Source organism: Lynx canadensis, chromosome B2 (assembly GCF_007474595.2).
Source record: "Lynx canadensis isolate LIC74 chromosome B2, mLynCan4.pri.v2, whole genome shotgun sequence".
In the NCBI taxonomy this organism is placed as follows: domain Eukaryota; kingdom Metazoa; phylum Chordata; class Mammalia; order Carnivora; family Felidae; genus Lynx; species Lynx canadensis.
Window position 1 is genome coordinate 105,579,770 of NC_044307.1, and position 133,220 is coordinate 105,712,989.

The 133,220-nt window shown below is 39.1% G+C and overlaps 5 protein-coding genes across 9 annotated transcripts; 4 read left to right on the top strand and 1 right to left on the bottom strand.

Annotated features, from left to right (window-relative positions):
• Positions 1-7,344: 7,344 nt before the first annotated feature.
• Positions 7,345-46,801, bottom strand: TRAPPC3L (trafficking protein particle complex 3 like). The gene is made up of 5 exons (XM_030316212.1): positions 46,760-46,801; positions 43,610-43,707; positions 40,615-40,714; positions 11,986-12,171; positions 7,345-7,464 (listed from the first exon to the last, which is right to left on the bottom strand). The coding sequence occupies exons 1-5, from the start codon at positions 46,799-46,801 to the stop codon at positions 7,345-7,347; spliced, it is 546 nt and encodes a 181-aa protein (XP_030172072.1).
• On the top strand, positions 14,419-19,615 carry CALHM5 (calcium homeostasis modulator family member 5). Its single transcript, XM_030316209.1, is given in 4 exon segments — positions 14,419-14,672; positions 14,675-15,075; positions 18,517-18,822; positions 18,824-19,615. Coding segments are annotated over 4 exon segments (927 nt in total). The 5' UTR covers positions 14,419-14,536; the 3' UTR covers positions 18,908-19,615.
• On the top strand, positions 44,133-56,843 carry CALHM4 (calcium homeostasis modulator family member 4). Of its 2 annotated transcripts, XM_030316211.1 has the most exons (3): positions 44,133-44,191; positions 52,977-53,043; positions 56,445-56,843. In XM_030316211.1, exons 1-3 carry the CDS (start codon positions 44,133-44,135, stop codon positions 56,829-56,831), a joined length of 513 nt encoding a protein of 170 aa, XP_030172071.1. In that variant the 3' UTR covers positions 56,832-56,843. The 2 variants fall into 2 exon arrangements, with proteins under 2 accessions (XP_030172071.1, XP_030172070.1); XM_030316210.1 differs by lacking the exon at positions 44,133-44,191 and having other exon boundaries at positions 52,486-53,043.
• Positions 56,844-69,533: 12,690 nt separating this feature from the next.
• RWDD1 (RWD domain containing 1) lies at positions 69,534-96,248 on the top strand. 4 transcript variants are annotated; one of them, XM_030316214.1, is made up of 8 exons: positions 69,646-69,694; positions 70,882-71,009; positions 72,068-72,181; positions 77,797-77,862; positions 86,348-86,491; positions 86,846-86,978; positions 87,513-87,575; positions 95,956-96,248. In XM_030316214.1, the coding sequence occupies exons 4-8, from the start codon at positions 77,854-77,856 to the stop codon at positions 96,075-96,077; spliced, it is 471 nt and encodes a 156-aa protein (XP_030172074.1). In that variant the 5' UTR covers positions 69,646-69,694; positions 70,882-71,009; positions 72,068-72,181; positions 77,797-77,853; the 3' UTR covers positions 96,078-96,248. The 4 variants fall into 4 exon arrangements, with proteins under 4 accessions (XP_030172073.1, XP_030172075.1, XP_030172074.1 ...); XM_030316213.1 differs by lacking the exons at positions 70,882-71,009; positions 72,068-72,181 and adding an exon at positions 81,199-81,329 and having other exon boundaries at positions 69,534-69,694; XM_030316215.1 differs by lacking the exon at positions 70,882-71,009 and having other exon boundaries at positions 69,596-69,694.
• Positions 96,249-102,436: 6,188 nt separating this feature from the next.
• LOC115514983 (amine sulfotransferase-like) lies at positions 102,437-130,675 on the top strand. Its single transcript, XM_030317101.1, has 6 exons — positions 102,437-102,557; positions 119,563-119,771; positions 124,940-125,063; positions 126,054-126,148; positions 128,589-128,772; positions 130,554-130,675. The coding sequence occupies exons 1-6, from the start codon at positions 102,437-102,439 to the stop codon at positions 130,673-130,675; spliced, it is 855 nt and encodes a 284-aa protein (XP_030172961.1).
• The last annotated feature ends 2,545 nt before the right edge of the window (positions 130,676-133,220 follow it).

The window sequence follows — 133,220 nt, forward strand, 5'->3', positions numbered from 1 at the left end:
CGAGCAGAAGGTACTCTCATCTGGCTTCCCTCCACCTCCACCTCCACCAACACTCTGAATCTTGCTTCACAGGGAAGATTGAGGCCACAGTTCATGAGCTCTGTCAAGGTCTTCCCCTAACGTGTCCAATCCCATCCCCAACCATGAGCCCTCTCGCTTTCGTTACTCTCTTCTCAGGGGATAGGGTAGTTTTTGTGCAGTTCAGAGTCGGACTGTTTTGATCTGGATCCCAACCCCTTCTACCTCCTCAGAGCCTTGCTTCCTCGGTCATTTCCTGTCTCCTATAGCTTCAAATGCCTGCATTCTTAAAAAAAGAAAAATAAAAGAGCAACAGCCACCCAGTATCTTTACACCAAGTATCTTTTGTTTCTTTCCATTCACAGTCAAATTCCAAGAACCATCTTGGAATAATCACATGGTGACTCACCTCCTGCTGACTCCTCAATCCACTACAACAAATCTGCTGCCTCCGTCTTGCCCTGAAATTGCTCTGAGGCAGAGACATTCTCCTAATCAAACCCAATGTCCTTTTTCTGGCCTTTCTTGGCTTTTCTGTGGCATCTAATGTCTCTGCCCACTCTGCTCTCCTTGAGACTCTTAGCTTTCATGTAACCAGTTTCTTCCCTCTCCGTCTGTGAATGGAAAGTTCGGTCTCACCTGTGCTCTTCGTTCCCTGGGGCCTCTTGAATGGTGGTATTTCTACAAATTCTTTGTTCCTTATATTTCCTGAGGTCCATGCTCTCCCCAGATGTTGCCATCCACATCCACTGCTTCTACTATTATCCGTGTACTGATGACTCCACAGCCTGTCTTCAGTTCAGGCCTCTCTTCTGAACATCTGATGTTGTTTGGATGCTTCAAAGGCACCTCAAACTCAAAATATTCAAAGCTTATTAGCTTCTTTTCTAAGCTGCCTCCTTGTGGTCCCTCAGCCTCCCAAGAGAGACAGGAGACACTCCAGAGCCATTGCCACTCCTACTACTCTCTAGCCTCTTTGATGCACTGAAAGCGCCAGCAAATTGAACTCCTTGGTAGTTTCCTGTCCAGCTTTGTCTTTGTTATCAACCTAATGACTCGCAGATTGTTATGAAAATTAAGTGACACAGCATATAATTAATGTGCATAGCACCTGATAAAAATCTTAATTGAATCCCAAACCAAGAAAGTAGCATTTCCAGGTGCCTCTGTTGTTTGATATATACAGGCCACAAGGAATTAGCGTTTCCTCTTTTAAGCCATTAAACTCTATGTGATTCATGCACTGCACAGAAACAGCAAAGTCACTAAGTAGTCTGCTGGCTTGAAAGATAGAGGCCACTGAGAGTCTCCGGAAATCGGGATTGTTCTGAGTTTGCAATCCCCAGGTGAATCCTGAAGTGATTTAAGTTTCCAGGAAAAATAGTTGACGTACCAGAAATGTATGAGTTTTGTTTGTTTTTAAAGAGCTACCACTGATTTAAAAGGTCTTCTCCCCGTAGGATCTCCCCTTTCTGGGACTTGTGTGCTGGGTGGATGCACACTATCATGCCGGTCTCTCTCTATTCTCTGTCTCCCACAGCCCTTTTCTTTCTGTGAGGAGGAGAGCTGTTGTAAATCCAACTTCATTTCGTTGAGCATTCAACCATGTGAAAAATGTAATAATAAAGTTTACTCTCTTTGGGGCGCCTGGGTGGCTCAGTCGGTTGAGTGCCCGACTTCGCTCAGGTCACGATCTCACGGTCCATGAGTTCGAGCCCCGCATCAGGCTCTGTGCCGACAGCTCAGAGCCTGGAGCCTGCTTCAGATTCTGTGTCTCCCTCTCTCTCTGGCCCTCCCCCCATTCATGCTCTGTCTCTGTCTCAAAAATAAATAAATGTTAAAAAAAAAAATTAAAAAAAAAAGTTTATTCTCTTTGCTATTCTCCAATATGATGCAAATCATCTGACCTTTCACATACTAATTATGCAGTGAAACATAACACTACTCGCTAAAAGAATACAGTAAATTTATTAGCTCATGTAACAGGCAGAATTTTCTTCTTTCAATCCATTCATCCTGGACCTCTGCCCTATGTCAGCAGCAATGGTTGTGGGCTAGGGAATGCCATGTCCTGACTGGCTTCGATCCGACTGGCAAGGCAGTGATTTTAAACTGGGAAAGAGCCACTGTGCGCGGGTGATAGCAGTGGAGCAGGGGATAGAGATGACTTTTCCTGAAGGATGGGTGGCCTAATAAAATGGTGGACACCTCAACAGGAAAGTGTCATTCTATTAGTGGAGATATATGCAGCTAACAAATACCCATTACATGAAGCATAATGAATGTAAAGGAAATGGAAGGAGAACAAAGGATTAAGTAAAGGAGTTGCTGGAAGATTCTTTAGGAAAAAGAAAGAAGCATATGTCGTGGCAACAGAGCTTCTAGAAGAAAAAAAAACGGAAGACAAAAGAAACTGAAGGAAGAAAAGCAAAGAAAGATTTAATTGGGAAAGAGTTTCAGTTTGAGGGGGAACAAGGAATTATCCTAGGACATTTATTTCTTACCTGTTTTTAGTGAAGGATTTCCAACTTTTGATGTGTTTTGTTTACCTCCTCCTCTCTTAATGAAGCACTTAAAAAATAAAGTTTTGCTAGTGATTGCTATGGCCAGGCCTTATTCTCAATTTTAGGGTGACTATAGCTGATAGAATCAGTACTGGGTGTCGCCTCGATTATAGACTGGCACGTTATACTGCTGCAACCCCTTTCCTTCTGTCTGTTGACTGTTTTGCCATAGCCACTGTTGATTAACCACTGGTCATGTCCAGCTAAAGTTCTGGAAGGTTTACCAGAATGAAGAAATATAGCAACTGGACAGATTTTTTTTTTTTTAATATGCAACCAAGCAGAATAAACAAAGTTTGCCTCTCTTTTTAAAGAAGGAAATGTTTGTCATACCAGGTTTCTAGGGCTGGGAGGCTACTGCCTTCATCATGGACTTCAGTGTTACTGAGGAGAAATTAATTAGCCTCCTTAGCTGGTGGATGAGACAGTGGAATATGATCACCACTCAGTCTACAGTCCCAACTGACAGACCCTTAACAATGAATAATACGATCTCTTCCAGCATTTACTTGTTACTTAACATTTAGCAGATCTTGATTAAAGTGGCCTCTTTGGTTACGAAAGTTTTAATGACATTCTCTCACTTCATGCATCTGTTTTCCCATATTTCTACTTTGATCCTTCACAAATGAAGAAGAGGGAACTTTCCGCTTATTCATAATAGTCCATTCCAACTGCTGAAGAGATCCAGGCTTCTAATAACTAACGGATGAACCTAAGAGATTTGAGAAAACAATAAACAACTGTGCAGGCTGCTGAAGGAAGTATTTCTGATTCTTGGCAACTTTAAATAAGTGAATAGGCAACCACAGCAGGTCTCCCCAGTAAACAGCTCAGGCAGCAATGTGGTGATGTCATTTGAATAGCAATAAACTATCTTTCTGCCCCCAACCTTTCTTCCTTTTTGGCTTCCCTCTGCACTGATCAGGGTCTGGGGTACAGAGTGAAGGCCTTTATGAAATAAAAATATTCTATACCTCTTTAGTTACACCGTGCAACTTCCACAAGGCCTTTATTAGAAAGACTCAATTTCAGGGGCACCTGGGTGGCTCAGGCGTTAAGCATCCGACTTTGGCTCAGGTCACGATTTCATGGTTTGTGAGTTTGGGTCCCACATCAGGTGAGCTCGTGCCCCACTTTGGGTGAGCCCTGCTTTTCTGTCTCTCTCCCTCTCTCTTTCTGTCTCTCTCTGTCTCTGCCCCTCCTCGGCTTCTCTCTCTGATGCTCTTTCACTTGCGCTCTCTCTCTTTCGGAAGAAAGAAAGACAGAAAAAGAAAGAAAGACTCAACTTCACACAAAGGGAGTGAAAATACACTTGGAACTCAGAGGATGGTGTGCACCTTTTCCTTAGTATGAAATCTTTACCTAGAGGCCTCTCTGTTTTTATGGATCACCACTAAGCATTTCATTGATCTCTGATGGTCTCTGAGAAAGACCTTTTTCTTTCTGTCTCCTTTCTCCCTCTCAACGAACTTGGATCCTCCCCATTAATACTTTGTGTCGAAGGTGAAGGAGACCCTACAGGTCTGTGACTGGGAATTGTAGACTTGTGCTGTATATTAGAGTAGCCACTAGCCACATATGGCTACTGAACACTTAAAATGTGACTAGTGTGACTGAGGAAATGAATTTTTAAATTTAATTTAATTTTAGTTCATTTAAATTAAAAAAAATTGAAGCTATTAAACACAATTTTACTGTTTTGGTAGGACTACATTTCACTGTAAGCTTTGAAAATTTACCATTGAATTGAGATGTGCTAAAAGTGTAAAATATAGAGTTCAAAGACACTTTTTAAAAGGATGTAAGTGGTCTCAATAATTTTTTTTAAATTTTTTTAACGTTTTATTTATTTTTGAGACAGAGAGAGACAGAGCATGAATGGGGGAGGGGCAGAGAGAGAGGGAGACACAGAATCTGAAACAGGCTCCAGGCTCTGAGCCGTCAGCACAGAGCCCGACGTGGGGCTCGAACCCACAGACTGCGAGATCATGACCTGAGCCGAAGTCGGACGCTTAACCGACTGAGCCACCCAGGCGCCCCATCAATACTTTTTATATTGACTGTTGAAATAATATTTTGGATAATTAGTCTAAAAAAAGTATATTATTAAAATTAGTGTTCCCTGCTCCTTTTCACTTTTTGAATGTGGCTATTCGAAAATGTATCTATGTGGCTCTAATTCTCATGAACAGCATTTTTTAGATTCTCCCATTCTTCAGGATGGAGTTCTTACTGAATACAGTGTTCTCTCTCCACCTGTGGTTTTGCTTTCATCAGTCAACCTCAGTCCGGAAGCAGATGATACCTCTTTTGAGTTCTGGTCAGAGACCCATAGTAGCCTAACACCAGGTCACAATGCCTGCATCTCATCACATAGGCATTTTATCATCTCACGGCATCACAGGAGGAAGGGTGAGTACAGCACACTAAGATATTTTGAGAAAGAGAAAGCCCACATTTACACAACTTTTATTATAGTACATTGCTATCATTGTTTTATCATTATTGTTATAAATATCTTACTGTGCCTAATTTATATATTAAGCTTTATCACAGATATGTATATATATAGGGCTCAGTACTATCAGTGGCTTCAGGCATCCATTTGAGGTCTTGGAACATATCCCCTGGGGATAAGGTGGAGGGGACTACTGAACAGTCTTGTCTCTTGGTGATATAGGTCACTGTTTATACCATAAATTCAATCCAAAAGGCTGGTCTCCCTCTCTAAGGTAAGGGAAAACAAAGAACGGAGAACAAAACTCATCCTGAAACCATCACCCGTTCTAACACTCAGCATCGGAGTATCAGAATCAGCTGTCTTCAGGTGGGTGGGTAATGAAGACAGCGGCCCCAGGGAGTTTGGATGGCTGGGTTGGGAGAGAAAGGAGAGGAAAGTGTAGACAAGAGAATACTGCAGAGCATGGAAGTGTACTTGAGTGCTGATTGAAGAGAGAGGCCCTTAGACATGGGTACTTTGGGTTCCTGGAGAGGTGAGTGTACTATAAAGGAGAAAGAGGAAACTGAACAGAAGATGGAAACATCCCCAAAAGAAGTTTTGGGATGGATTGCAAACATTCTTCTGGAGGCATCAGTTTAAAATACGTGGCACTGTGATATCCCTTCTGATGTCAGGTAATATTCTTCCAGATTCTATTCCTGGTCGTCCGTGGAACTGGTTTGAAGTTCCTTCCGTGGTTGCTACAGCTGCCCCAGGGACTCTATTTGATCCTAATACCCACTTCAATGTCCTTTTGAAGAGACAGCTGGGTAGGCAGGGAACAAAGAAATTCCTCATCGTCTTCTAAAGTCCAAAAATGTGGAATTTCAGTGGTTCTTTTAAAAATATTTCTTTCTTTAAGCTTATTGTTATTTTTTAAATTTATTTTGAGAGAGAGATAGAGAGCGAGGGGGACAGTGGCAGAGAAAGAGGGAGACAGAATCCCAAGCAGGCCCCATGCTGTCAGCTCAAACTCACACACCGTGAGACCTGAGCCGAAATCTAGAGTCAGATGCTTAACCGACTGAGCTACTCAGGGGCCCTACAGTGGTTCTTGATGCCATTCAAACTCATTTATATAATTTAAGATATGTATCATGTCCAACCGTGCCATTTTATAGATGAGAGAGAGTGTGCCTGAGAGACTATGTGCCTTTCCCAAGATCAGCCACTAATTAGGATCACCTGAATCCACTAGAAAGAGACTAGTGTCTTCAGGCTGGAGGGATAGTGTCTTCAGGCTCCCGAGTCCAACTGAAGTCTACCACTCTCATATCACTTACACCAGTTTTAACTGATGGGCCCATACTAATTATAGCTTACTTGTAGTTTCAGTTCTCTGAAGATCCCACTAGATCCCGGACCGACATATAGGCTACCTGTATGCTGATGGTCTGGTAACGATTATTGTGTCCAGTACATTTTGAATTTTAAATATGTTCTGGGCACAAAGTATGCTTTGCAAGGTGTTTAGGGGATAAAAATGACAGCAAAATTTCTAACTTAATAAGCTTTGGGGTAAGAAAGTACTTTCCAAAAAACATTATTGACCTCTCATTTTAGAGATTTTCTGGCTTGACCATCGGCAATATTTCATGAGAAAAGGAAGAAATGTGGTTAATACTATCTAAAAATTAAGTTAATTAAAATTAAATGCTATTTAAAAATATTTTAAAATTAACGTCCAAATAAACAGCTTGCCTTGGTATTTATAAATCAAGAGAGAGCAACTTTGGGAGGCTAAAGTGATTAACCAAGCCAATATACGAGAGAAATCGTATCCATAGTTTCTCAAAAAGATGGAAAGGTATTATAAATGGCACTGTTTCTATACAGTATCTAGAAATTATCTCTATATAGTGAACTCTGTATTGTATCATTTCATCTATTTTTCCAATGAGAATGGGTAGATATACTAACTGAGTAGCTGGTTGTGATTTTTTTTCATTGCCATAAGTAAATAAATCAATAGACTCTGTTAGGACGAACTATATGATATGTGAAATTCATGTATCCCATCTTACGAAGAGTTATTTGTAGATGTAATCTTATGGACATAAGATTAAAAATGTGTGATTTATAAACAAAGAAAGAAAACAGGTTTAACTCCTAGTGCCCTGCACTTCAAATTTCTGGTGGATATAGAAGCCTTTTAAATCCCATGCTATTATTAAACAATTCAAAATTTCTATGGTTATATACGTTTAGATAATATTAACTCCTCAAATGGCCACCCTGTGGCGTTTTGCATGCAATTCTTCATTTTTTCCGTCTGTATTTTTTCTCATCTAGCTTTTTCAGAAATGTTATTCCTATTTCTGTCACACGGTCGCCTTTCAGTGTGTCTTGCAAGAATGTAACATCAGCAGCCAAATGAACCTAGGAAAGAGAACAAAACAAAACAAAACAGGCATGCATCATTTAGGTTTAAAAAATTAAAAAAACTCTATTTTTTTTCAGCTTTATATAACCAATAAGGGGCTCACTTTCCTTATGGAATGATAAAAAAAAGAGTTTGCTTCATGGATGAAGGGCCCTTTACTGTGTGTCCTCCAGAGATGATCTGGCTGTGGGTCAGCTCTGTGGTGTGAGCCTGCAGAGAGAAGGGTGGTCCAGGCCACGCCCAACCTAGGGGATTCCGGGGCAAGTCAAGGGACATGGGCCCACTTTTGCTCACAGTGCAGAGCTCATCTATAGCCTTGACCCGATGTGCCTTGTCAAGCAGAAATTCCAAGGATAAATGGATTCTTAAATGATTTCTTTCCAACGAACTTGCTATCAATCATTCTGTCATCGGCCAAATAGCATCACTTGTGCTAACAACATGTAGCAATCACAACTTTGAGAGCTTTGAAAAAGTATCAACTAAATAAATTATAAATATAAAATTAAAGATTGAAATTACAGACATGAATATTTGATATCCAGCCCTTCTTTTCTACCATAAAGAATTTCCCACTTTCCATACATTGAAGTGATCCCACAGGGCTTACTTGTCTATTCATTAAAATGTATTCACATAAGAGCATCATATTGCTGACCGACTACCCTTGACAGAGTATCTGTTCAGCTATTTTAAGTCCTGGTGATAAATAAGATAAAAGCAAAAGTACTTGGTAAAACAAATAATAAGTGAAAAAGCCTGGGTTTAGTAGGCAATTGAAATATAGAAGCTATGTTCACCTTCATTTTCCCCCAATAAGATCTTAATATAGAAGCTATGTTCACCCTCATTTTCCCCCAATAAGATCTTTTTTGTCTTTGTCAAAATTTGTCAGAAGGTCAGTTAAAATGAGCAAGGAGGCTACGTTGAAGCTATTTGGATACCTGAGGCCACATGAGGCCTGATAGCTATTTGTCAAATAGCATATAGAATCAAATGTTGTCCATGAAAACTGGAGAATTATTTATCTTATTTTTGCCTTTGTTTTATGGTTCCTCCCTTTGTCTGTAAGCTCCCAGAACATCTCCCTTCCTCTTTCTTGATTTCTTGATTATAGGGCAAGCCTAAAAAATTGGTAGGACAGAGCATGGAAGGTCTGTGTGAATAATACATTATGGCTATTGTTTTACTCTTTTGGATTACCTGTTATTATATCCTTCCTCTAATTATCACAGATAATTGAAAATTATATGCATGCCTCATTATCATGTCTAATCTTTGGCTACTCTCTGGTCCCACCACTTTTAAAAGCTCAGCTTCTGGAAAAACTAGACTTTGTGGACTGTTACCTCTTTCTAAGTTGTCCTTGATCAAGAGTTTTTGACAGATTGTCTTCTTCCTTCAGGTTCTCATCCCACTAAGGTCCTTCCTGACCTTTTCCTTCCTACGTGTTGTGAATATTTTTCAGGTCTTGTTTTACTTAGCATCTCTGCTGTCCTTGATCTTGGGAATCACTCCCTCTTCTTCTTCTTTTTTTAAATTTATATCCACGTTAGTTAACATACAGTGTAGTCTTGGCTTCAGGAATAGAACCCAGTGATTCATCTCTTACACATGACACCCAGTGCTTATCCTGAAAAGTGCCCTCATTAATGCCTGTCACCATTTAACCCCTCACACCCCCCAGCAAACCTCAGTTTGTTCTCTGTATTGCTCTCTCTCTCTCTGTTTTTATCTTATTTTTCCTTCCCTTCCCCTATGTTAACTGTTGAGTTTCTCAAATTCCACATACAAGTGAAATCATATGATATTTCTCTTTCTCTGACTGACTTATCCACTTAGCATAATACATTCTAGTTCCATCCACATTGTTGCAAATGGCAAGATTTCATGCTTTCTCATCACTGAGTAGTATTCCATTATATATATATATATATATATATATATATATATATTCTTATCCATTCATCAGTCGATGGACATTTGATTTGGGCTCTTTCCATACTTTGGCTATTGTTGATTGTTCTGCTATAAACATTGGGGTGTGCATGCCCCTTCAAATCAGCATTTTTGTATCCTTTGGATAAATTCCTAGTAGTGCAATTTTTTGGGTTGTAGGGTAGTTCTATTTTTAATTTTTCGAGGAACCTCTTGAAATACTCTCCTCCTTTGTTTCTGACTCCATTCTTTCCCTGTATTTTCCCACTTCTGTTTATTCCTTCTTGGTATCCTTTGCAGTCTTTGTATTCTCTCTTCAACTTACTCATTATGTTTTATTGCTTCCTACGGTTCCACCTGTGACTTCTTTTCCTTCTTACTCTACACACTTCCTAGGCATCCTTTGACAGTTCCAATGACTCTCCAGCCCACATCTGTGGCTTCCAGACATGTAAAACAACTGCTTATTGAATATCATCACTTGTTTGTATGTTAGACACCTCAATTCTAGAATCTTCCAAGCTGAACTCCCCACTTTATCTTTCCCAACCCCCAGTGTACCCCTCCTTGTTTTGCTCTCTTGGTTAACAGTACAACCATCTTACAGGTTACTCAGAACCTTAAATAATTCCTGAATCTTTTTCCTAATCTTATCTCTTTCAGTCAACTAATAACCTAGTTTTAAGTTTAATTAGTTAGTAATCTGCCTTATTAATGTTCACATCGATCTCCTCTCCACTCCTATTGTCAGGGCTTTATTCCGGTTTTTCTTGAGGTTACCATCATCAGCTTCCTAACTGCCCTCTTCTTCCCTCCAGCATTGTACCCTCCTCCTATATACTTTCACTTTGTTGACAAAGGGATAAAATTCCTAAAACACAAATTTCAAAATACCATTCCCTTCTTTATAAACCTATAATGGGTCTCTGCTGCTTTCAATATAACAATCTTTAGATTGTTCCCAAGGTTGTCATATGAATGTGCCCCACCACTTTTTAAAAATCAGGCCTTTATTGAGGAGGGCACCTGTTGGGATGAGCACTGGGTGTTGTATGGAAACCAATTTGACAATAAATTATATTTAATATAAAAAGTAAAATAAAATAAAATAAAATAAAAAATAAAAATCAAGCCTCTGTAAAGAACTGAAACCTTACTCGAGACAATATCTCAATCTACATGTCACCTCTATGGAATTAATTCAAGTTTCTCATTCCTTGAATGAAACATTCTTTATGTGTCTTTGGACATGCTATTCCTTTTACCTGGAACATTATTTTCCCCTGCTTCCCTTACCCCATGGCCTTCACCTTCTATTTATCCTAGTTTCTCTAAGAAGTTATCTCTGCCCTACCAACCACCCCAACCCAGGTCCTCCCCTAGCCATTTATCCACACTTTTTTACACATCTATCTGACTTCTTTACTGGACAGAAACTCTTTTATTATTATTATTTTTTTTTAATGTTTATTTATTCTTGAGAGAGAGAGAGACACACACACAGCATGAGCAGGGGAAGGGCAGAGTGAGAGAGGGAGACACAGAATCTGAAGTAGGCTCCAGGCTCTGAGCTGTCAGCACAGAACCCAACGTGGGACTGGAACTCACGAACCGCAAGATCATGACCTGAGCCGAAGTCAGACACTCAACCAACTGAGCCACCCAGGTGCCCCTGTACTAGACAGAAACTCTTGAAGGGCAGCAACTATGTCTTATTCACCTTGTACGCTCAATGCCTTTTTTTTTTTTTTTTAATAATTATCTGGACTTAGATTTGTTTGGAAGCACAATTATTTACTTACTTTTCCACACAAATTAAATTCACTAGAAAATTGCTGTCAGTGCTACTTTTTTTTTTGATAATGTAATTCCTACATTTCAAACTATTTTTCAGGCCTTTTTAAATCTCTTATTTCTTTTCTCTCTTCATTAATTTTTATTTTTAAAATATCTTTTTTTTTTTTATAATTTGTTGTCAAACTGGCTAACATACAGTGTGCTCTTGGTTTTTGTATGTAAGCAATGAATCACAGGAATCTACTCCCCAAACCAAGAGCTCAGTGCCTTTTCACAGATGCGAATCACCTCACCGTCTTTGTTCAGTCAATGAATAATTCAGGTGTGGAAGCCAGCCTCCAAAATCGACTGCAGTGATCTTTGCCTCCTGTTATTCACACACCCTCAGGTAGGGCCCTCCCACACAGTACCAGGGCCAGCAGCACCTGTTGTGACTGTATCTACCAGGGAGCCTATGTGGCAAGGACTTTCATGAAGCCTCTAGCCAGCTGCCAGGCAGCCAGTGAGACCACGTGAGTGAGCATGGAGGTGGATCGTCTAGCCTCAGTCAAGTGTTCAGGGACTGCAGCCCTGAAGGGACCAACAGCCGGATCATGTGTGTATTACGCTCTGAAAGGCTGTTAGCCACAACCACCTAGCAAAACTCTTCCGGGATTTCTGATTCTTAGAAACTGTGTGAGATAATAAATATTAGTTGTTTTAAACCGTTGTATGTGGGGGTAATCTGTTACACAGCACGAGATAAGGAATATACCCAACACAATGAAATAGATATGCTTTACCATTTCCAGGGCACCTCTGATAATCCCACAGAGTAAATTGCAGTAGCACAGAGACGATCGCCCGGCAGGGAGCTCTTCCACAAACTCCACCAGAGGATTCTTGTCTAAGATCAGGGAAAATTCAGTTCTGCTTGGATTGTTACAGGTCACACTTGGTGTAATTCCCAGGTACATCTTAAAGGCAACCTAATAAAAAGGGGGGAAAATCTGCTAAAAAACTTGGTCTGGAACAAGTATCTATTATTAGCAAAGCACACAGATATTCTGTTCCAGGCAGTGCAGCACAATGGTTAAGCATGTGGAGTTTGTAGTCAGCCAGTGTGGGCTCACACTCAGCTTTGGCATGTACCCACCCTATGACCTGTACAAGTCTTAAAGAGTTTTATTTTTATGGGATATCCTAAGGGACTAGTTTTCTGTGGAAGCAATATGCTTTATGAAGCAGAGTTAAGCATTATTTCTCAAAAAATCTTTTTCAAAAATAAATATCCTTCAGGAGGGTAAGAAATTAAAATATCAGTCATCAACATCCCAGCATGATAGGTGTCATGTGAGCCTAGTAAAGGGTAAGATCCTGAATGAGAAGGGACGCAAGACATATCCACCACAATGGGAAGGTGATAGAGTAGAGGGTGCTGCTGGACAATCAGACTCAAGGGTGTGCTTTGGAAAGTGGAGGAAGTCATATCACAAAGGATGACTAGTCTCTGAGAAGGAGCAAGGGATAGTGGTGGTATGATTTACATAAATGAGTCATAAAGTAACTTCTGAAAAAAGTCTGCTTTATTGAAGGGCTTACAGATTTTTACCATGTTGAGATGGATAAAATCTTGGAGACTATTTCTTTTATACCTCTAGTTTCATAAGTGAGCAGGTTGCGATTCAGAGAAGTCAAATGACATGGCCAAGCCCATGCTATTGCTCAGTCCCTTGACTTCTGGGCCAAGGAACTTTCTTTTCACCAAATGCACTGGAATTTGAAGTTTATTATTGGAAACTTGTGAACTTGTCTTTCAAGTGTCTTAATTATTTAATTTTTTAAAAAGGTTTATTTATATATTTTGAGACAGCATTAGCAGGAGAGGGGTAGAGAGAGAGGGAGAGAGAGAATCCCAAGCAGGCTCTGTACTGTTATCATACAGCCCCACCATGGGGCTCGATCCCACGAATGGTGAGATCATGACCCGAGCTGAGATCAAGAGTCAGACACTTAACCAATTGAACCACCCAGGTGCCCCAATTAATTTAATTTTTAAAATTAAGAGCAGTATAGGACAGAAATGGAAACAATTTTCTTAAATTATTTATAGTTAGAAGTCCTGAAAGGTTCATCATTCATTCAATAGGTACTCACTGAACACTGCATTTCTAGCACACAATGCGAGTTCAATAACTATTTGAAAAACAAATTATTAAATGAGCATCCATTCGGTGTTTGAGACCATGTTTAGGCCCAGAATACAAAGGTTCATAAATATAGTTCCTGTTTTATAAGAGCTCATAGTAAAAAGGTATTAAAAAAACTGCAATGGTGTAAGTCCTGCAAGTACATACAGTGTTCTATATTAGGAAGCAATCCTGCAAATACTCACAGAGAAGGAAACTGCTATTCTGTTCATGAATATTGAGTGAGAATTTGCCAGGTGGACAGGGTGGGAGTGGGAGGTGTTCTAGGTGGAGGAAACATGTCATGGGCAGGAAATACCATGATCAAGTTCAGGGCAGACTGGTATTTATCAGTTGTGGGTAGCATAAAGCCCCGAAGGTGTGAGTAGGTTAGGGCAGAATTGAATTTCCATTTGAAGGATCTCCTTTGTGTGAGCTTGGAGGATGGATTTGGGTTGAGGGTAGGGTTGGGCAGGAGGTCAAAGGCAGAGATAGTAATCAAGAGGTTACTAGGAAAGAAATGATGAGGACCTTCTCATTTTGTCTTTCACTGAAAACTCAAATGCTCCCTAAACTTTTCCATAGAAATTTTAGGTAGCCCAAATCCTAAAATTTGGCTCAAATCTCTGACACTAGTCAGTTTAAGAGGACACACAAAAAAATGAATCTTTCAGGTCTTAAGGCAAAGTAGCAAAAGTAGCAGTCTTAAGTAACAAGGGAAAAATCATCATGAGACTCCTGGCCTGGAGACTAGATTTGGCTCTCAGTGAATTGGCTGAGACCCATTTCTGCTAATGTTGATTCCTCTGGCTGGAAAATTCCTAGACTATTATTTATAAGATTGAGAATCTGAAAAAATTCTGATTCTCAATCCAAGCCATATGAAAATAACATAAAATGGAAGCTGTGCACTCTGAATGTACTCAGATTCTCAGTGTTTGGGCCCCGGTTCCGTGGCACAAAATTCACCAGTAGGAGGCGTTATCTGAGCATGGTTGGGAAATACTCATTCCTAGGCAATGACATTGTTTCCTTATCTGGCTGAATTCAGTCTGAGAAGGAGGACTGTTGTTTCTAATGAAGAAGGAGCTCCACCCTCGGCCACTGCCGCAGCTGCTCTGCCAATAAATAAGGGCAAAGCGTTTTCCTTTTGTGTATCTTCAACATGGATGCTTTTCAGGGGATTTTAAAATTCTTCCTCAACCAGAAAACTGTTATTGGCTACAGCTTCATGGCTCTGCTGACCGTGGGGAGCGAGCGTCTCTTTTCACTGGTGGCTTTTAAGTGTCCCTGCAGCACTGAGATGTGGTCTATGGGCTGGTTTTCCTGTTTGCTCCTGCTTGGGTGTTACTGATCCTGGGATTCTTTCTGAACAGCAAGGCGATGAGGCTCTTCACCGGCTGCTGTGTGAATCCCAGGAAAATCTTCCCCAAAGGTCACAGCTGCCACTTTTTCTATGTCCTCGGCCAGATCACTCTGAGTTCATTGGTGGCTCCAATGATGTGGCTTTCTGTGGCTCTGCTCAATGGGACTTTTTATGAATGTGCCATGAGCGGGACCAAAAGTTCAAGACTCCTGGGACTGATTTGCAAGGGCAAGCCCCAGGAATGCTGGGATGAACTTTACAAAGTGTCTTGTGGCAAAACCAGCATGGCCCCCACGGACAACGAAGAACTGAAACTGTCCCTGCAAGCCCAGTCTCAGGTAAGAAAGGACAAACTTGCCTTTTTCTCCCCGCGCAAAGTATTCTGTCTGTACTCACTTCCGGCAGAGCTGAGTCTGAATCTTGTTAGAACATTTTGAAACCAAATGGAAATTGGAACATCATGCAGCATTAAGACAATCTCAGGGAAAGCTTTTTAGAGGTTGGTGGCTCCCTAAAATTGCTGATTGCATTGTCTTTTCCACTTCCAAAAAGAAAATATCCTCTGGGTTATGCGTATGTAAATACTTAAGTGCTTTAAAACAATCTCTCCGGGTTGACTTTGTAAATAATGCATGACGCTAACTCATAATTGAGCGTTAATGACAGAGCTGTAATTAGAAATTACTGCCTTCTATCAATTATTTTCAAACTGGTTTCTCAGAAAAACACACATAGCATTCATCTATTAAAATATAGCTGAACCAAATGAACTCTTATTTTTCAAAGCTGCACGTAATATAATTAGTGTAGAGATTCCCTCAAGTGATTTCTGGCAACTGTTATCTCTGCGTATAAATATTGTCAGGATTGAGAAAGATTTCCTGTCCAAAATGGGAGGTGGCAGTCTTTAAATAGCCTTCAGTGAAAAGTGACGGTATTCTCTAGGGAGGTTAGGTCCTCCGCTCTTTGCGCTCTACAGGTTTTATTTAATAGAAGGAAATTGTAGCTTTACCTAATTGACACAGGGAAGTAGCTTGTCATCCGTCCAGGTACGTGAGCACAAATCCAGATGTGGAGCCCTGCCCTGGCCTCAGGAAAAGACTGAATTCCTACTTGGGAGTAGTAGGATTATGTTCCCCAAACCAAAACAACCAATAAGAGTACATAAACAGATCCACAATTTCTCAGGAATGCTATTTGTTTCAGAATAAAGGCGCTCAAAATGGTATATTTTTACTTTTTCAACAAGGATGTGCCTTTTCAACAACACATCAAGGCAGTCTGGTTTTACAATCATACTTTCCAAAGCTGGTTGGCTGTATGGTCACACGGTACTTTTTTCATAAGCTGATAAGCTTCAAAAATGCCCCACAACAAAATCTTTTGTTTAATGCATAAAGCTCGTCTTAGATAAAAACATTCCAGGATCCCAAATGTCTTCCTTCTTTTGTTGAAGGAAGGTACTAATTACAAATGTTATGATACAATGAGCGATTTATGATTTATGTCCTCAGGCACCAGGCTCTATTCAGTTCATGCCAGATCCAAACACTTATCACTGTGTGAGCTTTTCTTCTCTAAACACAGGCATAAGGAATTATGAATATCCTGTCATAGCTTATCCTGGGCACACTACGTGTTTACTTTTCAGCAGAATGAGAAAGACCCGGGGCTGATTTCTAGGGGAGGATGCACACGGGATGTAGACAAGGGGAGCTATATCAATGACAGCTGCTGACCACAGTGGTTCAGCCAGGCAGGAGCAACAGGGAATCCAGACCAATAGTTGGATATGTGGGTGGGGGTGGAAAAAGTTCCCTATCCATGGCAGGGGGGGGGGGCGGCGCAAAGAAAGAAGAGATCCAGCTGGATTTCTAACTTCTATTCTTAAGGCAGTTAGAGTGGACAAGTGGCAAGAGCTTGGTCTTAGAGTTGGCTAGCCTTGGGTTTGAATCCTGACTCCACCACTTACCAGCTCTGTGACCCAGAACTAATGGTTTCACCCCTCTGAGCCCCAGTTTGCTCATAGTTGGGAGTAATAACACCTACCTTGGAGGGCTGCTGAACAAGGTGTAGAGATGAAGGACACAAATGGGCATAAAGCTGTTGACTCACAGTAAGTGCTCTAAATTAATGAGAAAACTGCCAGGGTTTGAGAGAGGAGACTCATGAAGAATGGAACATATTGAGGGCTGGTGTGAGAGCATCCACCATGTCTATTTAGATCTGGATACTATGAATTGGGGAAGAACAAGAGGGCTCAGTGCTCAGTACTCGGAGCAAGGTAACACCAAAATGATGCAATGTGGAAGGAGGAGTCTGTAGTTGATTGAATAGTATAGCTCAGGCAGAGCTGGCTCAGATGCTGAGGTGAGACGGTCTGCTGGCCTGCAGGATGTCCGGCTGTGTGGAAAGAGGAAGGTAGAAGAGGAAGAGAAGAGGTAGCCAACCACAAGTGATTCAAGGTAAATATGAAGACTTTCACGTGGTGGAAGCTGTGTCTCATTCATAAATCACGAAAGAAAGATACCACGAGTTCAGTAATGCTTTTACGTGAATATATAACATCTGAAAAATTGCAGCATGTGATAATAGCTAACACATACTGAATTCGTATGTATGTCTACACTGTCTCATTTCAATTCCCCAAATTCCCCTCTGAGGTGGGTAACCCCCATTTTACAACTGAGGAAATGAGGCACCCATAGGAAATGAGAACACCTGTAGGAAAAGGAAGGTTGAGATTTAAATCCAGTTAGTTCCACTCCAGAGTTGGCATTCACGTGGAGTCTGAGACCCTCACAATGCCTCCACAGTCTGAGCCAGAGTGTGGGAACCACTGGTTTAAAGCATTGCAACTTATTTGTAGTTCTGTTACGGTCTGAATGGGTTCATTTGCAGATTATTGCTTCTATTTTCAAACAGGCCCATTTGCTGAGAAATACTAAGGGTCATTGAAAACGTCAAGAGAAACTGTGAAAGGGCTCTGTTAGTTGTCCAAATATGAGATTAATTCCAATTGTGACCAATGCAATTAGAGCAACAAAAAAGTTTAGAAGGTAACGTCGAGCTATTTAGAGTTCTGCTTTTAAATTCAGGGAAAAAAATGCCACCTGAACCAGTTTTTACGTAGGAATTTTTTTTTCTAATTACCAAAATTCTGAACCAGTAATCCTGAAGGTTTAGAATGACGCTGAGGTTCTTTTTCTTTTCTTTTCTTTTTTTTTTTAATGCAGCTTTTCAATTCTTCTGGCTTCAGTTTCCTTATTGTATTATGCCTGTCTCACTTGATCATGGGTAATGAGTAATGCTACTTCTCTCAGAGAGGGTCTGTTGTTCTCTGCAAACAACGTAACATGGAAAAATCAGTCACTAGCCATGAATGTGTATTTATCAATGCCTGAAAACTCCTGGCTGAGGAATTGTTCATTTGTGCAAATGACCACACTTCCACACGCACAGAATTCTTTCCTTTAATAGCTATTTGAGGGGTTGGTTTAACTGATTCTTGGATAATTTACATTTTTTGCAATTTTCCATTTGCTTGTCTTCTGGCTATTTCTTTGTATACCGGCAACGTTGGGTAGGATGGATGATAGAGATTAGGTAAACTCGAACTTTATTTTGACTGTTACAAAATTAACATGAAGTATTTCAACTGAGCTATAGCAATGCCTGTGGTGTTAACTCAGCAAACACTTACCAGTAACACCATCCCGGCTCCCTGGGAAGTGGCTTTGCTTCTACATGTCCTCACTGTTTCCTTCTTTCTTTCTAAGATTCTAGGATGGTGCCTGATTTGTTCAGCGTCTTTCTTCTCTCTGCTCACCACTTGCTATTCTCGCTGCCGATCTAAAGTCAGCCACCTGCAGCTGAGTTTTTGGAAGACGTATGCACAAAAGGAGAAGGAGCAGTTGGAGAATACATTCCTGGAGTATGCCAACAAGCTGAGTGAGCGAAACCTGAAGTGCTTTTTTGAAAACAAGAGGCCAGATGCCTTCCCCATGCCCACCTTTGCAGCCTGGGAGGCTGCCTCAGAGCTGCATTCTTTCCACCAAAGTCGGCAACACTACAGCACTCTGCATAAGGGTGGTGGAGGATGGTCTGGAACATAGCCCTGAGGACGATGAGACCACACTGGTACTTGTGGGTACTGCCCACAGCGTGTAGTTCATCTACCACAGGACTCATGGTGTTCAGAGCTCATTCTGACATCTTCGGCTGCATCGACAGCAACCTGTGTATCTCTGTGTTTTCTCGCCGTCAGTGTTTCCTTGAAGACAACAACCCAAAGAGAAGCAGCGTTGCAGCTCCTGAGGGAAGGCTGTGTCAGGATGTGCTCAAACTGATGCCGAGTGACGGTCAAGGATGGTGAGAAAGGTGCTCTTCCATTGGTTGGGGGTTGGGGCTCAGTGGCTTCAAGTTCTATGATTTTATGGCTTGACGAGACTCATGCAAGAAGGTCTGCTGCTCTATATAAATATTGGTCATGGCATCTGGGAGCAGAAGTGGTGACTTGTGAGTAACCAAGATCCTCTTAACTGACTGCTATAGACAGTGGGGTCAGTGGTGCGGGTCAGCGGAAATCCTCGTCCAGCAAATCTATTCTACTGCCTTTCAAGGACGTATGAAAATCTACCATTTGGAATTCATTTCCTTGGAATCTGAAGACAGCGGTTTTCAACAATAACACATTGAAAGGATATGGTGCTTAAAATTTAGAGCTTTTCACATGTTTCCACTGTGCTCTGAAAGCATGTCCCTATAGGCAGGGCTGTATTATGACTTTTGGGGGCCCTAGGCACTCTGCCTCCGTAGACCCCTTTTTACTTTAAACGCGCACATGCACACACACACACATATGCATGCACATACACATTTATGACTGTATTAATATAAATACAAATAAATTAATATTATATACTAAAATACTTTTTCAACCCCAAAGTTCATTTTCTTCTAATTTTAAAAGAAATTAAAAACACTTTTGGAACCCCTACAAGTATGGTGGTTTCTGGGCATAGTGCCTACTGTGCTGAATGGGTAAGTCGGCCCTGACTGGAGGTCTGGGGAAACTGTCAAAGCAGTGCTGGTGTAAAACTGTTTTGTAGTTTTATATTTATTAGAAATGATGCAAATTTTGCATTCTACTATGTTATATACCCACATTAGTTTAAATATATACACACACATATATGTGTGTATATAATATATATAACACACACACACATATATACATGCATATATATATATATATATATTTTTTTTTTTTTTAAAGTTTCCCTAAATCTCTGAGTGGAATTGTGTAAAGAGGCACTACATTTTACACTGTGCTCGCACTCTGTATCACTAAAAAATCCTGGCTCCCTAGCTGGACAATCCTGGGAATGAACCCTTTATTACCATGGAACATTACCCCAAATTGAAGACAGGACCCTGTAAGTGTTAAGACCTGGAACATATCCTTGGGAAGTTAGAGGAGCAGGGTCAGGCGTGTGTGTGTTTAGGTGGGAGAGGGGAAGGTGGAGGATGTAACGTCGCAATATATTTGTAATATATTTGATATATTACTTGGATTTTAAACACGGTATGTGATTAGTATTTAACAAATGGCTCCTAAAAAACACCCTGATGTGAAATGTTTGCCAATTTCTATGACGCAGATTCAAGTTTCCAAGGTGAGGTCGCTGAAGGTGGAGTGGGGAAGAGATGCTAACTGCAGGCTCTCCTGAGCCTGTGAGCTTTCAAAGAAGGTCTTAAAGCTAGCATTTTTTTTTTTTTTCATTTACGTTGATTCTAACCAAACCAACTTCACTGCATCTTTGGTCCTTCTGGGTTTCACTCTAATAAAAAACTAACCATGGTAAACGAAATGTGGCTCAATGGCTCTAACTGGGAGGTGGAATCTTATCCTTCTCCCCTTGAATCTGGCCTTAGTGAACCAATAGACTATAGAAGTGAAGCCAGATTGTGGAAATGTTGCATCTTATGTCTTGTCTCTGGTAATGCTCAGCCTGGCCAAGCCAGCCAAGTGGAGAGGGAGACGCCATTACAGCCATTCAGACTTTGAGCCACCACTTCTGAGGCTGCAGACATTGTAGGGCACTCTCTAAATCTCTGACCCAGAAAATCATGAGCTTAAATAAACGTTTGTTGTTTTCAGCCACCAAATTTTGGGGCACTATGAAGCAATACGAGGGCCTACACCAAACCTAATACATGAAAATAAGAATTTATTAAGGGAGAGAAAGTAGAGGCAAACTGGATTATACAAACTGGATTATACATAGGTTTACACAAAGATTCTCTTATACATTAGCTTTTCCTTAGTAGTTTCCTCCTCTAGATTCCATTTAGCAGTATGTCCTCTATGGCACGCTTTGATAGATGCTGAATACATTTCTCCCCAAAATTGCTTCACTAAAGCCTGAGATTAATTTGTAATTATTTCTGGTTAAATGTGTTTTGAGAGGAACATACTTCTGTGGGTTAAATTCTGTTTAAAATAAACATGTTATTGGGGCGCCTGGGTGGCGCAGTCGGTTAAGCGTCCGACTTCAGCCAGGTCACGATCTCGCGGTCCGTGAGTTCGAGCCCCGCGTCAGGCTCTGGGCTGATGGCTCAGAGCCTGGAGCCTGTTTCCGATTCTGTGTCTCCCTCTCTCTCTGCCCCTCCCCCGTTCATGCTCTGTCTCTCTCTGTCCCAAAAATAAATAAACGTTGAAAAAAAAAATTAAAAAAAAAAATAAAATAAACATGTTACTGAGAGGAGTAACATATGATTTGTCATTAATACCTAGAACAAAATGGGAGCAGAGGGCACAGGGTAGGTTGGCCTTGAGTAAACTAGAAACAGATTGTTTTCTAGCTTGCTCCTCAAACCGTTGTCTTCAGACCATCAGCATCAGCATCACTAGGGAGTCTGTTAGCAATGCAGAATCAGACCCCATCCCAGACCTGCTGAATCCAGTCTTCCTTTTAACAGAATCTTAGGTGATTCCTTTGCAACTTAGATTTTAGAAGCACTAGAGATAGTGGTCCTCAAACTTTCAGCTCACCCAAAAATCATCCAGAGGGCTTGCCTCACACAGAGACGGCTGAGACCAGAGTGTCTGATTTGGTAGGTCTGGAGTGAGGCAAGAGAATTTGCATTTGTAACCAAGTTCATATTGTTGGTCCAGGGATCATTTCTTGAGAACGGCTTTAAAAGCACAAAAGCAGGCCATGCTGGGGAAGGCAAGGCTAAAAGAGAATCTTGGGCTCCACCCCAACGCTAGTGAATTAGACACCTTTGTTGTGTTGTTATCAACCTGTCTGGGAACATGGGGTGCCTTTCCATTTATTTCCATTTATTCAAGGCTACCTTTTGTCCTTAGAAATATTTTAAAGATTTCCTCACACATTTTGTAAGTTTCCCCGCATTTGTAGGCTATAGTTAATGGCTTCTTTTTCCATGATGTCTTCTCAGTCATTGTTATTCCAGTACATGAAAAAATTATTTCTTTATGCACATCAATTTTGTATCATTCTACTTTTCTTTTATTATTTATTCTTTGTAGAGCTTTTCAGAATTAGAAATAACCATTTTGCAACCCTAGTGATGTAATGGATCTACACAATAAATAATGAATTCTAAAGTACTAGGTGAAAGCATAGTGGGATGGGGACTGTGTCACATGAGGCCACTTATCTCCCTTAGCGTCCCTAAAAATGGGATAGCCCGATATTCTGTGCCCCCTTATGCCATGCAGTGCAAGAGTAAGTACACAGCGTCACCTGTCAAGTATCGTTTCCTAGGAAATTAAGTCTGAATCTAATCAGGTATTAGACCAAATTGTCACTTTATAGGGAATACAGGCAAAAATCTGCAAGTTAATTAGCACCATGAAGAAGCGACCAAGTAAATCTATGATACAGGACATTCTATTTGACACATGACCCAGTTTTTCACAAACCAATGGCATGAAAAAAGGAGAAAAAAATGAGACACGAGAGACATAAACAACCAGAAGCAACACGTGGGCCTTATGTATAACCTGCTTCATACAGCCAACTATAACAGGGTATCTTTGTGCTATTTAGGGAAATATGAATGGTATTAAGTGGATATTATATGATTTCAGGGAATTATTTATAATAATATTATAAATCAAAGACCTGTATATAAAATAATACCTTGTTATGTATAATTATAGCATGGTACTTTATATTTTTTTAAAAAGTCCTTACCAGTTAGAGACTCATATTGAAATGTTTCTGTATGAATTAGCATAATGTTTAGAATTTCTTTAAAATATTTGGTCACAGAAAGGGGAGGGTAGCTGAAGGATGAAACAAGATTGGCAAAATATTGATACTTATTGAAGCTGGACAGCAGGTACATTCTCTTTACCTTTGTGTATGCTTGAAAATTTCCATAATAGTTATGCAATGAAATGAATTATATGCTCACCTCAGTTCTTCTGCTGAAGTGTTGTCAGTCAACTCCTGCTTGCCTGAATTTTAACCCTCTGGTATCATTCTCAGAAAAGGTTCTTGGGAATACTATTCCCTGAATTCTTACATATTCAAATGTCGGCCTGCTCTCTACTTGAAGAGCAGCTTAGCTGGTTCACACTTTCTCTACTTGGGTAAATTTTAATGTTAGTCCATTTTCTTTGTCACTGAATGTTGCTGAGGAGAAATCCAATGCCATCCCGATTTATCTCTAACACGATACTTGGCCTATATTTTCACATCTTTAAAGTCTTTAAAGATACTAAATCTGCCTTCAGATGGGTCTTTTGATCAGTTTTCCCTGCTCCAGGGTATAGTCTTCATTATGAGAAACATTTTCTTTGGTTTCAAAAAATGGAGTTTGTGAATTTCCCTTCATTCTCCTTATTGCACTATATGATTTTCAAGAAACCTCGTGGTTTTGAATTCAGAACAAAGCCACTGCTATGCTCCTATTGGATTTTCATTTATTTAATAATTTTAAAAAACTAAGTTAATCTTGTGGTTTTGATTCTTGTTCATCTATTTCTACCTTCTCTTTTCCCTCAGTCTGCCCATGCAACTAGAATAGAGCCTATACTTGACATTTTTTTTTTTTAATGTTTATTTATTTTGAGACAGAGAGAGACAGAGCATGAATGGGGGAGGGGCAGAGAGAGAGAGGGAGACACAGAATCGGAAGCAGGCTCCAGGCTCTGAGCCATCAGCCCAGAGCCTGATGCGGGCTCGAACTCACGAACCGTGAGATCGTGACCTGAGCTGAAGTCGGACGCTCAAACCGACTGAGCCACCCAGGCGCCCCTATACTTGACATTTTGACCTTCGTAGCCTGTGACCTATGAGGTGAAGAGAGAGGAGCGGTGGATCTGTATACGCACCTCTTATGTAGTGGCTGCAAGGATGATTTCTCTGTGTGGTTGCTGTCTCGACTGGTATCATATATTCAACCCAATCCCATCATTTCCCAAAGTTCCCAAGGGAGCCTACACTGCTCCAAGGAGCTGACATTAGGAAGGATTGCGCTCCAGTTCTCATCGTTTATAGCACCAGCTTCACGGTGTGTCCCAGGACATAGTGAGACTTTAAGAGAGACAAAAGGGTAAGCTGAGCTACTGGGGCTGGAGCCCGAGCATGGAGGGAAGCCCCAGAAAGAAGTCTTCATTAGTTGCAGGCAAGGCAAGTGTACTTATGCCCATTTGAATAGGGTTTGATCAAGAGCATTGAGTTAGTTAAATCCCTTTTGGGGTTGCAAAATACTTATTGCAAATACACAATGTCATATTTGAGTTTGGAAGGAAATCTGCTTTTAGGCAGCTTCACAAAATATTTTCAGTGTTCAGTTGGTTAAAACTGAATTATGCAGAAAGAACATTTGTGCACCTGGAAGAGAGATCATATTCTAAATTTTGCACTTCCGCTAAGGAGGAAAGGCAGAATTAATGTTTATTGACAACCTATTATGTGCTGGATACTTTACATATGATTAAATTGAAAACTTCCCAACCATACTGGGGAGGAGGTATTATTGTTTCTATTTTTATGAATAACACTAAAGTTCAAAAAGGTCAAGGTTAAGCCACAGGTAAGAGAATAGAGCCTAAATTTGGACCTGGATTTGTCTGAGCTCTTAACTTCTACCACATAAGTGTTGTCTCACGTTGGTGTAATATCAAGTTTTTATTTAATCTTTAAAAGCGTGTTTCCTCATGGTAATTACAGTGTTGAATTAGTACATCTCTGAGTTTCTTTCAATTCTTCTGTCCTAAATCTCATAGCCAGTAGCACATGACTTCCATCAATGGACTTCTTGCTGTACTCCTGGCAATTGATATCCAACTCCAAGGTTCCCGGCCTCTCTCCCATCCTTTTCTACTCTGAGTTCCCAGATCATTTGGGATAGCTGTGCTTAAACTATGCTTCTGGTTCACTATATCAATAAGGTCACCTTCCTAATATTTCCTTAGATAAAAATGATAATTGGGGCGCCTGGGTGGCCCAGTCGGTTAAGCATTCGGCCTCGGCTCAGGTCGTGATCTCACAGTTCATGAGTTTGAGCCTTGTGTTGGCTCTGTGCTGACAGCTCAGAGCCTGGAGCCTGCTTCAGATTCTGTGTCTCCTTTTCTCTCTGCCCCTCACCCACTCGTTCCTCATCAAAAATAAATAAACATTAAAAAATTTTAAAAAGATAATTGATAAAGAAGGAACCTTTAGCAATATAAAGTTCATACAAGATTTAGAATAGTCTATAAGCTCTAATGTTTTATATCTTTAGAGCCGTCTTCTGTCTGTCCATATGAACTAGCCATATTTTTACAGATTTCCTGATCATATAGCTGCACTAATGCTAGAGAAAAATCTTTAAAAGTTTTAAATTATAATGAAAACTGAAATGAAAATGGGGAAAATGAATTAGTTATTTCATCTAATCCCATTCTTCCAATCATTTCCAAGAATAGGATAAGGTAAGATATGTATGAATTCAGATGATATGAGTAATTCCACTTAAGAATAATACCTCAAAATATATACATCTTTGGGCACAGTACATAACCCATAAAACGGTTTCTAGTTGCATTGTAACAACATTTTGTTCCTAGATTTTAGCATGAACAGATGTGCGTCTGTATTAATAATGATTGCTGACGTTATCAACAGAACAAGTTTATTTCTCCCTGGAGTTTTTTTTTTGGTATTTGCGTCATGGGAGGAAACATGAAGGGTGGAAACTGGCATTTTTAAAAATCTCACTTCATTAAACACCTGGCTAACTATGAGTGAGTCCTCACTGACCCTGTATAGGAAATAAATAGTTTAAAAAAATATAGAGTCACAAACCAGTGTTTGATAAATTTCCATCTTCTTTGGAGTGAATGTCCTAGAAGATGCAGCTTCCCTACCTACCTCCTCCCCAAGACATAAGTTAGTCATCCCAGCCCCTGGTTGGGTGGGCTTTGTTTCAATCAAGACTATCTACTTTTGTTCCAATGACATTTTCTTTTATTTGAAATATGTAAAAGAGATAAAATGAGAGGCAACTCTGGAAGAATTTGGACTGAGGGTCTGAGGAAATAGCAGGCCTCACATGCCTCCCTGCCATTATAGCAATCACCCTGGAGCACCACCAAGGAACACAGTTTGCAAACTCTTGCTTTAAATCAGTGGATGCCCGTGAAGATCACTTGGGGAGCATTTTCAAAGTTTTGATGCCTGGGTCTTATTTCCAGAGACCCCACTCAATAGGTCAAAAGTAGGGCCTGGGCATCTGTTTTGTTGTTGCTTTGTTTCGTTTTGGAAAGCTGTAGGTGATTCTGTAGGGCAATAAGGATTGAGAGTCATTACCCTGGAGCATCACTGAGAGGTCCAGGCAAGTTTGGACAAAATCTTCTTCTGACAAGAATGCACCAAGCAGGGAGGCCCCAGAGTGTGATTGTCTTCCCTAGAGTCTCTGAATTCTTAGGCTCAGCTTGCTTTAGCCTTTGAGGTTTGGGGTCCCAGAGTATTTCCTCAGCAGTTTTCATCTCCTGGTAAGAAATTTCATTGTCGATAGTTACAGTAACGAAATGCTCCCGACACTAATGCTATTTTCAGTGCACACGCTTTGGTTTGTTTCATAAGTGAGGCTCTCATGAATCTTATCCAAATGAGTTAAGAAAAAGAAACAAAGACTCTCTAATGGAAAGTTAAGACAGCCTAGATTTCATGTGCTGAGATATCTGAAACATTGATAACTTTCCCCTGGAGCATCTTTGGTAATAGTGCCAAGGAGGTAAGACGCCTAGAGACAGCCAGATTTCCTATAAGACCTGATCATAAACAGAACTGGGCGATGGACATTCACAGGTAAGGGGGGATAACTTGCAGAATTTACTGACAATTGAGCCTTCAGAGACACTTCCCTGTGACTAAAGGAAAAAGAATACAACACAAATGTAGTCATAATAAAAACTTATGGGTAATTTCCCTGCAGGTGCCCTGCTTTCGTATTGGAATGCTGCTGCGAGTATGTGGTCTGCTGGGTTAGGCCTGATCAGTCTGCAGAATCCACAGACCTTGTGGCTATGCACACATGCTTTTCCACAAAAGAAAACTTCCTACACTTTTCTTCTTTCACCCTCCCAGGGGTACAAAGGGGAATAGATCGAGTGTGTGGTGTTTATGTAAGGCAGTTCTTGCCTACTCGAGAAGAGAATTAAGCCTAAATGGTTATGTTTCTTTAAGCAAGTTTATTAGTTTTAATAATCCATCTGCTAGATTTCTGCCCAAATGGGAAGATTTCTCAAAATACTTGATGAGTTCCTTTTGCTATTAATATTAACTGCTTTTAAATACGGAGAATTTTATGACTATAAAGAGTTTTTCTTTCCATTTAATTTTTTTCTACTCCTTTTCTGCTCACAAATGTTACTCAGTAGGAAAACGGCCTGACATTCAGCTAGCTGTGAGGCCAGCCTTCTCTGGAATGTGTGTGGTGTTGTGCTGTGACTTCCATGGAATTCAATCCCTGTTTATCAAGGGCTCCCACTTATTCTCATATCATATGTTGGAATAAGTGGAAAAAGTAAAGCAATTCCATAGCCCCTAACACTAACTTGTGAGTTAGCCTTTGAAAAAATAGTAATTAATAGCAAAGATTAACAGATCTATATCTAGAATGCGATGGAATGGGAGAAGATATTTGCAAATGAAATATCAGATAAAGGGCTAGTATCCAAAATCTATAAAGAACTGATCAAAGTCAACACCCAAAAAACAAATAATCCAGTGAAGAAATGAGCAGAAGACATGAATAGACACTTTTCCAAAGAAGACATCCAGATGGCCAACAGACACATGAAAAGATGCTCAACATCACTCCTCATCAGGGAAATACAAATCAAAACCACATGAGATACCACCCTCACACCTCTCAGCATGGCTAAAACTAACAACTCAGGCAATGACTGATGTTGGCAAAGATGCAGAGAAAGAGGAACCCTTTTGCACTGCTGGTGGGAATGCAGACTGGTGCAGCCACTTTGGAAAACAGCATGGAAGTTCCTCAAAAAATTAAAAATAAATACACTATGACCCAGCAATTGTACTATGAGGTATTTGTTCAAAGGATAAAGGAGTGCTGATTGGAAGGGGCACATGCACCCCAATGTTTATAGCAGCGCTATCAACAATAGCCAAAGTATGGAAAGAGCCCAAATGTCCATCAACTGATGAATGGATAAAGAAGATGTAGTATATATATACAATGGAATATTACTGAGTGATGAAAAAGAGTGAAATCTTGCAACAACATGGATGGAACTAGAGTGTATTATGCTAAGTGAAATAAGTCAGAGAAAGATAAATATCATATGATTTCACTCATATGTGGAATTTAAGAAACAAAAGAGATGAACATGAGGGAAGGGAAGGAAAAATTAGATAAAAAACAGAGAGGGAGATAAACCATAAGAGACTCTTAAATACAGAGAAACAAACTGAGGGTTGTTGGTGGGGTGTTGGGTGGGGGGCTGGGCTAAATGGTGGGGTGTTGGGTGGGGGGCTGGCTAAATGGGTGAGGGTCATTAAGGAAGGCACTTGTTGTGATGATCACTGGGTGTTATAAGTACGTGATGAACCACTAAATTCTATTCCTGGAATTATTATTACATTATATGTTCACTAACTTGAATTTAAATTAAAAAAAAAAAAAGCAAAGAAAGATGTTCTATTTAGGCTTAGTCTGATTAGCTTCCATTGTTCAGTTGAAGGATGAAAAGGAACAGGAATCCTGGGAAGGTGTTGAGGGCGAAGGCACCTACAGTGCTTTACCCTTAGGATCCAGCCCCCCTGGAACCACACTGGGAAGTGCTCTTAGTGACCTGGTCTCCAGTTGCGTCCTGTCGCCTGTGAACACTCACTCTCCAGTTCCGTCCAGACCCTTTGGATTAATTACTGACTCTTCACTCATTTTCTCCTCACCCCATCAGCTCCCCACACAGGTCACATGGTGAAGAATGCCTGGGTCTCAAATCCAACCTAGACTGTGAGGACTCTGCCATTCCGGTACCTCAGTTTCCCGCTTCAATTTTCTGGGTGGAGGTGGGATGCACATACAATCATGGCCACCTTCTCAAACATCTATTTACAGATTATTCTAGTATAAACAGTGGCAAGACACCTAAATACTTTAGGATGGTGGGGGCATATCTTTGAACTGACAGTCACAACTATAGGGTGTCTGAGGTAGGTGAAACCAGTGGTAGCCTCCCTCCACCCTCTCCTCTCTTCTCGCCCCAGATTATCCAGGTTGTCTGGAGATTATCTTGCCCACAGCATTGAGTTGCCTAAGGTGGAGCAGATCTGAGCTGAAGGGCAGTTCCCCTCCATGAGCATCTGTGTGGGGAGCACAAAGCTTCCATTCCGTGTCCTGGAAGGCAGAAGGCTGAGCCAGGGCATATCACGGAGTGATGCTGACAGCGAGACAGGGGTTGTGAAGTGCTCCCAGCCTTGATGAGATGAGTCACCTTTGAGAGGATCATGAGCAAAAACCTGACCTCTACATCAATGAGAGATTTTAACAAAGGGCAGGGGTTGCCTAATAAAAAGGTTCCAGGTTTCCCCTCCGTTCTATGCCATTCTCAGGCTGCATTTTTTAGTCTATCCCTTCAAGCAAATTGTGTGTAAGAAGGAGGAGAGTGTGTCGGGGGGTGTGGGGGGTTGGCGGGTGGGGGAGGGTGAAGGGGGGTGGGAATGGAGGCAACTTTAAACTGAGATCTAAATTTTCATCCTGGTTAAAAAAAAACAAAACATTCAAAGGACTAAGAAAAGTCTCCTGATTTTGTGCATAGAATCAGGATGTTGACACAATTCAAGTGTTGTGCATTGTACTGGGTGCATTACACTTAGGCTTACACCCAGAACTGTGAAATAGGCCTTTTAGGGAAAGTATTCCTTTTAAACGTGTACATTGTTTAGAAAATGGAGGAAGCCAAATACAATCTGGAAAAAGAATGGAGGGAAAGTAAAATACAGAAGCATAAGGAATAAAACCTGTTTTGTTTGTTTTTAAGAGAAAGAAAAAACCTAAGATATGCTGATGTCTCTGTCTTGCATGGCCTGGTTCAAGTTAATTTCACCTGGGCAGTTTTCCTATTCACATAAAAAATCAGGTCATCTCTGGTAACATTTTCTGAAAGACAGAGAATGCCAAGAGAAGGAACTGAAAAAGATTTAGAAAAAGAAACAAAAGCAAAAGCCCCATGGGATTAGAGGACCAGAACAAACTTTTATGATTGGTCCTTTAGAATAAATTCAAAAGGAACCTAATACTGTCTGTTGTAGCACAACATCATTTTGCTTAGGAGAATCTGGCTGGCTCCCATCCATTGAAGCTTCCTTCTGAATTTACCGTTATGAGAAATGTACCTCCCCCCCACACCCCCTGCCCCATTCTTGCTAATGGTCTAAAATATTTACTTTCAACAAATAATGTGTTCTGGCTCAGATTGCTTCCCAGAGGATGCATTTTTTTTTTAAGTTGCTTACTTATTATCTGCAAATACATAACAAAGACAATTCTCTCTATTTCAATACCTTATAGTTAGCATGCTAAATGGAGCCTGCTATACTCTTCTATACAGGAATTCTAGCCTCTGGAATAAAGGAAAACAAAACACCAGCATCAGTAAGACAAATAACACAAGCACAGGGTTCATAGGTAAGTAAGACTCATAAATAAATGTTGCTAATTTCCTAGACAGGAAGAATATGGTCTTTGCCAATTGCTTTGCCCCATTTGGGGAAATCTCAGAACGTTTTTCGTACCCCAACCCCCTTCTTGGAGGGCTCTCTAGGATGGCCAGACTCTGTGTCTCATTACACTGCCATTCGGATCACAGATAATGGACTAGGATGGGCATCTGAGAGCCTGGGCACTCAGTCCACAGCTTGGCCACAAAAGATGCATGCCATGAAGTCTGTACTCACAGAAGACAAGTTAGAGGCTCTTTTTGGGACTTTGAATATGAGACACAGAGACTCACAGAAGACACACCCAGAAGGGAAAGACTAAAAGAGGGTAAGGAGAAGTCCTGAGGCAGCAGAGTCACTCAGGTGGAGAGAAGATAAAGAACACAGAGATGTTAGCAGGTAGCTGAAGAGCAAAATCAGCAGAGAATAGTTGAGTCACCAAAATGACGAGGACCGGAGGAGGGAACCACAGATACCTGCTACTGACATGACAGGGTAGACTGAGGGATTTCCCGATTTCTGCTTTTCCATGGGGCCAGCTGGTGTGTCCCAGAATATCATTACAATCAACCACTATGACCTGACATAACCCAAACATTCAACACAATTTTGGCTTTATGATGAGTTTTAGGATACATTTCAAATACTTTCTATAAATAATGGAAATGATTTACTTAAATGCTCAATTTTATCTTAACTTCTCTTAATGAAATCTTATAAATGGGTTTAGAAAGTATATTTTTTGTGTGTGCAACTAAGGAGACGTTTTTTAGATTTTATACTAGAGAAAGGTATAACTGTACTTTTTATTTGCCCTCATAATAAACTGGAGTGATAGATGCCTGTTGAGTAAATTATGTAAAATGTAATCTCTAAAGATTTGATTATCTATTTAGTGCTTGCATTTTGCAATCACAATTGACCTCAAGGGGCAAGACTGAATCTCTCCCTTCTCCTAAACTTTCTACAGTCATATAAGTAAGCAGGGTGGGGGGAGGGGATGAAACTTTCAATAAAATTATCAAAATGAGTTCACTATTATTTAATGAGAATATTTTCCTGTCCAGGATCCTATGGCACTTCTAATCTTTTTATTGTAAATTGGTTATGGTGAGCCACAGGCACTTTTGGAGCACTGGATTTCTTCTTTCTTTCTTTCTTCTTTCTTATAATTTATTGTTAAGTTAGCTAACATACAGTGTAGTCTTGGCTTCAGGAGCAGATTCCCGTGGTCCATCAGTCACATATGACACCCAGTACAGCACTGGATTTGTATGTGGTAAATATTGCTTGAAATAAGAGAGCTTCTGCAGGTGGTAGAAATCAGGGCAGGATGGAAGGCAGGCTTTAATTTGGAGATGAATGTGGACCACTGCCCTCTCCTGGACAGAATAGGAGAAGCAGCAGTGTGCACATGAGGGAAAAGATCTAGAATATTTTCCAAATTCATTTAGACAATTCTTAATGAATGTCTACGATATACTGGTTTGCCATGGCACTGTGGGCCAAACCCCAAGAATGTTTGAAATTATCCCTCCCTTTGAAAATCTTACAGACAGGATGGGGAAATAAAAATTTCCAGAGATGAAAGATAACTTCACTCAAGTGTCAAATCGAAGTAACCCAAGAAAACTCTACATTATTTCCATTCTTTGTAAAATACTTTGGCTCCGGTTAGATGGAGAATAGAAATATATACCAAAAAGAAAAAAAAAAAGCTGGTCAAGAGCAAATTCTTGGAAGATCAGCAGGCACAAAACACAATAAAATTGTGTTTCACAGACTAAAACATTAAGCTAAAATTCAGACTTATGTGGCTCTTTTTTTCACAATAAAAATGTTCTAGGTAAGGATACTCCTGGATTCCCTTACCTTTCCAAGTTGTTCTGTCATGTTTGTTTACTCATTGTGATTGCAACTCCCTGCCTCCTACAAAGAAAACTAAGTTTCACCTTTGGCACATGTCAGAAAATGGACCTGGTCCATTTGAAGCTTATGAAGCCCTAACACAGCGGGTAAGTCTAAACCCCGTTACACTTTCACTGGGTGGCAGCTGAAGTGCCAGTCCACCATTGTGCCTTGCATCTCACTTCTTTGGACTTCTAGAGAAGAGAGCACAAGTTATTAGGCAGTCGTGTTCTGGGTCCTTGGCCCACAATGTCATTTAATGGCACTTTTAGCACCAATAAATGGAGAGAGTAGATTTCACAGTTATGGGAGGGAGAACAGATCTGGCTAGAGAGAAAATTCGTAACGAACCAGTGGCTGTATTTAATAACTTTCAGTGTTTTAATGGAAAGTCTTTATTTCAGATGTTTGCATATTGAAAATGATGCGCATCAGTCTGTTTTGCATCCCCATTTGCAAAAAGCTGACAGCACCCTGTTGGGAGAAGGATGCAGCTTCCCTTCTCATCACATCTCCCTTCCACTGGCCAGCTTCTTACCCTTAGAGGTAAGAATAGTTCCTGGGTGGGCAAGCCTTTTGGATGGGTCAAACATGAGGCCACCAAAGTAAACAACAGCCATGGAAATGTATGTAACAATCCTACTGACTCATGCCTTCTGTGCTGGTTGTCAGATTATTGCCTCTCAGCTCCAAACCGACTCATCATTGCCCTGCTTGTGATGCTGGAGATAGATCTCACAAACATTCTCCTTTGCCAGTAGAAGGGTCTCTAGGGACGCAGCGGGAGGACAGACTTCTCTTCCTGGCTCTGGGGCACCTTTTCTTGGTTTCCTCCTACAGGAAACGGTGACTGGCAGTGCTTTGTATACCCAGTGGCACTCGCTTCTCAGTTCTGGCCATGATTTCAAGGTTTCCTCACTGCCAGTTTCAGGTCCACCTTCACCCCAGTGGGGGATTTCTGCTCACTGGTTTTGATCCATAATTCCTACCCACCCATCTCAGCCTGACAACGCAGAGGCCTTTTCAGCATCCACGGGCTGCAATCACATGTCGCCAAAGATGTTTGAACCTCAACCTTGGGAAGAGAGACCCTCTTCAAAGTGTGTTTTTTCTTTGGGTATTCTCTCTCAGCACCAGGATATTCTTTAGCATTTCTCCTTTCTTAGTAGCTAGTACCCTATAATAGTTAATAATGTTTCATGTTAAACCTTCCTTATTGAAACGATTGTGTGGTTTCTGTCTCCTGATGGGGCCTTCACTGATCCACCTTCCCAGTCATGGCACACCCCTCTGGAAGTGTCTAATAAAGTCATTTGTATGTCCCCGTAGAAGCAAAACATCAGTGCTTCTGAGTACAAATCTGTATTGGAGATTGCCGTGGAGCCGCCACCATCCTGAACTGACTCGGGAGCTTTATGCTTCAAAATATTTGAATTACTTGTATAGAGGCAGACTTGGTGGTTTTGTGCATTCAGATCAGAAGCAAGATAAAAGAAAGAAGGCCAGTACGATTTACCAAAACCTTTCTGTATAGCCTCAACTCTAATCTTAAATGAACCAATTTCTTTAAATAAAATGATCGTCCAGTTAAAAAAAATCCTTCTGCCATTCACGTTCCTCTGGATTATATTCCTAAGCCTTTTGCCTTAGAGTTTGTGCTTACAACATTCACCATTTAGCTTTCCCTCCCTGCTTTAGGCATTCTTACTTCTATTGCCTCCTATGAATGCTTCCTTTCAATTATTTCATTGATTTTCTATCACTCACCAAAAAAAATCATTGCACACATTATTTAATTAAGGTAAATTTCAATTTATAGCATTAAAAGGAAAAGATCTCATTTTCACTTTTCAGAATTTCCAAGGACAATATATCAGGGTTCAATTTTTTGACCTAAGGATCGGAATTTCAAGTTTTACAAGTCTTTTTATATTTTTTACACATTATATATTTTTCTCTAAAATTTCATCTTACTGTGACAACACCCCTGATGTGATGTTTATCCTGAAAAATTATCAATTCCTTCTACCCTTTATAATGACATCATGATTGACACTGACCTAACAGTAAAAAGCTTTCCCAGCTTTGATGGGCAGAGTTGTGGCTAAGCCAAGCAGTTGTAAACACCATCAATAACTAGAACGGTATGGATGTTCTGAGGGAGGCTTTGGAAGCTACACCCATCACACTCAGCTATTATGATTATAGTTCCACATCCAGATTTTGGTGAGGGAAGCAAAGCCTGAAAATCTGAAAAACCTGCAGCTGTAAGAGGTCCCACCTGATAAATATGGAAGCTGAGGTTCAGACTGGCAACATGACTTGCTAAGGGTCACACACTGGGAATGTGGCTGAGTAGGATTGGATCCTTATCTTTCAATCTCGACTGCACTGGATATGGTTAGACTGTCGCTCTACATCTGATGATGGACTAGAGCTTCTTGTGTTTAAGTGACTTTTCAAAGGGAACGTTATAATATCTCTTGTCAAGTGTAAACTTATGATCATCTTGACTTTAAAGGATTAAGTTTTGGGGCATCCAGGTGGCTCAGTCGGTTAAGCGTCTGAGTTTGGCTCAGGTCATGGTCTAATGGTTTGTGGCTTCTAGCCCTGTGTTGGGCTCTGTGCTGACAGCTCAGAGCCTGGAGCCTGGAGCCTGCTTCAGATTCTGTGTTTCTCTCTCTCTCTCTCTTTCTGTCAAAAGTAAATAAATAAACATTAAAAAAGTAAAGGATTAACTTAATCTCTAATTCGCTTCTCTTAATATAAAACATTTGTCATGATGTATTTGGAAATATATATACAACTAAAATCAGCCATGTTAACTCTACTGCAAATTCCACATTTTCAGTTTTCTCAGAACAGCCGTCATAACAGGAGAAAATCTTCAAAAGTACGTTTTAAAGAAACAATTTTTGGGAAAAGCACTAGAATAAGATCAGAAAAATTCTTTGTTTCTTTTCAAATTTTGTTTAAATTCTAGTTAGTTAACATACAGTGCAGCATAGGTTTCAGGAGTAGAATTCAGTGACTCATCACTTACATACAACACCCAGTGCTCATCACAAGCGCTTTCCTTAATCTTCTTAATCTTCTTAATCTTCACTCATCTGGCCCAGCCTCCAACCCACCTCCCCTCCAGCTATCCTCAGTTCGTTCTCTATGTTTAAGAGTCCTCTTATGGTTTGCTTCCCTCTCTCTCTCTCTCTCTCCCTCTTTTTCAGAAAAATTAAATTGTAAGCTGGCTTTTATGACTATGTAACTGGCGACGGCATCATCCTAAATCTGAATTACATCATCAGTCAAATGTGGCTAATGATAGATACCGTTTTACTTCACAGGACTCTTGTAAGGGGAAGAAATAATAAGTGGCAACTACTTTGAGCTTTTCTAAAGAAGACACTGTATCATTAAAGTTTTGCAATATCATGTTGCAACGCTGCTGGCAATTTTTATAAATTATATGTCTTAATTGAAGTGTGAAGTACTGAGGCAATCACCACAAAAGTAACTTGTATATGATAAATCATGTTTTAAAAATGGATGCATTTTGATGTTGCAGGAATGTGACTTTAGAATTAGCCTGGCATCTCTTTTTATGTAAAATGTAAGGCCTGATTACAGACTTTTTCGAGCAATGATTTTGGCCTGCCATGGGATTTCTTTCAGACCACTAGATGGCGCACTTTGGGGCCTAAAGCTAATTGTTCAGACGCTGAGTCCGCGCGAGGATGAGGATGGTGTTCTGTATAAAGGCATGGTCTGTCTGAGCTTGCAGCCAAACAAAAATCACAGGGTTTAGGTTCTAATCCTGACCCTGCAATGCTCCCTGGCCATAAGACTGTGGTAAATTTCTTCTACCTTGCTCCACTCCTCTCTAAAACTACTCTGTAACATTTGACACCTGCCTCCCCTCGGGAGAGTTTACAAGGATTAATGAGATAATGCTGCTGAAGGCCAGACCTTTAATGAAAGCTGCTAATTATAAGCAAGCATCAGTGGGCAAGTATGTAACTAAGTTCTGCCCCTTCCTCTGTGTTAAAATGCTTCTGAATTGGGTGACATCATTCCCACATGTAAGAGAACATTTGCTGTAGAAGTGAAAATGATTAAGAGAGAGAAAAACTGGGCCCTCGAAAGAAACTGCAAAGGCCAGGAGACAACCCCTCTGCACCAGAGAAGGGTAAGGGTGATGAAATATTGTCTTCATTGGAAAGAAGGAATCTTGCATAGGAGTGGGAGTGGGATTTTTCCCAGTTTGTTGAGGATGGAGAGCAGATAGAATTTACAGGACATCAGAAACATACAAAAAGTTTAGAGGAAACATATTTGGAAAGTGGATGTTGTATATGTTCTTAGTTTTATATCAAACAGATCTCTTTCTTCTAAGCTTTTTAAAAATTGAAATCAGAACACTTAACATGAGATCTACCCTCTTAATACATTTATAAGTGTACAATATACTATTGTTGACTATGGGTAAAATGTTGTACCACAGATCTCTAGAGCTCATTCATCTTGCTTGACTGACACTTTGTGCCCATTAGTTAGTAACTCCCCATTTCCTCCTCCTCCAGCCCCTGGCAACCATCATTCCCCTCTTTGATTCTATGAATTTGAATATTTTAGATACGTCACCTAAGTGGAATCAGGCAGTGCTTGTCTTTCTGTGTCTGGCTTCAACCATTGTTGTTTCACTTGCAGAATCTCTCTCTCTCTCTCTCTTTTTTGTTTTAAAGACTGGGTAGTATGCCATTGTATGTATATACCACATTTTTTAAAATCTAGTCATCTGTCAATTGCCTTTTAGGTTTTTTTTCCACATCTTGGCTATTGTGAATACCGATGCAATGAATATAAGGGTGCTAAAAATCTCTTCAAGATCCTGGTTTCAATTTTTGGGGGGACAAGTACCCAGAAGTGGGACTGGCAGGCCTTACGGCAATTCTATTTTTAATTTTTGAGGAACTTTCAAACTGTTTTCCACAGTGGCTACAACCATTTTGAATTCCCACTAATGGTGTGGAGGGTTCCAATATCTTCACATCTTCCCCAAAACTTGTTGCATATAAGTATAAATATAAATTATAAATATAATATAAATAAATATAAATAATATAAATATAATGGAAATATATACCTGAGGTGATGTGAGGTGATAGTGTGGTTTTGATTTGCATTTCCCTGATGGTAAGTGACTTTGAGCATTTTTACATATACCTGCTGGCCATTTGAATGTCTTTGTTGGAGAAATATCTAGTCAAGTTCCTCGCTTATTTCTTAACTCAGTTACTAGTTTTTAAACTAGAGTTACAGGAGTTCCTTACATATTTTGGGCATTAACCCCTTATTAGATATTTGGTTTGCAAATATTTTCTTTCATTCCATGGTTGCCTTTTCACTGTTGATCATTTACTGTGCAGAAGCTTTTCAGTTTGATGTAGTCTCACTTCCTTGTTTTGTTTTTGTTGCCTGTGCTTTTTTTTTTTTTTTTTCAACGTTATTTATTTTTGGGACAGAGAGAGACAGAGCATGAACGGGGGGAGGGGCAGAGAGAGAGGGAGACACAGAATCGGAAACAGGCTCCAGGCTCTGAGCCATCAGCCCAGAGCCCGACGCGGGGCTCGAACTCACAGACCGCGAGATCGTGACCTGGCTGAAGTCGGACGCTTAACCGACTGCGCCACCCAGGCGCCCCATTGTTGCCTGTGCTTTTTGATGTCATATCCATAAAATCATGCCAAGACTAATGTCATGAAACTTTCCCCCTATTTTCTTCTAGGAGTTTTACAGTTTTGGGTTTTATGTTTACATTTTAATCCATTTCAGTTCATTTTTATGTATGGTATAAGGGTCTAATTCCATTCTTTTGCATGTGGATAGCCAGTTTTCCCAGCACCATTTATTGAAGACAATTTTTCCCCATTGCCATACTCAATGGTAGAAAACGGGAAGCTTTTCCTCTAAGATCAGGAACAAGCAAGATAAGGATGCCTCCTCTCACCATTTCTACTCAACTTAGTGCTGGAAGTCCTAGCCAGAGTAGTTTAGGCTAGAAAAAGAAATAGAAGGCATACAAATTGGAAAGAAAAAAGTAAAATTATCTCTTTTCACAGGTGATACAATCTTAAATGCAAGAAACCCCTAAATATTCCACCAAAAAAGCTGTTAGAATTAAGAAATGATTTCAGCAAAGTTGCAGGATACAAAACCAACATAAAATTAGTTTTCTGTATACTGACAATGAACTACCCAGAAAAGAATTAGAAAACAATCCCATTTACAATTGCAGCAAAAAAAGGATAAAATACCCAGGAATGAACTGAAGGAGGTGAAAGACTTGCATTGATGAAAGAAATCAAACAAACACAAACAAATGGAATGACAGCCCATGTTCATAGATTGGAAGATTTAATATTGTTAAAATGTCCATACTATCCAAAGTGATCTGCTCTTGCAATGCAATCCTCATCAAATTCAATGGCATTCTTAGAGAAATAGAACACAACCATCTACATTATATAGTGCAAATATTTTCCATTAAAACATCTAGTATTTTTGTAGGATTGCCCATACATTTGCCCTAGTGAAAAGTTATTTTATTTTTCTAACTACTGCTTTATCACTTTAGTTATATTCTGCAAAACATGGAAAGGGAATTTTTAAACTGTTTAGTTGTGTGATAAACTCACCACACTGAGACTGGAAGACCTGGGTTTCAGTTTCAACCACATGATCACTAGCCATGAAATAATGAGAGTAATTATAACAAGAAGAATTATAACAATTTGGATTGTGTTTTTTGAATGCCTACATTTTTTAAATATATACTAATCTTCAATTTTTGTCATATTCTTTCTGGAACTCCGTTTTCTTATCTGGAAAATGGGAATAACTCCCACTCTGCTTACTTCATACGGATAATGTAAGTGTGAAAGACAAAAAAAAAATACGTAAAACTGCATTTAGAGTTACAAAGCACTATGTAAAACTATTATTGCCACTCACATGAAGAGTCAGTATGACAATGTACAATAATATTAAGGATTGGGAGAGAAAAAGAACGAGGCTGAATTCACAGGTCTGTTGTGAGAACCCAGAGGTGAACCGTACAAATATCTGATACCCATGTATTCTTTCCATGTATCCCACAAATGAACAACCCTAGGTTAATAGCCATAGGCTTCCAGATTAAAGGGATTCTGGCTAAGGAGCATTTCCCATATCGTCTTATATCTAAGAGATTTGAGCTAGTCTTGGGTGATTCCAAGTTGTCTCTCATGTATCAGGTCTGCAAAGGTTCTTAGGAATTTTATTTTTCTCTTGGGAAAACATTGCTTTGGAAATAAAATGGCTGCAACAATATTCTATAAGACAGCCAAAGACCACTTCCTCCATGCACTAAAATGATTATACAAAGGAATTGATTTGGGGCATGCATATTATGAGGTTGCCTTATTACATTCCCTTTCTGTTTACCTCTCAAAACATTTTTCCCAGTGTGGGACAATACACTCCACACACACCACGTGTTCAGAAAAATCTATAGATGCTTAATGCCTAAAAGCATTTATCTCTGTTCACAATAGCTTATCCCTGTGCCAAAATAAAATTCTTTTCGATCAGAATCTCTTAGCACCTAGTGATGAATACAGATAGAACCTATCTAATCAGGGAAGAAACCACAGAACTGAGGACAAATCAAAGCTTCTCAAAACATAGTGAAAGGGCAAAAAAATTGCCATTTACCTGGGCAATTATGTCTGTAATTTCTGAGTAACTGTGGCATCTTCTTACACAAGATCGAGCCAAAAAATCTTCCACCAGCCGTGTTCCAATGCCATATCCCCTGTGGTCAAGGAAAGAGTGTGGTCTGAAAATAATATTTAAGTAGTGAATTCTATCAATGTTTGAGAATGGAGTCATCGGTTTAGCACTTGCATAAATGGATAACAAAGGTAAAGCAACTTGACAGTCTAATGGCTATTTCACAGTAGCTCTTTATTTGCCTTACAGACCACAGAAGCACAAAGCACTTATCTGGGAAATATTAACTAGTTTCCTATAAACAGAGAAGACTGAAGAGGTATGTCTGGCCCAAATTTGACAGTGTAGATTAAAGTTAAGGGAAGTTGGTGTTTGTAGTCTAGTGTTTCTTACTGGCAACTTTCTCATCACTAGCTGGTGATGGAACCAACGAGGATCTAGCTAACTTGTTGTCTGCTACAGGTATGGTACTTAGATGTTCATTCTTCTCCTAGCATAGTTATCATGGTAAGGGAACAGGCATATCCAGGATGGGCTCTGGAAGGAGAGGAAGAAGGGAAAAGTAAAATCAATTTTTGTTGCCAGCATAGGTTCTGCAGTTAGAACTCTGAAATTTGGCAAAAAGAAAATAAAGTGATGTTCAGAAAATTCATTTTCATTCTAGGGAAACTGAACCTATGGGACTTGGGAGAAAGTATATTATCTGTTAGCTCTACCCTACCATGAATAGATTGGGTAGTATCTCAAGTACAGTTTTGAAAGCATCTTATTGAGATGTCATAATATAGCTGAGTATGTGGCTGAGCAGACACCTTCAACAAGATAGACCTGAGAACTTTGTATCTAGCTGAGGAAATATGACCTTACAGGTGGAAATAAGAAGGAATAGGCTGCTTTGGCTAACCAATAGGCACAAAATTGGTCTTTTAATTTCACAACCACATGTACGTAGACAAGTGAAATGATTTGAACACAACAATAGAAGGCCCACCAAGATAAAGACAGCATGGTGTGTAAAGGGAATATCTGTTCCATGGGGCCTAAAGGTGGGGGGGGGGGATAATAGGTAACTGGGTGGTTGGGGGAGACAGATTTAATGTCAGAGTGCTTACTAATTCACTAAGTCTATGAGACACTCTATATTTCTCAGTAGATAGAAATATTCAATTTGGCTTACTTGCCTTCTGAGAAAACTGTTTGTGATTCTAGCTAGAAAGTTCGCACTAAAAAAACTTTTGAAGAACAGAATATATACTTTACAGAAATGGTTGTACTGCGTTTAAAAAAATGTTTCCAGCGTTTTCTAATCTCTATGCATATCACAGCCTTGGACAGTGAGGGGTGATAGAAGGCCAAAATGTTACAGTCAGCACAGTAAGTGTATACACACACACACACACACACACACACACTTATATATATATTACACACATATATACACACTATACACATGCACATATATACATACACACACATAGATACAAACTACACACATACACATATAACACACACAAATACATACACACTACACACACACACATCTTGCTTTGATCAAAGTGTATGTTTCTGTAGATAGTTTATATATTGAGTTAAAAATGTCAGATGTTTTCAGCAGAAGCTATTAAAGAAAATCCAAATGTGAATTATTGCTTTACTTAAGGCAATGCCTTTCCACAGACTCTCAGAGTTTATTCTTCCAATATTTCATTCATATCTCATATTTGTTAAACTGTGCACCCAAGTGCTAATCAAGGTATGTTTTTTTAGTCAGCCAATGAGTTTCTTCATTTTCTATATCTGTTTCACAAAACAATGTAAATTTAACATAAGCAACATAAAATGATGTGTACTCCAGAAATACCATATCACGTGTTGAAGTATGACTTAAATGTAAATAGGTTAGCAACTCCCACTATTACAGACACTATCTTGGGAAGTACTCCTGACTAATTAAAAAGAAATGAAAAATAAGTTATGTGAACCAAAATAAACACAAAACATAAAAAGAGCTTTCCAATAGAAAAAGAATAAGCATAGAAAGGAGGGAAACCATGGTTCCAAAAAAAAAAAAGCCTTTCAAGCTTTCCTTTATGTTGTCTTTTTTGTTTTCCACCCTCAAAACCACAACGAGCCCATTTTTAGAAGCCCTAAAATGCTCAACTAGGCTGGATTTCCCCCTTCAACCTTTCTAACTAAATCTTCTATTTAGGACAGGTTTTCCAGTCACTGCCCAGTTAGAGTCCTTTTCAGGATCCATAATTAAGAGGTTCCAAAATGTTGAAAGATATTTTATTATTGAGCAATAATCTGATGGTCATATAATTATTCTGAGAAAATTAAAGGCTGAATTTGTACAGAAGGAATCTCCATTAATGAAGACAAGGAGAATGGACTTTGTTTTAAAAGGAAGTAGTGGTTTCTCCATTTAATATATTTTTAAGTAAAGCATAACAATGGTATAAGCATTCAAACAATGAAAACACTACATAGGAAAAAAAATAACCTCTCTTCTACCCATAATCCCTGTCTCCAAGTTCTCTCAGCGATCGCCATTATTAATTTTTTGCATATCCTTCCATACATGGTCTATACTTATATAAGCATATATTTATATGTTAGAAGGATTTTATTAGAACAAAAGACTTCTGGAAAGAATCAAATTTGATGACCCATCACATTGTTGAAAGAACAATCTTAGTTTTACCATACCCTTGCTTATACGTGACTAGCAAAGAAATGATTTCTAATTAAAATGTCCATGCTTGACTTTCATAGAAAAAAGTTTCCTTCCTGTTACATTATGCTTTATGACAACCCAAATGGCAGTTGTCAGAAATTATGTTCAGCTTTAAAATGTGATTTGTTGAAATATTAGAGCTGGGAAAGCGGAGCAAGCAAAGTCTTTACAGGTGGACAAAAGGCAGAGGATGTTAAGAAAAAAGTGCACATTCTATGAGAATACAAGACTTTTACTTACATTTTATCTAAATATTTATTCACATCTTCATCTTTTTCATAATCTTTACACAGTTGGGCAACCAGAGCTCCATAGGTGAGGACAAAGAGATCTTTGTTCTAGAGAAAAAAGAATTAGTTTTACTTTATAGGCAAAGCTAAGGACGACATGCTACTCTATTTTTTTTAACAAAATTTTCCAATGGAAGCAGTCTTTGAGATCATCTGTTCATTTTTTTCTACCCTCCTACTAATTATTGCAACCATTTTGACTTTTGAGAGTGAGTTGTATCTATATCTGGATACATTGCTGATGAGAAAAAGAGCTATAAAATAAAATACATTTCTGAACAGGAAAAATCTATGCATCTATTGCTTACATTCTATAACTTGCACTGTATTTTCATGGAGGAAGTTTTTTAAAAAAATAATTGCTAGTATAAATTTCTGTTGTTCTAGAATGGGCTTTGGTATTGGCTGACCATGTTTCAGTTGGAAGGAATAATTAATTGGGTGAGTCTTCTCATGAATCTGCACAATCCCTAATGGGTTCCAGATCTGCCAAGGAGACCATCAGCAGGAACCCAACTAGAGCAGCAAATTTGTGAGATGTTATTTTCTTTACACAGTGAAAAAAGGAGAATTTGTACTTTCCTAATAGAACTCCAAATATGTCCTATTTTCAGAGTGAAGTAAATATGAGAATGACAACTAAGAATATTTAGGTTTGGTTTAGTATAGGCAGGTAGAAAATAGGGGAAACAGAGCACACAAATCTCAGTCAATCCATTTAAAGAAGTCTCTCGGTTTTGCTTCTGCTCTTGAATACTATCTAAGTAAGGGATGGAGGTATTAGAGATAATCAATTCCAAAGCTCTCAGTCCTACAGAGGAGGAATGACTTGCCCAACCAGCCATCAACTGGGAGCCAGGGAGGAGCCCGAGACTACAGGCTCCACTTGGACGTAGTGATGATTCTCAGGTGCACAACAGACCTATTTGAAATAGAAGTGGGTGAGAGAGAGAGGTAGGGAGGAGAACCACTGTTGGAAATAATCTTATTTTGTGCATAATCTGGTATTATCACGGAAAGCTAAATGTGAATTCCAGGTTAGAAGAGGCGTCTTTACCTCTAGACCTAGGTATCTTGGGTAGCCTAACGTGGAGGGTAAGATAAGATCTGATAAGATACATTCATTTTTTTTTTTTAAGGCACAGGCAGAAATGGCTTCAACAAATCAATAAAATTGTTTATTCAACAAGTAGCTTCTGTAAAACATGATATAATTTTGATCCAAATACTTACAAAATTTGCCCAATACCACCAGAATCTCCTTCTTTATATGTGGGTTTATATCACAAGAAATGTTTCTTTAATCAGAATGAATATTGTTATAACTAAATAAGTTGTAAATGGATAGAACCTAATAGTTGTAGTGAAAAATTGTGTCCATATTGAAAACATAAGTTAAAATGTCCTAAGTGTCTGTAGAATATATGTTAGATATATTAATCAACATCACATCAAGGACTATACATATATGAGTCAGGTATAATAAAATAATAAGTACATTAATATTTCCAGTAGAAAACAAGAAATGTAAAGCAAGTGATTTAACAAAAATATTGTTAAACAAAATCACTGAAGGGTCACAATATATTCAATTTTTGTTCTGTTCTTATTTAATTTTAAAAACCTAATCATCCACTATAAGAAATGTCTGTAAATTATACATGAAATATCTTCCTAATGTAAGGAGCCACCACAGAAGATCAATTACTGCTACGTGGTAATAACACAGCATAAAAATGGGCACCAGTGAAGGCAAGAGAGACAGAAAGACTGATAATGTATTTGTTGTCACCAGCAATAAAACAGAAGAATTTGAAAAAGAGGTAAAAGGAAATAAAATTATAGCCTATTTACATGCCAGAGCCGTAGCATTGTGCTCATTTATAATTATGGCCAACCTGAAATCATGGCATTTTTTTCTTTCTCTTTCTCTCTTACTCTGATGGGTGAGTACTAACTACACCGTACTTGCAGCTGGGTTTCAAGTTCAATACCCATGAGGGCCAGTTTTCTCCATCCCGCTTCCTAGTAAAAGGCTGAACCTTGAACTACATGTCCGGGAGGGTCTCAAATCCATACTACTGATCACAGAAAAGGTCAACATAAAATTTGTCTTCACAGTTTATAAAACAATAAAGACAGTCATTTTCGCATACGAAAAATAGAACACCATTAGTTATTTGAGGCTTTGGAGATGTCAGGATAAAAGTATGTTTTAGCTGATATATAAATGAAGGGATTTAGGTGCAGTGTGAAATCTACAATATCTTTTCGTATTTCAGAGCCCCACATAAAAATCAGTCAGGATCCCAGAATGCCAAAGGGGGCAGCTGCAGGCATTCCCAACTGGGGTGTGCCAGTTAATCATACAACTCCGAGTACCCGTAACTGAGATTCCTCAATTTTATCCAATGCTCATCAGTTTCCTGAAATAATTAAAAGAGCTTTAAGTGTAATGATAAATTTTCACTTCTGTAACTTCTAAATGCCTAATAGAGGATTAAAGAGGAATATTTTTCCAAATATAATCTGTAAATAAGTTTTAAAAATAACTCTGAGCTTGGAATATACAGAAAGAACAGTAGCACATACAAAATTATAATGATAGATACTTACATTTAAAACAAGGAAATATATTTCCAAAAGCAATAATCTTTTAATACTGAGTTTCTTGCTGATCTATTCCTGTTAATTTAACACGTAATCAACTATTTTATATACATTTCACTTGCCAGTTCATGAAGTATGAAATACAAAGAATTCTAAGTATGAAATACAAAGAATTGCTTAATCTTTTCATATTTTCCATCAGAGACAGAAGATACATTTGGCACTTTATAGATCTAATTAGTCAGAAAGGAAAACCCTAAAATATGCATAAAGAATCGATTCTGTTATAAAGTGTTAGAGATCACTGATCACTGTACTATTCCCAGAGGTATCATTTATGATCCAACCCACTAAACACTCCCTTGCTCCCACTGAAAAAAGTCTGTTTATAGTGTCACTTTTTAAAATAAATCAGAAATCACTGAAGAAAATATTTTCTTCGAAGTAGAAGAAAAGCCTCTTTGAGAATATGTTTATAAAAAGATCTTACTATTTTATGGTATTCTGGTCTTCTGTGTGCAGGGCGAGACATTGTGTTTGAGAGATGAAGGATGTGATCTTCGATTTCTTTTCTTTGGCTTTTATCTTACAGGTGTATCAATCTCCGTCCTTTTGTTTCCGCAAGTTCCTTTTTGCTTTGAGACAAGAGTGCTACTTCTGCACTCCCCTGCTGTTGCTCTTTGCTGAACTGAAGAGGAAAACAATCACAAGCAGAACTGTCTTGTAGGCACGTCCCTTGCCACCAATCAAATACTGCTTCACTTGTGAGGACAAATTGTAATCTAGAGACATAAAAGCTGATAGTGGGAAGTCAGATCAGAAACACCAGCTACTGAAAATTCTTTAGCCCAAGGGAATATAAGAGTGGTGTTTTGCTCTCATGCCAACACATTGTTCTAAAATCACAAACAGAAACCTTCCCAATCCAAGATAAATCTAAATGTTAGCATTATTCAGTCTTTGTATTGATTGTTGTGTGAATTCGAGACAGGATCAGCAATCTGTACCTACTATGTCTTGGGTTCAAATGTAATAATCAATGACTCTAATGAGTATCACAGACCCCATCTTGTGTGATTCAAAATTCAAATGTATCTGGTATTTTTGTTTTCATAAGCAGCAGTTTTAAAGAATGATAGATTTGGGGTATTGGTATTTTTTCATAAAACTGTTGCTCATAATGAGTGTTCTACAGTTTAATAATGTATAATATTTCTGACAGAGAAAGCAAGCCCTTAGCTTTCTTTTGATAGTCCCTGAGATGTTAGCTATTGAAGGCTCTCTTTATTTATGCAGGAGTATAGACCTTTAAAGTTAAAACAAGAAACTCCCTCATCTTGACAACTGCAGGGTGTGGAGGATAAGAACTGTTCCAGAAATAGAAGCATAAAACTCAGTTTAAGAAAGTAGTTTCCTACTTCTCCCATCTTTACCATCTGAGTTAATTGGCCCTATGTGTTCTAGAAAATTCTTGCTATGCCGTGACAGACTACTCAATACTTTGAAAGAGTGTGGTGTAGTTGAAAGAGCTAGGAGACTTTGGAAGGCTCAGACTAAGCTGAGGTTTTACCATTTACTGGCTGTGCGACCTTGGACAAGCCATTTTATTGCTCTGTGGCTCAGTTTCCACATTTGCAAAATGGCAATAATAATGCCCATCTCACAGAACAATCGGAGAATCAAAGAGATAATGTGTGCTATAAAACACATTATGATGCACCATATAAACACTAATTACTATAGATTTTTCTTGTAGGTGAGCGTTTTGAATGAATTCTCCAATATTTAAGGTATTTCCATTACTGCCTATGTTTCATGACTCCATTCTCAGGAAAAGTCAGTTTTGCTGGGTGGTGGTGTGTGTGTGGGAGGGTGCTTTTCAGTGGCAGATTCATGACACCTTATATTTATATAAAGTTTACGATTTATAACATGGTTTTCATTTTATCTCATTTTGATTCAATTACCATCTGTGAAGTAGTCAGTACTGTAATCATTACCATTTTATAGGATAAGAATCTAAAAGTCATGTTGAGAAATTTGTTCAAAGTTGGCTGGGTGGTAGGCAACAAAGAGGGATTTGGGCTAAATTTGCTGACTCCAAATCAAAAATTTTTTCTATTGCACACACTCCCATTATATTAGAGCAAAGGTTTTAGAGGCAGACTCACAAAAGCTGCTAAGGTGTGATGAGAGAATGTTGCTGAGCCTACTGTGGGGGTAGTTCTGGGTTCCAAGAAAAACCGAGAAAAGCCCTGTGTATTTGGTAGGTGGGGAGTAGTGGTCCTGGAATCAATTTCACTAAACTCTAATGGCTGTGGTATGGTGACATCAGGGCCACCATGATAATTCAGGACATGATGGGTGCATTAGGAAAAGCCAGCTCTTCCTCCAGACTGATTGACCTTCCCCTCCCTCCTGCGTCTTAGGTCAGGACCATAGGGCTTAAGGAAGCAGTCCCTGCCTGGGGTTCCCGTATGTGAGCACAATCTGCACAAATACAGCTGCAGCCTGTGGTGCTGGGACACCAGTTTGCTGGTTTTCAGACTGTGAAACCCACTAGCCTTCAGCGGCTCTTATGATCCAAGGAAGCTTGATGTGCCACAGGCTCCTTCTTTCTGTCAGTCTTCACTTAAATAGAAGAAAGTGTAGAGGTTATATTTGTTTTTTTTAAAAAAAATTTATGCTTTAATTTGTTTTTGAAAGAGAGAGAGGGAGAGAGCGGGGGAGAGGGAGACACAGAATCTGAAGCAGGCTCCAGGCTCTGAGCTGTCAGCACAGAGCCCGATGTGGGCGGAGCCGAAGTTGGACATTTAACTGACTGAGCCACCCAGGTGCCCCAAGGAGTAGACATTTTATATGTTGGATAGACAGGTGACGGCAAGCTATCTTAAAAAGAAAAAAAAAAAAGACCATTTGGTTAGAAAGCCCAGAAGAAAAATGATTACTCACAGATGTAATCATTCACAATCATTGACAAGTTACACACAGGTACTGTTGATGAAGTCATTAGTTCTTTCAACTGTAAACAATAAGGCTTAAGAGTTTGTCATCAACAAACTCCTTTACAGCAAGACTTTGATACCTCGATAGTGACTTCTTATCAATCCATGCTTCATTCATCCTTTCTTACAATGTTGCCTGAAAGAGTGGTCTATAATTTCCTTTTCTACTTCCTCACTTCCCACATGCTCTATTAAATGGACTTTTAAAATATGAAATTATAAACATAAGGAAGACGCGGTTCATACTACCGAGCTCTACCGAGCAAGTTGCTATTTATACTTTAGGCTTTATTTTCAGCAATAAAGCAATACTGATACAGTTGAAATATCCAGTACCCTCCTTAATTCTATTCTGTCCTTCTCAGTTCTGCTATGAAGAACTTGATATTTGTCATTCCTATACATGTTTTTAAATTCTACATACGTTAGTAACCACAAAGACTATGTGGAATCATTTTGTTTTAAAACTTTACAAAATGTCTTATACTGCACATACTCTATAGCTTGCATTTTCCCTTCCAGTTACTCCTTAGGATTTATCCAGGTCCATAGCTGCCACTCTAGTGAATTTATTTTCCCAGCTTCTTATAGCTGAGGTCAGCAAACTTCTTCTGTAAAGGGCCAGGGAGAGGATATTTTAAGTTTTACAGACATATGGACTCTGTCACAACCACTCAACTCTGCTATTGTGGTGAGAAAGCAGCCACAGACAATTCAGGAATAGGTGTGCCCTTTTGCGAATAAAACTTTATTTTTAAATATAGAGATTTGAATTTCTTGAATTTCACGGGTCACAAAATACTGAACTTTTTTTTTCCCAACCAAGTTAAAGATGTGGAAACCATTCTTAGTTCGCAAACCATAGAAAACAGGCAGTTGGCCACTTTAGTCTCTGAGCCATACATGATCAACCCCTAGTCTAGAGCATTCTATTTCTGTGGCTTATTAATCTGTTTCTTTGTTATTAGACATTAATAATGAAATAGAATGAAAATACTGTAGTGGAATACTACATATATCTTAGATAAAGCTGACTTGTTCTTCACATCTTTTATATCCTAATGTTTAATTTCTTACAAAACTATGTTTAAAATGTCAAAAAGAATTCTCCTTATAACTCGATCAGTTTTTGCTTTATGTATTTCAAAGTTATGCAGTCACAGACCTACAAATTGGCAATTGTTATATCTTCATAATGGATTGTTCCTTTTATTATGATGGGGTGTTCAAAATGAGCTCTTCTGACACAGTTTTGCCTTATATTATGATTCTCAGTTATATATATTTCAATACCTCTAGTTTTCAAGCTTTGTGTGCAGTCAAGTTTTAGGTGTCACTTGCAAGCAGTGTGACTCTATTTTTTAATCAGTCTGGAGGTGAGTTTGCTCCAGCTTCGGTGTGGTTGTTAGGAGCATGCCAGACCACCGGGGACCTACTCCTGGTTCTTCTGTCATCTCTGTGTGACCCTGCACAATTTCCTTAATCTCATAACACCTCAGTTATCTCATCTGTAAACAAGTTGAGGCTAATATTAGCACCTCATCATAGTTCTTAAAACAGTGACTGGCATGTAGCAAGCACACAGTAATTGTTAGCTCTTTAAAATTTTTTTGTGTGTGAGGGGCGCCTGGGTGGCTCAGTCGGTAAAGCATCCCACTAATCGATTTCAGCTCAGGTCATGATCTCACAGTTGGTGGGATCAAGCTCCGTGTAGGGCTCTGTGCTAACAGTGCAGAGCCTGCTTGGGATCCTCTTTTTCTCCTTCTCTCTCTGCCCCTCCCCCACTCATTTTTTTTTTCCTCTCTCTCTCAAAAGAAATAAAATGAAAATTAAAGACCATACAGCCTGAAGACAAACAAAACCATACAGCCTGAAGACAACTGCCTTCTGGTCTCTACTGCTGTCAGTGGGAAATCTATTGTCCGTCTACTGTCATTCTTTTGTGGCTTACGTACCTCTTCTTTATGGTAGCTTTTAATAATATCTCTTCATTTTTCACAGTCTGAAGTTTTACTATGATGTATTTATATGTGGATTTGTCTTCATTTACACTGCTCAGAACATCTAACACTCTTCTGATGTGGGAACTTTCTTTGATTTTACAAAATTCTCAGTCACTTCTCTTCAAATAGTATTTCTCTGCCTATCCCCTCATTTTTCCCTGCTGGAACTCCTATTATGGAGTTGCTTAATCTGTCCTCTGTTTCCTTTTCCTTGAATTGGATTTTAAAATATATTATTTTATTTCTTTATCTTTTAATACTGTACTTTGGGTGAATTCCTCAGCATTATGTTCCAATTCACTAATTATGTAATTAACCATATCCAGTTGAGAGTTTGAAAAAAGAAATTTATTTCTTATTCATTTTTGATTAGCCCAACCAAGCCTAGTCCAATGCCTTTTACATAGAAGTTATACAATAAATATTTGCTGCTGAAATAAATATAGAAAACACCTTACATATTTGATCATTTAATTTCTTTTTATAGGTATATAATTTTATTAATACATATCACATTTTCATGTAACAAAAAGATACCTTATAAACAAATTTGCAACTTAGCTTATAAAGCAACACATTATTATATTAGATTCTGTGCATACAAACACATTTTTTATGCAAAGTTAGAAAGTTAGTTTTGTTGCAATTTGACTTTAGGGGTACCCAAGACTTGTTCTTCTTTTGGGAAAAGCTTTTGGGATGTTCTGGAAGAACTCATAGGTTATGGATGTTCCAGACAGCCCTAAATTTTGGGTGTCTCTATTATTTGGTAAGTTCTGTTACGCCTTTTGTCATAATTTTATGGTAACTAACTCCTGGTCTAGTACAGGGTAAGAATGTTCTCCGTTTTGCTGCCACTGCCCTATTTGCCGGTGCTGATCAAGGCAGCACATGGAAAGATGGCAGCAGTTGCTGTGCAAGCAGGCCATTCTCTTTTTAGTGGGAAGATACACTGAAGTAGTTTTCCCTGTCACTCGTACCAGATGAATCTCTCTAGTTTCTTCCGGCTGTAATCTGAAGTACATTTATTAGCTCAGGATTCACAAAGTACATAAGGAAAGATGCCTGAATCCTTTAAACATGTTTGAGGATATTGGGTTGCTTGACACAGCCAGTTAAACCAGTAAGGTCCCATAAAACGGTTATAGCTGGTGGAGTCTAATGATCAGAAAGGGCCGGAAGCTGATTCGTGTAAGAGCTTCCCGACGATGAGCCCGACTCTCAACAATATTGTGTCTTCCCTGCAGAGAAGTGGAACATTTATCAATTCTTTAATTGCTGCTTCGACTATTGGTGGGCAACAGCTGTTCTCTTCTTTCACATTCAAATGTCCTTGCCAGGTTGGGAAAAATTTCTACTATGGTTCTGCTTTTCTACTCATTCCAGCCTTGCTCCTTCTGGTTGCTGGCTATGCCCTGAGAAGCCAGATGTGGACAATGAGCCGTGAATACTGCTGCAGCTGTGCTCCTCCACGCCGGAGAATCAGCCTCTTGGAGCACAAGCTGGCTTGCCTTAGGTTCTTCAGCATCACTGGGAGGGCACTTGTTGCTCCGTTAACGTGGCTGGCGGCAACCCTGCTGACAGGCACCTACTATGAATGTGCGGCAAGTGAATTCGCATCTGTGGACCATTACGCGGTATTTGACAATGTCAGTGCCAGCAGACGGGAACAGATCCTAGCTGGGTTTCCATGTTGCAAATCAACTCCATCTGACATGATCCAAGTGAGAGATGAAGTAGCTCTTCTGCACAGATACCAGTCACAAGTAAGTTCCTGATGCTATGCTATCCCATCTTAACTAGTCACTGGACACACTTCACATTCCTACCGCTTCTGATATTGTCTGAATATAAAATGCAAACTAGATGCTATTCATCGAAGTGATTTCTACTGAGTGGCTATTTGATATAGTTAGGATGTTGGGCTTTGGAGTCAGCAGATCTGTTTTTGAGTCTTGCTTTGCCATTTATCAACCTGCAGAACCTTAAGCAAGTTATCTAACTTACCCATGCCTCACTTTTCTCAGCTGTAAAACGGGGATACTGGTAGGATCTACCACACAAAGTTGGATTGAGTAATAAATGAGTGCATACATGTAAAGCGCTCAGTATGGTGTCCAGAATCGATATTAAATATAATAAATTTTAGACATTGTTATTAAAATTATTATTACTATATAGTATATTATTTAATTCTTTCTGCATATACACGTTCTTAAATATTCATTCTATATATTAACAGTTTGCCTAAAACTATAGGAAGCTTAATTATGACGAAAATAAGTTCCAGTGATAGTTCTAAATGTAATGTCCTTAGACAAATTTATGCGAGGGGGTGGAGTGAGGTAGGGAAAAGGCCTAAATCCACGGCACTTACAGCTTAAACTTAAGAAGTGTAAGAGTGCATTCTGTCCGTACAGAAAGAGTAATTGGCATAAATTACTCTCTGCAAGGGATTTGGGGGGGAAAAACACATTTTCAAACCACTGAAATAAAATTGAAATAAATTATTTTTAAACTACTTATTGCAAAGGCATACACATTTTTTGACCCATCACTTTTTAGTTATTGAAATTTAGGAAGTGATAATGCTATTTTGTTGAAAAAAATTACTATCGACACACAGAATACTCAAGTGTTGCCTATGTCCTGATTTAAGCAAAGTTAGATATCCCATTAAGGTATCTCTGTCTCAACCTTTTATGCTAGCCCTAAAGGTCAGCCAGAGGAACTGTGTGAAGGCAGGTGAGAGGTCAAATAATCAATGGGGGAATTCTAACTTTAAAAAATGTTCTTGCTCAAGAAAAACTAAGATGTAATATACACTGGTAAGATCTTCTTAAAGTGACAATATCTTATTTAATGCATGCAAGGACTTCTGTGATAAGACACAGTTGTATAGTTTTGAGTGCCATCAGCCAGTGGATTTCTTGGACCAGCAGCCACAAAACTAATATTTATTGAGGTGCTTCTCATATACTGTATAAATATTTGCTATTTAATTATAACCCTCATAATCTTAAGAGAAAGGTTTAATCAACTCCATTTTACAGACGAGGAAACCAACGCTCAAAGAGTTCATGTAACTTTTGTAAGTTCACAGAACTAATAAATGACTGATAGAGATATTCAAAGGTCATACCGTTTCCATTTCACCAGGTTGCCTTTCACAACTACCTTGAACTTCAGTCTCATTTGAGGAATATACACTATAAGTTTCATTCTTCTGAGATGACCAACAAGATCATATTAACTTCAAACCCCTTCTCTGCCCATACTTTATTCTAGAATAGCTTCCTGACAGTTTTACCAAATTTCAGGTGATCTTCTACAACCATGTCAAAATTATCTTTCTAAATGCAGACTGAATGATGAGCCCCACCCCATCTGCCATATAAAATTCTTCAATGATTTTCTACAAGCCCAATCACAAATCCAAATTCTTGTCATGAATACAAGGTCCTTCAATGTCTGGCTCCTGACCACTTTTCCACATGACTCCTATGACCCCGTGAGGACAAACTTCCTGAGGTTCTCCCAACTCTTCATGCTCTTACTTTTCTTCCTCTCTTCTTAGAGCTCTCCTTAACTTCTTGCATCTGGTGAACTCCTCTTTAATGTTTAAGTCTGAGCATCATCTCCTCTGGGAAGTATTCCCTGGTACTCCTCTTCCTTAAGTGAATTCACTTCTGTCCCATCATGCTTACTGATATCAAAAATGATCACATTTTACCATATTTCTTGGCTTGCTATTTTGTCTCCCTCTTTAGACTTAAAGACTGTGGAAAGGATGAACGTAACTTAAATTATTCACATCTGAGTCCCTATAACCAAGCACCATGTATAGAGACCATGGTGTGAGGTCAACCTGGGACTCAATAAATGATAGCTAATGAATTAATGGGCATCTCAGATGCCCTTTCCTCCACCATGCTGGCCTCTATTAAATTAAACTGCCCTAAGTGTCACTTTGTAGGTTTTAGCCTCCACTGAGCGCAGCTATCCCGCTGTGCTCACACTGGTAATTCCAGGACTACCGGTGAATCACAAGCTGTGGGAGAGATCTTCACCTCCGAGACTGTGGCTGGGAAGCTGCCTACTGCTGGCTTCCCTACACGTATGGAACTTGCCTCTCTCACTTTATATAATAATCACTAACTATTGAAAAAAGAATACTTAAAAAAAAAGTGTTCTAAGACTAGAAAACAGGGGCGCCTGGGTGGCTCAGTCGGTTGAGCGTCCGACTTCGGCTCAGGTCGTGATCTCACGGTCTGTGAGTTTGAGCCCCACATCGGGCTCTGTGCTGACAGCTCAGAGCCTGGAGCCTGCTTCAGATTCTGTGTCTCCCTCTCTCTCTCTGTCCCTCCCCCACTCATGCTCTGTCTCTCTGTCTCAGAAATAAACATTAAAAAAAAATTTTTTTAAAAATAAGACTAGAAAACAGCCATTTATGTCAGTCATTAAAAGAGGAAACTAAATAATTGCAGATGAAATATTGTTAATTTTCCTTTCAAAGTATATTTCAAAAATGAATCATAAAACTGGTCAGCAAATAACTACTTAAAGGAGGAGGGAAATGAAAAGGAAAATAATAAGATGCTTTACATTTAGGGACATGAGTCTTCCTTGGTCACAAAAAATAAAAGAAAAGAGCAACTCAGGAAGAAATGTCAATGAATACATGTTAGCACGTTATTACGAAGGCATGTAGGAAGCTACTATTATTATCTATCATATCATCATTTTCATCACCATCATTATCAAATAGTTATTAAGCACCCAAAGATGTTGAGCCTGTTCCTAATGGTTGGGGGGGAAAAGTTCAGCTAAAGCCAAAAGATGTAGTTTAGGTACCTTCCACAAGAGTAATTGGTGGGTTATAGCAGGTGTCACTTTAAGAACAGTAGTTATAATCCATTCCAAGCTAACTGGTCAATATCCTTTGTGATCCAAAAACCAAATTGAAATGGGTGGGCTTATTCTCTCCATCGCACCTGTATCCATACCAAGTGATCAGCACCTTGTTCATATTTCAAAGACTAGGAAAACAAGCTTCTTACCCCCAGTTTACTTCTTACCCCCAGTTTTGTAGAAATCCCCATTGCTATGATTGTCCCTCGAATATTCCCAAATTGATGCTGTTTTTCTTTTAAACGATTATGTGAAGATGCTGGGCTGGATTTTGATCACCTTGGCAACCGTCGCTATCCTAGTGTCCCGCTGCTTGGCGACGTGCTGCTCCCCCCTCCCCTCTCGGCAGCACTGGTACTGGACCAACCACCTCCGCAACGAGAGGGAGCTCTTTGAACAAGCTGCAGAACAGCATTCGCGGCTCCTCATCACGAAGCGCATACAGAAACTCTTTGGCTTCATTCCTGGAAAGGAAGACGTCAAACGCATCCGCATTCCTTCGTGTCAGGACTGGAAAGAGATTTCAGCACCCAGTCTTCTCTGCATGGGGGACGATTTGCAAGGTCACTACAGCTTCCTTAGAGACAAGCTGGATGAGGAGAGTGAGGAAAGCAAATCTGAAGGCATCGAATTACGACCTTGATTATAGCACCTCTCACAGGTCAGGTTGCTTAACAGATACTTTGATGGAATTTCAGTGTCATCTCTTTAATTTTCTGTGTCTTTTGGTATTTGTTTAAATAAGCCCATTCAAGATGCTAGTTCCAAAGTCACTTTATCTGATCATTGTGCCAATCTTTCTTTTTGGGATTTCCTTGGTGGAAGTGGTAATGGTATAATATAGGTCTGGTGATGCCTCTATTGGTGTAAGTAAAACAATATGGAATTTGAAGTCATATCAAAATTAGAATGTTGATTCTATGACTCAGTATCTCTGTAGAAACTAATATTTCTGAGCCCCATCTTGTTACCTGCACATAGAGGCTACTTTGCAGAGCCGTGGTGAGGATTAAATGTGATAACATAAGCACAGTGCCTTTCCTAAAATAAGTGCCAATAAATGTTCCTTTCCCCCTTTCTCCTTGCATCCCATGTCTTTTATCACTATTTCCCTGACTCTAATTTCTGGTTTTATTTCTACCCCTATGTAATATCTAGGAACTTTTCACTTGCTTCTACCCCTTCCTTTGATCTTAAATATCTGATCTTTCGGAGCCAGGACAAAATGCCCTTTCTAAACTGGTAACATGTAAGAGAGAAGCTCATGCAGAAAGGTCTTGAGTCATTCTGCCATAACCAGGGGAAGATCATCATTAGTATCATATGTTCTTTTGTAGCATACAAATGTTCTTTTGTAGCACCTCCATACTAGGAGCATTTTTATAGTCACAACATATAAAGTTTATTCCAGAAAGTTTCCCTTCTGTGCTCCACTGCAGAAATGCCATGTGTGCCTTTTCATTATCACTTTGTGCCCTTGTTCAAAATCCATTTGGGGGAAGTACGACTGCTATACGTATTTATGTATCCACTATCTACAACTCCAAAAGCTGAGACCTTCCTGACTCTTCTCTGTGACTTTACACCTCTAAAATTTGACAGTTTTGTAATTGATCCTGGTTATTTCTGATATATATAGTGATATATAGTGCCTTATGCTTCATGTTTGTCACATTCACCTAAGCAACTGGTTCGTTGGCCAAAATAAGCAAAATGAAGGTGTTTGTGTATTTTTTAAGCCGAAACAGTGGCTGCTTACTGGGTAATAATGGACCAACTCCCAATAGTCAAGCTAACTTTCAAGATTCACTTTCAAGGAAACCAGTTACTTGAGTACCTAAAATGCAATCAAATACTTACTATTCTGTTACACAATCATGGAAGAAAGAGTCTATTCTGTATGCAATTATGGGTTCCACACAACGAAAAGAAATAGAAAAAGAATTTTAAGGAGACCATTACATTTTTTTTAACATTTATTCATTTTTGAGAGACAGAGTATGAGTGGGGGAGAGGAAGAGAGGAGGACACAGAATCTGAAGCAGGCTCCAGGCTCTGAGCTGTCAGCACAGAGCCCAGCACAGAGCCCAACACAGGGCTCGAACTCATGAACTGCAAGATCATACCTGAGCTGAAGTCGGACACTTAACCAACTGAGCCACCCAAGCACCCCGAAGACCATTTTTTAAAAAATCTAGAAGTGATGCACTTTGCTAAGACAGGAGACCTGTCCCCCCCTCATCATTACTTACTGGGCAAGTCAGGTAGTGTCTCTGGGACTCAACTGTTTTCATCTATAAAACATAGATGATACCTTACCTGTTGTAGGGCAAAGGAACTGAAGGAAAATGTATTCTTGAGATTCTGTTTAAACCTGATAAGATTTTTGTGTTTATGCTCATACGTATACAGGTCCAGATGTATACAATCTTCTGGAATAGTAGTAGGCCCAGGTTGTCTCCACTACAAGGAAAGTATTACTGAGTTCAATTCTTCCTCTAAAGACATTTGCTGGCATTCCACTTTCAAAAGAGTGTTAATGTACTGATATTTTTCAAATGGCCAAGGGAAGCCATTCCACTTTGTCACCTAAATCCATATACAAAACTGACATGAAATCATGAGAGGGATCGTTAACAAAAAAGAAGTTGTGGAAGGTAACTAGAGTCCTCCTTTGGCTCTGATATAAATGAGCTGTGTAAATATGGAAGATCATGTCCACTTTGTCTCCTCCAGCACTAAAATTCTATCCCTCTATCTGGGAATTTTTGAAATTCCTCCATTTGGAACATAATAGTTAAATCAACACTTTACACCATGCTCAGAATTGTTTTACTAGTGTTTGGGGGAATATTCCACAGTAAATACTCTTTAATAAGTTTTCAGTTAACAGAAAAATCAAAGAGTATATAAAGTTAAAGTATTACATCATCAGAAAGAAGATAATAGGAGCGCCTGGGTGGCTCAGTTGGTTAAGCGTCCGACTCCGGCTCAGGTCATGATCTCACAGTTTGTGGTTCGAGCCCCGCGTCGGGCTCTGTGCTGACAGCTCAGAGCTTGGAGCCTGCTTCGGATTCGGTGTTTCCCTCTCTCTCTATGCCTCCCCCATTCATGCTCTCTCTGTCCCTCAAGAAAGAATAAATGTTAAAAAGAATTTGAAAAAAGAAAAGAAAGAAGATAATAGTTGTTTATACACATTAAACACCAGGAAACTTTCACTAGACCCTGGAAGCGCTTTCTACATCAAACTTCTGTATGACATGCACAGTTAATACTCTAAATCATGTAATTATGATCTTCCACCATAGCTTTCTAGCAAGGGATTTTAAATATTCTTTGGCTCCTCCACATGGCTTCAAAGGGCTTTATGGCATCTGTGAACATTTGAAGGGTAGTACACATCTGTTCCATTTCATTGTATACTATCCATTTCCAATTAAATAAATCAAATTCCCATTTCTCGGTGTGTGTGCATGCACGTGTGTATGTTTGTCTGGAATATTCTTTTGTTCCACAGCAAGTGAGACAAGACTTTTCCATCAGGAACATTGTACTTCCTCCTCTTTATGCCTAATGGATTTATGTAGTTTTAAGACATATAATTAAAGTTAATTATGTGCTAATACTACCTTATATTTTGTTACCAAATGCTTTTGGCTACTACATCAAATGCTGTGGCATATATACAGACTTGCTCGTTTCTTAACTTCAACTCTGCCAGCTCTCCCATTCCCCCACCACAATCTAAGCTGCCTCCTTTCTAGGAGACAAGCTTAGATGTGTTTTACTCAACTTTATGTTTTCCAAAGCCGAATTGTGGAATCATACTTCTATTCATCTTCTTTGTCTCCCTTCTCTGTTCTCAATCTTCAACTTTAACAGTCAAATGCAGGGGCACCTGGGTGGCTCAGTCGGTTAAGCATCTGACTTTGGCTCAAGTCATGATCTCGTGGTCCGTGAGTTCGAGCCCCACGTTGGGCTCTGAGCTGACAGCTCAGAGCCTGGAGCCTGTTTCAGATTCTGTGTCTGTTTCTCTGACCCTCCCCCATTCATGCTCTGTCTCTCTCTGTCTCAAAAATAAATAAACATTTAAGAAAAAAAAAAAAAGTCAAATGCAGGGGCACCTGGGTGCCTCAGTCAGTTGAGTGTCCAGCTCTTGGTTTTGGCCCAGATCATGATCCCAGGGTCATGGGATTGAGCTCTGCATCAGGCTCCATGCTGACTGACCGTGGAGCCTACTTAAGATTCTCTCTCTCCTTCTGTCCCCCTCACATGCTCTCTCCCTTAAAAAAAAAATTCAAGGGGCGCCTGGGTGGCGCAGTCGGTTAAGCGTCCGACTTCAGCCAGGTCACGATCTCGCGCTCCGTGAGTTCGAGCCCCGCGTCAGGCTCTGGGCTGATGGCTCGGAGCCTGGAGCCTGTTTCCGATTCTGTGTCTCCCTCTCTCTCTGTCCCTCTCCCGTTCATGCTCTGTCTCTCTCTGTCCCAAAAATACATAAACGTTGAAAAAAAAATTAAAAAAAAAATTCAAATGCAAGACTGTAATAAGAAGCAACAATGTGAATTTCCAAACTACTTTTCTGCATTTTGCTTAGCACCAAGGAAAATCACATTAACCTTAAAACTTTGAAAGATCACAGCCAACCAAAGGCCTTCCAAATGCAAGACTAAGTAGTTATTTGCTACCTCAAAATATATGGTGTGGAGACACAATGTTGGCTTCTACATAAATCTATCCAAATTTAGCCCCAGTCACTAAAGAACAGATATTGGCAGGCTACACAGCTACACAACTAGCTCTTTGGGTTGGGGGGCACACATCTCTAAATGTGACCTGTGGACCAAAGAGCAATGAATGGTGTTTCCGGAGAGGTAAATTACATCATTCCTGAAATGGAATTATTTTTTCTGTGCTAACCACTAAGTATGATTAAACTTCTCTATTCTAAGTACATCAGAACCTTACAAAGAAATGGATTTCGATTGTTTACTCTGCTGCCCCCCAGCGGCCATACAAGTATCTGCACCCATCTGTAGTGGTGATAGTAGTCGTAACAACAAAATGTAGTGCTTCGTGTATGCCAGCTACTTCAAACGAATTATTCCAAGTCCTCCTTGCAACAAACTGGGAAACAGAATCACATATTCTGATAGGACTTGCTGACATGGAGTTAAGCAACCCAGAGAATGTGAAGAAACTTTGTGTAAAGTTCTACACAGATAAAATGCTTTCTCACTGATATTTTATGAGATAACTGGGGAACCATGGGTCGTAATGGGAACCCAAGCCTATATTACTCCCATAAAATAAGTTCCCCCATTTTACGGATGAGGTAACTGAGGTAAAGAGAAGTCAAGCAACTTGCCAAGGACCCATACTTACAGTGATAGAGCCAGAATCCAGCCCTGGTGCTTTCACTTCTGATACTACACTTCACAGCACTGAGCTGGAATACAGCAATGGGAGGCAGCTCACCAACCTGCCAAGGCCTTGTAGGTGTCAGGAGGATTCTCCTCCTACATCTGACGATGAATAGTGAAAACACCCTGAGCTCCAAAAGTAGGGTGCTATATCACATCTGAGTCCCTCTCTTTCCACTTCCACCCTCCCGGCATGTATAAGGGCTCAGCTTCAAGGCATCATGCCTTCTTTTTTTTTTTTTTTTTTTTTAGTTTATTTTTACTATTTTGAGGGAGAGAAAGAGAGAGGGCGAGCATGGGAGGGGCAGAGAGAGGGAGAGAGAGAAAGAATCCCAAGCAGATTCTGCACTGCCAGTGCAGAGCCCGACCTGGGGCCTGAACTCATGAACAGTGAGATCATCACTTGAGTAGAAATAAAGAGTCAGATGCTCAGCTGAGCCCAGGTGCCCCAAGGCACTGTGCTTCTTAACAAAGTGATTTGTGCACTCTCGCTGGGGCATAACTTTGGATCTGAGGTACTCAACAGCCAGTGGCACTGAATCTGTAGCCACAGACTACCTGCCAGTTTACCCCAGAGGTTCAGGTATTCAATGTATGCAAAGAATGGGCAGGAAGCCACTATAATTTGCCAATTCGTTTCCAACAGGCCATAGTTATAAAAAGTCGGTCAAAAACAGGGGTCAGGGAAACGTCTCTCATCATCATAGGGTTTTTGTATAAGTCAATCTCTCTGGAACTTTAATGTTCCCTTACATGAGATAGGGGAGGGTGATAAAATTATGGGAGTGATTAAAGTATTTTAAGTCACAGAGCTCTTTGAAATGCCATTTTTGGGGAAAGGAAAGCTGTTTTGAAGAAATATCCAGAAAAACTGTGCGTACTCACATACCTCAGAGTTTACATACTGTGGCAGACTAAATAATGGCCTCCCCAAAGATGTTCACGTTATAATCCCTGGAATTTGTGAATGTTCCTTTATACTTTATACGACAAAAGAGACATTGCAGGTGTGATCAAGGTAAAGATTTTGAAACGGGGATATTAACCAGGATTATCCGGGTGGGCCCCATGCAATCACAAGGTTCCTTGTAAGAGGGGCACAGGAGGAATCAGAGTCAGAAAGAAGGCAAAGTGGCAACCCCAAAGGAGTGTCAAGGAGTATCAGAGTGACGCCTGAGAAATCAGTCATTGCTGGCTTTGAAGATGGAAGGGATCATGAGCCAAGGAATGCAGACAGCCTCTAGAAGCTGCAAAAGGCAAGTAAATGGATTTTCCCCCTAGAGCCTCCGGAAGGAAAAGAGCCCTGATAACACCTTGACGTTAACCCACTGAGACCTGTGTCTAACGTGTGTCAGAACAGAGTTATATACAGTTTTTATAGTTAACAGAACTATAATAAATATGCACTGAGTAAAATCCCAAAGTTGGTGGTAATTTGTTTCGGGGGCAGACACATCTCAGGATTTATGAGCCCACAGCTGGTCATGAGTGACAGGTCCTGGATCAGGGCCTCTTCAAGGTAATTGCTAGCACAAGCACCCTGTGATCCTACATGCATTGAAGCTCTGCCCTAGCAAGCCAAAACTTGCTCCTGGAGAATAAATATATCTATAATGTGATATTTTATACATATGTATAACACAATGTGTTCTTATACTTGAAACTGCTCTAACGTGCAGAAAGAACAGCTGAATACACCTTTTATATGTATTGATAGACGTTTTAGCCTACAAATAAAAAACATTTAAATCTATTTTTCTTCTCTAGTTGCCCGTTAGTGACATCAACAGAACTATATACTGTAAACTCTTTCATAACATGGACATATTCCAGCATCTGAAATATGAGGGAAAAAATGCCAAAGGAAAGAAAAACTAATCTGGATCTATGTGGTGTTTTTCGATTATATAAATTTTACAAATCAAGTATTCTCTAGTTTATGCTTGCCATTCTTTCACTTTGAAATAGCTTGAATTTGAGACAGCTGCCTAATATAAATCTTTACCCCAATAATGATTTTATAGATCCTATGAGGTCCTATCAGACCAGAGAAAGGTCTGTAACTTGTGGGGAAGAGAAAGCCAAAGGCAAAACCATCCAAGTGGCAGAGCTAGAATATACTAAAATTCAGTATGCAATTCAGTACTACTTGCCATCAGGGCATCAGGGGCTTTGAGCTCCTTCTCGGAAATTTTCTGGGACCTACTCGCGTGGGGTGCTCAGACCCGAACCTTATCACGTGGACCCCGTCTTGCCTTCCCCGAGCGTGGTGAGCCCGGGGTATTTCCACCCACGTCTAGGGCGCCCAAAGGGTGGGGCGATGGCGGGTCCTTTGCTCAGTGTGCCACATCGCCAGCACCTAGCGTGGGCACCCACGCTGCGTGTCTCGGATCAGGCAGTCCACTGGAGTGGCGCGTCAAGTCCTCCGAGGCTTATGACCGTCCCCTCACACCGCTTTCCTTCCTGGCCCCTGATCACGTGGCGACTTTGGGCTCTCCCACCCTAGTGGAGCGCATCCTCAACGCAGGAATGCGACCACTGGACTGGATCCGCCCGTCTGGAAGGTAGGGTGCAGCTGACATTGACAGAGATCGCATGCTAGGAATGCAGTGATCAGGACCTAAAGAAATCAGGAAAAGACATAGTTGGAAGTTGTGTAGTGAGTGTAGCGTGACTAGAAAGCAAACGATCATTCACATTTTCCTGCATACTCTGGGTAAGACTTGCACTTGCCGACATCATGAAGAGAGTACATTCTTTGAGAAAATCACTGAAAGCCAGCATTGAGGAGCAGCACGATGGGTGATGGAACTTAATGAGCAATGATGTGACCTTAATTGTATTAGAATACTGTAGAGGCAAGGAGAACTGTATTGTTCCGGTAGAAGTTACAAAGAGTCATGGCATTGTGAGTAGTAACAGCACGGCCACTTTGTTTTTCATGGTGGGAAACAGGAAGTTAGGAATAATACATTTGATGATAAAGAACACGAAGAGACCGTGCATGGACACTGCAGAGAATCTTCATGCTCACTGATTAAACAATAAACAAATGCATGAAGTGCCTCTATTAATCTTTATCAGTAACCCACCGTATCTTACTTGGGCCCCTGAAGTTCTAAAATGCATCTTTTAATAAAATTGCTTTTATAGATAGGCACCCCACAAAACATGTTTGCCCGGGAATCGACATACCCTTAGGGGTATATCTGACTGAACCCTTCACTGTATTGTCTCTCATGAAGCCAAAAAAATAATTTGACTTCAATGTTAATTTTTTGTTTTAACTCACACGTTCCTTTTCCTTCTACATTTTAAGTAATTTACATTGTATTTCACGAATCCTATCTTCTTCCACACTTTTTTGCTCCTTCATTTTCTCTCCTCCTTCTCTACCCAGTCCCTTTCAAATCCAAAGCAAAGGTGTGGTGTGTGTGTGTGTGCGTGTGTGAGAAAGCGGGGGGGGGGGGGGGGGAAGAGAGAGAGAGAGGAGGGAGGAGGAAGAAGAGAAGGAAAAGTCAAAGAGAAGATTGAAACGACCAAAACGGTATTGCTGGGTGGGAGAAAAGGAACATGTACAAATGCTATTTCTTGTTTGCCCATCTCATACTTCATCCTTACAAGTAAGGTAATGTTGAAAGCGTAGCCCACTTAAAAGTAGTGTTGTCCCTGCTTTGCTGTTGCCCAGAACAAAGGCCCCCATCTGTTATGTGGTTCAATAACATTAGCCTCTAAGCTGTTAGGAGAGTAAACAACTCCACCAACAGACACGACTCTTTTGGCCATGACACCTTGGGTCAGAGATGTTAACTGCTAACTTTGAAGTCTGGCTCCATGTAAGCAGCTCTAATATATGCACGATCTTGAGGAGACTCTTATACCTGGAAGGTATGATGGAGATAATTTTCCTCAACTCCTTAATTGTACAGATGGGAAGCTGAGACCAAGAGAGGATGTGGCTTGTCCAAACACATATGGTAAATCAATTGTAAAGAAGGGTTATAAACTAGCCTTATAATCCCTTGGTCCAGCGCTTTTAGAACCGAACCATGTTACCATTCCATTGAATACATTCATTCATTCATTCATTCATGGAATATATATTTTCTGAGCATCTATTCAGTATCAGGCACTGACCTATGTGCTAGAATAAAATACAGATACCTGTCCTTATAGAACTCATGTGCACGTGTGTGTGTATGCGTGTGTGTGTGAGAGAGGAGAGGATAATATTAATAAGTAATTCTAGTGCAATCTTAACGTGCCATGAGGAAAATAAAATTAGGTAAAGAGGATAGGGTGTACCGAGAAGAGTACTAATAATTTTAAGCAGGGTACTCAGGGTAACCTGAGAAAGCTACATTTGAGGAAAGACTTGATGGGAGGTGAGGGAATGAGCCTCATAAGTATGGGAGGAAAAGCATGCCAGGCAGAGGGAAAGCATGTGCAAAGACTTTAGGAAGAGAACCTGTACTACACATTTGAGGAATGGTAAGGAGGCTAGTATGGCCGGAACAGAGAGTAGATATCATAGCAGTAGGAGATAGGGTCAGAGAAGGAACAAGACGTGCAGCTAAGGGTTGGGGAGCCAGATAGGACTTTAATTTGAGGAGGGGGTTGTCAGTTATGAGTAGAGTGACACGACCTGATTTATACTGTAACAGGCTCACTCTCGCTGCCGTGTGGAGTCAGAGTAGATTGTAGGAAATGAGGGTGGGAGCAGGGAGGCCAGTTAGGCAAGCTGTGATGCTGAGAGGCACCACCCTTCAGGGGAACTCTTCAGAGTATACAAAATTAGAATTTCATATGGCTATTTGTATTTGTGACTTATGATGAGTTTTGAGACACCTGGCTAAATGAAAGAGTAGCCACATGAACTAAGAATTCTCAATTCTGTGTATCTGAGAGTAGTGAGATTGCCTAGGGAAATCATAGGCACAGCTAAGTTAAAAATAAACTCCCAAACAATTTTGAAAGACTGGTAATATTAGGAAATAGCAAGTAGGAGTTTGCATTACTTGCAAAGAAACTTAGATGAATACAAATGAGTAAGATAAGTATCTTAGGAACATTTTTCTTTAGCAATGAAGATGAACAGAGAATGGCAACAGAGAACAGAAGTGCTTCAGAAGACATCATATACACTTAAAATTATAAACAACACTAATATCCTATTTTTGGATTTGCAATGTGTTTTATATCATTTCATATTCTCTGAATCATCTCATAAGCTTATAAATAGCTAAAGCTGGGCTTCTCACCTCTGACTCCAAATCCCATAGTGTTTTCACTATACCATTTTCCTAACTGCCCTGTCCTCTAACATCTTTATAAAGTAAAAACAAAACACTAAAAGAAAGCCAATTTGCCTCATAACAGTTCTCCCCTCTCAGGGAGTTGACGGCATTCCCGTGTCTGTGAAGGGTCTGTGTCATTGTCAAAATGAAATTAGAGAGCAACCCAAAAATTCTTAATGATGTCCATGTAGGTGTGACAAAGATTTAGGGGTGTTTGTTCTCTTGATTATATTAGCACTGGAACCCTCTTAGGGAGTTATCTCCAGTATTTAGAAACTAAACCAAATCACTATATGAGCATTTGGAAATATAAAGGCTTTATAGTGAAGATGTAACAGGTTTGAAAAGGGTATTTTACCAAAAATTCTGTTAATAAAATAGTGAAGTAAATATAAAGGAGCACTTCATTTATTAAAACTTGCAACCGACATTAATCTTTTTCTAATATAAACCTTAAGTTGGTTGTTTTGCTGTATCTTATCTATCTTGATAGGTTGTTTTTACTATCAGTTAGGAAAAGTTTTAAAGTTTTACTTGACTTTTTTTGCTTTGATCCATTATTTAAAGGTGTTACCAACTTCCGTGCCAATCTCATTCTGTCTTCACTCTCTGTCATTTTGGTTAGTAGAACTTCATCTTTCCTGTTGTTCTGGCCAAAAACCATTTTTTACTTCTTTTTCTTACAACCCACATCAAATCTTGATCATACATGATCTGCAAATTCCTTCTCATCCTCCCAGTTTGCTGGGCATCAGCCACATTGGCTTCCAAAATACCAAGTGGGCTCTTACCTTAGAACCTTTGCACTGATTGTTCTTTCTGTCCAGCTCTTCCCCCGACAATTCATTGCTTTCTGTGAACTCAGGATATCCAGAAAAATAAGCACTTTATATTTGCAAATTACATCATGTATTTTATTTGATTCTCACCATCGTCAGTAGAGTTTCCAATTTTATCCTTAAAGTTTAAAACACTACTCCAAATGAACCTTTTAAAAAAATGTTTATTTATTTTGAGAGTGTGTACTCGTGGGGGGAGGGGCGGGGGGGGGCTGGGAGAGAGAGAGAGAGAGAGGGAAAGAGAGAGGGAGAATGAGAGGGAAGAGAGAATCCCAAGCAGGGTCTGTGCTGTCAGACCATGACCTCATGAACCATGAGACCATGACCTGGGCCGAAATCAAGAGTCAGATAGATGCTTAACTCACTGAGCCACCCAGGCGCCCCAACCCCAAACTAACCCTTAAGAGGCAGAATCAGTACTAGAGTGTACCTGATTATGCTTGTTTTAAGCATTCCTCTGCTCTAAGTAATACTTCCCAATAGAAGATCAAGATGCTTTCTGGTCCATAGTACATCATCATTTTAACAAGAGAAAACCTTCAACGGGTGCCTGGGTGGCTCAGATGGTTAAACAAGAGATAAACTTCAGAGGCTTTATCATTGGGGAACTTATTTAAAAACTGTTTCCCCCACTACACAGGTGAAATCAGCTTTAATGAAAATGGAGGAAAATACAAGAGTATGAAAAATCTTTTTACCATGTTGGAGTATTATCTTACATCCCCCCGTTCCTTTTTGATTTAACATATTCATGTTCCTTTATTACAAACAGAAATATAAATAGTTCATTAATATTCTTCTCCAAAAAGTACCATGTTTATTTAGCCATTTTCTTAGCTTCTACTATTATGGTACTCTGAAATTTTTCTTAACTACTGTGATTAAACTTTAAGATGGCAGATGCATATATTTCAACTATGACTTCCTCAGTTTTATTCCCCTAAATCAAAGGTTCTGCACATTTTCCGGAGTATTGATACTTATTTTTACATTGCTTATCAAAACTGTTATATAATCTACACGCCCTTCATCAATTGGCAGAAATAAATCACAGACATTTCAAAACTATGTTATGTCCAGCCGCGTCCATTTTACAAATTCAAAAGTGAAGCCCAGAGATTTGAATCTAGAACCAAGCTCTCTGGACTTCCAGTCAATTTCTCCCCCTGGATTCACTGCAACTGGCTATTCAGCAGCGAGGCCGACCCCTCCGGACTCTCTGCCCACTGCAGTCTACCCTCGTCTCGGGCTGTCGCCTAACTCCCGTGGGATGCCAAGGAACTGGGAGGTTCGAAGATGGCACAAATCACCAGGACCTCACTATTAGCTAACATAGGGAGTACACCTGTCTGCCCCTCCGCGGCCACAGGGTCGCAAACCGGCAACCGGAAATGGCGAAGTTCGTGGACGCGCCCAGCCGGCAGCCACCTCCCCCCGCTTGCAGCGACCTCGTTCCGCCTCGACACGCGTGGCCAGCTTTCAGTCTAGACTCATCGAGCGAGGATGTCGCGTTGAGTGGCTTCTCAGGCTCAGGCCCTGAAAAGCCCAGGAACGGGCCCCTACGTGTCCGTAGCGAATGCCAGGGCGGGTGCCTTCACCATCCCAGCAAATCCCAAGCGGCCGTGGGACGGGCGGCTACTCATCCCTCCGCTGGCCAGGCCTAACGAGTCGAACGCGGAACTAGCGAGCAGGCGGAAGCCTCGTTCGGGGCTGTTGCTCAGCAGGCCGGGCCTGGCTTTGGGCCCCGGGCCTCCCAGCCTGGGACTCTGCGCCTGCGCCCGTGCGGCCGCGGCCTGCTCTCCCGGCGCGGCCGCGGTCCCTGCTGCAGCGCGCCGCCTGGGTGGCTGGGCGGTCCATGGGCAGCAGCGAGGGCCACGATGACAGATTACGGCGAGGAGCAGCGCAACGAGCTGGAGGCTCTGGAGTCCATCTACCCCGACTCCTTTACAGGTAACTTCCGCGGCTGCGGGCCGGGAGCGGCCCGGGGGTGGAGTGGGATGGGCCGGAGCCCTCGGCCTCCCGGGCCGGGGATGGAGAAGGAGACAGCGAGGCCGCGTGGCCACTTCGCCCGCTACTCTTCATCTTCTTCTCCCGACGTGTTCAGGCACTTAGGGGTAACTGCACAGCTTTTCCCTTTCTCCGCTTACTCCCTGAAATCTGAAAGTCCAGAAGAGGCTGGCGAGGTCCCTGGAGAGTGTCAGGCCTGGAATTGAGTCGAGTGCACTTTGGTTTCTGTGTAACTTAAGCAACCCGAGATTTAGTGAGAAACACGAAAACAGATACTCCCAAGTGGGCGTAGTTTTTCCAGAGCCGCATTGGTGTCAGTTTTCACATTTTCACCTTTACTCGGGTAGAAGCTGTTTTTCATACGATGGTGTTTTAAAGTTTATGGGATTCAGAGTGCTGTTCTCAAAGTTACCCAGAATCAGTTCTGAGAGTAGTATTGTCCCTGGAGTTTCTCGTTTTCTTTATATTCTGGTATTCTGCAAATGCCCAGTGAATGATGTGGCACAAATTTTAGCTCCACTGCAGATTCACAGGTTTTTAGGAAGGAATATTAGACATCTAGCCTAGATGTCTCTTGCTACAAGCAAGGCATCTAGGAGGCGCAGGAAAAGTGGCTTGCTTTGCGTCTGGCTAGCAAGTTAGCGGCAGAGCTGGTACTAAGAGTTAGGTCTGAACCCCCTTTTCTGTTCCTTCACGTTGCAGACATGTGGAACTTGGGATCTAGCTCCAGCTGAGATAAGGGGGAGCAGAAGATTACTTGATAGGTTGGGCTAATGTGAAATACTGAGAGGCTCATTAGGTGCATTTTACAGGGAGAGAATTTTTCTGCATTAAGCCTTGCTTCAGATGATTTTGAAAGTGCAGCAAGACGACCATATCAATACGGCTTTCTCCCTTTACACTTAGTGTTTGAGAAGTGATCAAGTAAAATTAATATGTGTGACCTAGGTTTGTGGGATTTACATTCCCCGTCCCTTCCTTTGACTGTTGTCCATCACTGATGGTCAGAATTCAGAATGTAAGGGATGTTTAACTCCAATCCCTCTCCCTTTCTTGTTTAGCTTAGTTTTTTTTTTTAGCTCCACCTACTGCTTGCAACGGTAGCAAATTTTGTTCTGCTTTGCCAACAGGCAGATGTCTCTCAACTACCCCTGTATAGCTCCAGTCCTGTTCATGTTCTCTCTCTCCAGCAGTACAGCTGTGCTGTGAGGATGTTAAGGGGATGAGTGAAGAGGGGTTTGAGAGTGTCATTAACTGGGTGAGTGTGTATGGAGTCTGGCTCCCTTCTCTATCCTTGCTTATATGTCAATGTCTAAATAAAATAGAATGTAGGGTCAGTTGTCAGATATATTCTTAATCGTGACATTTGGTCATTTCTAGTACATTTGGAAATGTGATAGGCACTGTGTAGGCAGAGTTAAGAAAGCATAAAGATGTGCTATTCTTCTATGAACATAAGGTATCCCTTATTAAATACTGTGCATAGAAGCATTTTAAAAAGTGATCCATTTTTAATCCTAAACCAATCTTACGGTTCTTTCAAATTGTACTAAGCTCTGATGTAGTTCAGTGTGTGACATTCTTGTCAGATGCAAAAGCGTTTGAGGAATCTGAGCCAGGGTAATGAAAGACAGTTTACGAATCTTTGATGCCTTTAAGTATTCTGCAGCATCAGCTGAGCCCATCTGTCTCTAATTCCTACCAGCATTCCTGTAAACTTTGCAATAAGTAAATTAAAATAAGATGTTTTGATTTGTAGTTCTTCAGAAACTTTCCCTTATTCATGATTGTGTTGTTTATGAAACCTCTCAGGGAAAAGGCAGAGGAATTTGGAATACAATGCTTTCATGTTTGATCTTTTGACATCATGAGGATTTGCAAGGTTCACTGTTTTATAACCTTCTTTTGTGTTGATGATTTCATATTTTCCTACCAGGTTTAAGAAAGAGCTGGCTTGTGTCAGTTTGCCAAGGAACACTAATTGGCAGCTTTCTAATTTCATTTTGAATCACATTTAATACTAGATTTGGTAAATGCTCAATGCTGTTGATTAAGGAGGTAGATATGCTTCCCCCCCCCCCCCCCACTAGATAGCTTAGTGCTTGACAGAGAAGCCCTTGTTCAGCATGTCATGACCCCCTTGTGGATACTTAAGAGGCACAATCTCAGCCAGCCCACAATCCTAGCCACATAGACCTAGCCTGGCCCCAGAATTTATTTGCTTGAATATTTGCAAAGAACTTTTGGTCCAGTGTTGCATTTGTTGTGAATTATAACAAATCGTAATACAGTTTCTTCTTTTTGCCTGTTCTGTAGCTTGATTGCACATTGATCCAATCCTCCTAACAACTAGTCTTCCAAAATATAAATGGACTCTTCTGATACCACATTCTCCTTCAGTAGTGCTTCACTTGACAAGGCCCTGCTAAGGTAGTAGAATTTGGTTATTTCCATTTCTGTATCAAAATCTGACTATGGGGAATTTTGTTGAAACACATTGGTTGGCTTCAGGCTAACCAAAAGTCAAGTTCCCTTGAATCTGTTTGGTCTTCAAAAAGGGGTACATAATTCTGTATTTGCTTGTGTCAGTACCTCTAAGTAGTATCCATGAGCACATAACAGTTATAATTGCATCTTAGAGATGGGGCAGTCATCTCTAAAAGTCATCTTTTAAGAGTAGTTTTTCTAAGACAGACGCTCCCTAAGAACCAAAGGGACTTATTTTAATATGGGCTGTCTGGTTCTTTGTGAAAACCTTGATGTCATTTGTGTATCCCTTTAGTGTACCTTTCAGCTACCATCTCCATTATTTCTGTCCTTAATTCTTTCCAGTTTACCATCATCTGCCCCACTGTCACTTAACATTTGTACTGCTCCTCCACTGGTTCCTTCTACTATGTGCAACAATCTTACTCTTTTTCTCAAAAATATTTTGATCCACTTACAGTAGTGGAAGTTGGTATTCTAGTGAAGGCTAATTTATATCCCAACTTACAGGAATGCACTGAAGTGGAATTATTCCTTCATGAGATCCTAGGTGCTGATGAATCATTCATCTTTGCAATCCAATTAAGTAACTTTCCCATCCCTTCATTAGTCTCCAGACTTGGAAATATCCATCCATCCTTCCTTCCTTCCTTCCTTCCTTCCTTCCTTCCTTCCTTCCTCCCTTCCTTCCTCCCTTCCTTCCTCCCTTCCTTCCTCCCTTCCTTCCTCCCTTCCTCCCTTCCTCCCTTCCTCCCTCCTTCCTTCCTTCCTTCCATCCTTTGGATTAGGTTCAGCTGTGACAGAAAACCTCAAATAACAGTGGTTTTAAAAAGGTGAAAGTTTTATTGCTCTTGCACATAAAAGATAGTTGTATAGCTCTAGTCCAGGAATTCCTCCGGTACCCAAGCTGCTTCTTAGTTCCCTGTAATTTCTAAGATGTAGTCTCTGCCTCATGGTGAAGATGCTCACATTCCTTTCCAGGCAGTAGAATAGATAAAGGAATGAAGGGGAGAAAAAAAAAGACAGCAGTTTCTTAAGGAAATTTCTTGGAAGCTGTCAAAGAACTTATTTGCTTCCATCTCATTAGCCGGAACTTTAGTCAGATAGTCACTTGGTGAGACCTAACTGGAAGGGAGGCTGGGAAATGTAGTCTTTATTCTGGGTGGTTAATATGCTCAGTTAAAAATGGTATAACTAGAAGATGAGGTGAGTAAATATTGGGGGATATTAGTAGCGTTCTCCAATATGTTTTGTTGTTCCTGGATCACATTTTTTTTTTTTTTTTTTTCCTGTAATGGCAGCTTCGTGTAGTGGATATTATTAGCTCTGTGTCTTTGGACAAATCATATAACCTCTCCAAGCTTTGGTTTCTTATGTGTTTAATGAGGAGTAATGTATGTGCAAATATTCTATAACTGTTACAACAAATACAAGATGCTCTTTACTAGAAATTTACCATCTTAGTTGCTGAGTTTTTTAATGACGTGGCTTCATAATTCCTTGTCTTTTTTTTTTTAATGTTTATTTATTTTTGAGAGAGAGAGAGAGAGAGAGAGAGAGAGAGAGAGACAGAGCATGAGTTGGGGGAGGAGCAGAGTGAGAAGGAGACACAGAATCTGAAGCAGGCTCCAGGCTCTGAGCTGTCAGCACAGAGCCCGACGCAGGGCTCGAACTCAACTCACAAACCATGAGATCATGACCGCAGCCGAAGCCAGACACTCAACCGACTGAGCCACCCAGGCGCCCGAACAGTTTTGATTTCCATTTCCTTCAACTGCAGGGGAGCATGTAAATACCATCTTTAGACTGGCCTCAGAAATTCCTCTTTCTGTCCATAAACTTTGTACCCCTGCAGTTCTTCATTCCAGTTCTTTTACTGAACATGCCTCTCATCATGATTTCTCATGGATTAAGAATTTTTCAGCTTCTTGTCTGTCTTGCTACCTTATTCTATATTTGTCCCAAGGTCAGGCAGTTCAGTGATGTTCTTGCTAGTATCCCCAAGTCCTCATTTACCAAATATTTATTGTATACATTGTTAGAATCTCAGTCTAATGGGAAAAGACATCAGATAAGTAATTTACAACATAGTGTGATGATTCTTTTCCTGGAGGAATATATGGCATGCAGCCAGAGCATTAAGAAAAGCGGAGATTCTTGATTGTTTTGGAGAACTGATGGGTGATGAGGAGCTAACAAGTGAATGGAACTGGGGGACGGGGCACAGCATGTGCAGAAGCAGGACTCTGTGAAAGCAAATGCATTCAAAGCAAGAGTGGCTTTGTATTACTAGAACGTAAATAAGAAGTGAGAGTCATGGAAAGTGAGAGCTGTCGGGGAAGCAGAGGCCAGATTACAGAGGGCCTTGTTAGGGATTTAGATCTGATCTTGTAGGGCCAGTGGGGTCCATCACCCATTTCCTCCTGACAGAGCTACACAGACACATAGGGTACACTTTGTAGACACTGCCATGCTAGACCTGGATCTCAATAGTTGGAGTGGCTTCACAAAATAGACTTACCTTGAGTTTGTCTTGACCTCTCATGGTTGCTGCTTTTCTTTTTCTCTCTAGCACTTACTCCTCTTGTGTTTCTCAAATTTAGGATTCCTTACAAAGCTGGTGTTGGCCCTGTTTCTCTATTTTCTCTCTGGTGATCTCATTTAGTCTAATGGCTTTAGCTATCACCTCTGTGTGTATGACCCCAAATTAAATTCAAACTCAACTCTCTAGCTCCATTTGCCCGTTTCTGATTGCATGTTGCATACTCACTGTCTCCAGTTGAAAGTTCCCTGTGTCATTTAAATATATCACCTCTGATCTTTCTTTTGTATTTTTTGTTTTTATTAGTGGCACTACCATCCTCTGACTGCAAATTCAGAATGTCATTTATCACCACCTTAGAGTCCTCCCTGTTTCCTGCTATTCCCATGGCTGCTGACCTAGTTCTGAACCTCATTAACCTTGCTGGGATGATTTTAATAGCTCTCTACTTTCATCCTGCCTCTAGTCTTGTTTCTGTCCTTCCAATTTATGCTCTGTTGCTAGACTTATCTTCCTACATTTAGAAGTACAATCCTGACCATACTGCTGCAAAAAAAAAAAATTGTTATTGTCCACAATGAAACTTTCAACTGTATTTTTTTAGTATATGTGCTGCCGAAGTGAGCACATCAACTGTATTTTTAACTAGTTTTCACCACGTATACGTTCACCAAATGGAATAATTTCTTGTTCCATATGTATTCCTTAAGCTTTCCCTCATTATGCCCTTGCTGCTGTGTTACTGTTGCCTACATTTTTCTCCATCTTTACTTACCAGTATGCCTTAATTCACAGCCTAGCTCAAATGACTTCTTTGGAATTTCTCAGCTGAAAAAAATATTTTCTTTTTACATGACACTCACTATTGTCTATTCAGTTCTTCCAGTTGCTAGCTGAATAACCTTGGGCAGATTATTTAAAGGCTCTTTTATCTCAGTTTCCACATCTATAAAATTGGGATGATGCTATATTTAATTGGCATTTTTATGTTTTATGTTTTATGTTTTAACATCTCTGAAATATGAATTTTTAAACATTTCTATGTTTTAACATCTCTGAAATATGAATTTTGTCTTATAATCAATTACATATTGTAGTTTAATTGGTAGATCTTTCTTTCTTAGTACATAAAGTAGGGTGCATCTCATACTTGGTGGCATCTTAAATTTGGTGAAATACGGTAACATTATAGAATCATGGTCTTGGTGTAAGAATTAAAGGATCTTTATGTAAATGTGTAGTATAACAGGCACAAAGTAATGCTTAATAAATGTTAGCTGTTGTTACTAGGAAACCCTTAAATTATAGCCTAATAGAGTCCTAAAAATGGTAATAAGTTGGGATATCATTGGGTTGAACCCTTATTTCTATAGTTGTTATGTTTACATTTTATGACGTGTAAATGCTAAAGTTGGTCATGGAAAGAAATAGGAATGAAATATATCTAATATGTTTTGCACACATTTGTCAAAAAAAAAGTAGGGTCAATCCTATTATTAAAGCTTTATTATAATTAACTTTCAGGGACTTTTTAGCATGGGCTGGACTATCTGAGGCCTATTAAAATAAATTTGAGTCCAGAGGGGCGCCTGGGTGGCTCAGTCGGTTGAGTGTCCAACTTCGGCTCTGGTCACGATCTCACAGATTGTGAGTTTGAGCCCCGCATCAGACTCTGTGCTGACAGCCCAGAGCCTGGAGCCTGCTTTGGATTCTGTGTCTCCCTCGCTCTCTGCCCCTAACCCACTCACATTCTGTCTCTGTCTCTCTCAAAAATAAGTAAACATTAAAAAAAAATTTGAGTCCAGAGAGGCTTATCTTCTTGACAAATGCTTTTATAGTAATCTTAGGTGTTCATCAGTGCTTCAAGTACAGTACTTTTAAACTTCAATTAAAATGAAGGCATATGTCTTGAAAACTTTATTGATCATGAATAATTAGGAAGGCTTCAGAAGTTCTTGAGTAGGAAAAGCTGAGTAGTTTCCTTGGTGACTTCTTCAGAGATCTCCTTGGCCTTTCATTTCAGAAAGAGTTTGTTGAGCTGCTACCAGCCTTGACAGGGGCCAGTGCTTCTCAGGGCTGGAGTGAGGCACAGGCTTTTCTCAGGGGCTCAGCAGCAATCACAGGTGGCCTGGATTTTTCTTGTTTACTCTTCTAATGTTTCTGAATATAAATTTAATTTGATTTTGCTTTTCAACTTTCATTCCATTGTTTTAGCGCTGTTGTTTAGCCGGAATTTATTGAATTTCTGGATCTGCCAGGCACTGATCTAGGAGCTCTCATAGTATAGTATTCTAGTGGGGGAAGAGATGTAAACAGATACTGTAGTATCAAGTAGGCATCAGGCTATAAAATGGTATATAACACTTCCTTATTTATATAAATGTTGATTTACATGTCTTGACTTGCTTAACAAATTGTAAACAATTTGATGTTGGATTCATGGCTCATTTTGTAATTCGGTGAAAGATGGTAGAGACTCAATAATTGGTGAATGAATAAAGTTTGGTTCTAGGGATGATGGGGAAGAAAGAGGTAGAAAACACAAACTTTAACAAATTAATATTTACTGTTTGTCATGGAGATTCTGAATTATATCTTAGAGTCTATAAGTTTAAAAATTAGTGATAATACTGAATATCAGTGGGTAGTTTCTGATGAAAACATCAAACTTTTTTTGTTATTCCATTTTGGAAGTTTTTAGAATACAATTTTTTATGTATAGATGGAAATTTTGAAATAAAAGGTAAATTACTTACTTTAATTGGTTTGATAAAACTCCAAGAGTGTATCTACTATAGGTATTTTTTTTTTTTCCAAATTAAAGGTAACCCTAGATTTAAATAGAAAATTTATGAGTGTTTTATCATTTGAATGTTCTGTTTAGTCTGTATTTGTGGGAGTGGAATTACAGACTGGGATGTTTCCAGAACCTGGTAGTGATATTTTGCTAATAAATAAAAACATTTGCCTTAGGAAGCATCTTAATAACTTAATCTCTGTGTATATTTTCTTACAGTATTATCAGAAAATCCACCCAGTTTCACCATTACTGTGACATCTGAGGCTGGAGAAAATGATGAAAGTAAGTCCAACCAAAAATACTTGTGGTTTTCCTAAGTCACTCTCAGGAATGTAGTCCTGGATTGTATGTAGTCAGGATTACAGCCCTAAACAAGACTTCGAATGCACACATATTTCAGTGATTATGTGGTATTCCATTGAGCGACTTATTTTTCCATGATTGTTTTTCCTCTCTGGGCATTTAGATTGCTTCTTGGACGTTTGCTGTTATAAAATAGACTGAATAAATATCTCTCTTCATGTTTTTCTCTCTCTTTTTAGGATGGGTGTTGTACTGATGTTTAAATGTGTATATACATAAAGGCAGATAAAAGCCAACTGTAGAACTAAGACAAAGCAGCTATAAAACCAATAAATTAAAATTAAATAGATTGATTTAAACGTGGCAGATGTTGGGGGAGCATCTGAAGTTCATTTCCACTTTTAGTGCAGTTCAGTTAATATTGGAATTTGGTAAAAACTTCATGTAAGTTGGTGTTAACCCCAAGGATTTTTTTTTTTTTTAACATTAAGTTAGTCAATTAAAATTCTACCACTTCCATGAACAGTCAGTAATTTTAGTGGTATCATCTGATACAACTACAGTGATACCACTCAAATAGTGGTATCATTTGATAACTCTAAATCTGTCTTGTACAATTGAAAATGAGATTAGCACCGAGATATTACTAAAGTCTGAATTAAAAGGATGTTGGATATAGTCATTTACTTATATATGTATTTATATATATGGGTTTTATGTATAGAATCTCAAATACAACATGAGTATCCTTTTATATTTTGTTTGAAATGTAAATAAATACATAGAAGATACTTTAACCTATCTTTTTAAAAATGCTTCTAAGGTGGGGTGCCTGAGTGGCTCAGTCAGTTGGGTTTCCAACTCTTGATTTCAGCTCAGGTCATGATTTCACGGACGTGGGATCAAGCCCCATGTCGGACTCTGCTCTGGGCATGGAGCCTGCTTGAGATTCTCTCTCTGTCTCTCTCTCTGTCTCTCTCTCTGCCTCTCCCCCACCTCCAAATAAATAAACATTAAAAAAATACTTCTATGATACTTTAAATATCCCCAAAAGGAAACAGTGGTCTCTTTCTGATGGTGGGATTGTTATTGATTTTATTTTTCCCTTAATGTATTTCTAAATTTTCTATAATGAATATCTATTACATCATATAGTAAAATCAATAAATGTTTTAAAAAGTTCTTATTCTAACAATAAAATTATAAATATATTAATTAAAAAAAGAGAAAATGCCAAAAGACACTGTATCCTTACTGACTTGATAACGGTTTCTTATATCCATTGACTCATAAAATTCCTTTTTGACATCATACACAAAAATTAAAAGAAAATCTCAAACCTGCATATTTTAAGGTTTTTCTTTTTCCCTTTCATGGAGAGGAATCTGGATTTGAGTTAAAATTATCAAAATTAGGAGGTTTTAATAATCAAAATGTGAGTTATGGCGTATCTGGGTGGCTCAGATGGTTGGGTGTCCGACTTCAGCTCCGGTCATGATCTCACGGTTCATGAGTTCAAGCCCCATGTTGGGCTGTGTGCTGACAGCTCAGAGCCTGGAGCCTGCTTCAGATTCTGTGTTTCCCTCTGTCTCTGCCCCTCCACCACTTGTGCTCTGCCTCTCTCTCTCTCAAAAATAAATAAACTTAAAAAAAAAATGTAAGTTATAAGAAAGACAAAGTATAGACAAAGGATCATTGTGATTAATAAGTTTTAACACAGAATGTTAAGCACTGCTGCTTAGTTGCAAATTGCCTGGTGGAATTGAGAATTCACCAGACTGGGCTGTAGAGAGATACGTTGCACTGATGTGCCTGTGAGAATCTCACTCCTATACCAGTGTCAGATGTATGCATGACACAGGTGAAAAGAAGTGACAATGTATAGATGAGTCAGGTTAAAAGTGTCTCAGACAACCTCTCAAACCATCCAGTTCAAAACCATGTCATCTAGTAGCAACCCCTTAACAATGCCCTGCTAGCATTGTGCAGATAGAAATAAAGACTCCAGGGCTAACACCAGATCTTCTGCCCTGGGAACTGGCTCTGGTAGGGCCTGACAATGAGCCCAAGTTAGTACTTCTTCTTTTTTTCTGTTTGTTTTTGTTTTGTTTTATTTTTTTTTTTTTAATTTTTTTTCAATGTTTTTTATTTATTTTTGGGACAGAGAGAGACAGAGCATGAACGGGGGAGGGGCAGAGAGAGAGGGAGACACAGAATCGGAAACAGGCTCCAGGCTCCGAGCCATCAGCCCAGAGCCCGACGCGAGGCTCGAACTCACGGACCGCGAGATCGTGACCTGGCTGAAGTCGGACGCTTAACCGACTGCGCCACCCAGGCGCCCCTGTTTTGTTTTAGATTCAAGTTAGTTAACATACAGTGTAGTGTTGGTTTCAGGAGTAGAATTTAGTGATTCGTCACTTATATATAACACCCAGTGCTCATCCCAACAGGTGCCCTCCTTAATGCCTATCACCCATTTAGCCCATCCCCCCCCACCTCCTCTCTGTCAACCCCCAGTTTGTTATCTATATTTAAGAGTCTCTGATAGTTTGTCTCCCTCTCTGTTTTTATCTTATTTTTCCTTCCCTTCCACTCTGTTCATCTATTTTTCTTAAATTCTACATATGAGTGAAATCATATGAGATTTGTCTTTCTCTGACTTATTTTGCTTAGCATAATATACTCCCGTTCCATCCACGTTGTTAGGTAGTACTTTTTCTGTGTGTTATATTCTGTGCCTTTTGTTTGTCTTAAGGAGGATTTATTTATTTATTTATTTATTTAATATTTATTTTTGAGAGAGGGAGAGAGAGACAGAGTGTGAATTGGAGTTGGGTGCAGAGAGAAAGGGAAACAGAGAATCCAAAGCAGGCTTCAGGCTCTGAGCTGTCAGCACAAAGCCCAACGCAGGGCTTGAATTCACAAACCACAAGATCGTGATCTGAGCCGAAGTTAGATGCTCAACCGACTGAGCCACCCAGGAGCCCCAAGGAGGGTTTCAAAAAGAGAGGCTTTTATTCATTCTCTTTCTTAGATATGCAATATGGTAAAATACTCGTAAGTAATAAATGTATTTCATGTGTTAGAGGTGATTTTTTTAATTCCCGTGATTTATTTTCACTTATCTTTGTGGTATATGTTATTTATCCTAGATTATCTGTGTGATTTCATAGTAGCCTTGTTTTTCTTTGCAGGAAAATCTGTTGTGCTACTTTTCATTGACACATTGTAAATTAATGATTGATTCAACAAAGATGGTGACCTCTCTGCACTTTACATTGTAAGAGATTCATTTTCAAACTCTTATGTCTTTAGCTGTCCAGACTACCCTCAAGTTTACATACAGTGAAAAATACCCAGATGAAGCCCCTCTTTATGAAATATTCTCCCAGGAAAATCTAGAAGATAATGATGTCTCAGACATTTTAAAACTATTAGCATTACAGGTAAGGAAATAAGTTTTGTAATAGCATTTTTTTTAACTGGCATTAAAGAGTATACATTAATTTTAAGAGTTAGAAAATGCTATTAAATATGTATAACCAGTACACTGAACAGGGAGAATTTGTGATGTATCTGTTTATATATATATATATATATATATATATATATATATATACACACACACACACACATATATTCATATATATATATATTCACAAATATTTTTAGTTTTTGTGTCTCATCATACATTTAAAATTTGAGTAAGAAAAGTTGTGCCTATATCCTGGTTTGAAACCCAGTCAGCCTCATGACTTATAAAGTATATTTTTAAATGTTTCTTTATTTTTGAGGCAGAGAGCAAGTGAATGCATGTGGGGGGGAGGGGCAGAGAGAGGGGGACAGAGGATCTGAAAACTGGCTCTGCACTGACAGCAGCGAGCCTGATGTGGGCTCGAACCCACGAACCAAGAAACCATGACCTGAGCTGAAGTGGGACGTTTAACTGACTGAGCCACCCAGGTGTCCCCTCATGACTTTTAGTTAATAAAGTATCTAATAGGTACTTTAAGTTTAAATGCAGTTTTGATGTGGTTCTCAGAATTTCCAGTCCCATGTATGGTTAAAAATTCTGACTTTAAAAAAAACTAAAATTCCCAACCCCTCTGACCTGTTGCAGGCTAGTTGCTTGTAATCTGGGGTGAGGACTGGTGATTGTTTTGTTTTGTTTTCTTCTTATCTTTCCTTCTCCCCAAGCTTATAAGCAGCAACAAGGGTTTATGATCCCTCTGAGGTGGGGGGTGGGGGGTGTGGGTGTATGGAAGAAAAAATGGGTACTGGAAAGTTCTTGGCTAGTTCTATGGTGGGATAGGCTACCTGCAGTCTGGTTTTAACCAGTATTTAAAGCTCTCTCTTGCTTGGGTAAAGAGTTTTCACGGGTTCTTCAAAGTAGGAAGTAGGGAGGACAAATAAAATCTTAACTCCACCATGTTATAAACAGAAGTCCTAGTACTGTTTGTTTCTTCTAACAAGAGTTGACAGAAGCCCTGTCTATACCTTAAATGTGACTGGTATATTTCAAGGACTGTTTGTCCTCTGAATGCTGATATTTGAAAAATATCTGGAGCTATTAGAGAATGAAAAGTAAAAGAAGATATATTAAACATGAATTTATGCTTATCCTGGGCTGTGTTCACTCTGCCACTCAGTATGAAATTATACTAATTGTAATATTTGGCTTAAAATGCTTCATTTTAAGACATTGCAGAGAACCTGGGATACATGCTTGCTTATATTCAGTCATATACTAATGTAAGTTATTTGATATGAGTGATTGCTTTCTGTGTGTTTTATATTTTTATACTCCAGCTCCTTCCTTTCAGAAAAGTTTTGATCTGTTTCTCCTACTTAGCTGAGATCAGATGTACTGAGGGAATATTTGTACTTTTTCTCTCAAAATAGTATTGATTTTTAGTTATCAAAATAATAAATTCATATTATTAAAGCTCCAGAAAATACAGAAACTCATGAAGAAGAAAATTAAAAATACTCTTCATCTTACCAGTGAGGTAGAACTACCTGTTAACATTTTGGTGTGATATAGTTCCAGACTTTTTTCTTATGCTTATATTCATAATACCCCTCTTCTACCCCAATTTAAATCATTCTATACATAATGTATCATAATATCCTTTTTTTCACATAACAATATATGTGGGTATCTTTCCATTTAAGTAAACATGTATATGAATCATTTTTTATAACCGCATAGAATTTCACTATATGTGTAATTATACACATCTTTTTTGAAACAACTTAATTACTTCTCATTTTTGCCTGATTTAATATTTAAGTCTTTGAACATTCTTTTTAAAAAACTTTTTGTTGTTAATTTTTTTTTAATGTTTATCTTTGAGAGAGAGAGAGGAGAGCATGAGTGAGGGAGGGGAAGATAGAAAGGGAAACATAGAATTCGAAGCAGGCTCCAGGCTCCGAGCTGTTAGTACAGTGCCTGACGTGGGGTTTGAACCCACGAGCTGTGAGATCATGACCTGAGCTTAAGTCGGATGCTTAACTGACTGAGCCACCCAGGCACCCCTTAAATTTTTTTTTTAACGTTTATTCATTTTTTGAGAGACAGAGACAAAGCGTGAGTGGGGGAGGGACAGAGAGAGAGGGAGCCACAGAATCCAAAGTAGGCTCTAGGCTCTGAGCTGTCAGCACAGAGCTCGACATGGGGCTTGAACTCACAAACCGTGAGATCATGACCTGAGCCGAAGTCGGACACTTAACCGACTGAGCCACCCAGGTGCTTAAATCCTTAGAGCAGAGTCTCCATTGAATCCTTAGTGCCTGGCACATAGTAGACACTTAGCTATTTTCTGAATAGATGAAGAGTATATTATTGATGAGTATACTAGCTCAGTGTTTTCTATAAGTAAGATTACTGGATTAAAGGTTATGCCTACTTAATTTTATACGCACTGCCAAATTGACCTTCAGAATGATTGTGCCATGTTATGATCTCATTGTAGCCCTTGAGGTGTCTGCCTCCATCTGCTAACATTAGGTTTTTTCATTTGGAAAGAAAAAATGATGACAAGATGGAAGATAGTGTAGAATCATAATTTGAAATTCTTTAGTTAGTAGTGATAGGGAAATCTGTTGTGTGACTTCTAGTTTTCTAGTTCCATGAATGATTCTTTTTTTGCTTTTCTTTTTTTAATGTTTATTTTTGAGAGAGAGAGCATGAATGGGAGAGGGACGGGGGTGGGGGGGGAACAGAGGGTCCGAAGTAGGCTCTGTGCTGACAGCTGTGAACCCCATGCGAGACTTGAACTCACGAACTGTGACATCATGACCTGAGCTAAAGTCGGACGCTCAACCAACTGAGCCACCCACATGCCCCCTTTTTTTGCTTTTCTATTGGAATACTTAGGTTGTTAAAAAAGAGATCCTACTGGGATTTGTTTTTGAAACGTATTAAGCATTAGATTAAGTGACTTAAGGCAGACACAGTCCTCCCTATAATAGATTTTATGTTCTGGTGAGGAATGTGGACTAGCACATTGGAAATTATTATTCTGTGTGAAAAGTGCTGTGATGGGTGAAGTACAAGATTATCAGAGTGGACATAGGCTTGAGGCACTGGAGAAGCTTTCAAGAGGAAGAGTTTGCCAGGCAATAAAGAGTAGAGTTTTAAGGTAGAGGAGCAAGCTTGTTAAGTGTCATGTAAGTGAGAGAGAAGAGCTCATTATTTCCTTCCAGAACTTCAGTCATACTAAATTTCTTGAGCTTAGAAATTTGGGGTTATTGATACTATATGATGGAACTAAAGCGATTCATTCCCTAAGGGTCTTTTGAACTATTTTAAAACTATGGTCTTGCTCCTGGTGGGTTTGGGAAACTATTGAGGGGTTTTAACGAAGAGACTGACAAGATCAGTTTTGGCTGTGTACTGAGTGGCCAGAGAAGTTGATGTCAGGGGTGACAAGACCACAGGTTTTAAGAAAACCTGTTAGGATTTTCTTGTAATATTCCAAGTTGAAGTTGATGGTGTCCTGGGTTAGGGTAATAACTGTGCTGATAGAGAACAGTAGGCAGACTTAAATGATATTTAAGAATAGATTAGAGGTGGTGATAGAATTTATGATGTGATGTGAGTGTTCATGCCGGGTGGATGGTTGGTTCTCTGAGTTAGAGAACCCAAATAGGTTTTTTGGAGAAGATGATGGTTTCAGTGTTGACGTGCCTTTGGGACATCATATTGCTGTCCGCTGGGTAGTTTTAATATGGATTTGGTCTTTGGGAGAGAGGTTTGTTTAGTGTCAGATTTAGAATAGTTAGCATGGACAGACACACCATAAGAAAAGCTCCAGGGAAGAGAAGCTGGCTTGAAGCCTTGTATTCACAGAGGGCCCAGGAGATGAAATACCTACTCAGATGCTGCTGAGTCCAGCCTGTCAAAGGAATGTTTGGAAATCTCTTCTGCTTCTAGGATTAAGGTTCTGGCTTGTATATTTTGGAATTTTTTTTTTTTTTTTTTTTTTTTTTTGCATGTGTGTCTTGTTTCTGTGGATAAGCAAGGTATCTTGTTTTATTTTATTCTGCTTTGAAATGACCACCTTCCGGATAGCTTTTGAATTGCAGTTGACCCTTGAACAACACAGAGGGTTAGGGTCACTGACCTTCCACACAGTCGAAAATCTGCGTGTAACTTAGGACTCCCCCAAAACTATTAACAGACAGGAAGCTTTAACTATAACATAAATAGTCAATTAATGCATATTTTGTATGACATATGTACTACATGCATACTATATTCTTACAATAAGCTATAGAAAATTTTATTAAGAAAGTTATAAGGAAGAAAAAATAAACATTTACAGTACTATACTGTATTTATTGAAAACAAAAATTGCATGTAAGTGGACCCATGCGATTCAAACCTGTATTGTTTAAGGGCAACTATAGACCCCTTTCATGAGTTGGAGAGCTTTTATATTTGATTTTAAGCCATGTCAAACTGAAGAAAAAAAAGGTAGGTAAAGATAAATCACAAAAGTACCTACATTCTTTATTATTGTATATTAGAAAATCACTTTGGCCTCAAAGTTCAGTTTATTCCCATAGCTCTTAAAGTACCTCAAAAGATCTAAAATCATGAAAATATGCTAGGAAACTCATATTACTAGCTGCCGTAGGAAAATGTTTTCTGAATTCTATCTACATTTGTGATTATTTAACAGAATTTAGTAAAATGTCTGTTTTAGGTTAGTTGTAGCAAATTACCTATCTTTTAAAATTTAATATATAATTATTCATCTACACGTATATCTGTGCTCACTTCTTAAATGATCATTTATCCAAGTGTCCGAACTTATGGTGCAACTGAATTAGTAATCATATTATAAATGTATGGGATTTAGTGATAACAATGAAATATTTTTCATTGTTTAATTTTTTTAATTTGAAAAGCATGTTTCTCACTACAACCTTTGTTTTGTTTCTTTTGGTTACATAGGCAGAAGAAAATCTTGGTATGGTGATGATCTTTACTTTAGTGACAGCTGTGCAAGAAAAATTAAATGAAATAGTAGATCAAATAAAAACTAGAAGAGAAGAAGAAAAGAAACAAAAAGAAAAAGAAGCGGAGGAAGCTGAAAAGGTATATTATAAAGCTGGGTTTTCTTTCATTATTCTTTTAATCTGTTTGTTTTGTTTTGTTTTGTTTTGGTTAGTTGGTGGGTTTGGTTTTGTTTTTGTTTTTGGAAATTTCAGTACATGTTTTGGCAATCACAAAATAAAAGTAAATTTTATTTAGGCTTTACTAAGTAAAATGTTAGAAGTCCCTCACTGCATTGGTTACATAGCATGAGTAATTAATTAATAATCAGTTATTAAAGGTTAGTAGAGCTCATGCAGGTAAAATTGAGAACTATACATTATTTTTTTATAAGTTACAATTCTGTTATAAATTATAAATGTCTCATCTGGCCACATGTCTTTTTTATTTTCTAAGCAATTATTTCATGGCACTCCTGTTACAATTGAGAATTTCTTAAGTTGGAAGGCCAAGTTTGATGCAGAACTCTTGGAAATTAAAAAGAAACGAATGAAAGAAGAAGAGCAAGCAGGAAAAAATAAATTAAGTGGTATGAGACTCCCTCCCCCAGACTTTCCCTCCAGTTATCTAATTCTTACACAGCAAGATGATCACATAGACAAATTTCTTTAAGAAAAGAATGTACTTAGGGATCTAGGACAAAAAGAAGGCATTCTGTCTACATGATGATATTTCTTTGTTTATAATTATAATTAATTTTTATGGCTTATCTTTGATCTAAATATTACAATGGATAGATCATGAGATACAGCTGCTATATGACCTTCAGAATCTGACAGGCATTAGGAGTGGTAGAGTCCAATGCATTTGTTTTTCTAGGACTCTAAAGCAGACTGGGTTTTCACTTCTTCCATTTTAATGCAAATACATATCACATGCTTCTTAGCTACTTACTGAGTTGATACATTTATTAGAAGTTACAAAAATAAGTTTTCAGACTTGTTTTCTTGGATTAGTATACTTTTTAAAGGGTTTGGGAAGATGGAGGAAAATTTGGAAACATGGGAAACTATGGAACATAGAGGAAAGGTATGTTTAAATTAAACATACTTATTTCTTTTAGGGAAACAGCTATTTGAAACAGACCATAATCTTGACACATCTGATATCCAGTTTTTGGAGGATGGTAAGATAATGCTAAAATTCCATGTGTGTGTAATCCACTATTTTTAATATTAAACCATGAAAATCAAAGTTCTAACTTAGTGTAAAATTTTTCTCCAAAGACTATAGTCAAATACATTTTGAAGAATAAATTGTAATGTTTTATCAATTTATACACTAACCTATAGCAATATATTTTTTAAAGTTTTCTGGTAAGTTAAACAACATCAAAGATAGCCGTAAATAGCTATGGTTACATTCACCTCTAATAACTAGTAAACCAGGCCTCTGTAACACCCGATTTACTCAAATTTCTAGTATCAGAAATCTGTGGAAACTGTATTTCATGGTCATGGGACTTTATAAAAACCTCAAATCTGAAACTCCTCATGCCTTCTAACCAAAAATCTTAAATTTCATACAATTCTTACTATCTGGAACATTTAGTTCCTTGTGCTTTCCTTCTTCTTTTTATCTTAGACTTTACTCCTTTTCATTTTTCTGTCCATCCGTTATTCATCCATACACAGATATTTATTGCACCCCTAGTATAAGCTAAGCATTGTCCTGGCTGCTGAGGATATAGCAATATCGACAAATTTCCCTGCCCTCCTAGAGCTTATGGCCTTTGTGTGTTTCTTAAACCGGGCTCAATACACAGTCACACTTCTGATAGCATCCTAGAGTTCTTCACTTCATTAGCCTTCTTCATGCCTGTCTTGCCAGTTGGGTACTACAGCTTCTGGTCTTTCAACCTTGTTCCTGGACTAGCTCCTGGAAAAGGTTAAGAAGCAATGTTGAGGTACCCCTGGGGTGGCTCAGTCAGGTAAGCATCTGACTTCGGGTCAGATCATGATCTCAATTCATGATCTCATGGTTTGTGAGTTCGAGCCCCACAGTGGACTCCATGCTGACAGTCTGGAGCCTGCTTGGGATTCTATCTCTGTCCCTCCCCTATTCGTACTTTCTCTCTCTCTCTCAAAAAATAAATAAACTTCTAAAAAAATTTAAAAAAAATTTTGTTGTGGCCTCCCTGCTAAATCATGTTTCTTTTTATTTTATTTATTTTTAATTTAAATCCAAGTTCATTAACATACAGTATCATAATAATTTCAGGAGTAGAATTTAGTGATTCATCACTTGCATATAACATCCAGTGCTCATCCCAACAAGTGTCCTCCTTATTGTCCCTCACCCCTTTAGCCCTTCCCCCCACTCAATGCCCCTTCAGAAACCCTTAGTTCTCTGTATTTAAGAGTCTCTTATGGTTTGTCTCACTCTCTGTTTTTATATTATTTTTGCTTCCCTATGTTCATCTGTTTTGTATCTTAAATTCTACATATGAGTGAAATCATACAATATTTGTCTTTCTCTGACTGACTTATTTTGCTTAGCATAATACAGTCTAGTTCCATCTACATTGTTGCAAATGGCAAGATTTCATTCTTTTGATCACCAAGTAATATTCCAGTGTGTGTGTGTGTGTGTGTGTGTGTGTGTGTGTGTGCGCGCGCACACATGTGTACACCACATCTTCTTTATCCATTCATCAGTTGATGGACAGTTGGGTTCTTTCCATACTTGGGCTGTTGTTGATTGTACTGCTGTAAACATGTGCCTTTTCGAAACACCACTCCTGTATCCTTTGGATAAATACCTAGTACATTTGCTGGGTCGTAGGGTAGTTCTATTTTTAATTTTTTGAGGAACCTCCATACTGTTTTTCAGAGTGGCTGCACCAGTTTGCATTCCCACCAGCAGTGCAAAAGAGTTCCTCTTCCTCCGCATCCTTGCCAAGATCTGTTGCCTGAGTTGTTAATTTTAGCCATTCTGACAGCCGTGAGGTGATATCTTGTTGTGGTTTTGATTTGTATTTTCCTGGTGATGAGTGATGTTGAGCATCTTTTCATGTGTCTGTTAGCCATCTGGATGTCTTCTTTGGAAAAAGTGTCTGTTCATGTCTTTTGCCTGTTTCTTCACTGGATTATTTGTTTTTTGGGTGTTGAGTTTGATCAGTTCTTTATAGATTTTGGATACTAACCCTTTACCTGCTTTGTCATTTGCAAATATCTTCTCCCATTCTGTCAATTGCCTTTTAGTTTTGCTGATGGTTTCCTTTACCGTGCAGAAGCTTTTTATCTTGATGAGGTCCCAATAGTTCATTTTTGCTTTTGTTTCCCTTCCCTCGGGAGACGTGTAAGTTGCTGTGGCCAAGGTCAAAGAGATTGTTGCCTGCTTTCTTCTTTAGATTTTGATGGCTTCTTGTCTTACGTTTAGATCTTTCATCCATCTTGAGTTTATTTTTGTGTATAGTGTAAGAAAGTGGTCCTGGTTCATTCTTCTGCATGTCGCTGTCCAGTTTTCCCAACACCATTTGCTGAAGAGACTGTTTTTTTTCCATTGGGTATTCTTTCCTGCTTTGTCAAAGATTAGTTGGCCATATGTTTGTGGGTCCATTTCTGGGTTCTCTATTCTGTTCCATTGGTCCATGTGTCTATTTTTGTGTTAGTACCATACTGTCTTGGTGATTACAGTTTTGTAATACATCTTGAAGTCTGGAATTGTGATGCTTCCAACTTTGATTTTCTTTTTCAGCATTACTTTGGGGTCTTTTCTGGTTCTATACAAATTTAAGGATTAGTTTGTTCTAGCTCTGTGAAGAATGCTGGTGTTATTTTGATAGGATTGTATTGAATATGTAGATTATTTTGGGTAGTATCGACATTTTAACAATATTCTTCCAATCCATGAGCATGGAATGTTTTTTACATCTCTGTGTCTTCAGTTTCTTTCATAAGCTCTCTATAGTTTTCTAATGTATAGATTTTTCATCTCTTTGGTTAGGTTTATTCCTAGGTATTTGATGTTTTTTGGTGCAATTGTAAATGAGATTGATTCCTTGATTTCTCTTTCTGCTGCTTCATTATTGGTGTATAGAAATGCAACCAATTTCTGTACATTGACTTTATATCCTGTGACTTGGCTGAATTCATGTGTCAGTTCTAGCATTTTTTTTTTTTGTGGAGTCTTGGGTTTTCCACATAGAGTATCATGTTGTCTATAAAGAGTAAAAGTTTGACTTCCTCCTTGCCAATCTGGATGCCTTTTATTTCTTTGTGTTGACCGATTGCTGAGGCTAGGACTTCCAACACTATGTTGAATAACAGTGGTGAGAGTGGACATCCTTGTCGTGTTCCTGACCTTAGCGTGAAAGCTCGTGGTTTTTCTCTGTTGAGGATGATATTAGCGGTGGGTCTTTTCTATATGGCTTTTGTGATCTTGAGGTATGATCCTTCTATCCCTATTTTATTGAGGGTTTTTATCAAGAAAGGATGCTATATTTTGTTGAATGCTTTTTCAGCATCTCTTGAGAGGATTCATGTGGTTTTTATACTTTCTTTTATTAATGTGATGTCTCATATTGATTGATTTATAGATATTGATATGTCTGCATCCCAGGAATAAATCTCACGTGATCATGGTGAATAATTCTTTTAATGTATTATTGGGTCCAGTTGGCTAGTATATTGTTGAGAATTTTTGCATCCACGTTCATCAGGGAAATTGGTCTGTGGTTCTCCTTTGTAGTGGGGTCTTTGGTTTTGGAATCAAGTAATGGTGGACTTGTGGAGTGAGTTTGGAAGTTTTCCTTCCATTTCTATGTTTTGGGACAGCTTCAAAAGAATAGGTATTAACTCTTCTTTAAATGTTTGGTAAAATTCCCTAGAAAGCCATCTGGCCCTGGACTCTTGTTTGTTGGGATATTTTTGATTACTAATTCTATTTCATTACTGGTTATGGGTCTGTCAAATTTTCTATTCCTGTTTCAGTTTTGGTAGTTTATATATTTCTAGGAAATTGTCCATTTCTTCCAGATTGCCCAATTTGTTGGCATATAAACTGCTCATGATAGTCTCTTGTCTATATTTATGCAGTGTAGGTTGTAATCGCTTCTCTTTCATTCTTCATTTTATTTATTTGGGTCCTTTCCTTTTGCTTTTGATCACTCTGGCTACGGGCATATTAATTTTGTTAATTCTTTCAAAGAACCAGCTCCAGGTTTCATTGATCCGTTATACTGTTTTTTTGATTTCGATATCATTGATTTCTGCTCTAACATATATGTGTTAAGTCCCTGGCTGCTATTTCTTCCTGTTCTTTCTTTTGGGGTGAATTCCTTTGTTTTGTCATTTTGGAGGAAGAAGAAAAATTAATAAAATAAAAAAATTAAAACAAGAAAAAAACAAAGGAAGTTAGATCCTAGGTGTGTTTTGGTCTGCTTATTGAAAGAGCCTTGATAGAATAGGGACAAAAGGGAAAGAAAAAAAAAGTAAGAAATTTAAAAATGAAAAATAATTTGTGTAATAAAATAGAATAAGATAAAATGAAACATAATAAAAAATTTAAAAAAATAAAAACAAAGTAAAATAAATTTTTCTCTTTCTGCATCTAAGAGAGAGAAAGAAAAGTAAGAAAAAAGAGAACTATTTAAAAACAGAAACAAAGAAAACGAACAAATAAATTATAACCATCCAACAATGAAACACTAATGAAACTCTAACCAGCCAACAATGAAGCTTGTGCTATTCTAGGGGATGTGCTTGGAGGGCATTTGGCGGGGCTTGATGTAATGGCTCCGTTCTCCGCTAGGTGGTGCTGCTTAGGTTACTGGGGTGGATCTGCGTGGGTGCTCCTGGGAAGTGGAATTGGCTTCAGCCAGCTCACCAGTCTCTGGCGCGGGAACTTTGCATTCTCACCAACCTGCCATCAAAAACTCCTCCTATATCTCAGGCCTCCGTCCACTTCCCGCCTCTACCCTGGCTGTTTGCCTGCCAGGTGGCAGGCACTTGCCTCCAGAGTTTTATCTCAGATTAGACTGTGTTTCAAAACCGCACGCTTGAGAGACTCCTGTGGCTTGGACCTGCACTAACTCTGGAGGAGGGTCTCACTGAGCAATGGCCGGGTGCCTGCTTACCCCAGAAGATGTTCGTGCGATTGCACGGCTGCAGAGGTTCAGAGATTAAGGCAAATGCAGCATGCAGCTAGGGCCAGTTTTCACTGCAGTCTGGTGTCTTTGTCCCAGTATCAGTGACTGTGACTACTCTCCAGGATCTGCTGGGATCTTTTGCTTATGGGGAGGCGATATGGCTGCTACCAAATGCTCTCCAAACAGGAGAAACACTTCTCCCTGTGTGGGACACAGGCCCCTCAGACTGCACTGCCTGCTCCTGGGGATTTGCCCTGCTTCCTCACCAGAACAATGCCAGGCACCGAGCTCTGGAACTTGAGATTCTGCGCTGCACTGTTAACAGAATCCTGGTGGTATTGACACCCTCTCCTTTCTCCCCATGAAGGGTTTAGGTGAACAGATTTCTTATTCAGTCCCCTGTGAATATTTTCACTCTTTCTTTTTCTCTCTAGCTACTTTCGGGGAAGTGCTTTTCTTGCACAATCCTGATGTGCTGCACTCACCCCCTTTCTTTTTCTCTTCCCTCTCTGCGAAAATAGCTCCTTACCTTCCGTGGCTTTTCTCTCCCCCAGTTCACCTCTCCTGTACCACATACCTGCCGATTTCTGTGGGTTACTTTCTGCAGATTGGTGCATTAATCCTCAGATAAATTTCCTAGGTGTTCAAAATGATTTGGTGCTGATCTAGCTGTGTTTCAAGGACTGAGACAAGCTCAGGGTCTTCATGTGCTCTGCTGTCTTAACCCTTCCCCCCTAAATCATAGTTTTTAACCTGAGCTGGACCCTTAGGGACACTCAGCATTTTGTTTTGTATATTTTATTGCATTCTGGTTCCAAGATATTTGTTAGTCTCAAACAAACAACTCCCCCCCACCCCCCAAACAAACAAACAGACCCAGCAAGGATATCCTCATCTATCCCCCTCGCATGTTACTAGCTTGTTTTTCTCCTCTGTTATTGAGAAATTCTGGAACCAAAAATCTGTGTGTGTCTCAGTCTCTCTTACACTTTAGAAGTTTTACTGTCTTCACTCATTCTTGACTCCTTACTGTGTCTAACAGATCAAGTATCTCTTCATATCCAATCACTCACCAAAAGCTGTTTCCTCCTGATGTGGAGGTTTTATCATTTTTTACCTGGGTGTGTGTTGTGGTTTCTTACATTGCCTCCCTGCTCCAGTGTCTTTCTCTTTTACTGCCTTTAGTCACTGCCCCTGAGCTGACGTTCCTAAAACTCATGTGTAATCATGACACTTCTCTCCTTAAAATCTTTTGAGGATTCTCTGTTGCTTAGAGGAAAAGGTTGGCCTATACAATCCTTCTGTTTGGCCTTCATTTATGATATCTCTAGGTATTTTTCCTCAAGAATCTTTTGTTCCGGTTAGAAGTATTCAAAGCCTTATTTTTCTTTCTGCCTTTGCATATACTTCTACCTATAGTTGCTTTATCTGGCCGCTTTTCTTCTTAGTGAGTTCAAATTTATTGTAAAGATATTTCAGATGTCATCTGTTCTGGGAAGCTTTCCCTGCCTCTCCCCGAGAGAGTGAGTTATTCTTTGGCCTGTACTTAACAAAAGTATATTTTCTTAAAAAAAAAAAATTTTTTTTAACATTTATTCATTTTTGAGAGACAGAGAGCATGAGTGGGGGAAGGGCAGAGAGAGAGAGAGAGAGGGAGGGAGGGAGACATAGAATCCGAAGCAGGCTCCAGGCTCTGAGCTGTCAGCACAGAGCCCAGCATGGGGCTGAAACCCACGGACCGTGAGATCATGACCTGAGCTGAAGTTGGACGCTTAACCGAATGAGCCACCCAGGCACCCCTACAAAAGTGTATTTTATTACTCAGTTGCTCATAGGCATGAAGCAAGACTCAATGTCAGTGGACTAGAGTCTCATAGGAAAGGAAGATGAAGAATTTTTGGTGATTTAAGTACTGTAATATCTGACCTTTATGTACTTCAAACTGAAAAGTAAAGATGTTTAATGCAAGGCCTATGTATTGCTTCCTGTAGGACTCAGACATTTGGAATTTGAGAAAGGCATACTATTAGTTACAATGGGAACTGAGTGAGAGCGAAGATCAAGTTATACCTATCAATTAAATAGCAAGTAGAGTTGATGTATGTATCTGCCACTGTTGGAAGAGGTAAACTGGTACAGGCACCATTGTCAGTAATAATCAACTTTGTAAATCCAGGACATATCATCATCTCCAACTTATAAAATGCCTCGTCATGGGGCGCCTGGGTGGCGCAGTCGGTTAAGCGTCCGACTTCAGCCAGGTCACGATCTCGCGGTCCGTGAGTTCGAGCCCCGCGTCAGGCTCTGGGCTGATGGCTCGGAGCCTGGAGCCTGTTTCCGATTCTGTGTCTCCCTCTCTCTCTGCCCCTCCCCCGTTCATGCTCTGTCTCTCTCTGTCCCAAAAATAAAAAAAATAAATAAATAAAAATAAATAAATAAATAAAAAAAATAAAATGCCTCGTCATAAATAACTCATTCTAGGAAGGCTTTTTTTATAATGGGGTTTTTTAGAATTTGAACTGGAAGCAGGAAGTTGTTTTTAAAATGTGTCTCTTCTGGGGCGCCTGGGTGGCGCAGTCGGTTAAGCGTCCGACTTCAGCCAGGTCACGATCTCGCGGTCCGGGAGTTCGAGCCCCACGTCAGGCTCTGGGCTGATGGCTCAGAGCCTGGAGCCTGTTTCCGATTCTGTGTCTCCCTCTCTCTCTGCCCCTCCCCCGTTCATGCTCTGTCTCTCTCTGTCCGAAAAATAAATAAACGTTGAAAAAAAAAATAATAAATAAATAAATAAAAAAAATAAAATAAAATGTGTCTCTTCTGAGGTGCCTGAGTAGCTCAGTCAGTTATGTCCACCTCTTGATTTTGGCTCAGGTCATGATCTCATGGATTGTGAGATTGAGCCCCGCATCGGTCTCTGCGCTGACCATGCGGAGCCAGCTTAGGGTTCTTTCTCTCCCTCTCTCTCTGCCCCTCCTCCACTCATGCGCATGCTTTTGCTGTCTCTCTCCAAATAAATAAACATTTAAAAAAAGGGGGTGCCTGAGTGGCTCAGTCTGTTAAGCGTTCGGCTTCGGCTCAGGTCATGATCTCGTTCGTGGTCCATGAGTTAGATCCCCGCATCAGGCTCTATGTTGACAGCTCAGAGCCTGGAGCCTGCTTTGGATTCTGTGTCTCCCTCTCTCTCTGCCCCTCCCCCGCTCACACTCTGTTTCTCTCAAAAATAAATAAACATTAAAAAAAAAAATTAAAAATGTGCCTCTGCTGCTTAGATCATTGTAACTATGATTTGCAGTAGTAGTTTCAGATTTCATCACTGGCATCTCACTGGCACATTTAGAAGTTTGTTTGCTATCGCCAGTGCGTTACATCTTTTACTCCTGAGCATAAGACTGAAGGTGAAATGTTTTGTATTTTACAGCTGGAAACAATGTGGAGGTAGATGAATCTCTGTTCCAGGAAATGGATGACTTGGAGCTAGAGGATGATGAGGATGATCCAGACTACAATCCTGCTGACCCAGAGAGTGATTTGACTGACTAATGGACTATCCGCATCCGCAGAGAGGCGTGACTGCCACAGCATCTGTGGCTGTGCTTAGGTGTTGATTTTTCTTTCTTTTTTTCTAAGAAAAAATAATTCTCAGGAGAATATTCTTCTGATAGCTTTCATCATTGAACTTAATAAACTGACCTTAAAATTTCAAATATAAAATGTTGAGTCCCTCTTATTGTTAGGAGTAAGGTCATATATATAACATCATGTAGCGTTAGAGATCCAGCCTATAAAACTAAGATTAGAAGACAGTCTGCTGCTGTGTACAGGTGTGGGCTCATATACAAGGAGTTGTAATAACTTGGAATTTTTATGTGGGAGACAGTGATGGCTTTTGGATTCTAAGTGTTGTCATTAATATAAAATGTCAGAGAACAGAGGTGAAGAGAACATTAAGCCTTCTGAATTCTAGCCTTTGGGCATGACACATTTAAGTCTTTGCAAAACCAGAAACCTGAATATAGTCAGAATTACAAAGGCCTTTAGTCTTATGGTAGTGTTTGAATCAGAATCCTTTGTGGTTATTCCAAGGTATGCACTTGTAGGCCCTCCGCAGTTGAGGTTATTAAACACTGACCTTAATCTGAATTTTAAAACAGTGAAATCTCATGCCGGTGACACAGGTGATACTGTTGCATACTCCTTATTCAGAACCATAGTCCTGTAGTTGTGAAATACATACACCGATGTTCCTCCACTCTTCGAATTTAACCAGTCTGGAAAGGTCTGGATTTTGGGGTTTGTACAGTGTCTGCAAGAGAACACACATCCACATTCATGTACTTGTGAGACCTTCTTCATCATAGCTTGGAATGATTGATTTGGGGACCCCAGGTAGGAGAGCCAGGCTTCATGCAGGTTATCTAGGCACTGCAACTTTGGAAAATTGAATCTTAATCCTAATAGGGAATTACTTGTGCTATTACAAATAGCTGCCTCCTTTCAAAAATACACGTATTACACATCCACAGATAAGCAGTATCAATCCCATGTTTATTTTTGGATTTAGGTTTATGGTTAAAATCAAATTATTTAAGACAAAATTGAGGAATATAATACTATCATTGAGGAATGTAATACTTTTTCACCAGCTTTGGTTCTGACCAATAGAAGGGAATACCAGTAGTGTTTGTCATTTCCCTATAGAGAGAAGTCCAAAAATTTGTGTTGTGCGAGAATTTACTTTTTCTAAGAAGAGATCCTTTCTGAAGCTGATCAGTAGATGCATTAAGAACTTGAGAGCCGTTGGGGCGCCTGAGTGGCTCAGTCGGTTGAGTGTTTGACTTCGGCTCAGGTCATGATCTCACGGTTTGTGGGTTTGAGCCCTGTGTCGGGCTCTGTGCTGACTGCTCAGAGCCTGGAGCCTCCTTCAGACTCTGTGTCTCCCTCTCTCTCTCTGCCCATCCACTGCTCACACTCTGTCTCTTTTTGTCTTTCAAAAATGAATAAATGTTTAAAAAAAAAAAAAGAACTTGAGAGTAGTTTAATTAAGGGTAAGAAAAGCAATGATGAACAATATAGTGCTGAGGTCAGTGAGGACTTGACCTTAAAGTGTCAAGAATGATTCTACCTCCCTCTCGCACAAGACTTTTTTAAAGTATATGGTTGATTTTGTTTTTTTTTAAGTTTATTTATTTATTTTGAGAAGGGGTGGGGAGGGGCAGGGAGAGAGGGAGAGAGGGAGAGAGGGAGAGAGAATCCCAAGCAGGCTCTGCACTGTCTAGTATAGAGCTTGACGTGGGGCTCAAACTCAGGAACCATGAGATCATGACCTGAGCCAAAATCAAGAGTTGGATGCTTAACGACTGAGCCACCCAGGTGCCCCTGAAGTGTAAGTTTTATATGCTTTCTCTAAGTATTGAAGTGGATTCCATCTTTGTCATTTCAGAATGTAGGCAGAACCTGATGATATGGAAATGAAGACTCAGAGTTTGTTGTAATGATACTCCCAAGTATTTTCATCCAAAGTAAATGTTAACTTTAATATTGTTTATTTTATGGGAATTAACCAAAGACTCTACTTCTCAAACTGGAGCACACATAATCCCAGGATGCGCAAAAGCATGACTGGTGGTATTTGAAGCAGTAATTGGCCATCTTGGATTCTCAGTTTTGCTCTTGGATTTGGGAAAATTTTTGCTTTTGTTTTTCTACTTATGCTAAGTTGTATGAAGTATTATAAGATTAATAACGAATACTACTATGTGTATTCATTGCTGTATGCCTGTGACAGTGTCTGGCACTGAATAGGCATCTATTATTTGTTGAATTGAGTGAATTATGCAAAGTTCTCCTGCATTTTAAAGGTAAACCATGGCAGTTCAAGGAAGTGTTTTATTTGCCATATGCAGCTTTGAGTAATGCCTCCATTCTGCATTACTTCATATTCTTCTGCCAGGAGAGGTGCCTTAGGAAAAAAGTGCACTGATCTAAGGCAAACACCTCTAAAAGGTTACATGAACATTTCCTATTTGAGGTAAAACCAGAAAGAGTGATTGGTAACATTTCTTATGGATGAAAGGATGAGTTCATTGATTGTACTGTCACAAACTCCAAAGGTATATGTGTCAAGCGGCAAAGAGATACATTCTTGGATTCTAGGAGAAAGGAGAGTGTGAGTTTTCAATATGTATGTGCTAGCCCGTTGTTTGTGTTATGGAGGTGCAAACAGAAAGCAGGTAAACTATCTCAAGTAGCTCATAGTGTTTTGTTTGTCTTTCAGAGAACATAAATGTCCAGCAACAAAGGTAAACATCATATGATTATATATAAAAATGAGTCACACACTTCCAGAACTGTAGGGAGTAATTTTAGAGAGTCCATTGAGTTCTAAAGTGATAGGGAATGTTTTTTCACCAATGCACTTGGAGTAGGAGTGCATATAAAGACGTAAATGGGAATGACATTAGCTTGTTTGCTGCTTTAGGACCTATGTCAGAGTAACAGAGATGCAGAATACTGCCATAAGGTTTATCATGAAGTTTATAGCTTTCAGTTTAATTTCCCCTTTGTTGGGCAAAGGACTTGGAAAGAAAAGGGGTGAGGTGGGGTGGTAATGCACGACTTAGTGCACCTTCCATTAATAGAAAAATGGGAATATGTTGGAAAACGTTTATGACTATTGTAAAGGAATGCCAAATCAAAATTTTAATTAACAGTGCTGTGTAGAGCCATTTTGGCACCTGAAGTAAAAGGAAAAATCAGTAATTACTTAAAATTTGGATATTTTATTTATCATGGATTTTACATTAAATCTTTATTTTTTAAAATACTGCATTAAAATGTTGATCTTAATAACTGAGTTTTTGGTGCTTTTTAAAATTTTGCACCCAGGATCAGTGCCTCACTCACATTATCGTAGTTCTTGGTAGGTCAAAAAGGCTTTCAGGGTTTCCTGGCCTCCATCCTAAGAATATTAGGGAGAAAGGCCTGGAGTTGGAACCTGGTGAAGATTTAGGTAAAGGGTGCTTCTTTGTGTAAATGAAGATGCTCTGAAGACAAGCAGAATGAGCCATACTGTTACCAACTTCAAGCAGATAGTTAAACTGAAGTAATTAAGGGCCTGGAAATTATTAGATTATGGGCTACTGCACATGCTTGAGATACCAACTGGTAGGTTATGGCTTTGACCATAAGAGTCCAAGCCTATGTAGATGTGATATAATCATTAAAGAAAAATGAATTACACCCAGATTTGTTGGTCTCTTGAACAAATTGATTCTTGTAGAACTCAGACTGTCTAGAAAGTATGGATCTACAAAATTTTTCACCTATACTTTTGGGATAATGTTTTAAAAGAACTTCGATATTAATTTGGATGTATCTTTTGACATTTAAATTTTGTTTTTAAAGGTCAGACTGTTTCTATTATTTGGAAAGGCCCTTAACACTTGAGGATCTGTTACTAAGGATGTTTTCTAAAAAGATAAATATTGATGCTATGGCCCTTGAAAATGACATTAAAGGAGAGTGTTAGGCACATTCTCAAAGGTATGCATTTAGTGTCTTTTTTTTTTTTTTTTTTGCAATCATCAACTAATTTTTGAAAAATGTTTATTTATTTTGAGTGCAAGCAGGGGAAGGGCAGAGAGAGAGAATCCCAGCAGGCTTTGTGCCTAGAGCGCTGAGAGCGCAGACAGCACACAACCAGATGAGGGGCTCACATTCAAAAAACTGTGAGATCATGACTGAGCTGAATTCAAGAGTTGCATGCTTCACTGATTGAGCCACCCAGGTGCCCCTATTAGCAACTAATTTTAGTGGATTCTGTCTGAGATAGGAAGTTCTCTGTGTCCATGTATTTTATGGAAGGAGGTTGTATTTCTCTCTCTAAGACATAGATGCACAATTGAAAATGTGCAGCACACGTTGAGCCAGCCCCAGAGAGTTTGAACACAAGGGGAAAATGTGAATATTTAATATTTAATACTTCATATTTTAGTTCACTACTGAAGGTTAATGCCTTGTCTAGTAAGAAAATCTAAGAGATGGTTCTGGCAGAGGGGTGAGAACTGGAATAGGCCCTCCTACTAACTGGGAGCTTCCGATCATTCATTTAATCTCTGATCCTCAACTTCCTCACCTGTAAGGTGGGGATCACAATACTTCTAGAACACGACAAGATTATTCAAAAAGGACGGTTAATAAACATGGTCAAAACTTGGTGAATTTTTCATGGGACTTTGTCTACAAATCTTCTCATGTTTCTCACACCACCTTTTCCCCCTGCCTCACACAATGAAATTATAGGGAATAAGTGTACTGCCTTGGACCGAATGTTTGTGTCCCCCCAGAAATTCGTATGATGAAATCCTAACTCCCAAGGCGATAATGCTAGGAGGTGAGCTTTGGGGAGGTGATGATTGGGATTAGGGCTCTTATAAAAATGAAAGCAGACTTGAGCTCCCTTGCTGCTTCTGCCATGTGAGGTCACAGTGAGAAGACTACGAAGGAAGGGGATTCTCTCTAGGTATGAATCTGCTGGTGATATGATCTAGGACTTCCCAGCCTCAGAACTGTGAGAAATAAGTGTCTTCATAAGCCACCCAGTGTATGCTGTCTTGTGATAGCAGCCTGATTGGACTAAGACAAATATTGCTCCACTTCCTTTTGCCAATATTTCATTAACATATTGAATCCGGGAGAAAACCAAACATTTAGTAGTGCAGATGGCACCTCCTTCAGCTGCAGTTACACAAATGTTACCTGCCTTCACAACTGTAGCAGCCAAACTGCCTCAGGTTAAAACAATTTGAAGGGCAGCCCAACTCTTTAGCTCCTTGTGTGATCACTTGTGGGTTTTGTTGCTAGTGCATTGCAGTGCAACTTCTCCCTCTGCCCAGAGCACCTGCCTTCACTCCCTCACAGGTGTTGTTCCTGAGGGCAGTTCTCAGTCCTCATGCAAATCTCAGTGTGTGTCCTGGGAGAACGCAAACTAAAACATCTTATGATTTCAATTACAGCATCGTGGTGACCTATGGCACAACAGCACTAGAGCAGAACTGGCTGAGGGCAGAGTTTGGTGGGATGGCTGTTGACTAGGGCCCCTGGCTACCCACACACCCCAAGTGGTGCTAGGGAAGTGGTTCTGGGTGGGGTTTGGAAACGTATGGGAGCATTTTTCTTTGTCATATCAGGCTGGGAAGAAGCCAGGGATCCTAACAGTTTCTGCTGTCAGGACAATCCCACAAGAGGAAAAACTATTGCAGAAACAAAAGGCTCAAAAGTCAAAAAAAGAAACCTTATTCCCTATACTGTCCACTTGTTCATGTTATGTCTCCCATGCATTCCTTGTTACTTTTACCTCGTTGTGGGGTGTTTTGTACTTCTCCAGAATTTATAGATAGTGAAAGATGGGCTGAAGGGGATTTAGGCCACCATACCAGACCTGGAGTGATAATTTTGATTCTAGGATATTAAATGGAGTTTGGACAACTATGATGTGTTTTAAGCACATCTAGAATGGACTGATTTCAAAATAAAGTCAGAGCCTTCCCAGTAGCGTTCTCCCTGTTCCAGGAGGAATAATATTTTCGTAGAGATAAAACAAGCACCTATCATTGTTCCTTGGACCCTTGGTCTTTCTTAGGTTCTTTGCCTAATCTTTCTTATATGGCTCTTCCACGTAACAATTGTAATGCATTAAAACCCCATCTCAGTCTGCATTTAGATAAAATTCCAGACAGGAGATTCTTCATTCAGCCTTACTAAACGGAGTAATAGGTGACATCAGCATCTTGGCAGTGTAAGTTGTTCATTTTTCTCTCCCCTCAATTTGCGTGTAATTGGACATCCATGACTGAAAAAAAGTGCCTCTACAGAGCATACGGGGGCATTAGAGATCATCCATGTGCATCCAAAGTGGGTGGATTGAGAACCAGAGAGGCTATGGGGCCAAAGGGCCAAGGGAGGTGCAGCAGCCAGAGCTGGAACCAGCAGAGGAGGCAGAGGAGGTGGAAAGCAAAGGTGGTAAGTGAATTCCTCCCGACTGCTCAGGTGCAGCTGGAGGGGCCTGTTGCTCTTCAGCAGCACCTGGGTTTCCCGGAAGAGAACTCTGCGACTGGGACAAAGGACGGAAAGGGAAGAAGGCAGAGAAAGAGAATTGACAGAAGATGTGTTCTGCTGTCTGCCTTGGTATTTCAGGAAGAAGTTTGGGACCTCTGAGATACCTTCCACCCATCCCAGTGTCCTTGGGCACACCCAAAGACCCAAGGGCTAAGCCCACAACTCTCCTGCCACTTTTTTAAAAATGCCAGATCCTTTAGGTATGCTCCTAATTTAATGGTGAGTCAGATTCAGTAAGAGAAAATAAAATAATTGTGCTATATCATGAACTGAGAAACAAAGGTAAGTTTCTGATTGCCAATCTGTTTAACTGTTAGAGTCAAAGCCTTTTCTACACAAGAAAGGTATTCAGGCCTTCAAGTGAGATGACAAAGGCACATTTCATCCACTATGAAGAATCATAGTAATACAGTATCACACAGGATAAAGGGCAATCCTTCAGAGCGAAATTCAAAGACAAAATACTGTGATCTGATGTATAATTCAAGACAGCTTTTATGAAGAAATTCAATAAGCTACAAGAAAATTTAGAAGGCAGTTCCATGAACTGAAGCATAAAACTAATGAACAGAAGGAGTACTTTACCAAAGAGATTGGAATTATAAAAAAAAGACTCAAGCAAATTCTGGAGCTGAGAGACTCAGATGAAAAAATGCAGTAAGAAGCATTAGAAATACAGCAGGTCACATGGAAGAGAGATTAAGTTACCTGGAGGATAGGAATTTAGAAATGATTCAAGTAGAAAAGGAGAGAGCTAGGATTTCAAACAAGTGACGAAACCCTATGTGAGTTATCAGACTATTAGAAAAGCCAATATAAGATGAAGGAGTGTATCAGGAGAACAGAGGAAGGGGTCAGAGAAACCTGGGAAAGGAATTTAACATACAAGTCAACAGAGCTCATAGAACATTTTATTATCTCAATGGGAAAACAATGAGACATTATGATGAGTGTCCAAACTCAATGATAGAATTCTTAAGGCAAGGGAAAGAAGAGTTAGCCCACAAAGAACCCCCTACCCTTTACCCCCTATGCCTTAGGCTATTAGCAGATTTCTCAGCAGGAACTCGAGGGAGTTTACCACTAGACCTGCCTTGCAAGAAATGCAGAAAGAACTCTTCCAGCTGAAATGAAAGACACTAATAAATGAAATCACATAAAACTCTGATAAAGATGATACAGACAGTCAAAATTAGGACATTAACTCTGTTTAAGAATAGTTTGTCAAGGGGCGCCTGGGTGGCGCAGTCGGTTAAGCGTCCGACTTCAGCCAGGTCACGATCTCGTGGTCCGTGAGTTCGAGCCCCGCCGGCTCCGGGCTGATGGCTCGGAGCCTGGAGCCTGTTTCCGATTCTGTGTCTCCCTCTCACTCTGCCCCTCCCCCGTTCATGCTCTGTCTCTCTCTGTCCCAAAAATAAATAAACATTGAAAAAAAAAAATTTAAAAAAAAAAAGAATAGTTTGTCAAACAATTACAGAATAGGGTAAAGGAAGAGAGCATTAAAAATAATGATAGTCACTATAATTGGTTAACAAATTCGTAGCATAATAAGAGGTAATTTGTGACATCAAAAACATAAAAGAGGGTAACATAGACAAGTTAATTTGAGCTGCTAGTGGCAGAAAAAGGGCTAGCATTTTTTATTTAAGCCTCAAGGTAACTGTAAAGCAAAAATGTAGAGCAGATGCAAATGAATATGAGTTGCTAGCAAAAGAAAAAGGCCCACATGTTTTATGTAAGCCTCAAGGAAACACTGAAGCAAAAATCTAGAGCAGACACAAAACATGGAAAAAAAGAAAAAAGGCCACATACCACGACAAAACCCACCAATTAACAAGGGAGGCAGAAACAGAATGAAAAAGAAACAACATAGATGGGAAATAGCAAATGAACACTAATAAGTTCTACATATTAATAATCCCCCTAAAAATAAATGGATAAATTTACCAATCATGAAGCTCACAGTGGTTGTATGGTTAAAGAAACAAGACCCAACTATATGTCACCTACAGGAGACATTTCAGCTCTAAAGACATACATAAGCTCAAAGTGAAGTGATGGCAGATGATTTTCCAAGCAAGTGAAAACCAAAAGACAATAGCTGCAGCCTACTATATATCAAACAAACTGAATTTCAAGTCAAAATCAGAAGTGGTAACAAAAGACAAGAAGGTCATTACGTAATGATAAAAGGGTCAATACAGCAAGTAGATGTAAAAACCACAAGTATTTGTACTCTAACATTCAAGCACTGAAGTCTATTAAGCAAATACCAACAGATCTTAAGGGAGAAACATATAGCAATCCATTAATAGTAGGGGACTTCATTACCTGACTGTCAGCAGTAGATACGTTATCCAGACAGAAAATCAACAAGGAAACATTGCAATGAAACAGTACCTTAGAAGAAATGGGCTTTAGAGACTTCTTTAAAAAAAATTTTTTTTAACTTTAATTTTATCTTATTTTTTGAGAGAGAGACAGAGAGCAAGTTGGGGAGGGGCAGAGAGAGAGAGTGAGGGAGACACAGAATCCGAAGCAGGCTCCAGGCTCTGAGCTAAGCACAGAGCCCGATGCGGGGCTCAAACTCATGAACTGTGAGATCATGACCTGAGTCGAAGTCAGATGCTTAACCAACTGAGTCACCCAGGTACCCCTAAGAGACATCTATAGGACATTCCCTCCAATATTTGCCAAGTGCACACTCATCTCTTTATTCTGCAGGATAGATTATATGATGGGACACAAAACAAATCTCAGATTTCCCTATCTTTCCTATTTATGGAACTGACAATAGGAAAGTGAGAAGATTCACAAATATGTGGAAACTGAACAAAATACTTCTGAATAACCAAAAAGTCAAAAGTAAATCAAAAGGAAAATAAAACATTATCTCAAAACAAATGAAATGGAAAGACAACATATCAAATCTTATGGGATAGAGAGAAAAACTGTTCTGGATAGAAATTTAATAATAATCAAAAAATCAAAGAATTAGGAAGACATCAAATAAACTACCTAATTTTACAGCATAAGGAACTGGAGAAGGACAAGTTAAGTCCAAACTTATTAGAAGGAAGGAAATAATAGAGATGAAAGATCAGAGCAGAAATGAAATGAAGACCCAAACAACAACAAAACAACAAAAAGGAACAACAAAACTAAAATCTGGTTCTTTGAAAAGATCGACCAAGTTGAAAAAATTTTAGCTAGACTATCTAAGAACAAAAGAGAGATAACTCAAATAAAATTAGAAACAGAAAAGGAGACATTGCAAGTGATACTACAGCAATACATAGGAGCATAAGACGCTACTATGAACAATTGTATGCCAGCAAATTACATAACCTAGAAGATAGGATGCATTTCTAGAAACACAGCCTTAGCAAGACTGAATCCAGAAGAAAGAGAAAAATAGACAAATGAGTAAATTGAGAGATTTATGAGTAATCAGCCCAACACAAACCCCCAGGAACTGATGGCTTTACAGGTGAATTCTACCAAACATTTAAAGAAACATCATTCCTCCACAAACTCTTCCATAATACCAAAGTGAAGGGCATGCTTCTAAACTTGTTCTGTGGGGCCATTGTTACCCTCATACCCAAACCAGATAATACCACAAGAAGAGAAAACTATAGGCCTATATCCCTGATGCAAAAATTCTCAACAAAATAGCAAATTAAATTCAAGAACACCTGGACCAAATTAGATTTCTCTCTAGGATGCAAGTTTCCTTTAACACACACACTTCAATAAATGTAATATGTCAATAAAATAAAAGATAATACCATAATTATGTCACTAGACACAGAAAAACGCAACTCATACAGCATCCTTCATGTTATAAAGCCTTAATAGATTGAGTGTAGAAGGAATACACCTCAACATAGTATGGACTATATATGACAAGCCACAGCTAATATTATATTCAATAGTGAAAAGTTGAAAGCTTTTTCTCTAAGATCAGGATCAAGACATGAATGCCCACTCTCACCATTATTGTGGTACTAGAAGTCCTGGCTAGAACCATTAGGCAAGACAAAGAAAGAAAAGGCATCCAAATCAGAAAGGCAAAAGTAAAATGGTCACTATGTGCAACTGATATGATTTTATATATAGAAAATCCTGAAGAGTCAATCATAAAACTGTTCAAATTAATCAGAGTAAAGTTTCAGGATACAAAATCTATATACAGAAATCAGTTTCATTATTTTACAGTAATAATGAAACATCTGAAAAAAAATAAAAATATCTTGTTCAGAGTAGCATCAAAAATAAAAACAAAAAATCTAGATAATTTAGCCAGGGAAGTGAAAGACCTATATGATGAAAAGTACAAGACTTTGCTGAAAGAAATCAAAGAAGGCACAAACAAATGGAAGTCACCTCATGATTGTGGATTGGAAAAATTAATATCCTAAAATGCTCATACCACCCAAAGCAATCAAGAGATTGAACTCAATACTCATTAAAATACCAAAATCATTCACAAAAACAAAAGCAACAATCCTAAAATGTATGTTTTAGTAGTTTAACTGTGATATGTGTAGCTTTTGTCCTATTCACGTTTATCCTACTTGTTCGTCAAGCTTTATGGATGTGTAAACTAATATTTTTCCTCAAATATGGGAAATTCTTGACCATACTTTCTTCAAAGATTTTTTTCTGTCCTTTCCTTCTGTATATGTTCCTCTGTTTGATATGTTCTACAGGTCCCTGAGGTTATGTTCAGTTTTCTTCATTCTTTGTGTTTCTGTTCTTTTTATTCTTTGTAATTCTCTTCACTACTGATCTGTCTTCATGTTCCATGATTCTTTCTTCTGTCGGATCAAACTTGTTGAGATCTAAGGACTCAATAAATGAACATTGTTTTATAGCTGTTATTTTATTTTTTTGCTAAGTCCAGCATCTGGGTCCATTCAGAGATAGTTTTTACTAATTGCCCTTTATTCCCCTGAATATGTGTTACACTTTCTTGTTTTTTGACATATGGTACTTTTGTCAGAAACTGGATATTTTAGGTAATATACATTCTCTAGATTCCAATCTTGTCCTAGAAGTGGTTGTTCTGCCTTTTTTTTTTTTCACTTTCTTTTTAGTGATTTACTAGAACTAATTATGGAGTCTATCCCCAACAGCATACACACTTTCAAATCACTACTCAAATTTTTAAAATTTTTGTGTTATAGTTAAGACAAGGCCAATAGAGCTTAGTAGTCAGGCAATATTAGGTCAGAGGTTGTGCTTAAACTCAAAACTGGGTAATTTTCCCACCTTTCAGCCTTACAAGTTTTGCAAATAACTAAAATTTTCGAGAATCATAAGCATCAGGGGCCCCTGGGTGGCTGAGTTGCCTAAGTGTCCGACTTCGGCTCAGGTCATGATCTCACAGTCCGTGAGTTCGAACCCGCGTTGGGCTCTGTGCTGACAGCTCAGAGCCTGGAGCCTGCTTCAGATTCTGTGTCTGCCTCTCTCTCTGCCCCTCCTCTGCTCGCACTCTGTCTCTCTCTCAAAAGTAAAATAAAAACATAAAAAAATTTTAAAAAAGAATCGTAAGGATCAGTTTGCTTTTCTCAAGTTTTTTATTTTAGTGAATCACAATTATTCCTTTCTAGCAATTAACAACTTTGGCTTCAGGAATGTGTTATGTTTTAAGTTAGGAAATACTGTTTGAAAAAGTTTGTCTTCATAATTACAGGGTCCAATTTCTGTCACATTAAAGACTTCTTTGTTTTTAATTTAAATTTTAGCTAGTTAACATAAAGTGAAATATTGGTTTCAGGAGTAGAATTCAGCAATTCGTCCCCTTATATACAACACCCAGTGCTCATCATAACAAGTGCCCTCCTTAATACCCATCATTCATATATCCCATCTCCCACCCTTCTCCCTCCATCCATCTCAGTTTCTTCTCTATTGTTGAATCTCTGTGGTTTAAACATTTTCTTAACAGTAATGATTACTCCAATAAAAGGGATTAAATCGTTTCTTTGGATCAAATTTTTATTTAATGAAAGGTGACAATAGGACAGATGGAACCATGAATTCCAAAGTTACTGAGAGTAGTTCTAAATAAGAAACACAATCTACTTTTCCCAAATAAGGGTGAGAGGATATGTATTAGGAAGGACTTGAGTCCAGTTCCAAATCAGATAGTGTGCATGCAGTAACATCAACAGATGCCAAAGTTTGGTGATTTATCTTAGTATAAATGAAGAAATGTTTGTTATTCAGGAAGCACTAACAACAGAAGAGAAGCAGCATCTAAGGTCAATAACCCAAGTACATATAGAGGGAGTTTGAATAAACCTTAGGTGTTTATCCAGAGGCAATTTGAATAAACCTTAGACGTTTATCGTTTAGGACCATTCTGTTCAGAAGACAAACTGGATAGAGTGTGGAATCCCTGAAAAAGAGGACACAAAACGGTACCTGAACAGCCAACCCCAGGACCTGTCATTCCCTCTGTGATATCACATCCCTATGTGGTATGAAGACCTCACCACTCACTCAACAGTGACAAAACTGAGGGGAATAATGGCAGGTAAACGGTGATTGGTAGTTACATGAGTATTACATTTGTGTCAAGCAAATTGTAGAATTATGGAAAGTCCCTAATCCTTCAAAATAAATGTGTTTACTTCTTGCATATGTAGATTTCTTGTCTCAACTTCTCAATTGTTCACACTACTCATATTCTCAATTTTGTTTCATAAGAAACAACACAAAGACTTAAAGACACCAATAGTAGCCATCTGACCCTGGACTTTTGTTTGTTGGAGAGATTTTTGGTTACTGTTTCAATTTCATTGCTGGTAATGAGTATGTTCAAGTTTCCTATTTCTTTCTGATTCAGTTTTGATAGTTTGTGAGTTTCTAGGAACTTATCCATTTCTTCCAGATTGCCCAATTTGTTGGCATATGATTTTTCATAATATTCTCTTATAATTGTTTTTATTTCTGAGGTGTTGGTTGTGATCTTTTTCATTCCTGATTTTATTTATTTGATTCCTTTGTCTTTTCTTTCTGATAAGTCTGGCTGGGCTTATCTGGGTTTATCAATTTTATTAACTTTCAAAGAATCAGGTGTTATTATCAGTTCTACTGTTTTTTATTGTTTGTTTGTTTCTATATAATTTATTTCTGCTCTAATCTTTATTATTTATTTTCTTCTGCTTGCTTTAGGCTTTATTTGTTGTTCTTTTTCTAGATTCTTTAGGCATAAACTTAGGCTGCATATGTGAGATTTTTCCTGCTTCTTGAAGTAGACCTGTGCATATACTTACATCATATGTCTGCTTGTGCTGCATCCCAAAGTTTTGGGGCCATAATGCTTTCAGTTTCATTTGTTTCTATGTATTTGTAGAATTCCTTTTTTGGGGTGTCTTTGTGGCTCAGTCAGTTAATCGTCCAACTCTTGATTTTAGCTTAAGTCATTTTCTCATGGTTCATGAGATCGAGCCCTGCATCAGGCTGTGTGCTGACAGTGCAGAGCCTGCTTGGGATTTTCTCTTTCCCTCTCTCTCTGCTCTTCCTCCACTTGGTCACACAATACACATGCATGAGCCCTCTGTCTCTCAAAATAAATGAATAAACTTACTCAAATTTTTGTTCTTAATTTCCTGGTTGACCCATTGATTCTTTCGTAAGATGTTCTTTGACCTCCATGTATTTGTGGTCTTTCAAAATTTTTTCTTATGGTTGACTTCAAGTTTCATAGCATTGTGGTCTGAAAATATGAATGGTATGATCTCAATCCTTTTGTACTTGTTGAGGTCTGATTTGTGACCTAGTATGTCATCTATATTGGAGAATGTCCAATGTGTGCTCAAAAAGAATGTGAATTCTGCTGCTTTTTGATAAAATGTTCTGAATGCATCTGTTTAAGTCCATCTGTTCCAGTGTGTCACTGAAAGTTATTGTTTCCTTGTTGATTTTCTGCTTGGATGATCTGTCCATTGATCTAAGTGGGGTATTAAAGTCCTCTAGTATTATTGTATTATAATCAATGTATTATTTATGTCTGTTGCTAATTGTTTTATATATTTTGGAGTTTCCAACTTGGGGGCATAAATATTTATAATTGTTAGATATTTTGTTGGATAGACCCTTTTGTTATGGTATAGAGCCCTTCTTCATCTCTTCTTACAGTCTTTGTTTTTCTGATATAAGTATTGCTACTCTGGCTTTCTTGTAACTTCTGTTTGCATAATGGATGGTTTTCAATCTGCAGGTTTCTTTAGGTCTAAAATGAGTCTCTTTTTTTTTTTTTTTAATTTTTTTTTTCAACGTTTATTTATTTTTGGGACAGAGAGAGACAGAGCATGAACGGGGGAGGGGCAGAGAGAGAGGGAGACACAGAATCGGAAACAGGCTCCAGGCTCTGAGCCATCAGCCCAGAGCCCGACGCGGGGCTCGAACTCACGGACCGCGAGATCGTGACCTGGCTGAAGTCGGACGCTTAACCGACTGCGCCACCCAGGCGCCCCTAAAATGAGTCTCTTATAGGCAGCATAAAGATGGGTTTGTTTTTGCTGTTGTTGTTTTTAATTCAGTGTGACACCCTATTTCTTTTTACTGGAGCATTTAGTCAATTTACATTCAGAGTGATTATTGATAGATATAAATTTAGTGCCATTTTACTACCTGCTACACTGTTGTATCTGAAAATTTTCTCTGGTCCTTACTAGTATTTGTTGCCTTTGTCTTTCTTTCCCACTCAAAGAATCCCCCATTAATATATCTTGCAGCTCTGGTTTAGTGGTCAGAAACTCGTTTACTTTCTGTTTGGGAAATTCTTTATCTCTCCTTTTGTTCTGAATACTGGATAGAGTATTCGTGGATGCATATTTTTTCCATTCAACACATTGAATATATCATACCATTCCCTTCTGGGGTGCCAAGTTTTTATGGAGAGCTGTGCTACTAATTTTCTTTGTCTTCTCTTGTAAGATAAGGAATTCTTTTGTCTTGCTGCTTTTAGGATTTTTTCTTTATCTTTATATTTTCCAAGTTTGACTATGATATGTGTTTTTAATTTTTTTAAATATTTATTTCCTTTGAGAGAGAAAGATAGAGATAGAGAGAGAGAGCGAGCACAAGCTCTGGGGAGGGGCAGAGAGAGAGAGGGAGAGAGAAACCCAAGCAGGCTCTGGGCTGTCAGTGCAGAGTCCCATGCGGGTTTGATCTCACAAACTGTGAGGTCATCACTTGAACTGAAATAAAGGAGTTGGATGCTTAACCAACTGAGCCACCCAGGCACCCCAACTATGATATGTCTTGGTGTTGGCGTGCTTTTGTTTATTTTTAAGAAAGTTCTCTGTGCTTCCTAGATTTGGATATCTCTTTCCTTCCCCAGGTTAAGGAAGTTTTCAGCTATAATTTCCTCAAATAAACCTTTTGTTCCCCTTTCCTTCTCTTCTTCCTCTGAGGCTGCTATGATATGAATATTATTATAATTTATGGAGTTACTGAATTCCCTAAGTCTACATTCATGATCTAATATTTTTCTTTCCCTCTTCTTTTCAGCTTCAGTATTTTCCATAATTTTATGTTCTCTATCACTTATTCATTCCTCTGCTTCTTCCATCCTTATAGTCATTACAATCAGTTCGTTTCAAATCTTGGTTATGCATTTTTCATTTTTGCTTGACAAGTTTTTGGTCTTTAATCTCTGTGGTAAGGAATTCCCTGCTGTCTTCTATGTTTTTCTCATGCCCAGCTGGTATCATTGTAATTATTGCTTTAAATTCTGGAACATGAATATTATATCTGTCTCAATGAGATCAGTGGCCATTAACTTTTCTTGTTCTATCTTTTAGGATGAATTCTCCTGTCTTGGCATTTTTAAATTTATTTTATTAACGTTGATTTATTTTTTTGGGGGGGTGGGGAGAGAGAGAATGAGAGAGAGAGAGAGAGAAAGAAAGAAAGAAAGAAAGAAAGAAAGAAAGAAAGAAAGAGAAAGAAGGAAAGAAAGAGGGAGTGGATAAAGAGAAGCTGAACATAGGTATTTGAACTTTTGAATCTCTGCAGAGATTTTTGCATCATACTGTTGAATCTCTGCAGAAATGTGGCATGATTGGTACCTGTCCCAAAGCTGTGATACCACCTGAAGACACAGTGTCTGTCAACTGGGAAAGGTGGAAGTATGTAAGCAACCTTTTTAGAGCTTCCTAACAGTGGATTTTCATTGAGTTTGAGCTCCAGCTGTGGTAATACATAGGCACATGTGGTCGTGGTCCTCCCTGGGCAACACTGGAGGACTACAACCACCAATATGAAGGTAGTGGGAAGACCAGATGAGGTGCATACCACCTGCCCCTGCCAGCAAAGCATGTGTGCCAAAGAGTGATCTTGCTCACTATGTGCTGCTGATTAGCATGGATTATTATTTTTTTTAAATATAATTTATTGTCAAATTGGCTTCCATACAACACCCAGTGTTGTTGGCTCATCCCAGCAAGTGCCCTCCTAAATGCCCCTCACCCACTTTCCCCTATCCCCCATCCCCCATCAACCCTCATTTTTTTCTCTGTATTTAAGAGTCTCTTATGGCTTGCTTCCCTCCCTCTCTGTTTGTAACTTTTTTTCCCCATTCCCCTCTCCCATGGTCTTCTGTTAAGTTTCTCAAGATCGACATATGAATGAAAACATATGATATCTGTCTTTCTCTGACTGACTTATTTCGCTTAGCCTAGTACCCTCCAGTTCCATCCACGTTGCTGCAAATGGCTAGATTTCATTCTTTCTCATTGCCAAGTAGTATCATGTTGTATATACATAAACCGCATCTTCATTATCCATTCATCAGTTGATGGGCATTTAGGCTCTTTCCATAATTTGGCTATTGGTGAAAGTACTTCTATAAACATTGGGGTACATGTGCCCCTATGCATCAGCACTCCTGTATCCCTTCAGTACATTCCTAGTAGTGCTATTTCTGGGTCATACAGTAGTTGATTTTTACTTTTTTGAGGAACCTCCACACTGTTTTCCAGAGTGGCTGCACCAGTTTGCATTCCTATCAGCAGTACAAGAAGTTTCCCGTTTCTCCACATCCTCACCAGCATCTATAGTCTTCAATTTGATCATTTTAGCCGGTGTGAGGTGATATCTCAGTGTGGCTTTGATTTGTATTTCCCTATGATGAGTGATGTTGAGCTTTGTTTCATGTGTCTGTTGGCCACTTCTTTGGAAAATTGTCTATTCATGTTTTCTGCCCATTTCTTCACTGGAGTATTTGTTTTTTTGAATGATGATTTTGTTAAATTCTTTATAGATTTTGGATACTAACACTTTATCCTATATGTCATTTCCAAATATCTTTTCCCATTCTGTCAGTTGCCTTTTAGTTTTGTTGATTGTTTCCTTTGCAGTGCAGAAGACTTTTATCTTGATGAGGTCCCAATAGTTCATTTTTGCTTTTAACTCCCTTGCCTTTGGAGATGTGTCCAGTAAAAAATTGCTGTGGCTGAGGTCAAGGAGGTTGTTGCCTGCTCTCTCCTCTAGGGTTTTGATGGTTTCCTGTCTCACATTCAGGTCTTTCGTCCATTCTGAGTTTATTTTTGTATATGGTGTAAGAAAGTGGTCTAATTTCATTTTTCTGCATGTTGCTGTCCAGTTCTCCCAGCACCATTTGTTAAAGAGTCTTTTTTCCATTGGATGTTCTTTCCTGCTTTGTCAAAGATGAGTTGTCCATACATTTGTGGGTGCAATTCTGGAGTCTCTATTCTACTCCATTGGTCTATGTGTCTGTTTTTGTGCCTATACCATACTGTCTTGATGATTGCAGCTTAGTAGTAGAGGCTAAGTCTAGAATTGTGATGTCTCCCACTTTGGTTTTCTTCTTCAATATTACTTTGGTTATTCGGGTTCTTTTGTGGTTCTATACAAATTTTAGGATTGTTTGTTCTAGCTTTGAGAAGAATGCTGGTACAATTTTTATTGGGATTGCATTGAATGTGAAGATTGTTTTGGGTCGTATTGACATTTTAACAATATTTATTCTTTCAATCCATGAGCATAGAATGTTTTTCCATTTCTTTGTGTCTTCTTCACCTTCCTTCATAAGCTTTCTATAGTTTTTAGCATATAAATCTTTTACATCTTTGGTTAGATTTATTCCTAGGTATTTTATGGCTTGTGGTGCAATGTAAATGAGATCAGTTTCTGTATTTCTCTTTCTGCTGCTTCATTATTGGTGTATAAAAATGCAACTGATTTCTGTACAATGATTTTATACCCTCCGACTTTGCTGAATTCATGTATCAGTTCTACCAGATGGAGAACTTGTGGAGTCTGTCAGGTTTTCCATATACAGTATCATGTTGTCTGCAAAAAGTGAATGTTTGACTTCTTTGCCAATTTTGATGCCTTTTATTTCTCTTTGTTGTCTGATTGCTGATGCTAGAACTTCCAACACTATGTTAAACAGCAGTGGTGAGAATGGACATGCCTGTCATGTTTCTGATCTCAGGCGGAAAGCTCTCAGTTTTTCCCCATTGAGGATGATATTAGCTGTGGGCTTTTTATAAATGGCTTTTATGATGTTTAAGTATGTTTCTTTTATCCTGAATTTCTTGAGGTTTTTATTAAGAAAGGATGCTATATTTTGTCAAATGCTTTTTCTGCATCGATTGAGAGGATCATATGGTTCGTATCTTTTATTAATGTGATGTATCACATTGATTGATTTGTGACTACTGAACCAGCCCTGCAGCCCAGGAATGAATCCCACTCAATCACAGTGAATAATTCTTTTAATATGCTGTTGAATTAATTTGCTAGTATCTTGTTGAGAATTTTTGCATCCATGTTGATCAGGGATATTGGTCTGTGATCCTCCTTTTTTGTTGGGTCTCTGTCTGGTTTGGGAATCAAAGTAATGCTGGCTTCATAGCATGAATCTAGAAGTTTTCCTTTCATTTCTATTTTTTGAAACAGTTTGAAAAGGATAGGTATTAACTCTGATTTAAATGTCTGGTAGAATTCTCCAGGGAAGCCACCTGGTCCAGGACTTTTATTTTTTGGGAGATTTTTGATAACTGATTCAATTTCTTCACTAATTATGGTTCTGTTTAAATTTTCTATTTCTTCCCATTTGAGTTTTGGAAGTGTGTGGGTGTTAGGAATTTGTCCATTTCTTCCAGGTTGTCCAGTTTGTTGGCATATAATTTTTCATAGTATTCTCTGATAATTGCTTGTATTCCTGAGGGATTGGTTATAATAAATCCATTTTCATTCATGGTTTTATCTATTTGGGTCCTCTATCTTTTCTTTTTGAGAAACCTGGCTAGAGATTTATCAATTTTGTTTATGTTTTCAAATAACCAACTCTTAGTTTCATTGATCTGTTCGACTTTTTTTCTGAATTCTATATTGTTTATTTCTGCTTTGATCTTTATTATTTGACTTCGTATGCTGGATTTGGGATGTCTTTGTTCTTCTGCTTCTAGTTCCTTTAGGTGTGCTGTTAGATTTTGTATTTGGGGTCTTTCTTGTTTCTTGAGATAGGCCTGGGCTGCAATGTATTTTCCTCTTAGGACTGCCTTTGCTGCATCCCAAAGGGTTTTGATTGTTGTGTTTTCATTTTCATTTGTTTCCATATATTTTTAAATTTCTTCTCTAATTGCCTGGTTGACCCATTCGTTCTTTAGTAAGATGTTCTTTAACCTCCATGCTTGTGGAGGTGTTCCAGACTTTTTCCTGTCGTTGATTTCAAATTTCATAGCACTGTGATCTGAAAGTGTGCATGGTATGATCTCAATTCTTTTACATTTATTAAGGGCTGTTTTGTGACCCAGTATGTGATGTATCTTGGAGAATGTTCTATGTGCACTCAAGAAGAATGTGTATTTTGATGCTTGGGGCTGAAAAGCTCTGTATATATCTGTCAAGTCCATCTGGCCCAGTGTATCATTCAGGGCCATTGCTTCTTTACTGATTTCCTGCCTAGATGATCTGTCCATTCATGTAAGTGGAGTATTAAAGTCCCCTGCAATTACCACATTCTTACCAATAAGATTGAGTATGCTTCTGAGTAATTGGTTTATATATTTGGGTGTTTTCGAATTTGGTGCATAGACAGTTATGATTATTAGCTCTTCCTCATGGATAGGCCTTGTAGTTATTATATAATGCCCTTCTTCATCTCTTGGTACAGACTTTAAAGTCTAGTTTGTCTGATATAAGTATGGTTATTCCAGCTTTCTTTTGACTTCCAATAGCATGATAGATGGTTCTCCATCCCCTCACTTTCAATCTGGTGTCCTCAGGTCTAAAATGGGTCTCTTGTAGACAGCAAATAGATGGGTCTTGTTTTTTTTTTAATCCATTCTGATACCCTATGTCTTTTGACTGGAGCATTTATTCCATTTACATTCAGTGTTATTATTGAAAAATACGGATTTAAAGTCATTGTGTTATCTGTAGGTTTCATGCTTGTAGTGATATCTCTGGTCCTTTGTGGACTTTGCAACATTTCACTCACAGAGGACCCATAGGGTCTCTTGTAGGGTTGGTTTAGTGGTGATGAATTCCTTCAGTTTTTGTTTGTTTGGGAAACCTTTTTCTCTCCTTCTACTCTGAATGATAGGCTTGGTGGATAAAGGATTCTTGGCTGCATATTTTTCCTGTTTATCACATTGAAGATTTCCTGCCATTCCTTTCTGGCCTGCCAAGTTTCAGTAGATAGGTCTGCTACTACCCTTATGTGTCTATCTTTGTATGTTAAAGCCCCGTTCATCCCTCGTTACTTTCAGAATTCTCTCTTTATCCTTGTATTTTGCCAGTTTCACTATATGTCATGCAGAAGGTCAACCCAAGCTACGTCTAAAGGGAGTTCTCTGTGCCTCTTGATTTCAATGTCTGTTTCCTTCCCCAGATTGGGAAAGTTCTCAGCTATGATTTGTTCAAATACACCTTCAGCCCCTTTCTCTGTCTCTTTTTCTTCTGGAATTCCAATGATACAGGTATTGTTACGTTTGACTGAATCACTTACTTGTGTAATTCTCCTCTTGTGATCCTGGATTTTTTAAATCTCTCTTCTCAGCTACCTCTTTTTCCATAATTTTATCTTCTAATTCACCAATTCCCCCCTTTGCCTCTTCAACCCGTGCTGTGGCCACCTCTGTTTTATTTTGTACCTCATTTATAGCATTTTTAAAAATTTATCATGACTATTTTTTATTCTTGGTCTCTGCAGCAATATATTCTCTGCTGTCTTCTGTGCTTTTTTCAAGCCCAGCGATTAATCTTATGACTATTATTCTAAATTCTTGTTCAGTTATATTGTTTATATCTGTTTCGGTCAATTTTTTAGCTGTCACTTTTCCCTGGAAATTCTTTTGAGGAGAGTTCTTCCGTTTCATCATTTTGGCTAATTATCTGTCCCTTATGAGTTTGAAAATCTTGTTATGTGCTCAGCACCTGTGAGCACTGCTATATTAAAGGGGGGTCATACACTGTCTAGGACTTGGCCCTTCAGGAGGTGTTTTTTGGAGAGTGTTACTTGCACTCTGTTATTGTGACTTTGGTTATTTCATTTCCCTCCTCACAGTGATGTTTCGACCCTCCACCAGACGTGCTTTGATTTTTTCCTTGAAGTAGCCCTGGAAAGGAAAGCAAACAAACAGAAAACAAAAACACACAAAGACACAAACACATCAAACAAACAAATAAACAAAAACAATCCAAAAGCAAGAAAACAGAAACACCAGCTACAAGTAAAGATCAGGGTATACTTGGTGCTGATGGAAGAGCACATACAAGGAGAAAAATGACTGGGATGGGGAAAAAGAAAAAAATAAACATTGACCAGGAAGAGAAACTAAAGGGCTTAATCCAGAGAGAGAGAGAGAAAGGAAAATATAGAAGCAGTGAGGAAAAAGAAATGAAGATAAAGTTACCCAGACAGAAATTATGCGGGTGATTATTCCAGAGAAAGGGAAAGAAAGTAAGAAGGAGGTGTAGAACAAGTATCAAGAGAATGGATTAAATGTCTGCTTGAACAAACCAACAACCAGAGTAACCAGCCTAGTGGAGGGAAGAGATAAGAAGGAGAAAAGGAAGGAAGAATATATCTATATAACAAGAATTGCCTTAGAATTAATCCAGGCAATGAGCAACACTGGTCTGGAGGAGGGGGCCATCGGGTTCCTCAGTGTCTATCCCCGCTCCAGTAGAATGCAGTGACCTATTGTGGAAGGCTGTGGTTTGGTATAGGCAGGTCCTGCCTCTACTGTGGTTCCAGAAGAGCTATCCCAGAGGCCCCACCTTGGGATGACACCCACTTATTCTGTGACAAACATCCACTCTAATAGGAATTAAAAGAAACAATCATCATAAGAATTTTTTTACATCCCACTTACAGTGAAAGGTCCAAATCTAGGCATCATCTTTTCCTTTCTGTCTCCATGTGGGTCACAAGGCCTCCTTTAGGGATTTATAATGAACACTATTTACTTAAGTGGACATCATGGACACAGTAGGAAACAAGGTGATGGCGAAAAACATGGGAGGTGACTCCTTCAGTAAAATTCCTATTTCTTTGCTTCTATTACCTGATGTCCTAGGAGTGGGGTTGTGGAAGGAAATCTAGAGGCAGGCATAGAAGATAGTTTAAAAGTCCCATACATGAAGCAGAAGAAAGCACAGAAGAGTCAAAAAATAAATTTCTGGGACAAATGCCCACAGAGTTTCAAATGGAGCATCTTCTTTAAAGGAAAAATAAAAGCAATATTTGTTTTCTTTCATCTATTCTGCATTTTTTTATATGAAAATTCTGTTCAGATGAAATTATCAGTATACTTATTATAATACCAAGCTCTGATAAAAACCTGATGGCACATCTATGCATTTTAGAGAAATTTGTGCATCATTGAAAATGAAATTATTTCTTTTACAGGAACCAGCTGGTTTCAGCAGTTATTAAGCTTGATTTATTTTGAAGAACATCGCAAAGGCATTGGGAATCTGGAAACAGTTGATCGAGTCCCCTTCTTCGAGTACAACTTTCGAAAAATGGATTTTGTTGAAAGACCATCTCCTCGTCTCTTTGCTACCCACCTCCCATACTACTTGGTTCCAAGGGGGCTGAAGAACAAAAAAGGAAAGGTAGGAAATAGACCATGGCTGCTGAAAAATAACTGCTCTTTTTTTTATTGTTTCATTTCATTTCATTACATTGATACTGCACTCATCTAGCTGTTAGCAAATGTGGCATTTCGCATACTTAAAGTTTCAATAGCCATTTGTGTTCTTATCTTACAGTATGAGATTTTTATCTTGCACCCTTTGTTTTCTGATTATATAAGTAATACATCCATTAAAAGATAAAAGAGTATATTTGTGTGTATTTAATGTAATGTACAGAATGTATTATAATATCATGTACATTATATATTATATATCCTTTAATTTTTTAATTAGCTGTATTACCAAGTATATATAAACTGCTAACAATTCCTTTTTCTTTTCTCTGTGTGCCCTCCTTGCTTCCTTGAGACACTTCCAAACTATTTTGCCCACTTTCTCTTCAAATGTACCTAGTTCATTGGAAGTCGTAGGAAAGTTCAGAGCAAATCATTTGTCTCTACTGAATGATCAGTCACCTCCATCTATTGATAATTTCAGCTCTTGGCTCATTTTCTTCCTTTCTACCTCTTCTCCTGTCACTCATGGGATTATTTCAAAGTTGATGTGCATTGTCTCTGGCTGGCCAGACAGGAGTGAAGCCAAATTGCACCCAAAGGGTCAACATGAAGGAGGCACTCCTTGTCAGGGCCACACAAGTGCAGGATTTCCTCCTCCAGGTTGACCCATCAGGCTCTGCACTGGCCTCCCATACCCCTAGCCCTGCCGGGTCTCTCAGGGTTGACTTCAACTCCAGCTACCTTTTCTTCCACCAACTTCAGTAACCCTCTAAGACAACATATGTGTTATAAGCTGCCTTTTTTAAATGACACTATTTGCTGTCTGATGGAATACATACTTACCTGTGTATTTATTGTCTGTGTTTCTGGCCAAAATGGAAATTCTTGAGAGAGATGGAGTTCGCAATGCATATGTACATTGAATAAATTATAAAAACGATCATCAGTAATTGCCCTAACATGAATCTTGACTTTAAGCACCTTGTTATCTGAGTGCTGTCTCCTTTTCCTCCTACTCCCTTCAGGTGTCCCTTGCAGGGGTGTGTCGGCACTTTCAGGTCTCCAGTTCCCCTCTCCCTCCACTTCTTCCCTCTCACTCAACATTTGTCCATACAAGATATGTCCACACATATCTTTAATTTCTCCTAACCCACCAATGACTCTATATTTCACATTCAAATCCCATTTGCCAAAATCTCTTCCTCCATTCAACTCTGTTACGATCAGCTGCCAACACCTAACTCTGATGAAACAAAGTTGTTGTATATTAGGACCTATGTTCATGAAACTCCTAGTGTGATATGAAAAAACCGAAACACTTAAAAAGTGGGTCTTGTCTTTACATTTGTGGTCACAATTCTCACATTTTACTTTTTAAAAACTATTTTGCTTCCACCCTTCCCAAAATGACTCTTTGATGCTTTTTTCTGTTCTCAAAGCTCGACAGCATTCTGCTCACCTATCCCGGAAAAGGCTATCCAATAAACCATTCCCAGTAGATGCCCTCCATATCCAAAGCCTCCGCTCACTGCCTTCCCTCCTTAAGAAGAAAAGGTGGGGTGTGTAGACACTTTCTATTCTTATTACATATCTGCCCCTCCACTCATGGTTTGAATCCCTTCTTGGATCAGCTTTCTCTATCCCACTGTTTCACAAATGGGAGACATTTTCGTTGCCAGAATATTGGCAATATTTGTAGGCATTTGTGGTTAGAGTGGTGATGGTGTTATTGTTAGTGGTTGAGGCCCAGGATGCTGATGTATGCCTTATGATGCTCAAGGTAGCCCCAACAACAAAGAGTTTTCTGAGAGTAATGTCCATGGTGCCACTGTTGAGAGACTTGCTCTATTCTCAAAGATTTTGCTTGAACAATGTAACATTCATTTTTTCATTCATCACCGATTTCCTTTTGTTTAACTGGATCATTCTGTTTGACCCCAAATCAAGTTTTCATGTAGCACATTTTAACAATAAAACAAAACTTGTCTTTCTCCATTTCACTTTTAGCTACTTTCCTTCATTTACTGTTTGAGGTCAACTTAAAAGTATTTAGCCTCACTCTCCACTCTTTCATTGAATCCTGAATGTCAATGTCACTTTTTTTTTAACGTTTATTTTTGAGAGACAAAGAGACAGAGCACAAGCAGGGAGAGACAGACAGAGAGAGGGAGACACAAAATTCAAAACAGGCTCCAGGCTCTGAGCTATCAACACAGTTCCCAATGTGGGGCTCCAACTCATGAACCGTGAGATCACGACTGGATGCTTAACTGACTGAGCCACCCAGGCACCCCTCAATGTCACTTATTTTTTATAATTTTCAAAAAGCAGGGATTATTTCTTGATCATTTTACTTGGCCTATTACTGACATCTGACATAATTGATCACTTTCTACTTCTTTAAACATTTTCTTTTCCTGCTGTTCCAGATAGGACATTCCTGGTATCAGCCTGTCTCAGTAGACACTTAGAGCATACTCTATCCAGCAACCAATTCCTCTCCTCATATTTCATGTCAGCGGAACTCTCATTTTGTTTGGGTTTGTATCCTCTGTGTGCTTTTGGCCTGATAGTTTAATCCCCAGCTGGGGAGAGGGTACAATTTAGTTGGTCCAAAGCCTGGTTTTGGTACCAGGAATCTTGCAGTGATTTATTCAGATACAGGTAAGTGACAAGCTTATGAGCAATGACACAGGTAAAGAAGTTTCTTCTTCTTTCAGAAGTTTCATGTCTTCTCAGAGAAGGTTTCTTCACTCTTTAAAGAGACCATGGGGATGAAAAGTAGTAGCCATCTGGGACATGGAGGAGATTCAACAAGTCAGAGTAGAAAAGTGGGAGACTCTAAGTCCATGATAGCATCAAGATGATGAGTTAACCCAACCTGCTGTACTCACATCTTGGCCTTGGTGTTCTGTGAGAAAAGTTGATAACTTTACTATTTAGGAAATGTTATTTGAGTTTTTTTTAAACATATACAATAACATTCTGAGATACTGTTCCTTCCTTCTTCCTTTCTTCCTCTAACCTTTGAGAAGTGAGGATTCCCGTGTATTCTCCCTCTGTAATTAATACCCCAGTTATAGTATCTAATCACATAACTTTAAATACAATGTATGTACAGTTGATTTCTCCCTTTAATTCTAGACTAATGTAAACTATTTACTATTTCCTATATTATATCCATAGAGATTTCAAATATCTCTATGGACTTTATTATCCAAATATGGAACTCAAATATCCAAATGGAATTTTGATTTTATCTTCAAAACACTCCTCTATTAATAACTTGTATCATTATCTACTTAACAGGGGTATGATCAAGATATGTGGCATAAGTTACTCAGCTATCCCATTGTGTAGATGTCACTTTTACATAAGTATATGGATTAATGAGAAGAAGCCATTACCCAATCCAAAGCCAGAGACATGAAGAATCATAGCAAGGGAGTGAAAAGAACTTCTTCCTTCACATTTAGGAGGATTTCTTATTTCTTTATGGAAATATCAACTGCTGTTGATATTTATTTGATGTTATCCACCACTTTGTTAACATCAAGTAAATCCCCTGAGTGAAAGACTCTATTTCCAGTGCAGTGGGATCACTCAGGGCTGACATCTATTAGCTCATCTCCTAGCTTAAGCAGGCAATGTGCAGGGAGGTAGAAAATAAATAAAAGCTTTCCTATAATGAACCTGGAAGCTTCCTCTATTAGGAACTAACAAACTATACACATGCCATTTCACAATGAAGATACAAGCCTTAGGTTTTATTTTTGTTTTGTTTTTTTTTTTAATTTTTTTTTTCAACGTTTATTTATTTTTTGGGACAGAGAGAGAGACAGAGCATGAACGGGGGAGGGGCAGAGAGAGAGGGAGACACAGAATCGGAAACATGCTCCAGGCTCTGAGCCATCAGCCCAGAGCCCGACGCAGGGCTCGAACTCACGGACCGCGAGATCGTGACCTGGCTGAAGTCGGACGCTTAACCGACTGCGCCACCCAGGCGCCCCACAAGCCTTAGGTTTTATACAGAGCCCCTGAATATCCTGTACACATGCTGAATAAGCCATTTAATTGTGGGTTGGACAGATATTGATTATATTCTCTATTCTAACATCATTGGGTTGCTTATTGTTTTATGAAATTATATCTTCTGATTGGTTATAGTAAACAATTTTAAAAATGAATCCCATATTCTTTTGATGCAGAAAATACTGAACTGGTGACTTCTATCTTCCCAGTATTTGTGCTTTACACTGTGAAGGTATATAAATAAGAACCATGTAAACCATACACTGGGGCATCAGAAAAAACACACTCTAGGTGCACCAGGGTGGTTCAGTCAGCTGAGCATCTGACTCTTGATTTTGGCTCAGATCATGATCCCAGGGTCCTGGCATAGAGCCTCACCTTGGACTCTGCACTGAGTGTGGAGGCTTCTTAAGATTCTCTCTCTCTCTCTTGGGGTTCCTGGGTGGTTCTGTTGGTTATGTGTCTGACTTTGACTCAGGTCATGATCTTGTGGTTTGTGGGTTGGGACCCTGAGTCGGGCTCTGTGTTGACAGCTCAGAGTCTGGAGCCTGTTTTGGATTCTGTGTCTCCCTCTCTCTCTGCCTCCCCCCGCTCATGCTCTGTCTCTCTCAAAAATAAATAAACATTAAAAAATTAAAAATAACAATTCTCTCTATTTTCCCCTCTCTCCTGCTTGTTGTCTCTCTCTCTCCCAAAACCAAATTAAAAACAAGAAAAACACACTAAATTTTCTAAGATGATTGAAAACATTTTAGCAGGTTTTTCCTATTGCCATGATTTATAGCTAAGAGGCATTTTCACATATATTTATTGATGTAGGAACAAGAGAATATTGTCGCTCTCTGGGGGAGTTAAGAAGAGGTACCATGTGAGGTGTGTCTTGAGGAGTAATTGATAGTCACTAGTCCAATTGTGAAGAGAGAGGCATTGCAGGGAATGAGTAAGGCAAAATACAAGAGAGAGCTGAATATATGCATGATATGATACGGTTAGGAGACTGAAGTTCAACTAACAGGCTTCATCCAATTGTAAGGTATTAGGGTAAAAATATAACAGAATGAAAGCTTCAGAAATATTGAATGCTTCCTTTCTTTGCAGATTATTTACATATACAGAAACCCTAAGGACGTTACGTGCTCATATTTCCACTTTTCAAAGAATGTGACATTACAAGTTACAAGTTCCTTTGAGGAATTTATGGAACAATTTCTAGAAGGAAAAGGTAACTAAAGTTTTATAAACTAAGTAATAAGTTTGATGTCTTGTGGTGTTTTTAGACTTAGTGAATGGCAGAGGGAGAGAGGATGCTGAAAAAGAGTTGCATGGGTCAGTAATCAACATATGAAGCTAGTTGGTAGGGTCACTTGGGTAACCAAGTTCAGCCACTGTTGCAAACACTGATCATTCTCTCTCCCTCTCAGGAGAGTGTCAAGATTTCAGTCATACCACCAGAAAATATGTGCATCTAATATGAAAAGAATATTTCACTAGCACACAGATTTCTGTTCTAGCTAAGGGAGAAGAATCTCAGTTTAGATACCGGTTGGGAACTTTGCACTGCGTATTGCAGGGGGCACCTCCCAGGAGCTTCTATTTGACAAAGTTCCGTTCTACATTCTTTTCTTTAAAAAGTACTTTAAAAAATATTTTTATTTGTTTTTTAATGAATCTCTACACCCAACTTTGGAATCGAACTCACAACCCCGAGATCAAGCGTTGTATGCTCTATTCACTGGGCCAGCCAGGCAACCTCACATCGTTAGGATTGATTCTGAGGATGATGATCTGGAACAGCAGAGTTAACAGATTAGTCTGTAATGCACTGTGCCCAGCTGCAGTGACTCATCAGCAAGTCCTCATGTTCCACGCAGCAGGGAAATAGCTCCATGCGCCTTTGGAATCAGTGAGAGGAAGGAGAAGCAGAGGATTCCTCCTTCTGTTCCCTTTTGGTTTTTCTTACCCCATGTTAAGGTGATTTCCTGTCTATATGAAATGCGCTTTTAAGAGACCAATTTCTCCTTGAGTCATGTAATTGTTTCGTGGTGGAAGCTGGATGGTTTTTCCACAACCAGGCGCGAGTGGAAATCTGAAATCTAGCAGCACATTTCCTTTTCCTTCTTTGTTACTGAGGCATCCTGCATCTTCTAATACTGTATCTTATTTTCAACGGGTTCAGCATATTTACCTAATTATGTATCTGTTCTCCCCACAGTGTCGGGAAGCCTTTGGTTTGACCACATCAAAGGTTGGTATGAGCACAAAAGCCTCTTCAACATCCAGTTCTTGATGTATGAGGAGATGAAGAAGGTGAGAAACGTGACATTAGTGACTTCTCTGAAGCTGTAAGTCATCCTGGCCGAATGAATATCAAGGTTCATGCTCAGAACATCCAAAGGACGATATCAAATTTGGGATCCCAGATACAGTGTACCAGGAGACGTTCTTCCAGTATCACTTCTAAGCTTTCTTTACCAGGTGTTCATTTCCAAAGCATACTGGAGCTTTCTTTTCAAAGATTGTCTCTGTGTGAGGAATTGTCTGTTGATGTATGTGGGCATGCATATCTTTGATTATTTTGAGCCAGGTTATTGGTCTCTCTTTCATGGATTGTTAAGTCTGTTTCCTGCACTATGTAATCTAGTAACATTCTACATGTTATGTTGCACCTCTTGGGAAATTTTAATCTTGTCTGCATTGTATATGGTTAAGCATTGCAAGAAAAATTAAATGAAAATGTCTGTGTATGATTAGAAAGAATTCAGCTCCTGGACAGTCAAGTCCAAGTGGCTTAAAACAGAAGAAGTTCTACTGCTTATTGACTGAATTCCAGAGGTAGGACATCCTGATGCTGGGTGTGGCAGCTCAGACATGTCGAGAATGTCCCTGCATTTTCTGTCTTTCCTTCATATCATATTTGGTGTGGCTATGATGTCTCCCCTCGTAGTAGAAGAATGGTTGTTGTAGCTCCAAAGTCATGTCCTTAGATGATAGCATGCATGGGAGAAAGAAAGGGAAATGGGAGAAAAAGGGCTTTCTTGCCTTGCACTGTTTGCACCTTTTCTCCATGAGGAAAATCCCTCTCAGAAGTTTCTGTTTCATTTCCTCTTTCGGTTTCAATGCCAAAATGGTGTCATGTGACCACCCCAGACTAATATCTTGTAGAGGACAATTGGATTGCCATGAGGGTCTTAGATCGATCAGGATCATTACTAGAATGGGCCTGGGCATTGCTGCCAGAACACCCCCCCCAGGGATCTCTTAGCGAGAAAGAAGACAAAGAGTTCAAGGCAGGCAAGATGAAGGGCCGATGAATAGTTTTCACTAGTTTGGGTTCCAGCTGCCCCAATATCATGACAGCAAGACTAGACTGTCTTGTTGAGACCATATCTCCTACCAAATAAGAGATTTAAGTATCTGGCCAGCCTTGCAACCTTCCTCACAATATGGGCCATCCATTTCCTCCAACCTCATCTCCCAGCTTTCTCACCCAAAGCCTGTCAGACAGATATAGCTCCAGGGAAACTCAACTTCTAATACCCTATGACCTGATATTTCATACCTTCCATGCAACCACAGTGTTGCAGATATTCTTTCTTTTGTCTAGATTCCATACCTTTAGTTTGTCTACCTAGAAAACTCCTGTTTTTGCTTTAATCCCCAGAACAAATTTCTCATCTTTGTTGAAACTTTCTCTGAAATCTGTTACACAATTACTCTCAGCCCATAGGTCCTACTACTGAATTCCCAGCACTGATCCCCTGTTGTGGCTCTGATCACTGGCACCATCATGCAGGGCAGTGTTTGACACAATAGCTACTCCCCAAATACTTGCCAAGTTACCACAGATAAAATGAAATATGAGCGTTCCTAAAATTAACCCAAATGTGTTCTAAAACAAGTCAAAGTTTAATTTACCAAGAAAGATAAGCAAGTCACTGCTTATGGTCAGCTCTAGTTCTTTTTTTTCTTTTCTTCCAAAATTGTTTTATTTTTTAATTCAACATTATGTATGTGACCAAGTTTTGTATTCGCTTTTTCTTTTCTTTTCTTTTTAAATTTCCATCCTAGTTAGTTAGCATATTGTGCAATAATGATTTCAAGAGTAGATTCCAGAGATTCATCCCCTATGTATAACACCCAGTGCTCATCTCAACTAGTACTTTCCTTAATGACCTTTTCCCATTTAGTCCATCCTCCACCAACACCCCTTACAGCAACCCTCTATTTACTCTCTATATTTAAGAGTCTCTTATGTTTTGTCACTTTCCTTGTTTTTATACTATCGTTGCTTCCCTTCCCTTGTGTTCGTCTGTTTTGTATCTTAAATTCCACATATGACTGAAGTCACATGATATTTGTCTTTCTCTGACTGACTAAGTTTGCTTAGCATAATACCCTCTAGTCCGATCCACGTTGTTGCAAATGGCCAGATTTCATTCTTCTTGATTGCTGAGTAATGGTCTACTGTATATATATACCACATCTTCTTTATCCATTCATCTGCCAGTGGACATTTTGGCTCTTTCCATACTTTGGCTATTGTCAATAGCGCTGCTATAAACATTGGGGTACATGTGCCCCTTTGAAACAGCACCCCTGTATCCCTTGGATAGATACCTAGTCAACTCCATTTATCAAACCAGCCTTAGTACCTATGATTTACACTCCCATAATGATATTTAGTTGTGACTCATGTGTAAGTCTTTCTTATAATGTGAATAATTTATCATACTGTGATTTATTATAGGATCTCAAAGGTTCTCTGTCAAAAGTCTGCAAGTTTTTGGGGAAAGAGCTGAGTGAGGAGGAAATGGATTCCATTGTGAGACAGGCCACATTTCAGAACATGAAATATGACCCACGGGCAAATTACAAGAATATAATAAAGACCCGATATGGGTTAGAAGCTAAAGGTCATTTCCTTCGCAAAGGTGAGGTTGAACAGTGAATGGCTGTCCTACGCGATGGTATGAGTGGATTAAAATGTAGCTTCTCAGCTTCTTGGGTTACTTTTATAACATGGAGCTCTCATGGCCCACTGCCCTTCTGTAGACAGATGATTTTCCATGATTTCCTCTTGGTGCTCTTCAAGAGACTATATATCATATGGTCCCTGAATGTATCTGATTAATAATCTAAAATCATAAAGCCTTCTCCATGGCCCCTAGAATTCCACCAAAGACTAGTACAATGTCTGCCACAAAAGGGATGTTCACTTACTGTTAGATTCTTTCCCCCCATTAACATGGGATGAGCACATGTGATGATGAGTTTAATGGTGGGTCTGTTGGCCGTCACTGGCTGCTCTTCCATCTCTGTTTTTTCCCAAACCTCCGCCAGGATTGATTTAACAACACACTTTTGCTGTTCTCTTGTTATTGTGCATGACTATCATGTGTCCTCTACTACCAGAAACTTACGTCATAAAAATGTATGGAAATATCTCCATTAGGTCAATATCTCTTACGTCATCCTGAGTGAGTTTTTAAATGAATTGACTTTCATAAACTGATAAATTTGAACATGTTAGAATATTTTTATTATTTTATACAATCATTCTACTTCATACTTTGTGATATTCTAACAGTACATGGGACATCTATAATACAGAATTTTAGACATAAATTTTCTACTTAATCACAGGGTTCTATGCTTGCATGTATAGTAACAGTAAATATTTGGTTTGATTTCTCTACATGAGTATTTCCTTGACTAAATCTATAGATCTTTATCCATTCAGCTCAACAATGTGAATCACTGGTAACTCGAAGCCAAACTGAATCCCCTTCCTGTTACTCTCGGCATACCCTGTCATGTTGTAGATGTTATGACCCCTCTCAGCTGCCATTATCATTGTACTTGCAATTTTTTTCTTTGAAAAAAGAAAATTTTCTGTTTATATATCTTTAACCCACCTGCAAATGAGAGACTGAAATGGCCAAGAAGACAAATAGCAGGAGCCAAATTTCCTTGTGGAAGCGAGGAACATTTTCTTATGTTTCTTCTGCCCAGACACGTACTTTTCTTTTACATCTTATGTAATGGAATGTCATTTGCCCTAGCTTTACCATTCCTGCACTATTTGTATTTTCAGTTTCATTAGTATTTCAGTCTGTTTCAGTTATTGGCTTACACTTCCATGTGCTTTTCCAATCAGTGTTTCTTTTCTTGCTTCTTCTTCTATCAGCCTCTTTTGTCATCACGACTCTGTGTCTATAAGTTTAAGTAAGACTTTTGTAAACCTACAGTGAGTACAGATGGAATAATTATACGTGAGCCATTCCAAACGGTATGAGCTTGGCTATATTTTAAAAATGTCTCTGAGCATCCATGTCCTCATCAGTAAATATTTGTCCAAGGAAATCTGATTTTGGGAATTTTTTAAAGGACTGCTGTAAACTAACACTAGCCCATGCTAACCTGGAACAAAATAGTAAACAAGCTGCAGGAGTTTTCTCCTTTTCCCTGTGGCTGACAGCTGAGGAGTTGGGCTAATTACTTAAATTATAACCTAATTGCCATGATGAGTTTGTGTCCCCCTCGCTGGCCATAAGGTGGGAGAGGCAGGGGCATGGTCATATGCAGGAGCAACTGGGGCCTCAGTGGGGAGGAAAATAAAAAACCAAAAACTGATGTTCCTCCCAACTCTAGGGCATCATGTTCCCTCATCCCAGAATCTTCACTGAGGCAATTTCTTTGCTTTTCCTCCCAGGTACCATTGGAGACTGGAAAAATCACATGACTGTTGAGCAGAATGAAAGGTTTGACAAGATTTTCCAAAGGAAAATGAAAGATTTTCCCTTGAAGTTCATCTGGGATATGAATGAAGAATAGAATTTTAAGCAATGCAAACTATTTTAAGAAAGCACTTTCAGAAATAAATATATTGAAGTGTATAATTTCATCTTTGACTATCATTGGCTCATTATTGACAAACCTCAGTGATTAATAAATATATATATGTGCCTTTATATCATTTTCCATCTGTGCCCTGTTTTCCATTTGCTGGAATTCCTCAGTTACTGATCAGGAGAGTATTTCTTTCTTTGATTTGGCATATGATTATGAAATGGTTTTTGTTTTATATTCAGAAATTCCAAAGCTCTTGAGCAAAAAACGGGTCATAATAGGTGGTTGATTTGACATCTTAAAATAGATGATTCCTAATGTATGAAAAACTACTTACGGGCTTTCTTGATATTTAAGATTTTAATTTTTAGGTAATCAAATAAGTCAACCTTTAATTTTATGGTTTCTAGGTTTTGTGTCTAACGTAGAATATTGCTACGACAAGTATTTTCATGTATTCATAAAGCTTATCCTTATTTAATCTGAATACTTAATATATGCTGTAAGACCAGTATCCTGTACTTTTCTAACAGATAGTCAATTGGCCCAAGGTCATCTATTTAATAGCCACCATTTTCCTAGTGATTGAAAGAGACATAATCTTGTTTTATACAAGTGTATGTACATGAGTTGACTTATGCAAAATGACATATTTTCTGATGATATACTTTTCTTTTTCATTACCATGTCATAATTTCTAACATAAGTTAATAAACTGTCATAAAGAGTTGTGTTGGAATTTTGCTAAGTATTACCTACTCTTTTTGTTTTTAATATAATTTATTGTCAAATTGGCTAACATACAGTGTGTACCGTGTGCTCTTGGTTTTCGGAGTAGAATCCTGTGGTTCATTGCTTACATACAACACCCAGTGCTCATCCCAACAAGTGCCCTCCTCAATGCCCATCACCCATTTTCCCCTCTTCCCCACCCCCCCACCCATCAACCCTCAGTTTGTTCTCTGTATTTAAGAGTCCCTGATGTTTTGCCTCCCTCCCTCTCTGTTTGTAACTATTTTTTCCCCTTCCCTTCCCCCACAGTCTTCTGTTACATTTCTCAAGTTCCACATATGAGTGAAAACATATGATATCTGTGTTTCTTGACTGACTTATTTCACTTAGTATAATACCTTCCAGTTCCATCCACATTGTTGCAAATGGCATGATTTCATTCTTTCTCATTGGCAAGTAGTATTCCATTGTATACATAAACCACATCTTTATCCATTCATCAGTTGATGGACATTTAGGCTCTTTCCATAATTTGGCTATTATTGAAAGCACTGCTATAAACAGTGGGGTGCATATGCCCCTATGCATCAGCACTCCTGTATCTTTTGGATAAATTCCTAGTAGTGCTATTGCTGGGTCGTAGGGTAGTTCTATTTTTAATTTTTTGAGGAATCTCCACACTGTTTTCCAAACTGGATGCACCAGTTTGCATTCCAACCAACAGTGCAAGAGGGTTTCCGTTTCTTCTCATCCTCACCCGCATCTGTTGTTTCCTGAATATTTTTAAATTTTCATTTATTTTTGAGACAGTGCGAGAGACAGAGTGCAAGCAGCGGAGGGGAGGGAGACACAGAATCTGAAACGGGCTCCAGGCTCTGAGCTGTCAGCCCAGAGCTGGACGCGGGCTCGAACTCACAAACCATAAGATCATGACCTGAGCCGAAGTCAGATGCTTAACTGGCTGAGCTGCTCAGGTGCCCTCCTGAGTTGTTAATTTTAGCCACTCTGTCCAGTGTGAGGTGATATCTCAGTGTGGCTTTTATTTGTATTTCCCTGATGAGTGATGTTGAGCATCTTTTCATGTGGCCATTGGGCATCTGGATGTCTTCTTTGGAAAAATGTCTATTCATGTCTTCTGCCCATTTCTTCACTGGAGTATTTGTTTCTCAGGTGTTGACTTTGCTAAATTCTTTATAGATTTTGGATACTAACCCTTTGTCCTATGTGTCATTTGCAAATATCTTCTCCCATTCTGTCCGTTGCCTTTTAGTTTTGTTGATCGTTTCCTTTGCAGTGCAGAAGACTTTTATCTTGATGAGGTCCCAATAGTTCATTTTTGCTTTTAACTCCCTTGCCTTTGGAGATGTGTCAAGTAAGAAATTGCTGTGGCTGAGGTCAAGGAGGTTGTTGCCTGCTTTCTCCTCTAGGGTTTTGATGGTTTCCTGTCTCACATTCAGGTCTTTCGTCCATTTTGAGTTTATTTTTGTGAATGGTGTAGGAAGTGGTCTAGTTTCATTTTTCTGCATGTTGCTGTCCAGTTCTCCCAGCACTATTTGTTAAAGAGACTGTCTTTTTTCCATTGGATGCTCTTTCCTGCTTTGTCAAAATGAGTTGTCCATACATTTGTGGGTTCAATTCTGGAGTCTCTATTCTATTCCATTGGTCTATGTGTCTGATTTGTGCCAATACCACACTGTGTTGATGATTACAGCTTTGTAGTAGAGGCTAAAGTCTGGGATTGTGATGCTTCCCTCTTTAATTTTCTTTTTCAATATTGCTTTGTTTATTTGGGGGTCTT

Excerpts from the sequence above, each read along its gene's own strand:
- RWDD1 (XM_030316213.1), top strand. The coding sequence starts at position 69,622 with ATGACAGATTACGGCGAGGAGCAGCGCAACGAGCTGGAGGCTCTGGAG. Across the intron at positions 86,492-86,845 it reads AAGCGGAGGAAGCTGAAAAG|CAATTATTTCATGGCACTCC; the intron begins GTATATTATAAA and ends TTATTTTCTAAG. Across the intron at positions 87,576-95,955 it reads TATCCAGTTTTTGGAGGATG|CTGGAAACAATGTGGAGGTA; the intron begins GTAAGATAATGC and ends TGTATTTTACAG.
- LOC115514983 (XM_030317101.1), top strand. The coding sequence starts at position 102,437 with ATGTGCATCCAAAGTGGGTGGATTGAGAACCAGAGAGGCTATGGGGCC. Across the intron at positions 119,772-124,939 it reads TGAAGAACAAAAAAGGAAAG|ATTATTTACATATACAGAAA; the intron begins GTAGGAAATAGA and ends CTTTCTTTGCAG. Across the intron at positions 125,064-126,053 it reads ACAATTTCTAGAAGGAAAAG|TGTCGGGAAGCCTTTGGTTT; the intron begins GTAACTAAAGTT and ends TTCTCCCCACAG.
- TRAPPC3L (XM_030316212.1), bottom strand. The coding sequence starts at position 46,801 with ATGTCTCGCCCTGCACACAGAAGACCAGAATACCATAAAATA. Across the intron at positions 43,708-46,759 it reads GACCAGAATACCATAAAATA|AACAAAGATCTCTTTGTCCT; the intron begins GTAAGATCTTTT and ends TTTTTTCTCTAG. Across the intron at positions 40,715-43,609 it reads AATAAATATTTAGATAAAAT|GGGATATGGCATTGGAACAC; the intron begins GTAAGTAAAAGT and ends CCTTGACCACAG.
- CALHM4 (XM_030316210.1), top strand. The coding sequence starts at position 52,486 with ATGAGCCCGACTCTCAACAATATTGTGTCTTCCCTGCAGAGAAGTGGA. Across the intron at positions 53,044-56,444 it reads TGCACAGATACCAGTCACAA|ATGCTGGGCTGGATTTTGAT; the intron begins GTAAGTTCCTGA and ends GATTATGTGAAG.